At 34.6% G+C, this 144179-nt stretch overlaps 2 protein-coding genes across 2 annotated transcripts in view; one reads left to right on the top strand and one right to left on the bottom strand.

The window, feature by feature from the left end:
- LOC129232427 (serine/threonine-protein phosphatase 2A 65 kDa regulatory subunit A alpha isoform-like) overlaps nt 1–8089 on the top strand; it is a gene marked incomplete at its 5' end in the record, with an annotated part of 38229 nt that extends 30140 nt beyond the window's left edge. The window contains 3 exon segments of the mRNA XM_054866572.1: nt 38–180; nt 3547–3638; nt 8043–8089. Of these exon segments, the coding sequence (XP_054722547.1) occupies nt 38–180; nt 3547–3638; nt 8043–8089 (282 nt within the window).
- A 30335-nt stretch (nt 8090–38424) lies between these two features.
- LOC129232399 (peptidyl-prolyl cis-trans isomerase D-like) lies at nt 38425–143273 on the bottom strand. The gene is made up of 11 exons (XM_054866544.1): nt 143190–143273; nt 131062–131199; nt 126523–126629; nt 98654–98845; nt 87373–87495; nt 75221–75327; nt 73837–73926; nt 61965–62022; nt 55755–55841; nt 43511–43553; nt 38425–38933 (listed from the first exon to the last, which is right to left on the bottom strand). The coding sequence occupies exons 1-11, from the start codon at nt 143251–143253 to the stop codon at nt 38845–38847; spliced, it is 1098 nt and encodes a 365-aa protein (XP_054722519.1). The 5' UTR covers nt 143254–143273; the 3' UTR covers nt 38425–38844.
- Between the last annotated feature and the right edge of the window lie 906 nt (nt 143274–144179).

Genomic DNA, 144179 nt, shown 5'->3' with positions numbered 1-144179 from the left:
TATATAGCAGAAAGTTCCTAATCGTTGTCCGTTGTAGGTGCTTGCGGAGGCTTGCGGGCCGGAGATCACGGCCAAGTGCATGCTGCCCACTGTCCTGACGCTGGCCAACGACAACGTGGCCAACGTGCGCTTCAACGTTGCCAAGACACTGCAGAGGGTGGGACCCCTGCTGGAGAACGCGTAAGTGGCTTTTTCTTTCTTTCCACTCTCCCCGAGGCGAGAATATATTGCCGCTAACGGCGTTCATAACTTACATCTGATACCATTGATGAATGATACCACCTGTTAACTGTAATACTTCTTGCAGAGTTAGTGAAAGAACTAACATTTCATCTACTTTCTGTGAATAACTGATGAAGAGACTTCTTTAAAAAATAACTAGAATTTATTAACAAGTGAAAAAATGTAAATATAATTGTATAAACATAACTGAAGCCAAAGGTAAAAAAGATTAATTAAATATGACTAGTAAGTTAAGCTCATCCTAATACGGCTCGCTAATCTATTACTACGATCAGCCGAGCACAGTCGGCAATCCGCCGAACAATACGAGCTCTACCCTAGCTACCTTTTACAGGACAGACATCACCGAACGAGTCTTAAAAAAGAGAGAGCGAATCTCAGCTCCGATCGCTATTAAATAGTCTGTCATCATTATTCACATCAATGCCCTCACTTCCACGCAACCAATGAGGATGCACCAAGTGGCAGAGACGCCTCCCTGCTAAGCCAATGGCGGGAGTCTGTTACGTCACCCTTCCGATCCGATCACTCACTTCCGATTCACTCGGATCGTTGGTCCGAACAGGCGTCGGTTGATCATCGTGAAGTTCAGTTACCTGGGCAAAAGTAAGTGTAGAGATATTTGTAGAAATTCTATTTCTAACAACATCCACCACGAAAATAACAATTTCCGTCTGTTGAGATCAGAAGACACTTATTTAAAAGCAAATCTTTTATTGAAGATATAACCAGTGGCGTACCCAGGGGGTGGGCTGATAGGGCTACAGCCCCCCCCCCCCCCCCGAAATTTTCAAAATTAATTATAAAAATTATAATAAAGAACAATTTTTTTTTTATGATGTATTTTTGAAATCTTACATTCGTATTGATATCAGAAAAGCGATACATGAACTTTTCTTAGCTACAGTTCATAAGTATCCCCCCCCCCAGCTCAAAGACTTTCGAGCTCAGCACCCCCCCGAACTGATTTGTCTGCGTACGCCGCTGATTATAACATACATGAATTTCATGTCTACGATCTTTGTTGCTGACCAAATTGACGGCATAACCTTCTAAAAGCAAAAAAAAAAAAATCTTGTTTCCTTAACTTATAAGGACGGAACATTTGCATAATTCAGTTCACGGTTTGCAGTGATACTTTTCACTTATATAAGAAAATTTGCAAATGTGCTTTCAAATGTACGTACGAAAAACAATCAAATTAAAAAAATTCTAACAGAGAACGTGATAGTTTTTAAATGTATTCGGGGGTTCGTGCGGGTGTCGACCTAACAATTCTTGCCTGACTTCTGTAACGATATAGGTCAGTGGCGCACACATGAATTTTGCAAGGGGAGGGTCCAAGGTCGAAAGCCTCATTCTCATATCATACTCCAATACGCCGTCGAACATATTGACTCGATTTTATCGATTCCCGAGAACGAAAAGCAGTAAAAACTAAACTATTCAATAAATAATTAGCCTTATTTACTGAAATATACTTAAATAAATTACCAGAAAGCAAAATAATTTAAGCTTTTTCTTTTCTCGTAATTAAAAAATGGATTCGAGTTCGTGGAATCTCGTTTTACGCTAATTACAAGACTAAAAAACGATTATTACAATGTATACATTTATAATCACCATTCTGCTTCTTATAGGAAATGAATTGGTTATGGGAAGAGTGCACAGTATTTAAAAAAATATTTTAACATGATCATTTTAGTTTTCAACTTATTTGAGCTGAAATTATTGTTACTTTTACTTGAGATTATTCTACGTACAAAATACGTAGGATCGTGATCAATCGGGGGGAAAAAGCAAGGCTTGTGGGAGGGGTCCGGACCCCCTCGACCCCTCCCTTGTGTGCGCCACTGCGATAGGTAAACACCCAAAGTTTAGCCGATGCCTTTCTATTTCACATTTCTGTAGCTATCTAGTGAATGAAATGTCAGAACTCAAATTGAAAAGCTAAATCATTTTTATTTATAAATCTAATAATTAGAAACTGTAAAACGTAAAAACTTCTGCATAAACAAGTATGAGGGATTTCGACCAGGGTTTCCGCTACGGTCGCATTTTTCGCAAAATGCGAAAACGCTATCTAAATTGCGAAAATTAAGCAATGCATTTTCTCTTTTTTGCTCAAATAAAAAATAAATTAGTTTTTTAAATAAAGAAGAAATGCATGATCCTAGAGAGGAAGCGTGCATGGCGATAATCAACTTAATCTTTTTTAAATCTTAGCTGAGATGTTTAAACTACAATCGAGTTCAATAACTATTAGTCTTATCCAGCATTATGTCCCCCCAAAAACTGCTTTATAAGGAGGAGGAGACTGCAACGTTCTAAGCACCAAACGTGTTTTATTTTTTTTATTTTATGTTTTAAAAAAATAGCTGTTGTACTTATTTCTTCAAGGATGCCACAGATGAAATATGAATTGTATTTTCAACTGGAGATGAAACACAGAGGCATATATAAATATATGAAAATGTAACATTTTAGCATTTTGCTAACATTTTTCCATCAATTTTAGCTTTTATGCTAAAGAACTTTTGCACCCAGCTTAAACCCTGGTAAACACCCAAAGTTTAGCCGATGCCTTTTATTTCACATTTCTGTAGCTATCTAGTGAATGAAATGTCAGAACTCAAATTGAAAAGCTAAATCATTTTTATTTATAAATCTAATAATTAACAACTATAAAACATAAAAACTACTGCATAAACAAGTATGAGGGATTTCAACAATACTCAAATAAATCTTCATGTTCCAAAAGAACATCTTTCCAAAAAATATTTGACACCCTAACGATAATTATTCTAAAATGTTTCAAAAACTTTTAGCCCCTAACTCTCATGGCAAAATCCTAACAGCCATCGCTATGTACTAGCTTTTACTATGTTATGTACTGTGTTAAGTGATAGTGTTAAAATACAATTGTTTGGTAAGTTGCAGTTATGATATTGTTAAAAGGGTCATCCACGAGGGATGTCGTACCTTGAGGAGGAGACGAGCTCATGAAATTGTGACAAGGGAAAGAGAGAGGGTGACATATTCACACATTAATTGCACCAATGTGTTTATAAAAAAATATGACAATGTGACAAGAGGAGGAGTTAGGTGAAGTGTGACACTTTGATAAAGGGAGTCGAATATGTTGGAATAAAAAGTGCGACATTTAATGACAGCCCATCCTTCAAAACCTCATTTTACTCCTCCAGAACTCCTTCGTTTCATTTCTGAAATTGAGCACGAACCCTGTATGCTGGGTTTCTTTTCTCGGTGTGTCGTTCAGTATCCCTTCTCTGTATTTTTCAGTGTCTTAGAAAGCCAGGTGAAGCCCTGCTTGGACAAGCTGAACAACGACAACGACATGGACGTCCGGTATTTCGCTTCGGAAGCACTGGGAGGTGAGTTGCCCATTTTCCCGTTCAGACTTCCCTCCTTTCATTCCGATACAGTCTAACTTCCACGTATCGAAATCCCAGGAAATTTCCATGTTCGTCACATAGAAAAATTGTTTCTATGTATCGAAAAAATCTCTATGTTTCGAATTTTTTTTAGACATCCATAGATTTTTTTTTTCACTTCAGACTGTTTGTCTCATGAAAAATGAAAATTAGGGGAGAAAATTTTGTTCACTAAAGGTTGCTACGAAACTCATGAGGAATCTGAGGTTGTGGGGTGTGTAGATGGGTCGTTGTTCCGTTCTGGAGTTCTTAAACACCCTCAAGCTTATTTCAAATATCTTAGTTGCAACCAGTAATACAGTAAAATCAGTTTCAAGTTATCCCTGTTGCCTGTTGATCATCATTCGTAGTCTTTTTAGCTGCAGAAAAAATCATTCAAGTTAAGTAGATTGATTTTTTTTTACTTTTCTCTCGATCACATTGTCAAAACGAGATCCCCCAATGTTGCGGATCAAGTCGAATTGCCGAGGAATGAAGATGTACAAAGGCGCAAAAATGTAATTTCTGTTATTTTTTTTATTAACTTTCATTTAATCCAATGCTCATATAAATTAGAAATTAGGTTTCGTACACGAATATTATTTTTAATTTTAATGTGTTATGAGGTTTTTAGGATAAAATATCGTTTCTATACATATCGAAATTTCTACATATCAAAATTTTTTCCCGGCAATTTGCTACTTCGATATATGGAGGTCCGACTGTATATAAAGTGAAAAATTAAGTGCCTCAAATTTTCTGCCCCCCCCCCCTCCCCCCCAGAAAATCGAATTTTGGGCCCCCTACTAAAAATCGAACCTCCATATACATACCTGCCAACCCTTTCGGATTTCCCGGAAGTTTTACGTATTTTCATGTGTTTTTCCGTTTATGAGCGAAATCTTCCGGCAGACTTAGATAAAATGAAAAGCTTTCTGCAAACACGAATCCTAACTGGAAAATTTTCTGCAAATAATTCTTTTGCCTAATTCATTCTTAATTTATATTAAAATCTGAAAAGAGCAAGGAAAAAAAAACTTTTAAAATAATTTACATTTTTTTTTTTTCAATAACATATAGTTAACATTTGCTTTTCACCAACTGAAGAAAACTGCCTCAACCATTCTTTCTTGCCCAATATCAATCACCAAACGCAGATAAAATGAAACGCTCTCTGTGAACACAAATCCTAACTAGAAAATTTTTGGAAATAGTTATTTTGCCCAATTCACCCTTGAATAAAGAATTAAATGCATATTTAAATACGAAGAGAAAAAAAGAAAAGTGCTTCAAATCATTTTTTTTTACAATAATTATATAGTTTGCTTATTTTCACCAACTGAAGAAAACTTCCAATCCGATTATTTTTTTCACACATGTGCTTTAAAAGGCTTTGGTAGAAATAAACTAGGTTTTTTTATTTTATTTCCTTTAATCTTTTTTTTTTTAACTACTAATATTAGCAGATTAAAAAAATTTTCTGCAGAGCCAAAAATTTTCTGCAAACGCCGTTTGCGTGTTCGTCTATATTATGCAAGACTGTCTTCCGGATTTTTCACGTTTTGTTGGAAAATATTGTATTTTGCCAATTTTGGCGCTAACGATACTAAAACCTAACTACTTGGCCTAAAATGGGGCATCGCGTTTTAGGCCAAGTAGCCAAGGAAAGGTTGCCGTCGGAGAATGGAACGAGAAGTGAGGCAAGATTATGACGTCACGGAGTGATACAGCGCATGACTTCATCGGGATCCAATCAAAGCGAGCGTCGCGGCGGGCGACTAGGGGCTCAATTTCGGCGCCGATTATCTTCTCGTTCTCTCAATTCGAGCTGTTTTTGCTTCGTTCTTTTTTCAAGATTTTTGTTACGAGTAAATGTTATTGCCAAACTTTTAAAGAAAGCAATAAAAGTAATATTTACGAAACGAAAGTAAGTTCAATTGATATGAAATTCATAACTAATATCATATTGTTAAATGTAAACAGGGTAGGTGTCCTGTTTGATTTTATTTTGCATTTAAAATCTTGTGGATGAAAATAAAAAAATCTTCCGGATTTTTTTTCTCGGAGGTCGGCAGGTATGCATATATCGAAATCCCGGGAAATTTCTATGTTCGTTACATAGAAAAATTGTTTCTATGTAAAGAAAAAATTTTCGAGACAGCCATTGATTTTTTTTTTCCTCTTTGGACTATTTGCCTCATGAAAAATGAAGGTAAAGATAGAAAATTATGCTCACCAAAGGTTGCTACGAAACTCGTTAGGAATCTGGGGTTGAGGGGTGTGCAGGCAGGTCGTTTCGTTCCGGATAAATTCCCTCCAGTTTATTTCAAATCTTGGTTATAACCAGTGACATTGTAAAATCAGTTTCAAGTTATCCCTTTTGTCTGTCTCGATCACATTGTCAAAACAATTTGAATTGCCGAAGAATGAAGATGTATGGAGGTGCAAAAATGTAATTTTTTAATTATTAACTTTCTTTTAATCCGATGCTCGTATCAATTAGAAATTGGGTTTTATAAAATGAAAATTAGCTTTAATTTTAATGTCTTAGAAGATTTTTAGGATAAGATAAGATTGTTTCTATATATCGAATTTTTTCCGTCGATTTGCTACTTCGATATATGGAGGGTCGACTGTACTTTTGATCCAAACTTTATTTTCTTTGCTTCCATGCATCAACATCAACTTCTTATAAAACTGGAGGGAAATGGGAGGGAGAATAGTTAATGATGTTCTTCTTAAGTTTGTTAAGTGCAGTAAAAACCCCTCCTAACGGACACCCCTCTTATGCGGACAATGTTTAATTCTCCGATTCCAGACAAATAACATTTAACCCCTATCTTGCGGACAGAAAAGATTGTTCCCTTAGTGTCCCCATTTGAGGGGTTTTGCTGTACTTACTACACTATTTTGCTTATTTCCTGTTTTTGAACCCTGGTCAGGAGCCACGAGAGGAATGATTCTCCGAATCCATCCCCCCCCCCCCCCGGATCTGGGGGTTATCGGAGCTCCGTAGGAGCAAAGGCGGCTGGAGGGGGGGGGGCAACCGCCCCCTCATTTTTCAGAAATGAAAAATGTTTTTTATAGGGCAGACCCATAGCTGCCAACTTGTAAGATTTTTGGAGGTGGTGTACGCCATAATTGTAAGAAGATTAGGTTTTAGATCTCTGGGCGTATTGCTTTTTTTTAATGAGTTTCCTGGTATGTTGCTTCCAGGGCCCGACTAACTAAAAGTGAAGCCCAAAGCCCACAATAATTCGGAGGCCCCCTGAAGGCTATTATTTTAAAAATGTGTGTATTTTTGTATATACAGTCGAGTCCCGACTTACGCGAGGGATGCGTTCCAAGACACCTTGCGTGAATCGGAATTTCGCGTTGTGGAGAAAGGTATGTTTAATAATTTTTTATAAACATACCCAATTGTTTCAGACGTTTGTAAACACCTCTCATATTGTTTCAAACCAATTATTAACTATATATATTGCAGTGTCTTTTACAAAGAACCGACTTTTTCTGCATTTTAGAAAAAGCGTTATTATTTGACATAAAATTCTGTAACTTAGCAGAAAATCAATGATTAATGGGGGAGAGAAACTTAAAATAAAGCAGTATGGTACTTACAGTATGTACACTACAGCATTATTATAGCACGTAACAGTATAGATATAATAAATATATTTATAATTAAAAAAATGAAGAAGGTTTATGCAGCGCGATCAGAATGTTATCAGAATGTATTTTATCAACGTTCATACAGAAAATGAAAAAAAAAAAGTTAAGAATCGGAGCGGTTATTTGTATAAACTAAAGCAAAGCGTTGTTTAGACTAATACAGTGGGTAAACTTCCGCTTTCAGTGATGCTAAAGGGATGTAAGTCCATTCACGAAACCAATATTTAGTGTCAACGAAGCCCATTCTAACTCTCTGCCGTTCTGTTCCGAAAAATTTCATGTTGCAGACGAGTCATTTGTGTCCGCACTAAAAAATTCATTACTCATGAAAAGCTCGCGTTATAGAAATTTCGCGTAAGTCGGATCGCGTTGAAGCGGTATCCAACTGTAGTTGTAATGCTATGCATAATTATTTAAGTAATTTGGGGCCCCTTAGGAAGAGGGGGCCCAGGCCTAGTAGGCCTGTGCGGTAATCAGGCCCTGGTTGCTTCAGAAGAATAGAGAAATTGCAGATGAAGAGCCTAAGATAAGCACCAAAGTGAATTTTACTCTGTACGAATAGATAATTTGCCCGATGTTGTGCTAAAAAGGGAGAGGATCGATGAAAAATCGGCTGCTTCGAAGAACTGAGTTGATGTCGATGGTTCATTGAAGTATGAAAGGCTCTCCTTTTTTCTATGCTTTCCATTCTAGCCATACCTCACAGCAATGCAGAGTGCGAAAGAATAATCAGTAGTTAGACAGAGGACAGAGCTGTGCAGTTCTCTGTCCTGATAATAACCTGGATAACATTTTAATCAGTAAGAACTTACAAAAAAAAAACTTTTGTTTTGAATAAGTTATTGAAATAAAATTTTTGAATGTTGTTAAGTCAGCAACTTAAAGCTTAAGTTCCAGTTAAAGTAGTTTCAGCTGACTGCATTCATTTACGAAAGAAAAAGTAAGATAATACAGCAAGTTATTAATTTCTTCCAAAAGAATATTTTTAAAGATAAATATTAAATAATGCATCTTACAGAAAAATATTAGACAGTATTTTAAAAGTGCAGACTTGTAATCTAAAATTTTTAATGAACAGGCCTGACTTTTTGAATCTATCTGCTTGTTGTAATCCTATGTTTCTCTTTTGTGAATCCAGTTTTTTTCGATTTTCTTCTGTGCTGATTAATTACAAGTAAAAATTTGAAAATATAATGTTTTTAGTTTAAACCTTTTGTTGTTTGTTGGTTAAAAAAAAGTATAAATAAACCCACGGCATGATTTGATACGTTGGCAGCTGTGAAGGGGTCTGCCAGACCAATTTATTTCTCAAAAGTAGAAACTAAAGATTTCAAATAAATCTTTTTTCATTTTATTTCATAAGAATAGAAGTTTAAAATGGAAGGGAAAAGTAGACGGTGGGCATGTCGCAGTTTTGGAGGACATATTCATACTTGCCAACTCTACTGTTTTTAACAGGAGACTCCTGTTTTTTGCTTCCATCTCCTGATTTCTCGTTTTTTACGATTTTCTCTCGTTTTTGCAATTTTTTCAGTTAATCATCAAAATGTTTCACTTTCTTCTCAATAGATGGCGCCCTTTTCTAGTCTACCAATGTCAGGGAACAAGAATTTTCCCAATTAATAACTCATTTAGAAAAAATTAATTTTTTGGAAGCTTTCCACATTGCATGTTCAACGAAGTACGTGCTTTGCCGAAAATTGCTGCAGATTTCAATCCTTTTGCATCTTGGAAGTATTTCAATTATTTTGAAAGTTTGATGTTATTTTAACATGTGCTACCCTAAACCTACTTGTTTTACATTTTATTTTCATTATATGTTGATTTTTTTTTTTCCAGATTTTAGTAATTTAATTTTTGTAGCTACTTTTTTGGTAGAGACTGGAGTGGTGAATGTACAAAACTTTAAGCAAATTCACTCCTTATTATGTAGGTTTTCCTTTGCAGTAGGTTTTTCTTGCTGCTACCAATGAGCTTACATCTGCAAAAAAATCCCCATATCATTTAAAATTTAGTATCCACGTTAATTAAAAGCATAATTTAATAATTCTGTTGTGAAGATATGTCGCTGGTGAATCACCTATATGCCTCTAATGAAATCTCCTGGTTTTTTTTCCTTGGAAGGTTGGCAAGTATGACATATTCCACATGTTAAGAAGTTTTTAAACGAGTATTAAAAGATAGTAATAAGCCCAATTTTACAACAAAAAAAAAATCAGCTTCAGGGGCCCTTTGGGTGCACCAGCGGCCTATGGGCAGTCTTTATACATTTTGATAGTTTTGCATGCCAATGTCGTCTTTCACCATTACTCACTTCTCGTTTTCCGTTTCAGCATTGGGAGCTTAGCGGAGATTCGGGGCGACGAAGGAAGAGTGATCGTCTTTGGAAGCACACAGAAAACCCAGACGTGTCGAAATAATCCCGTAGCCGATCGTGCAATGACTCTCTCTCGGAAGACACCCGCTATCCTCTCTTCGTGGACTCATTTATGCCGGAGCTATTCATTTCGAAACTATTTATACTAGTAATTAACATTTGGAAAAACGTGGTTGTCCCGTCTCTCTCTAGTGTGCAGTTTTCCTTTGCATATTCGCTCATGTATTAAAGTCATATTTTGAGTTTTCTTAACCGGCGACTCGTTTCTCTCGGACACATCTCTCGAAAGTGGGCAATGGCCGAAATTTTTGATTGTTCTGTCTTTGTTTTCTTCGATTCTTTTTATTGAGCCGATTTGTTTCTTTCCAAAATATATTTGAAAGGAGTCGAGAATTAAAGCAAATAAAATTAAGAAATGAATTGTTTAAATCTTTATTATTCAATGCAATGATTTCCGGCTGAAAATGGCGAAAGCGCCAGGTTTGGCCTTTTGTTGATAGTAAACAGCAGGGGTGATTGTGTTCCGGTATTTTACCGAATTTCCGGTATTTTTATGTCTGAAAATACCGGAATTATGTTTTTTTTTTTGTTATGCTTTTATTTCCCTACCTCCCCAATTTTTTAAAATTATATAATACTCATAAAATACACCTGCAAGAGCCTTAATATGGACACCTATCCTTTAAGATGGACAAATGTTAAGATAATTTGTATAACACCAGCTCAAAAGTAACTTTGTAACCCATTAAAAATTTAATCAAATGTGCACACAATATTTTGACTCAGAACTATTTAAAACTATGGCAAAGGTGCACTTAAGTAATTGTGGCCAGAGATTACCCCCCCCCCCCCCGTTCTCGCTTTGAAACTTTCAGGTATTTTTTGATGAACTCACAATCACCCCTGAAACAGGGTTCGTACAGGACATGGAAAGTCATGGGAAAAAAATAAGCTAATTTCAGACCTGGAAAAGTAATGGAAAATTGACATTTTCATTCAAAGTCATGGAAATTTATTTAAAGTCATGGAAAAATGTCCTGGTCAAAAATAAAGTTACAGTAGCTAAAAGAGCATTAAAAATCTAGAGTGGTTTAACAGTATTGCACATATAAAAGCTATTAAAAATGGAAAATTGAACTTTTTGAAATCTCATTGCATCCGCTTCTGTAGCAGCCCCTCGTCTTTCTTTGCAATGTGATTTTACTGCTTGGACATCACTCATCTTGGACTTGCCATTATTTTCAACACTTCTAATATTTTATATTCTGTAGCAGCAAACTTGCACGTAATAATATAATAACGTAATAATGCACGTAATAATATAATAAATAAATATCTGGTTTAGGAACATGAATTTACTAAACAATGCAGCTATACTTTAAAGAACCAAAATACAGTCAAGTTATGTGGATGAATAAATGCACTGTTGACGCTAAAAGACAACCTTTGAAGCAAATTTATTGAAACTTAGTAATGACTCATTCAACCTATGTCCCATTCATTCTGTCTGTTAATAAAACAATTTTGAGACACTTAAGCATAATTAAATTCCATTCACTGTATTTTTACTTTACTCAAATTTATATGATGAAGACAAATAAGAATATTTTAATTTTTTAGGTGTACCTTGATATTTTTTCAAAAACAAGCTTCTAAGAGGCATTCACTTAGCAGTTTTGCTAATGCTCATTTCCAAAAAAATGGCAAGTTTGACGTCAAATAATGCTATTCTGTTCATCTAACAAGGTCATGAAAATTTTTATGAAGTCATGAAAAAGTCATGGAATTTTTTCATCCAAATAGAGTATAAACCCTGAGTAAAGCTGTTTGATTCTTCATATTCGTGTATTTTTTAAATATTTAATTGTGATGCACTAGAATTCATACATTATGCTTGGGTTTACTTATTTGTTTCTTTAACACTAGAATTTTATGCCTAGTATACCTGGAAATAGGATGTATACTTTCGTATACCTAGAAATGCGGCGGGGGTCATTTTGACCCTCCGAGAAGAAATCTGCTTAGTTCCCTGTATACTGTAAATTGTTCGAAAATTAGTTTCAAAGAAACACATTTATATTAAATTCAGTTTTTTTAAAAGAATAGAAAGGTTTTAATTACATATAATGAAGTATTTAAAAAGAGTTTAAACTGTCCTTCATATAACAATCGCTGATTCGGCCCATTTCGGAAATTAGCGGCTAATGGTCTCTTTCATGCACAAAAACATGAATGATTTCAATCCTTAACAGTGATATGTTCCAATCAGGTCCATGTCCAGAATTTTGTAAAGGGAGGGGTTTTGATTTTGCTGCTTCTTCGTTCTTATCTGCACTGTCAGAAAAACACAACAGTGTATCAAATTATTCATTTCTGTTTTAATGGTAACAATGAAGAACGTGGTGGTGGGGGGGGGGGAGATGGCTATAATTCCTAGAAGATTCGGCTTCAAATAGTATCACCAACTCTATTACAGTGTTTTTTTCCTTTCCTAAATATGATTTTAGTCAATACAGTCGAACCTCCATGTACCAAACTTCCACATATCGAAATTTTCTATGTATCGAAATCCCAGCAAATTTCTATGTTCATTAAATAGAAATAATGTTTCTATGTTTCAAAAAAATCTCTATATATCGATTTTTCTTTGGCGACATTCGTAGATTTTTTTTTCCTCTTTAGACTGTTTGTCTCATGAAAAATGAACGTTAGGGGAGAAAATTATGTTCACTAAAGGTTGCTACGAAACTCATAAGAAATCTGGGGTTGAGGAGTGTGTAAATAGGTCATTGTTTCGTTCTGGAGTTCTTAAATTCCCTCAAGTTTATTTGAAGTCTTAGTTGTAACCAGTAACATTGTAAAATCAGTTTCAAGTCATCCCTTTTGTCTGTTGATTATCGTTCCTAGTCGTTTTAGCTGCAGTAAAAATCATTCAAGTTAAGTAGATTGATTTTTTACTTTAATCTTGATTTGTGGAAACGAAAATCCCCTCATGTTGCGGATCAAGTTGAATTCCGAAGAATGAAGATGTATGAAGGCGCAAAAATGTCATTTCTGTTAATTTTAAATTATTAACTTTCATTTAATTTGATGCTCGTATCAATTTCATTTAATTCGATGCTCGTATCAATTAGAAATTAGGTTTCATACACGAAAATTAGCTGTAATTTTAATGTTTTAGGAGATTTTTTAGGATAAAATGAGATTGTTTCTATATATCGAATTTTTTTCCGGCTATTTGCTACTTCAATATATGGAGGTCCGACTGTAAATAGAGGGTATTTCTAAATTGCAGGGAAACTTTAAAGATGTACTTTTCTTATTTGGTTTTTAGTATTTTTTTTCCCCCAATGGGAGGGGTTTAACACCTAAAACCCTCCCCTTGGACACGGCTCTGGTTCCAAGAGATATTTCTGAGTTTCTGCTTCGTTTCAGCATAAGTAAATGTATTTGGATTTCTTTTTCTTTTTTTTTCTTAAAGGACTCAAAATGACACCTAGGTATAACTCTATTGTCAGAGTTAGACAAAAAATGATTGTTTTGAAACCTTTTTTATTGTTACACAGCCTGGTGATTTAGGTTAAGTCGAGGCCAGAGTTTCCGCTACGGTCGCATTTTTTGCATAATGCGAAAACACTATCTGAATTGTGAAAATAAAGCAACGCATTTTCGCTTTTTTGCTCAAATAAAAAATAAATAAATTAAAAAAAAAAGAAAAAAGAAATCTATGATCCTAGAGAGGAAGCATGCATGGCGATAATCAACTTAATCTTTTTGAAATCTTAGCTAAGATGTTTAAACTACAATTAAGTTCATAGTCTTATCCAGCATTATGTCCCCCCAATAACTGCTTTATTAGGAGGATGGGACTGCAACGTTCTAAATACCAATCGTATTTTCTTTTTTTATTTTATGTTTTTAAAAAATAGCTGTTGTATTTATTTCTTCAAAGGTGTCACAGATGAAATATGAATTGTATTTTCAACTGGAGATGAAACACACTGAGTCATATATAAATCTATGAGAATGTGTAACATTTTACCATTTTGCTAACATTTTCCCCTCAATTTTAGCTTTTATGCTAAAGAACTTTTGAACCCAACTTAAACCCTGGTCGAGGCAGGATTAAGCTTTTTAAGTGCTGAGGAGCAGTTAGCAAAGGAAGTGTGCTTGTGGTCAAAATGACCCCTCCCGTCATTCTAGTCGCAACCTGTGCTGCCCATGCTCAGGGGCCATTCATTAATTATGCAAGGGTCCCGAGAGGGGTCGGGTAAATATCTACATACCCTTACTTTGGAGGGGGGGGGGTGTCAGTCCTATACGTAAGGTTTTCCTAGTCTATGTTTTTACTGGGTTCGTATGCTCCTTCAAAACTCCTTCATTTAGGACAATTTTTTGAACGGCCATTCAAACTCCTTCATTTTGATTTTAACTCCTTTTTCAGATCAAGACTACATAATCATCTTTTATGACAGTAATTTAAAATATTTCGATCGACAACTTTACTTTGTCACAAGGGCGAAGGTATAAGAGCGATTTTAATGTAGTAATTTGATATAACTTTTTTTCCATAAAGATGTGATTTACAAATTGGTTATAGAAGTCATAAAAGTTGAATGTGAAAATATTATTAGATGACTAAGACATTTCATCAGTGAATTAAATCATGCTTAAGTGGTGCTAGGCTATTTTGTCAAATATTATGATTATTGCTTTTAACTCCCACCACACTCTCAGTAGCAAATGTCAGCTTGTTCAACATTTAAATATTGAAAAATACATTAGTAGATGTACTATATTAAGCGATTTTGTTAAAAAAGCAATTGCGCAGTAAATCTCAGTTTCGACATTGTAAAAAGAGTCATCCACAAGTGATGTCATGCCTTCGGGGGAGACGGGTTCATGAAATTGTGACAAGGGGAAGAGAGGGTGCCAAAAAGTGAAATCACACAGTTATTGTAACAATATGTTTCTGAAAAATAGGACATGGGACAAGGGAAGGAGAAAGGTAAAGTGTGACGAAGGGGGAAGAGGTTCAAATCTGTTGAAAAAAAAGTGACAAAATTTATAAGGATAAGCTCAAAATTACTCCTTCAAAATTTCATTTTTTTTCCCTTCAAAACTCCTTTATTTAATTTATGAAATTGAGTATGAACTCTGTTTTAATTAGAAATAGCGGGTTCAAGTGGTTTGGGAGGGATCCCATTTCATTTGGGTCTGGAAGGTTAAAACGTATTAGGATGAGCTGTTTTTTACTTGTCCGACAAGAAATGAATGTAATAAAAGAATCGCACTATGTTTGGCATGGTTTTTTTTAAAACTAATGTCACAAAATCATTCCAACTTTTTAGTAAATATTTCTTCACACAGAAAGGTTTTTAGGAATAATTAAATTGCAGTGAATTTGATAACGAATCCTGATTTGTATTTTATTATTTTGGAAAACGAAATGAAATCCTATGTAAGAAAGGGGGGTTGAAAAATCTTTGCTACCCTTATGGTCAAAAATTGCAAAAATCATCCCTACGTAATCAATGAATGGCACGTGCACCCTATATTATTGAGGTTATAACTTTTGGTGAAAGATACAGTAGATTCAGGAGACTCATGGGGCCAAACAAAAGTGTCTGGATTATGGGGCTGTTCATTGTGGAGGAGGGAGAGACTGGATAATACAAAGTTGCCTGGAGTTGTTGGGGAATTCCTTCCCAATTTTTCCATCTGGTGGGTTCACCATTCTGGCAAAGGTGCTGCAGTACAGTAAATCAGAGTCCTTACAAGTACTTACTTTTGTATTTTGCCTTACAAGTGCTTATTTCAATGCCGCAAGTCCTCATAAGTCCTTACTTTTACTCTGCCATTATTTTAAACTAGTGATACCCGCATGGCTTTGCCCGTAATAGAAAAATTAAAAGGTCTTTTGGTTCGTCTGTATATTCACAAATAATGCATGGTGAATTTTCTAGCCAATTGGCTCGTGCCCATGTTACGTTTCCACGTTATGGTAACTTGGTAATTTTCTCGTCCATCTCATAATAGTTTTGTTCTTAAAATTGGAATAGAAAAAGAACCACATTGAATTTTCGAAACGTCGCTTCGAGGTGCACACCCCCATGCTACAAACTATGTGCCAAATTTCGTGAAAATCGGCCGAATGGTCTATTCGCGTCACAGAGATACAGACATCCTCCGGACAGAGAGACTTTCAGCTTTATTATTAGTAAAGAAAATAAGATTTTTGTTTTTCTGATAGAGCACTTGCGAGTCACTTCATCACCCAACTGTGGATGGCAAGCAGTTAGTAAAAATTTACTGAATTGAACTTAATTTCCCTTACCAATCTCCTAAACTGCAGGGCGACAACTTTAGTAATCCTAGACCTTGTTTAGGGAACTGTTGCAGATTGGGGGGAGGGAGCAAATGCTCGTTCTAGGAATCCACGTCCCTAATCCGATAAGACTGGTATATCGCAAACAATTGACGAAAACTGAACTGCAACAGCTGATCGCTGCAGCCACTTACATTCTCAGCGTGTAATCATTGAATTTATTAAATTGTCTGGGTCAGTCAACGACATACAAATAACCAAAGAAAGGAAAGCAGCTGCTACATCTGCTAGAGCAAAATTCACCCAGTATCATACCTGCCAAGCCTTCCGGATTTCCTGGAAGTTTTACGGATTTTTGTGTCCTTTTCCGGTTATGAGCAAAATCTTCCGGATTTTTCACGTTTTGTAGGAAAAAAATTGTATCTCGCCAATTTTGGCGCTAACGATTCTTTTGTGGAATGCGGCACCGCATTTTAGGCTAAGTAGCCGAGGAAAGGTTGCCGTAGGAGAATGGCACGAGAAGAAGTGAGGTAAGATTATGACGTCACGGAGTGATACAGCGCATGACTTCATCGGGATCCAATCAAAGCAAGCGTCGCACCTGGCAACTAGGGGCACAATTTCGGCGCCGATTATCTTCTCGTTCTCTCAGTTCGAGCTGTTTTTGCTTTGTTCGTTTTTTAAAATGAGTACCAAATGTTATTTCTAAACTTTTAAAGAAAGCAATAAAAGTAATATTTACTAAACGAAAGTAAGTTCAATTGATATGAAATTCATAACTAATATATTGTTAAATGAAAAGAGGATAGGGGTCCTGTTTGATTTTATTTTGCGTTAAAATCTTGTGGATAAAAATAAAAAAATATTCCGGATTTTTTTTTCTCGGAAGTTGGCAGGTATGCAGTATTTGGGAAATGAAAAATCAAAGGAAAAGCAGAAAAAAAACAAGAAAAACGCAAAGCAATCGAGGAAGAAGTTTTTTTTTTTTTTTTTTTAAGTAAAAAATGTTTTTCTAAAAAGACTGGAAACGAATGCAAATCATTTGGCAGATGAGGCTGAAAAATCAAAGGACATTAACTTGTTCATTCAATTACATGAACGAAGGAAAACACTAAGTGAAAAAGAAATGGAAATAAATTCCGTGAACGTAAAATTCAAGTTTTTGATTCCCCCCCCCCCCCATCATTTTATTGTCATATTTTAAAAGAATTTTTGTTATTTTTTTTTTAAATTGTATCTTTTATGTTCTATATTGTTCATTATCCTCTAATAGATTGAATTTGAAAATGTGTGTGCCAATTTAATTGATTCTATTCAGAGGTCCTTATTTTTTGAATTTTTTGGTCCTTAAGAGTGTTTTGGTCCTTACTTTTGTTTTAAAGAAGTGTGTATGAACCTTGTAAATGTCGCATTTTCCCCGATAGTTGAGAGAAAGAAGTTCAAGCTTATTTTTGAAGACTGAATCTGATAAGGCTAAAAAAGGATTATCCATACGAAAATCATAGAGTTCTGATTTAATATCATTACATTTTATTTTACCTCTTCTGAAAAAACAAATCAAAGCCATGCTTAGCTAGAAATTACTAATTTTTTCTGCAATGCATGCTGTAATATAGCCTTCATTCTGCTTTTTTTTTTTTTTCTTTTTCACGAGATAAATAATGTTTATAAAAATTTAAAGTTTCAAAATTTTTGCTATTATTGGTTAAAACTTTTATTTTTTGAAGCATACCAACATTAAAAGTGACTTTGTCGAAAATTGCTTCGAGTTTTTTCCTTTTTTCAAAAAAAAAAATATTGGAAATTGCTAATTTTTTTGAAGCATTTGTAATCATAATTAAAATTTTAACTTTTCTTAACTTAACAGAAATATTGATGACAATTATTGATAGTTTTTTAAGCATTCTTTGATTCATAAAGGAGGTTTATTTACTTTTACCCTGGAATATTGGGTTATTCACATTAAAGAGTGTTCAGATAGAAAGAATTCATTTTATATTAAAAACAGGCTGTCTGGAAAACTTCACCGAGTGTCTGAATGAAAACTCCTCAGGCACACTACAATGAATTTGAAATTTTTTTTACAGTCGGACTCCAATTTAACGAATTCGCCAAAACTTTTATACGTTGAATCGGGGTTATTCGTAATATCCGGGTGTGAAAATGGTAGACTTTTTATTCAGCATTTCACGACTTATTACACACTAGTTAATTTGAAAATTTTAAGTACCGAGTAGTAGAGGTTTGACAATTTCCTTGATACTCGACTCGAAATAGTTCTTCGTTCTTTTGCAGCCTCCTGCATGAGATATGTTTTTTAGTTTCCAGGCCATGCAAGGCATTTTGAAAAGGTAAGTTTTAATGGGAGTTTCGCTTTCTGCTTCAGGATCACTATTTGTTGGTTGTCCCCTCGCCCTCAAATGTCAAAAATTGCCGATTCCAAAAAAAAAATATTTTTCTGCTGCGGACAATATGGATGTATCTTTGGGAAAACAATCCAATATTTCATGACTCAAATTAATTTAAAAAAAAACTTCCAGCCGTTAAAATAATTTTTTATTTCGGGGTTTGTTATACTGAGCAGGGGTTTTTGCCTTTATTTTAGTCGAGGAGAAAAAATTTTTTGTAGAATTCTTTAGAGGTTCGTTGAATCGGGGTCTGACTGTATTAGCAAGCTTGATTCACATCTCAAAACCAAAAGAGTCCTTCGCATACTGTTTTTGTAGGAGACTAGTCCATGCGGGGTGTTTTCGGTTCTAGGAATGAAATTCTTCTGGAGGCTGCTACAGATTTATTAAACAACTAGTGGCACCCGCACGGCTTTGCCCGTAATAGAAAAATTAAAGGTCTTTTGGTTCGCTTGTATACTTACAAATAATGTATGGTGAATTTTCTCGCCAATTGGCTTGTACCGATGTTACGGTTCCACGTTATGATCATTTCGTATCTCGCCAACTGGCTTGTGCCCATGTTACGGTTCCACGTTACGATAATTTCGTAATTTATGATATTTTTTTTTCTTAAAATTGGAATAGAAAAAGAACCACATCGAATTTTCGAAAAATCGCTTCGAGGTGCACACCCCCATGCTACATACTAACTTTGTGCCAAATTTCATGAAAATCGGCTGAACGGTCTAGGCGCTATGCGCGTCACAGACATCCTCCGGACAGAGAGACTTTCTGCTTTATTATTAGTAAAGATTATGTAAATGGACTTTTAGGAAAGTGACCTGTGGTAAAAGGGAATTCATTGCAGATTTGTTATTAACAGCCAAAAAATACAAGAAACAAATATTTTAATGCAAGCTAATTTTTGTGTTGCACAGTACCGAAGCTTAGATCTTCCGTCGAATCTATTTTCTCATACTAGTGAATTTGGTTTAAGCCTCATTTATACCCTCATCCGAAGTTAAGATTCTGGCACTTTCTTCTTGAAGCACGAGATAATTTCAATCATAAGCAATTCAGATGAAGCATATAAGCAAGCAAATTACAATCAGTAATGCCTGTTTGATTCTGTATGTCTCTCTTTTCTTAAGCACCCATATGATTTTTCGTGGCTTGTTAGATTAATCCAAACATTAGAGCATCCCCAATTTCCATTTCCAAACAAAATCAAGGGCACTAGCTTAGGATTTTATTGTTTTAAATGATGAAATAAAGTTTATTTTTTTAGTTTACTTAAACAAGTATCATTTAGTAATTACTTGAGTTAGTAAAGACACTTTTCAGTTTTTGCCAGTTCCTGCCGGTTATAAACCAATTTCTGCCACTGGCACGGCAAAAACTAGTTTCTGCCGGCAGAAGGCCGACCCTGCCCGTAACACGAAAGTAATTCCGTTCTGGATATTGTGATGCTTTAGTGTTCTGTTTTTTAAAGCATAAGGAAGTCTGTCATCTTCAATTGTGGGGAAAGAAATTATTTCTGCAGGGTTGCCAACGTCTCTGCATGTTGCGGAGTTGTCGGATAAAACATTGAAAATCCGCAAACAGTTATTTTTATAGCATAAATTCAAAATAACTTGTATGTTTCAAATCAGCAGAGTGAAGATCCTTTGGTAAAAACCTTTTATTCAACACTAGTGATACCCGCACGGCTTTGCCCGTAATAGAAAAATCAAAAGGTCTTTTGGCTCGCCTGTATATTTACAAATAATGTATAGTGAATTTTCTCGCCAGTTGGCTTGTACCCATCTTATGGTTCCACGTTATGATCATTTCGTATCTCGCCAATTGGCTTGTGCCCATGTTACGGTCCCACGTTATGATCATTTCGTAATTTATTCGTCCATCTTATGATATTTTTTTCTTAAAATTGGAATAGAAAAAGAACCACATCGAATTTTCGAAAAATCGCTTCGAGGTGCACACCCCCATGCTACATACTAACTTTGTGCCAAATTTCATGAAAATCGGGCGAACGGTCTAGGCGCTATGCACGTCACAGACATCCTACAGACATCCAGACATCCTCCGGACAGAGACTTTCTGCTTTATTATTAGTAAAGACTACGTAAATAGACTTTTAGGAAAGTGACCTGTGGTAAAAGGGAATTCATTGCAGATTTGTTATTAACAGCCAAAAAATACAAGAAACGAACATTTTAATGCAAGCTAATTTTTGTGTTGCACAGTACCGAAGCTTAGATCTTCTGTCAAATCTATTTTGGTATTATGTGCCTCATTTATACCCTCATGCAAAGTTAAGAATCTTGCGGAGAATCTGTTTTCTCAGAAGGAAAAAGAAAAAGGGGTGGTATTTAGGTGCATACAGTAGTTTTTTACCCAATGAGAATTGTATTCATAGTGTTGGCACCCATGCTCCATAACACGAAAGTAATTCCATTCTGAATATTGTGATGCTTTAGTGTTCTGTTTTTTAAAACATAAGAATCATCTATAATTGTGGGGAAAGAAGTTATTTCTGCAGGGTTGCCAACGTCTCTGCATGTTGCGGAGTTGTCGGATAAAATAATGAAAATCCGCAAAGTTATTTTTATTACATAAATTCAAATAACTTTTTGTTCAAATCAGCAGAGTGAAAAACCTTTCATTCAACATAGAACACAACTTGATACAATAACTGAACACATAGCATACCTGCCAAGCCTTCGGGATTTCCCGGAAGTTTTACGGATTTTTATGTCTTTTTCCGTTTTTCCGGTTATGAGCAAAATCTTCCGGATTTTTCACGTTTTGTAGGAAAAAAATTGTATCTCGCCAATTTTGGCGCTAACGATTCTTTTGTGGAACGTTTTAGGCCAAGTAGCCAAGGAAAGGTTGCCGTAGGAGAATGGAACGAGAAGAAGTGAGGCAAGATTATGACGTCACGGAGTGACAGCGCATGACTTCATCGGGATCCAATCAAAGCAAGCGTCGCGCCTGGCAACTAGGGGCACAATTTCGGCGCCGATTATCTTCTCGTTCTCTCAGTTCGAGCCGTTTTTGCTTCGTTCTGTTTTTAAAATGAGTACCAAATGTTATTTCCAAACTTTTAAAGAAAACAATAAAAGTAATATTTACTAAACGAAAGTAAGTTCAATTGATATCAAATTCATAACTAATATATTGTTAAATGTAAAGAGGATAGGGGTCCTGTTTGATTTTATTTTGCATTAAAATCTTGTGGATAAAAATTAAAAAATATTCCGGATTTTTTTTCTCGGAGGTTGGCAGGTATGACAGTGAAAAAAAAACAAAACGTGGCTGAAAGCCAACAGTTGTAAATGCAGTTACATGTGCAGCCAACACCAGATTGGTCCATTGATGTCATCCTATTTAAATTAGCTTCTGGCTGTTGACCACTCACATGTTGGCTACATTTAAGATACTAATTTTATATAAAGAAATACTTTTAATTTTATATTTATTTTAATAATTTTGCTCTGAATTTCCGGACACTCTCGATCCAGTTCAGTCCTTGTTGATTTAAGCCAACATCATTTCCCAAATTGAACTTTAATGCTTATCAGTCATACCAAAGATATATTTAAAGAAGATTTTAATAAAATTAATTTTAATTACTTTGTTATTTTATTATGACAGACATGCAAATACACCCAAACCTGTTTTTATGCGGTGGATAGGAACCACATAAAAAAAGTCTCACATAGAAAATAACCCAAAAACTTACGAAACTGTAATATTCAAACGAAATCGAAATAAACTGAGTGGATAATTTTTTGCCGAGTAGTCGGACAAAATTTCCCGAATAAGGAAATTTTTGGGAGGTCACGGTGACTTCCCATCGGGGTCCTATGTCGTCACTTGATGTACTACTTCACACTTGTTTTAAAAATAATTTCGTCAGTTGAATCCCAATCTGATTGAAATTTTAAAACACTGCACAAAAAAAAAAAGCATAAAAACAGGTTATGGTTTAAAGATGCTCATACTCTAAGTGTTGCGTTGTTTTGTTAGTTTTATTTATTTAAAAAAAAATATATTATGCTAGTGTTTCAAACGGTTATCAAAGCACAAGAACAAACAACATTTTTTCTTATTGTTTTAAAGTAATGTTAAGCAATGAAAGTGAGTTTAAAGTATTCCAATTAGTTAAAAAATAAATGCATGGGACAAGAAATGACAAAAAAAAAAAAAAAAAAAAATCATTACTACCCTCTATAAGTTGACCACCAAAGTACTGCACCGCAAATGGTCAATTTACACAGGTTTCACTGTACTAAATTTGAGTTACCCTTGAGCATGTACTTGAAGTAAATAGAAATCATTGAAAATTAAGTTTGATAAATAAATACCATTGTGCTGAAAAGTACAGTAAGAAATAAAAACATGAGAAAGCAAAAATTTCAGACCACCGCAGACAGGTGTTACCAGGAAAGCCTTTCCCAATGCAAAATAAATGAGCTTTAAAAGCCTTCTGTCGGAAGTCTCTTCATCCAGAAGCTCATTCATTTTGCATTGGGGAAGGCTTTCCTTGTAATGTCGAAACATGCAGCTGCATCAATCTGCAACTTGTGCTTTCTTACTTTAAAATCAAGTTTCTTTGTTTTTTTCCTAGATTAGTTTTTCTTCATGTATCCCTTACCTGGTAGTAAAAGTGGCCTTATTTCTTTTCCCCATACAGCAATGGTTCTACTACTACAGTACCGACCAGCAGGGTTCGCTGATATATATCACAGTATTTATTTTGAAAATATCATGATATTTTGATATTTATTTTTCAACTATGGTATTTTCAATCTAAAAATTATGTTAATCATAGTAATATTGTTCATTCATTACTAAAAATAACCCAAAATTTATTTTTATAATGTTTAATACATCACTAATATAACAAAATAATATAGTACAGTAGAGAATCAATTATCCGGGAAGTTTGGGACCATCGCTGTCCCGGATATCTGAATTTCCCGGTTTTCTGGATCGCTAAAAAGCGCTTTTGGCCGTTTGTTTATGAAACTTAAATTCCCATAATAAATAGTTATACATATTAAAAATCGGTGTTTCCCGCGCTTTTCCGACGTGACTTACGCTCAATATGGCTTTAATTAGAGACTATTCAATAAAATATTGCTTTAGAATGTGACAATATTCATTTCTTTAGCATTCAGTTGGAATAAAACACGAAAGTTTCAGACTTACGAGTGTACTTTTTAATTCAAGAAAATATTTCGGAAATTTTGCCCTGCGTTAAGCAAAACTCTCTGAAGTTCGTTTTTGAAAACATTTTCCCGAATTATAGATGAGTAATATGGTATTTATTAAGAAACCATTCATATTTTTTTAGGTATTTCCAAAAAATGCTTAGTTTTTCAAAAATTGCCGAAAATGCGCATTTTTTAAAAATGGCGGGAAAATCGGCAAAAGGTTGCCGGTTTTCTGGTTTCCCGGTTTTTTGGTTCCCGGATAAAAGGTCCTGCACTGTATTCCTTTTTTACTTGTGTTTTATATGGATAAAATTATTAGTAATTTAACAATTTTAATTCATATTAAAAGTGCCTAATTGTATTTTAAACATTGCTCAGAAAAAAAGAAAACATCTTGTGACTGTGCACCAAGTAATGCATATTATTTATTTCTGAATCATATAGCTGTAAAAGTAGCTAACAGAAGAAAAATTAGTAAAACAGCTAATGCTAAATTAACACTATCAAAATTGATCGAAAAGTAAAATGAAATATTAGATATAAATAATTAAAGAAACCTTAATTTTAAGTCTACATAATGTAATTATCTTACTACTATTATATATGCGAAAGTTTGTCTGTATGGATGTATGGATGTATGGATGTATAGATGTTTGTTACTCTTTCACGCAAAAACTACTGAACGGATTTTGATGAAACTTTACAATAATATAGCTTATGCATCAGAATAACACATAGGGTAGTTTTCGTCCCGTTATGGGGGGGCAAAACCCCCTTAGGGGAGCAATAAAATACAATTTTCGTATAAATTCTCTAATATAGGGATGAAAAAATACTTGCACATATTTACATTATATGTCCATCGAAAGCTCTGATTTTTCTGTTCAAGATGGCACCTATTCGAAATTTCTAAGTAGAATAAAAAACGAGTTATGAGCTTTTTAGTTCCATGTTCGAAGGCTTTCCTAAACTCAATACAATATTTAGTGTATCATCTCAACTCCCTGTCGATAGCGACAATTGTTGTATTGTTCACTATCTTTGCTTTTCGTGACTGTTCAAGGCTTTTCTCAAGTCAAATCTTGAAGTAAGATATTTGCACAAGATTGGCAAATAATATAGGATTTGGTTGATCATTTTCCATTTAAACGGAACTTTAATGTAATTAATGGTTTTCATTATTATTTATGCTGATTGAACACTTACTCATTATCAAATCAACCAGCGGATCGCCAAAATTTTTGAAGGAAGATTTCCGTAGCTGATGCATTTGGCAGTTTTTTTTCAACGTCGCTGTTTTTGAAGCCGAAGACTACGTCATAATGTTTTTCAGCTTTCACCATGTAAACAAAATATCGCCAATCAAAGAATCTTTAAAAAACTTTTTTTACTGTGTTAAATAATCCAGCAACTAAATTAGGCAAATCCATAAACAGCACAAAACTTCCATTAATTTTCCTCTTTGCACAATTTCAAACAATCGCCAAATTTTACTACTTATTTTTGGAAACATTTCGGATGAAACTCTTTAGCGCCATTTTATGGTGACCAAAAGTATCTCAGCACCTGACGATAATATCTTTGTAACGAAAATTAATATCATATCGTTTTACGAAGTAAGGAAAGGAGGAGGGAGCATCATCGAAGGTACCCCAAAACGATTCCCGCAAATTCTGTAAAATCGCACCAAGAGCCCACAATGATTGAAATTTCCCAAAATAACTAAAGCCCAAAATAACTATAAGGGGATTACGAGCAACTTCAATAGTTATACAGAGAAGGTTTTAGACTCCATGTTAAAAAAAAAGTATCAGCAGATTAATCTGTTTAAACATGCGAAGAATAACTTCATGTTTCGGAAATTTGTATATGCTTAAATATAGTGCTTTCGTTTCTAAATCAATACTATTTCGTTCTTTATACTTACTGCTATTTTACTTTTATGGGTTAGGAAGAAACTCGATTTTTAATCACGTCAAAAAGATGTGTTTTAAATTCTTTTACTTAAACCAGAAAACAAAAGCAAGTAACGATTTTTTCTCATAATTATTACTGACCCAGGCATCGCCGGGTATTTTTGCTAGTAATATAATAAAATAAAGAGTTATTAGAGGATGCATTTACCATTTTGAAGACTTTAGTTTGTGCTGATTGAAAATATCTGATATACATCAAAATATCAGATATTTTCGAAAATATTATGATATTTTCAAACCCTGGGAACCACACACATAGTGAAAAAATGAAATAGGTAGCAATCAAGAGCACACAAAAAGTATTTGCTCCGTTATCGAGAAGGTCTTAAAATATGCCGAAGTTTCAAAACTGCGAGAAATTGAAAGCACCAAGCGTTTTTTGCCGTCTGCACGGGAGAGAATATCCATCTGCAAAGAGCTTGGACAATGTGTTTCTTTCATTACTTATTTAATGTAGCGACTTTCATAAAATTTCGGCAGACTTGGAAGCCTCATATATGCGTCCAGAACCATGTTTTACTCTGCTTTTTCAATAACTACTGATTAATTTCCCCCCCCCCCCCCCCCCCCCGCTATTTCACTCGTGCATGATTTCCTGCCTTCCAAATCCGAAGCGGACAGTTGAAGTATTTTTACAAAAGTTATAGCATACTTGTCAACCTTCAAAGAAAGAAAAACAGGAGATTCCACTAGAGGTATAGAGGCGAATCACCAGCGACATATCTTCACAACAGAATTATTAAATTATGTTTTTAAATAACATGAATACTAAATTTAAAGTGTAATGGGGATTTTTCAAAGATGTAAGCTAATTGGTAGCAGCAAGAAAAATATGCTGCAAAGGAAAAACCAAAAAACAAGGAGTGAATTTGCTTATAGTTTCGTACATTCGCCAGTCTCTACCAAAAAAGTAGCTACAAAAATTTAATTACTAAAATCCGAAAAAAGAAAAATCAATATATAATTAAAATAAATTATAAATTAAGTAGGTATAGGGTAGCTCATGTTAAAATAACTTCAAACTTCCAAAATAGTTGAAATATATTCAAGATGCAAAAGGATTGAAATCTGCTGCCATTTTCGGCAAAGCACGTGTTTCGTTGAACATGCTAAGTGGTAAGCTTCCAAAATATTAATTTTAACAAAATGAGTTATTAACCCATTCATGCCGGTTGGTACAAAAATATACCAACCGGGAAAAAAATTATAATATATAGACATAAAATAAATAAATACTAATAAAATTATCACAGTTTATTGTTTTTTTCGAAACCGGCATTAATGGGTTAACTGGAAAAATTCTTATTCCCTGACATTGTTAGACAAGAAAAGGGCGCCATCTATTGACAAGAAAGTGAAACATTTTAATGATTGACTGATAAAAGTGCAAAAACGGGAGAAAAACGGAAAATCGGGAGCAAAAAACAGGAGTCTCCCGTTAAAAACAGTAGAGTTGGCAAGTATGTTATAGTTATCTTTCATTTTATTAACTTTTAAAATGACAGAGATTAATTTTCTGTAAATATTCACCGTACTGTGCTCAATAGACTACAGGTTGAAGCATGGGTCCAAACGGGATAATTTCAACTATCCTGCATAAAGCAGGCTCGAGGAAGGGGGCAATGTATCGTTGCGCCCTTCACAAGTTGACAAGGAACAGTGAGCTGTGAAAAAATTCCACACACCTATGTATTATGATGTCAAACCACAGAGAAGAAACAAACTGTCTCGAGGTCAGCCCCCATCTTACCAGGGCCAAGCTGTACTTGAACAAGATATATTAAACAGATCCGTTTTGAGCAAAACCATCCCAATGGATGGCGTGAAGAAACAGCTTAACGAGCCGTTCAACACTTTGATTGCTCTACCTTATGAGATAACTCACGCAACCTTTGGCTAAAGCGTATAATAGAGATACCGTCTCCAACTTGGAAATTCCTTGTTGCAGATGTACAATTGGGTACAGTAACCCCTCGTATCTCGAGAGGGTTTTTGGTGTCGACAGGTGCAATATTTCCAAAAAGGTCATGAAAACTAAGAATTTAATTAAAATGACATGTGCACCTACAAAAAGGCTATTTTTTATTACTTTACGATAGTTTCCGTAACAAAACAAGAAACAAAAGGTCCTTTTAAAGTTAAAAAAAATTCCAAAGATTTCTCTATTGTGTTATGGTGGAATACAAATCAAAAGTTGCAGCTGAAATTGCAACAAATTAAGTGCAAGGATAAGTTCTTGGCTTTTCTTGTTTTGTTCATTGATTTAAAAAAAAGAAAATACTTTCTGAGTAATCCAATCATTTTTTTCCTTATGTGATGTGAAATGTAAAGCAACACTATTTAATAAATATAACTTTTGAAAGACAAGGTGAAGAAAAAAAAGTGCTCTGTAACGCGGCGTTTACATACACACACATTAGAGTATTTCATTTTAAACCAAAACAAGCACATTGAACTTCAAAAATTTCTCTAAGATTAAAAAAAAAATCCAAATAATATTGCAAAATCTACCGAATAAATTTAACGAGTAAATCTCCAGTTAAATATTCGTACCATGCATTCTCAAAATGACAAGTGCTTCGATGAGTTTGTTTCAAACGAAAAGAATTATTCCCCCTTTCCGAGCCGACGGAATGTCGCCAACAATCGCAACTCTTCTAGTGACACAGTGGGATGTGCGAGCGGGGAGAAGAAATGGAAGTCTAATTAACAGCATAACCATTTAATCGGGGTAACAACAGAGCATTCAACATTTATTACATGATAGACTAAAAACATTCATAACAACATCTTTACATCACAGGCTTTTCATCATGGTTGGCTTGAGCTACGTCCCTCTCTCTGCATAACAACAGCTTATAAAAAATTATTTCACTTTGGACAGATCTCAATCAATTCATACACTGAATAATATATACATATCTCAGAACGTAAAGCAAAAACATCCAATGCAAACAAGAGATTTTATGGGGATGAAATGGACTGGAAATTTCACTATACAGTAGAAGACCGTTATAACGCACACCTTGGGACAAGAGCTTTTGCGTTATACTGGTTTTTGCGTTATATAGATCCTTTCACAAATTTTGAAACTAACATTCAGGGTATATCTATATATTAGCACTTCAGAATGAGTTTTATCTGCAAAGAGTATTAAAGCACTAATTATACAATTAATCATCCCCAAATATGATTCATAATCAAAAGAAAGTGAATTATCCTGCACTTCATGCTAGTTCCATGGTTTGCAAACAACTGCATTTTCAAGAGCCATCTGAGATTTTCTTTTACGTGAATACTGATTTACATTTTAAAAAGCTTTGAATTAAGATGGAAAAATGAAAAACTGTTTAAAAATTTTAATTTGCCTAACCATTTTTATGTTTGCAAAGCAAAACAAGGGGAGTTTTTAAACTACAAAACCTATTGTTTACTTTTAAAAAGTGGTGCGGTTTATAGAGAATTGCGTTATATAGGTCGGCATTATAAAGGTATTCTACTGTATTCTAAAACCACATACCATTTTGATTTTATTATCACTCTTCGCAAGGAATGGTTTTACATCCCCAAAACTACACAAATACACCCCGGTTCGAAAACAAATTCACGATGTACATGAACTGATGATGTTAATAGACACGCTTTATTGCTTTTATGGTGTGGAACTTGAGGGGAAAGTCTATCACAAGACATGACCTTGAGGATGTTACCCGCCATGCCACTTCCATTATTTGTAAGAATATAGTAACACAACCTGATAATTCAAGGACATTTCGGTTGGAAAGTTTTTTTAGATGGCGTCACATTACAATATTGCAACCCAAAAAAGTTATTCCCGTGTGGCAATTGGGAAGCTTTTGTTTATGGTGTTTTTTTTTTTTTTTTTGCCAAATTGACTTTTTCAACCTATACAGGGGTGAAAGTTTCTCACATTTTTCATCGGATATCAGTCTTTAAAAAAAAAGTGCGAGTATGAAGGAACAAGACGACCGTAATAATCAGTTAATGAGTAGAATCTCTGAAAAATTAGGACACTTTTTTTTTTGAATTATTAATACAGTAAAATCCCTCTAATGCGGACACTAACGGGACAATTTTTTTTTTTTTTGTCTGCAATAGAGAGATGTCCACAGGACAGGGGTTTAATAATGTTATTTGCATCGGAACTGGGGAATTAAAAATTGTCCGAAAAGAGGGGTGTCCGTTAGGAGGGGTATATCATCAAATTAAAGAACTGCTACTCACTACTTAATGATAAAAATTAATCATTTCTGAATAAAGTGGGATCACTTGTTATATGTATATACAGTCGAACCTGTTTATCTCGAATTTTACGAGAGAGAAGAAAAATCCGAGATATGGAGGTTTCGGGAAACAGAGGTTTTGAAAAAAGTTCTAAAAATAAGTAATTGGAGCAATGACTCGAAAGCAAAACTTTGGAAGCAATTTTACTAACCAACAATGTCCCCTTCCTCTCAGTTTTCGAATGGATATAATTGCTGGAAAACTTGCTTCTTGTACATAAAGTTTTAATTCTGGAGCATTATGTGACTGCTAATATTAAGAAAAATGGTTTTTGTCTAAAAATTCCAGTTAATAAAGATCGTCGGGGATCGAATTCAAGAAAGACAATTTAGTCGAAATTCGAGACATAGTTTTTCAGAAAATTTCATTCGAGACAAACATGGGGGAAAACATTGAATTAATACTTTATGGTACAGGGAAAATGAAAACCTTCGACATAGAAAGGTTTTCGAGATAGGCAGGTTTGAGATAAACAGGTTCGACTGTATTTCCTTGTAAGCAAAATCAACGCATTTCACCCAAAATAAACCTTAAGTTCTGTACGAATTCTCTTACTTTCTTAAAAGTTAAATTCGGAAAACGACTGCTTCTTATTCTGGCATTTTCTGTCTTGACAGCTTTTGCAACTTCCAGCCCTCTGCTGTAAACAGGGGCTATGGGAAGTCACTGTTTACCATACCAAGATAAAATTTGAAACTATCTGCAAACTCAAGTTATTTCTTTAAAATTTTCTGCAAAATAGTGTCATGCTCCTTCCGAGTGCTATTGCCACAAACAGCAAAAACGAGAAATTGTGAGCAGCAAATCGAGTATCACTGAGCAACCAGCATAGATTATATTGAGTAGTTTTTCAGGATCATTAAATTGCGACACCTCAAAATTGACAGTAAACATTTGTCCCTTTGATATTTTTTTTTTTTTGTTAAATTGAAAATCAAAGCCAATCTTTTTGAAAATGTTCTGCAAACAGCGTTTGTCTATATCAGCAATTCTCAACCAGAGTTAACGTTTAAAAAATTTCCTTTCTCAAAAAAAGAAAGCATTATAACAGAAAACAAATATCCTACATTGACATCTTTGACATGAATTTTGCGATTAATTTTTGTACTTTTCTGCGATTTATCAGCAATACTTACTACTTCTTTATAATTATTACAATAAATACTATCTTGTTTTTAACATTCAAATACATTTTGTAACAATTCTTTAACATTGAATCGGGTTTTATTTATGTATTTATTAATTACTATCATTATATTTTGTGAAAAAGAAAAATAAATCTCAGTCGTTAGCAGAATTTTTTCAATTATTTAACGGTCCTGGAGTCGAAAGTTTTTTGATATACCTCTATGTATCTCATGGCCTTTTTCTCGTTTTATGGTGGAGTACTGCGTAAAAGAATCGCAACAGAACACTCATAAAAGCAATCGTACTGGAAAATCGAGAGGAATGCCCTAACCCATTTTATTCCACTGTCCTATTTAAGGGAGGAAACCAGTTTAAACCGGTCAAATAATCCACTTTTTTATGTCATAAAATGTTGGTAAAACAATTCAGGAATGTGTTGCCAAAATTTGAGTGAAAAATTCCGATCAGTTCCGATGCTACGAGCACTTAAAGTGACTGTGGGGATTCGAAAACGTTCACATTTTTTTTTCTGACACGTTTTTCTGGAAACAACTTTTTTCCAGTGGGTGTGCATTCTAGCTCGAAGCGTTTTTGACCCATCATTCTGAAAAATTTGTGTGAATATTCTTTATTCAATTATGCTCTATATGAACCTAACTGTTTTATAATATTATTAATAAGAATATTTTCTTAATGCAAGAGGTGCGAAAAAAAAATGGTAGAAAAACATAGCATTGTAATCAAGCACCTCAAAAACATGCCATTTTCAACTTTTTCGATCACAATTAGGTTCATATTCTGAGGAAATATGTCGTTTACGAGAAAAAGAAATTGTAGTGATTACAGGCAAAAATGGTGTCTTCGGTGATGCACACCAGCAACAAGCTCTGATTGAGAACTTCCACGAACAGCAGCTTCTAACTCCACTAATAATTCTGGAGGAAAGGACTCCAAAAAATGACAAAATGTACTTCAAAAAACGAATAAAATATCCTTTAAATTAGAACAAATTCCGATCATTCCTTCCCTGTTCAAGGGCGGATCCAGAAAATGTTCAAGAAGGGGGCGGTTGTTTTTTTACTCTTTAGAACTTTAATTTCTAAAAACTTTCGAAGGAGTGTACTGAACCCCATCGCTTACCCTAATGCATTCAAAAGTGTTCTACAGCTGTGTTTTTTTTCGAAAAATATTCAGGGTGATCCTTTGAACCTGTCTCTAATGTCATCTAAGATCGTCTGAAATCGAGATTTTGGAACAAGAAACCATATAGAATGTTCTTGTACCTATCCCCAAAGTAATAAGAGAAAGGCTACGATTTCGTTTTCAAGACTTCAGATCTGGAAAAATTCCGGGAAGAGCTCCCTTTCTTCTAACACCGCCGAATATTGTGTAAAATTGCGTTTTTAGAGAACTTTAATATTGAAAATATACCTCAAAAAAGTTCCTGTATCTCGGCCCAAGGAGGGGCAATCCCCCCTCCCTTGTATCCGTCCTTGTCCCTGTTGAAACAATTCACGAAAAACACTATAAAATTTCTGCCTCCTAAGCTGGTTTCCACCCTTAAAGGACAGCTGAACCAATCTTCAAAAATAACATTCTTTTCAAATTTAAGGGGACCAGTTTAGGAGGCAGAAATTTTATAGTGGTTTTTGTGAATTTTTTCAACAGCATACTTTGCCAACCTTCGAAGGGAAAAAAACAGGAGATTTTACTAGAGGTGTATAGGTGATTCGCCATCGACATATCCTTGCTACAGAATTATTAAATTATGCTTTTAAATAACATGAATACTAAATTTAAAGTGACATGGGGATTTTTGCAGATGTAAGCAAATTTGTAGCAGCAAGAAAAAATACTGCAAAGGAAAAACTAAACAATGAGTGAATTTGGATAAAGTTCCGTACATTCTCCAGCCTCTACCAGAAAAGTAGCAAAAAAAATTTAATTACTAAAATCCGAAAAGAAAAAAAGGAAATCAATATATAATGAAAATACAATATAAAATAAGTAGGTATAGGGTAGTACACGTTAAAATAACTTCAAACATTTAAAATAATTGAAATAGTTTCAAGATGCAAAAGGATTGAAATCTGCTGCCATTTTCGGCAAAGCACGTGCTTCGTTGAACATGTAATGTGGAAAGTTTCTAAGAAATTAATTTTTACTAAATGAGTTATTGATTGGAAAAATTCCTTTTCCTTGACATTGGTAGACTAGAAAAGGGCGCCATCTAGTGAGAAGAAAGTGAAACGTTTTGATGATTGACTGAAAAAACTGAAAAACGGTAGAACATTGTAAAAAAAAAACGGGTATTCGGGAGATGGAAGCAAAAAACGGGAGTCTCCCGTTAAAAACAGTAGAGTTGGCAAGTATGCAACAGGGAAGGAATGAATGATCAGAATTTGTTTCCAACTTAACGGATATTTTATTCAAGTCATTTCCACCAGAAATAGAAGAGTTAGAAGCTGATGTCCGTGGATGGTCACCATCAGAGCTCGCTGGTGTGCATTCCTGAAGTCACGATTTTTTCTGTAATCATCACAATTTTTTTCTATCGTTAACAACGTGTTTCTACCATAGGCGTGTGCGCAGTGGCTTCAGAAATGGGAGTACCACTGCACCAGGAGGTTGAAATTGAGCTTGAAAAGACTCCCATACTTGCTCGCTCAAGGGGTCACAGTACCTTTCAAACATTTTTTACTAAATTTAAGTAAATTTTATATATTTTTTGAAACTACAGTAGAAGACCATTATAACGCCGACCTGTATAACGCAATTCTCTATAAACTGCACTACTTTTCAGAAGTAAACAATAGGTTTTGAAGTTTAAAAAATCCCTCTGTTTTGCTTTGCAAAAATAAAAATGGTTAGGCAAATTAAATTTTGAAAGTTTTTCATCTTTCCATTTTATTTCAAAGCTTTTAAATTGAAAATGAGTACTCATAGTAAACAGAAAATACCAGATGGCTCTTGAAAATGCAGCTGTTATGCAAACCATGAAGGTAGCAGAAGTGCAGGATTTTGATTGTGTAACATATTTGTGAATAACTAATTGTAATATGGGTGCTTTAATACTCACTACAGATAAAACTCATTCTGAAGTGCTAATATATAGATGAATTCTGAATGTTAGTTTTAAAATTTGTGAAATGATCCATATAACGCAAAAACCTGTATAACGCAAAAGCTCTGGTCCCAAGGTGTGCGTTATAACGGTCTTCTACTGTATAACATGCATACTTATTTCTTAATCAATAATTTATTTTCAAAATTTAAAAATATTGCCTACTTTTTTTAAAATTCAAAAAATTGAAGAAAAATCTTAATTTTTTCAAATTCCTAAGGCTTCTTTATTTTTGCACTAATTAAAAATATTTTTTTTGCTAAACGATCACTATAATCATCTCAAAATCTGTGCATTCATTTGCTTATGAGTTGATTAGAAATTTTTTTGTGATTAATTATGTAAAAAATTAAAGTTTTCTTTTTAAAAAAATTGGTTTTTAAAGGTTTAATATGCTCTAAACACTTGAGTCATTTATAAAATGCTTATCCAATGCACAGTTTTGTCAAATAGGTTTTCCCAATTGCAAAAAGTATTACTTTAAAGCTGTATCTTTAATAGAAAAAAAAATCCTTAGGGATTCTAATGACATGAAAACACAAAAAAACCATCATCGAGAAAAAGCAGTTTAAAGTTTCTCTTTTGCATAAGAACACATAGCGAGCACGGCCTAAAACCACTCATAAATTTTTAAATATTTGAACTAAAGCAATGAAATGTTTTCCTTGCTTTAGTTCAAATATTTAAAAATTTATGAGTGGTTTTAGGCCGTGCTCGCTATGTGTTCTTATGCAAAAGAGAAACTTTAAACTGCTTTTTCTCGATGATGGTATTTTTGTGTTTTCATGTCATTAGAATCCCTAAGGATTTTTTTTTCTATTAAAAATACAGCTTTAAAGTAATACTTTTTGCAATTGGGATCTTGTGTTCAGAATAGTTTTTAGTTTTGAAATAAGCAATAAAAAATTTTTTGATCGTTTCATCATTTTTGAGGTACAGTAGCCCCTAAAGGAACATTTTCAAATATTGCGAGTAAAAAATCATTTCTAAAGCGTATGAGGTAAGAAATCAATGAACCTAGAAATGTAAAATTTTAGCCACTTTCGTGTTAACTTTCATTTGTATGTGCTAATGGGGGTACAACTAAAATTTCTACAGAATATAAACCTAATTCTGGTTAAAAGAAATAAAATATTTCTCGCTTTTGAGGCGTTTGATCACAAAATTCACGTTTTCTACCATTTTTGTTCCCCGCATTAAAAAAACATCTTTAATAATAACATCCTCCCAGAATGAGGTTCACATAGAGTGTCATTGAATGAAGAACATTCACACAAAATTAGAACGATTGGCCAATAACATTTTTCGCTAAAATGCACACCAGTTGAAAAACGCGTTGCGAACATTTTCCAATCTTCAGAGTTTTTTAAGTGCTCATAGCATCGCAACTGAACGTTATTTTGAATTAAAATTTTGGCAACCTATTTTTTGAATTATTCAAGAATAGAATTTAGTAGAACTATTCAGAATAGTTCTACTAACATTTTATGACATTTAAAAAAAATGGATTTTTTGACCCATTTAGTTTCGTGGTCTAAGGACCCTTAACCTTCAAAATGTTCGATTTTCTGGAAAAAATATATGTGATGCCTAATTTAATTCTGAACAATTTGATACCTTATTTATCACCATACGCAAAAAACTTTTCAAGTTATCGAAAAAATTCATAAACTTTTCCCATAGAGATTTATGTTTACAGCAGCTGTTTAAGCCTCTTTGTCTCAGGTTGCGTTTTATCAGGTTTCTTGTTTTGCGTGCATGATATTTCAGAAAGTTTTTTATATATTTCTGTGAAACTTTTTGTGCATGCTTGTCCGGTTTGGTTTTATGATCTGAACCTAAATTTATTTATTTTTTAAAAATTATTATTTTCTTTTTTAAATTTTATAAGTTTATATCAAAATTTCCCAAAATTTTTTTTTAATATGAACTTTTATTTTTAGTTAAAATTTAGGTTCAGATCATAAAAATAAACCAGACAAACATGCATGAAAAGTTTTACGGAAATACATAAGAAACTTTCTAAGATATCATGCGCGCAAAACGAGAAATCGGCACTAGAGAAAAAGAGGCTTAAACAACTGCTGTAAACATAAATCTCTACGGGGAAAGTTTCCGCATTTCCAGGATAACTTGAAAAGTTTTTTACGTATGGTAATAAATAAGGTATCAAATTGTTCAGAATTAAATTATGCATAACATATTTTTTCCAGAAAATTGAAAATTTTGAAGGTTAAGGGTCCTTAGACCCCTTAAGAACAATTAATAAATAGGGATAAAATGGGTTAAAATGAAATTCTAAACTAATGTTGAGACCTGTTTTCAGTTGATACTGTTATTTTTATAATTTGAACATTATGCTATGGTGATGAGCTCATCGGCATGGCCCCCACTTGTTCGGAGGTATCATAGCAAGATTGGGCTTGGAATGAACAAAAAAAGTACACGGCCAAAAAATTAAAAAAAAAAAAAAAATTATTACATACTTGCCAACCTTCGAAGAAAAAAAAACAAGAGATTCCACTAGAGGTATATAGGCGAATCACCACCGACATATCTTCTTAACAGAATTATTAAATTATGCTTTTAAATAACATGAATACTAAATTTAAAGTGAAATGGGGATTTTTCACAGATGTAAGCTGATTGGTAGCAGCAAGAAAAATATACTGCAAAGGAAAAACCAAAAAACAAGGAGTGAATTTGCTTAAAGTTTCGCACATTCGCCAGTCTCTACCAGAAAAGTAGCTACCAAAATTTAATTCCTAAAATCCGAAAGAAAAAAAAATCAATATATAATGAAAATAATATATATAATAAGTAGGTATAGGGTAGCACATGCTAAAATAACTTCAAACTTCCAGAATAATTGAAATATATTCAAGATGCAAAAGGATTGAAATCTGCTGCCATTTTCGGCAAAGCACGTGCTCTTCTGAACATGCAATGTGGAAAGCTTCCAAAAAATTAATTTTTACTAAATCAGTTGTTGATTGGAAAAATGCTTACTCCCTGACATTGGTAGACTAGAAAAAGGCGCCATCTATTGAGAAGAAAGTGAAACTTTTTGATGATTGACTGAAAAAACTACAAAAACGGGAGAAAATCGTAAAAAATGGGAAATCGGAAGATGGAAGTAAAAAACGGGAGCCTCCCGTTAAAAACAGTAGAGTTGGCAAGTATGTAAAATGCTTCGTTTTTAATTAAATTTCAGAGTGGGAAAAAAGAGTAACAGTCAGGGGGGAAAGGGTTACAAAGAGTGCTGACGAGACTGAACTGAAAAAATGCGAGATGACATTTAGTCTCCAATGCCATCATCCATGGCCGCCAAGATTAACACTAGAATTACAGGAGGGGTCACTTTGACCCCAATCAAACATTTTTTGCCAACTACTCCTCTGTATTTCCGTAATTAATTCTTACTTGGCTTTTCTGAAAGAATCGTGCTGCATAATAATAAAAAGTTTTCAAGAAAATTGTAATTCTTTTAGACTCAAACCAAAGGGTTACAACTAAAATTGTGGGTAGGTGTCTTTTTGACCCTTTTGAGAAAAAAGAACTACAAATACATTTATTGAAGCTGAAACAGAGCAGAAACTCAAAAATGTCTCTTAGAACATATTTTAAGCACCTGAAGCATTTATAGTGTATTTGTACATAAAAGGAACCATCTGCGGCTAGCTTCTGAAATGCAACTGAAACAGCGCTGGTTTTTTTTTTGAAGGGCATTTTCAACTTTTTTTAAAATATTTTATTATGTACCCTGAAAACCTCTATATTCTTAAAATAACCTGCATTTTTTACAAATATGTTTATTTTAAACTAATTTTTAAAAACATTTAACATTACATGGAAAACTGTGCAGATTTCTTCTCAGGGGTCAAAATGATCCTTACCGTATTTCTAGCTATAAAAAGATCGCTGCAATTCTAGCGTTAAAATCGGGGAAACGAATGCTTAAAATTAGGGGGCTTAGCACATGAATTAATTTATCGTCGAAAGGTTACGAGTAAAAGGGATTTTTTAGATTAATATAAATCTAGATTAATATATTATATCTGTTAAGATTTGGTTTTTGTTAATACCACAGGACTTAATTTTTTGAAACTGAAATTACTGTTTTTACATTTTTGAATTAAAAAAAAAAACCTATAACATTTAGGCTTGAACAAGAAAATTTAAAAATTGGCATTAATTTTTCATCCCTTACAATCGATGACAGACATTCCTTGCAGCAAGTAAAGATTAAGATTGTTTAGAGAAAAAAATAGAATAGTTTTGTGGCATTTTTTAGGAGATAGAAGTTTCAAAAAGAGGGAAAGTAACACGTCGATCGAACACGTATCCTTTCCATACTCCTGTACGAAAAGGTTCTGCAATGGGGATCATTTCGGCACAGGGATTTTTTTTTCCGAAACCCAGATCGCCGAAGAATCCCCTTTTTGGGGAATTTCGTTGTCCCGATGAAAATTCGGGAGACTTCACTTCATCCGGGAGTTCAAGAAAAGGGGTCCCATCCACATTGAACGTTTCTGCTTTATCTGCACAAACAGACGGAAATCCGGCCCTAAAGAGTCCATGCTCGATTGTGCTCTCGGGAGAATCTCCCCACAGGAGTGAAGGGGGGTGAGGGGTGAATCCGACTTCACATGAAGTATTTCGCATACGCTTTCCTTTCCCTGGCTTTGTAGGCTTGCATTTCTCCCCGCACTGCAGCCAGCTCTGCGAGGACAGCTGAAAAAGGAAAAAAAAAGGATTCAATAAACACACGCTCAAAGTAGCTCCACTATTTCATCCCTAGAAATGGGAATTCAACTCTAAGATAAATAAATACCATTGTGCTGAATAGTAAAGTAAGAAATTGATAGACATCTGTAAACGATATTTAACCGTGTTCTCATTCCTAATGTAATGTGATATAAAATTTACTTTATTCAAATTAGATTAACTTCTCAACTCTTTCGGCACGTGTAAAGTTTCAGTTTTAGGTTGGCATCCTTTGATGCCCAATCCTATGCAAATGAGGCAAGTATAAATAGTGAACGATTCCAATCGTTCTCTCTCTCTTTTCTTTTGTGTTCGTCAGCCTCTTGTGTTAGGTCCGGTAGGTTTTGTGGAGTTGCGAACTCCACCTCCGCTTATGGCCAGGGTTTATTCTTATAAACTTATTTTTGTTAGTTTATTTATTTTAGTTTCTATGGACCAATACATTTTTGGTAAGATTTTAAACAAGTTTCCAATGTTCATTTCTTCACATTAACATTTGATTCTGCATCTTCCACTGTGTGGTATTATCTCTGCTTGTATGAGCATGTAACATTGTTGACTGACTTACGGAATTTAGCCTTTCGGCTTTTCGTTCAAACATCGTAAGTTATCAGAAATAACGTCAAAATGCGCAAGGCACGTGTTTCGGCGTTACGAGGAACGCCCTTTTCGATGCAAAAAGTAATGAGCTTATGGATGAAAAGACATTCGACAGATGCCAAGAGCTAGATAAGCAAACAGCTTAAAAGGTAAAAACAGCGGATTAAGCAAACACCAATGAGGAAATTGTAAACCAATTGTGGTGGACCCAACAATATAAACTTGAACTTTCTGCTGAAAAACGAACTTTCACTTCCACCAAGAAATAAGAACTGTCACTTCCACCAGAAATACTAACTTTCACTTCCACTCAGCAATGCGGCAGAAAAACGGCCGCCATTGATGTGTCGGCAGCAGTTCGTCTTTGTGCGTTAACTTGTGTCTTGTCCATGCTCGTGCTGAGCGGCTGGTTGAATAGTTATGTTCGCGTTTACTATTTTAATTGCTTTTTAACGCTTTAGCATTTACCAGTTATCAATAAATGTTTTACCAAGAATGTTCGTCATCTATTGAGATGGCGTTCCTTAACTGGATGGTGATATTTAACAGACATCAAATGTTAAAAAGTAATTGCTACAGATATGTCCACTTTACGTATACGTGAAGGATGGGAAAGGAAGTCATACTTCAAAAATGCAGAATGCTTTTCTCCAGCAAGGAACAAAAAAAAGTTTGTCAGGAGCAGAGCTGAAAATAATCCTTTCTAGTCTCTACTTCAAAAGCTGTCTGCTATTATTTCCTTCTATTAGGCGCCGCACACGCTGGAATGGATTCCCTCCACCTCTCTCTTTTTTTTGGAACTGTATTCCATTTCATTAACTGATAAGGAATGATCCTAAGCTTATTAGTGCAGAGCATAGCAAATTCATATGGGTTGTTTTTGCTTTTTCTTTTACTTAAAAAGATATCCACACACATCCTATCATGTCTTCACACCCACCTTTCAATTCTGTCTACCTAACACCTGCACTGCAGCTGCCTTTATTTTCTTCATTTCATGTAATAGACAAAACATATAGCTCTAGTTGTGCATATAAATATGTTATTTGAACTGCACCCTCCACCATCTGGGGGGGGGGAGGGTTCAGTAGGATTGTTTTTTTAAAGAGGGAAATAAGAGCTCTAATGCTAGCTAAGGTTCAAAAACAATAAAATTGAGATTTTTCAAATGCATTTTCTAGAATTGAATTTAAAAAAAAAATGATTTAAATCAATGATTTTAAAAAAAAAAAATCAATTGATTTAAATCACGATTTAAATCACTGGTTTAAATCAATTGATTTAAATCACTGGTTTAAATCAATTGATTTAAATCACTGACACCCTGGAAGAAATATTTACTAAAAAGTTAGAATCTTGACTGAATGTCTTTGACATTTTTCGTTTTTGTATATGATGCAATACCAAATAAAAATAAAACATGTCATACACAGTGCAACTATTATATTTTACACTATTCATTCTTTGTAAAACAAATAAAAAACAGCTCAACCTAATACGTTTTTTATCTTCCGGATGCAAACGAAATATAATCCCTGTCAAACCAATCGACCGTGTGATTTCAAATGTAAAATATTGACTGGGAAAATATTACGTAAGCAAGGGTTTGAATCCCCCTCCCCCTCCCCATGTAAAGGTATGTAGAGATTTTTCCAACCCCCTCCCCCTCGGGACCCTTATGTAATTAATGAATGGCCCCTTACCCCGTTGGAGTGGCATGACCATATCATTGTTCAAGCACACTGCATCCAATGCAGCATCATCAAAATTTAATACAATACATTTTTACTGCATAAAACAGTACATTCTTTTAAAAAAACTTTTTGCTTAATACAAGAAAACCTGAGCCAAAATAAAACCAAAAAAAAATAAATTTTATATCCATTAACTTTCTTTGAAAAATTCCATGTATTTTTCGATGCCCTTGCCATCAGATAAAATTTTTAAAAAAAGCTAGGGATTTCGTTATCTATTAGTATTTCCGAACTGCAATGGCAAGCCAGTTTTAGTCTGTGTAGATCAGGGGTGCACAACATTTTTTGAGATGACGGCCAAGAACCAGAGAGGGAGGGGGGGGGGGGAGCGCTAAGGGAAAAAAACCTTCTTGCATTTTAGCTCAGTAAGTTTTATACTCTTTCCTTTTAAGGTGAGAATCAGAGAAATGATGAACCAGATGAAAATGTTAATAGATTGCTGCACAATCAATCGGAATCATAGACTAATAATAAGAATAGACCGAGCTATGGCAACCCTTTTGGTGCTCATAAACCAAACCATGTGACTGGAGTTCGATTTGTAAATCTGTTATTCCAAGCTGTAAATATTTTGTTAACATAGTGAGTTTTTCGTTTAGATAGTAGTGTGCATTTTCTTTAGTCAATTTCAATAACTCTCTAAGCAATTAAAGATGCAAGCGCCCGAAAAGAATCGACAAACAGTAAGATTTTTACCTACAATTTCAATTTAAGATACCGATTAGTACGTTCTTGAGTTAACGCAAAACGTTTACGCCAACGCTGACGTAGCAGTTCTGAATGAAATAAAAGTTACTGAAAACTGTGATCAAAAACTAATTACTAATGTCAAAATAATGCATAACTAAAAGAAAAACAGTTCAATCATCTCTGCACCTGGAAAAAAAAAATTATAATGAAAACACATTACGTCTTAAAATACATGTCGAGTGCCAAACTAGAGATAATGCAGTTATCTAGCAACCATGCTGCCAAAGTGTTCGCCAAGCCTCCCACCAGTCACATGATGTATCCATGAACCAATTTTTTCATCAGCAAGTCTGGGAAAGCTTGGTCTACTCTTATTATTAGTCTATGCTCGGAATGTACCGAATTTATCTAAGCCTCATTTCTCACATGCAGTTGAATAATGTGTTGTATTCATACGTTTGCAGTAATCGGCACAGCTTTCAATTTCATGACTAAATTTCGTTTTACACAGAGCTCCATTTTCGTTAAGGAACCATCTCTATTAAATGATTCTGGTGAATGAACCAACTTGGCTAATCCAATTTTGGTAAACAGGGTACCCAAAAATGGCGGTAAAATCGACCAGCATTTAAACTTGAAATCGGGGGGGGGGGGGGGGAACACTTGTTGGCCTGAGCCTAAAGGGGACCCAATACTTTTTTTAACTGGAATGAAATAGAGGTAAACATAATGGAGGGGGGGGGGTCCAAAAAAGTTATATGTGATAGGCCCCAAAATTTCTGTGCACACCCCTGCTTGAATTAGTAAAATTGTATATGATACAGTAGAAGACCATTATAACGCACACCTTGAGATGAGAGCTTTTGCGTTATACAGGTTTTTGCGTTATATAGGTCATTTCACAAATTTTGAAACTAATATTCAGAATATATCTATACACTAGCGCTTCAGAATGAGTTTTATCTGCAATGAGTATTAAAGCACTAATATTACAACTAATCATTCACAAATAAATATGTTTCACAATCAAAATCCTGCACGTCTGCTAGCTTCATGGTTTGCCTAGCAGCTGCATTTTCAAGAGCCATCTGAGATTTTCTCTTTACTGTGAATATTAATTTTCATTTAAAAGCTTTGAATTAAGCTGGAAAGATGAAAAACTGTTTCAAAATTTAAATTTCCTAACCATTTTTATGTTAGCAAGGCAAAACAAAGGGATTTTGTAAACTTAAAATCCTATTGTTTACTTCTGAAAAGCTGTGCGGTTTATAGAGAATTGCGTTATATAGGTCGGCGTTATAAAGGTATTCTACTGTAAATAGCAAGTTAGTTTAAAAGAAATTGAAAACTTTTTTTTCAACTTTTTCAAAGACCCATGGGCTGATTCATCAAGCTATGCAGGCCACGGGTTGTGCATCCCTGATGTAATCAGTCCTCGAAGGAAAAAAATTAAATAACTCGCAAAAAAAATTCAACTGGAAGAAGAAATATTGCACTCACATCGGTCATTGGGTGCCAGCCTCAGGGCTTCTTGCAAATCTGCCTGCAAGAGACGGAAATAGATTACCACGGATGCAGCGACGAAAAGAAAGATCTTGTGCAAAGAGAGCAGGGTTGCCAGATTCAAGAACAGTAACTAAGGGACGGGCTTCTAGAAGTGAAATGGGGGGGGGGTAGAGGTTTGGGGCAATTACTGGATGTGGTGCATTTTTAAGGGGTGCTTTCCGACAGAGAATACTCTTTATGATAAATCTGAAAAATTCAATCGTTACAAAGCGTTAAAATTCAAAATTTCGCCAGTCAGAGCATGTATTAAAATCGTTTTCATTGCTATTGATGACGCATGCGCACGATATATTTCCAACATTAGTTGGTTGGTTCATTTAGATTTAATGGTGCAGGATCCCTTGAGGGCTACACTGCGCCATGTAGTTAACAAGCAAAGAGGAAGCAATCAATCGGATACTCATGATCTGCCGCCAAAATAAAAACCGAATTAAAAACGAAAATAATTTTTGCGTTTGCAGCCACAAAATTTTCTTATTGCTCTTTATTTCAAATTTTTTGTTTTGCTTCAGTTTTTCCCGTAAAATAATGTCTCGTTTGGTAAAATATTGTTATTAACTAGAATACGGGATTTTACCCGTCCCGTATGGAAGTTCCCCGGGACACGGGACAATTTTTCAAAATACGGGACTGTCCCTTGAAATCCGGCTGGCAACCCTGAAAGAAAGTGTCATAGGAACCTTGAGTGGGCTACATAATTTTGCAACAAAAAAAACCATTTATAACGCAGTTAAGGCTGGAAATACAAAATTTCAAAGGTTCTGAGATACAGTGGACGCCGGTTAATTGAATTAGTAACACTAGAACGTTTTCTTCCCCTAGAACGCCAACTGGTGTCATTTCGACACTGGTCGAAACTAAGCGAGATATTCGAACAAAATAAAAGCAAATTTCATTTTAATTTGTGAATGGTAATAAAATAATAAAACGCCGTCCAGCTTATTGACGGACGAATTATTGTATCTATAGGGAAAAAAATAATTATGAAGATTGTTTTCCAGAAAAACTTACCCACATCATGTACATTAAACACAGACATAATTTATACGTTTGGTGTACTTTCCACATGCTACTCTTTTACAGCAGAAACATATTTTGGTCACCGCATTTCCATTACAATTTTTTTACCTGACATTTTTTGTGCTTTGGTGGGCTGTTATTTTGAAATTCATGTTCATTTCTTTTCTTTTTTCCTGCGAATTATTGATATATTCACTGCGCATGTTGCCTTTTTTGAGAGACATTTTTAAATTTTCGAACTATAATAATATAAAACACTCGAATAAAAAGCATCCTAAATAATCCAGAGAGCTTCCAACACATATGCAAGCGCATCTGTAGAGTATTCTTTCATGTTGAAAAATAAATAAATTAATTAAATAAAATACATATTTAATTACCTATTAAAATTAACATAAAATTAGATTAAGTATCAATATAAAATTAATTTTTCAGCACCTTAACTCAGCCAACATGTGATTGGTCCATTGAATATTTAAATTAGCTTTTGGCTGTTGACCAATCAGGTGTTGGCACACATGTAACTGCATTTATAACTGTTGGGTTTTTCAGCAACATGTTTTGATTTTCACCATGTATTCAGTTGCCTTTTATCTTGCAAGAAGCAAGTGGTGTTCATGTTAAATAAAAAGATTTATACAGAAAGTTTTTTACTCTGATTTGAAACAGATAAGTAACTTTGAATTTTTATAACAGCATCAACTATCTCAGCAAAAAATAAAATCCAAAAGTCCTGTGCAATTGATAAATCACATCACATGAGCATCAAATACAGTAGGCGCCGCTTAATGTGATCACTCTGGGACAAATACAATTTGATAACAACAACCGAAAGGAATCCAGGAGACACAAAAGTCGTTTTCTTTTCAATTGGGAAGCATTTATTTTTGCAACCATAAATTAAAATTACCATGCCTAAGCTTAAATTATAAATTACTAAATTAGCAGAATGCAAATATCTTAATCATAAAAGGGAAAACTAAAATATGCAATTTTTAAACACATGGTAATCTTTACTAATAATAAAGCTGAAAGTCTCTCTGTCAAGATCTCTGTGACGCGCATAGTGCCTAGACCGTTCGGCCGATTTTCATGAAATTTGGCACAGAGTTAGTTTGTAGCATGAAGGTGTGCACCTCGAAGCGGTTTTTCGAAAATTCGACGCGGTTCTTTTTCAATACCAATTTTAAGAACATTTTCCCAAGCAAAATTATCATAAGATGGAGGAGTAAATTACGAGATTATCATAACGTGGAACCGTAACATGGGCACAAGCCAATTGGCGAGAAAATTCGCCATGCATTATTTATAAATGCACAGGCGAACCAAAAGACCTTTTAATTTTTCTACTACGGGCAAAGCCGTGCAGGTACCACTAGTCGGTGATATAAAATATGACCGTTTACTCGCACATCCTTTTCCCCGACATTTGCAGACCACAGTTTCAAAGCAGATTCACTTGTTTAAGGGGTCACAGCACCTTTCAAGCAATTTCTTTTAATTTATATAAATTTTATCTTTCTTTGAAACCATAACATGCATACTTATTTCGTAATCAACAATTTATTTTCAAAATTTAAAAACATTGCCCACTTTTTTTGAAAATTCAAAAAATTGAGGAAAATTTCAACTTTTTAAAATCCCTTCTAAGGCTTTTTTATTTTTGCACTCATTTAAAAACCCTTTTTTGCAAAACGATCACTATAATCATCTCTAAAAATCTGTGCATTCATTTGCTTATGAGTTCATTCGAAAATTTTCTGTGATTAATTATGTAAAAAATCAAAGTTTTAAAAAAAAAAAAAATGGTTTTTAAAGGTTTAACCTGCTCTAAACGTTAGAGTCATTTATAAAATGCTTATCCACTGCACAGTTTTGTCAAACATGTTATCTCAATTGCAAAAAGTATTATACTTTAAAGCTGTATCTTTAATAGAAAAAAATCCTTAGGGATTCTAATGACATGAAAACACAAAAAAACTATCATCGAGAAAAAGCAGTTTGAAGTTTTTCTTTTGCATAAGAACACACAGCGAGCATGGCCTAAAACCACTCATAACTTTTAAAATATTTGAACTAAAGCAATGAAACTTTTTCCCCCGAGTTAAGAATAGTTTTTAGTTTTGAAATAAGCAATAAAATTTTTTTTGATCGTTTCGTCATTTTTGAGGTACTGTAACCCCTTTAGTTTTCATTCAGCTAATCGCTTTATTTTCAATCTCGTCTCGATTCTTCAGGGAACTCACAAAGTAATGTAAATTTTTAGCTCTGCTGCATCATTTCTTTGACTTAGCATGGGTAAATTGCCGAAGCGTTTTAAAATGTTGACTTTCTCCCTGACAGTTAAACCATGACGCTCTTCCTTCCGGAATCTACGTTAATTGTAAATGGGAGGAGCTTACCACCTGCAACCATGCAAATTTGAAAACAGTTTGAAAGTTTGTGAGAAAGCGATAACAATAAACGAAGGCACCGATTACAATGTCCGACTTTTTTAACACGTGCTAGCATACAAGTGTCTCTGGACTTTGTGATTCTGATCACATTAACCGTGATCATATTAAGCGGCACCTACTGTACTATATATACCCTGACGAGACTAACTTTCTGTGAAACATTTTGTAGTTTTCAATAGCAGTTTAAAATTTTTCTAGGAATGAAGCTACAGAAAGTTCGCCCCCAGTGTCCACAGACTCCCCTTAAGAAAACTTTCTTTTGCACCTAAAAAAAATTCAGTTGCTGGACATGGCATTGATGTAGGACCTCCATTGTTGCCATCACTTTGTAAACTATTAAAGAATTGTGTAGAGATTTAAAACAAAGCGAAGTTAAATTAAAATTTAAACAACAAGCAAAACCATGCCGGAAAAGATAGAAAAGCTGAATGTGCTTCGAAACTGGTTTACGAATGTCAGGGAAAACGGTCATATCTTACTTCACCTATTACCATGTGATTAAAAATTGCATAATTTAGCTTCAACTTTTTATAATTCAGATATTCCCATTCTGCTAATTTAATAATTTATAATTTGAAAGTGCGTTCAGTTGAGTCACGGTGATTTTAATTGGAGGTAGCCAAAATAAATGCACCTTAATCCGGAAAAAATCATTATTTTGTGTCTCCTGGATTCTTTTCGGTTACTGTTATCAGTCGGTTATTGTTATCAAATTGTATTTGTCCCAAAGTGATCACGTTAAGCGGCGCCCACTGTATATATCATCAGATGTGGCATCAGAAACTATCACGTGATAAGCAGGTGTTTGCTCACAGGCGTCGGTGTCCTTCAATACTCTGGCGCTAATGATGGAGCTGCTGCTAAAAAAAATAAATTCAGTATATTGGAGATAAAACTATTGCAGTGTCCAATTGACACCACTCCGGCGTTCTAGGTAAATTCCCCCATAAAATCAGTTTTTAAAAAGCTAATTTCTCATAACTTTGTGCGTGAGTTTTCCTTACACACAGTAGAAGACCATTATAACGCACACCTTGGGATCAGAGCTTTTGCGTTATACAGGTTTTTGCATTATATATCGGGTGAGTGCAAAAGTTCGTGCGGAGTTTGTGAACGAAAGTCATACAGTGATTAGGCAAGCAGAACTCTTTATTCAATCAATGATATATTCTCCATCGTCGTCTATAATCTTCTTCCAACGTTCTGGCAGCATACGGATGACCCGATCATAAAAACTGCGTGGTATAGATTCGAAGAACGAAGACACGACGTTTTGTAAGGCACTCAAAGAGTCAAGTTTTTTTCCCATTTAAATGATTTTGCGATGACCGGAATGAGTGATAATCCGATGGTGCGATATCAGGAGAATACGGTGGATGAGTTAGGGCATCCCATTTCAGGCTGTTCAGTTTGCGCAGCGTCTGTCTTGAAACGTGTGGTCTAGCGTTATCTTGATGAAAGACTACGCCTTTGCGATTCGACAAACTCGGACGTTTCTGTTTGATTTCACGGTTCAGATTAGTTAATTGACGACAGTACTTGTCCGAATCAATCGTTTGGCCGGCGAGGAGAAACTCAAAATAAATTATACCCTTGCAATCCCACCAAACACAGAGCATCACCTTCATCGGGTGCAAACTGGCCTTTGCCATTGCGTCACCATGTTCACCTGCCTGTTTCCATGTGCGTTTGCGCTGAACGTTGTTGTGCAGGACCCATTTTTCATCGCCTGTCACTGATCGATCCAAAAACGGCTCGTTTTTGAGCCACCCGAGTAAAGATACGGCAGCAGAAATTCGATGGATTTTGTTACTCTCGGTCAACAAATGGTGAACCCATATATCGAGATTTAAATCAAATCCGAATTTTTTTAACGCCGAAAAACGGTTGATCGGTCAACGTTAAGTGCTGTATCAACTTCCTCTGTTGAAATTCGCGGAGTATTCTGAACTATAGAACGCAAAACGTCGTCATCAATGTCAGAAGGTCGACCTGAGCGTGGCTCGTCTTCCAGCTTAAAATCTCCGCAACGAAATTTTGCAAACCATTTTTCCACAGTTCGTTTAGCTGGTGCTTTATCTTGATAAACGTCTTACGGCTGCTGCAACATTTATTCCCTTCCGAAACTCGTAAAGCATAACATGCCGTAAATGCACTTTATCAACACTCATTTTAAAAGTAATCTTTCTCGAAGCAGTTTGTATCTGCACAAATTATTTTGATTGGAATGAAAGCTGCACATGTCACCTTTCCAATGATCTGACTTACGTAGATAGTGGCATTAATGACAATACGTTATGCCCGTTCTAACGCCATCTATTGCAACTCCGCACGAACTTTTGCACTCACCCAATAGATCATTTCACAAATTTTGAAACTAATACTCAGAATACATCTATATATTAGCACTTCAGAATGAGTTTTATCTGCAATGAGCATAAAAGCACTAATTATACAATTAATCACTTCCAAATAAATACGTTTCACAATCAAAAGAAAGTGAATTATCTTGTACTTCTGCCAGCTTCATGGTTTGCATAACAGCTGCATTTTCAAGAGCCATCTGCTGGTATTTTCATTTTACTGTGAACACTAATTTTCAATTTAAAAGCTTTGAATTGAGATGGAAAGATGAAAAACTGTTTCAAAATTTAATTTACCAAACAATTTTTATGTTTGCAAAGCAAAACAGGGGGATTTTTTGAACTTTAAAACCTATTGTTTACTTCTAAAAAGTCGTGCGGTTTATAGAGAATTGTGTTATATAGGTCGGCGTTATAACGGTCTTCTACTGTATTAAATAAAAGTCATGAAAATTCGTATGGATTCCGTGCAAATTTCAGGTTTTGCATAACTTTTAAAATTTCGACACCTCTCGGCGTTCTAGTGTCGCTTGAATCCACCGCTTTAACAAATCAAATTATCCAAAACAGAACAAAATCCAGCTTCATTGAATCAGCCGCTTTATGGAATTGAAACTTTTTAGGACAAGCGCGATTCATAGAAGCGGCGGCCACTGTAGTGAAAAGATAAAGATTTTTTTCTAGAAAATTTAGAAAAAAATGGCAAAATTGATTTTTTATGAATTAAAAGGTAGTTCACCAGTTATATTTCCTTCGAACACATAACAAGTGTTCTAAATACAGTCAATTCGCGATAACTCGAATCTAAAGGGGGCCAACGAAAAACTTCAACTTACCGCTAGTTTCGGTTCTCGGCATTTTAATATTAAAAACCATCGAGTATTTCAATTAACATGTACACATAACCAACAAAATTACAGAATTTAAAGCACAATATGCGCAGTTTAATCAAAAATATCGAGAGAAAAAACTAGTATGTTGTGGCCATCACGAAACTTTCTTCTATATTTTTCCTTTTTCTGATCCCTCCCCATGCTTGACGAGGAAGCAATATTCCTAACAGAAACAAAATTACACATGCAAAAACTTGACGACCATCCCAATGTCTGAATTATTGTAAAAACAAAACAAAGAGCGAAAATTGAAAGTTACTTTAAAAGCCTTGCTTGAATGAATTACAAATATTTTATTTGTTAACAAACATAAAATGGCAACAGTTAAAAATTTTAAATCATTGAGATAATATTTCCGATCATTTCCATACAATTAAAATCACAAGAAATACGCAGACGACAATCTATTGCGATTTATCTTTCTTATTGTTGCATTAATAAAAATATTTTTATTCGCAAAAAAAAAAAAAAAAAAAATCAACACCTCTTGGAGCGATCGGCGTCAAAATAGAACCAAAGCCTGTTTACGTATGGATTCACATATATTCCAAATTTCAACCAGAACGTAGCATTACTTCTTGAGATAGGGCACTCAAAATGGAAAAAAAGAACGGGCGATTGCGCTACCCCCTTTTTAGCTGTTGACACAAAAATAAAATCAGTTCTTATACCCACTAAGGGCTACTTGCCGATAAATTTTTCTTTCACTCCGTTCATTATTTCTTGAGATACAGCAGTCACAATTGACGACAAAAAACGTTCTATAGCTCAACCCCCCCTTTGAGTTATTGACACCAAAATTGAATCAGCACTTGTTCCTGTTAATACCAACATATGGACCAAATTTTCTTTGATTCCGCCCGTAACTTCCTGAGGAATAGCAAGCACGCGTAACTCGAAAAACGCCCCATTGCTCCACCCCCCTTGGAGGAATTCGCGCCAAAAACTAATGGGCACAAGTTCACATAGGGGCACATATGTGTACTAAATTTCGTTCGATTTCATGCGGTAGTTTTTGTTGTAGAGCGGCCACAAGAAACTGGTCACACACAGACGTGACACACATACATACACACACACATACATACACACACACATACATACACACACACACACAGACAGACAGACATTTTCCAAAAATGGTCGAAATGGACTCAGCACACCTCAAAACGTTCGAATCCGTCAAAATTCGAAATTCGAAAATTTGCACGAATCCAATACTTTCTTCTATATATTAGATATAGAAGAAAGTAAAAAACAAAAGAGTGGTTTTGCTTTCGATACTGCCGGAACCACTCGAATAGAGCCGATTCTGCTTCAGGAAAGGTGCACATCTTCATTCGTTTCCAATTCGGATTCGTGGGTTCTACCGGTTTAGAAGTTTATCTTTATGGGCAGAGTACTTGCTCAGGCATCTTTAATAGTAAAGAAAATTCACTCTGTCTCAGGAACTTATCAGCAAATGATTGAACTAAAGAATGTAGGGGAACGCATCTCAACTTAGGTCAACCTTTGAATAAAGGACTAGACAACTTGACAGCTTAAAAGCAAATTCCTAGTACAGTAACATGTCGAAGTTTAAACAGTACAGTACAACAAAAGAAAACAAGCTGCACTCATTTTTGCACATGTAACTCCTTTATCGCACATCGGCTCAACAGGTGCTCTTCTTACCTCAGAGGTCTATTGTGCAGGAACTGCAAGTGAAGGTGAATCAATTTTTCTCTTATAGTCACTAGTTTCTTTCTTTTTTTGTACCTTCTTTCAAAATAAATCTCGAGTCATGTTTGAAAAAACTTACAGTTAAAGGAAGTTAACTGTGAGATATTGAAAATAATTAGCATGGAATTAAAGAGGAATGGGTCGGGACTTGACGAAAACTTGGAGTTATAGCAATATTCGAGTTATCGGACTTTGAGTTATCGAGAATTGACAGTACATATAAATATCTTTGTTGTCCTTTTACAAAAAAGGAAGTATTGTATTCGCAAAAATTTTTCACTCAAATCGACCTTCATTTCCATTTTGCTCACACCGAATGAATGTTGAGTTTTTTTTCGACTCGACCACACGTGGATAAGTGCCTAAGAAAATATAGACACCCGAAATAACCATTTTGACGATTCCCGAGAAAAAAATAATGAGGTTTCTTGTGACGTCTGTCTGTATGTATGTATGTGCATATGTGTGTACGTATGTCGCATAACTCAAGAAATGAATGTCCTCGAAAGTTGAAATCAAACAGTCAAAAAGATAGAACGTATGGAGTCAAAATATGTCTGATGTCAGCTCGTATTTTTCAGAGTCTTTAGAATTGAATTGAGAGATATTTATATATACAGTCAATTCACAATAACTCGAATATTGCTATAACTCGAAGTTTTTATCTAGTCCCGACCCATTCCTCTTTAATTCCATGCAAATTATTCTCAATATCTCAAAGTTAACTTCCTTTAACTCGAAGTTTTTTCAAACATGACTCGAGATTTATCTCGAAAGAACGTACAAAAAAAGAAAGGAACAAGTGACTATGAGAGAAAAATTGATTCACCTTCACTTGCAGTTCCTGCACAATAGACCTCTGAGGCAAGAAGAGCACCTGTTGAGCCGATGTGCGGTAAAGGAGTTACAGGTGCAAAAATGAGTATAGCTTGTTTTCTTTTGTTGTACTCTACTGTTTACACTTTGACATGTTGCTGGACTACGAATTTGCTTTTAAGCTGCCAAGTTGTCTAGACCTTTAATTGAATGGCTGACCTAAGTTGAGATGCGTTCCCCTACATTCTTTAGTTCAATCATTTGTTTATGCAGTCGACGCTCGATATAACGACAATATCCGTCCTAGATAAAAAGGTCTTTATAACGAGTGGTCGTTATAAGAGGTATAATTTTAAAAAATAAACACAGTCATCATGCATGCCCCGTTGTTCCATAAAAAAAGGTACTTTTTCAAACATTCCAGTTAAATGCCCAAATTATTTTTATCATAGGTTTTTTAGAAAAATCGTGTGCAAAATACTATGACAGGATATTAAAGAACTTTTAAAGTAGAAAATATAGGGAGGAAAATGTTACACACTTACAAATCTGCTACCACTACACTTTCTGAAGATAAAACAGACGTTTGCCTCTTTAGCAGACGTGATTTTTGCAAAACATTATTTTCCGTTTCAGATATAGGTGATAAATTGTGTTTTTTTCTTTGCTTTTCTAAGAAACATTTAAAAGTCCCTCGAGAACCCCAAATCTTAAAAACCACTAGATTCAAACACCAAACTACCAACACGTCTGTCAACTCCCTTTTCTTAGGAATCTGGAAATTTCTCGATTTTTTCTCCCATTATTTTTCTGTGCTAGAATGGTAATCCCCCGCCCCCCACCCCCTCTCAAAGTTGTATTTGACATTGAAAACTTCAGGCAGATGTCCGTAAACAATAATCAAGGTCATTTCAAGCTACAAACTTGTTTTATTGGAAAGAACACCAGAAATAGCGTCCGTGAATTCGGTCGTTGTATTGGATTAGACGATACAAAACAGTCGTTATAACGAAAGCAAATTAACGTTGAGTTCATAGGAACAAAGTTGGGACTTTTACCACTGGTCGTTATAATGAGCGTCGACTGTAATAAGTTCCTGAGACAGAGTGAGTTTTCTTTACTATTAAAGATGTCTAAGCAAGTACTCTGCCCATGTGATACTAAAAGAGAAATGTAAAATTCTAAAGCGGTAAAACCTACGAATCCGAATTGGAAACGAATGAAGATGTGCACCTTTCCTCAAGCAGAATCGGCTCTATTCCAGTGGTTCATGCAGTATCGAGATCAAAACAACGCTTTTGATTTTTTCTCTCAATATTTTTTATTTAACTGCACATATTGTGCTTTAAGTTCTGTAATTTTGTCAGTTATGCGTACATGTTAATTGAAATGCTCGATGGTTTTTAATTTGCTTGTTTCCACGGTTATTAAAATGTCGAGAACCAAAACTAGCGGTAAGTCGAAGTTTTTCGTCGGTCCCTTTTGATTCGAGTTATCGTGAATTGACGTACGTACAGAAAGGAAGGGGATTCTGGACTTGGTATTCATCGATTATAGTTATAAGTGGGCTCACCCGAAAAAGTCGGGCTACGTTTTTTCGGGGCCCGTTTTGGCGAATCCTGCATAAGTAAAACACACAGATGGATGGAATTGTTTTGTTAGCAGGCATAATAGCTGCTATGGAGATTAGAGACTTGAATGAACAAAGCTAGTAACCAAAAGTTTGGTGTAAGAAATTTAAGATATACCAAGGGATTTCTTAAATCGAGCCTCTTTAGTACCAGAAATTCGGCAACTGAAATTACTATCTCTACTTTTTAAAAATGGATTAAAAAGAGGCAGAAGTTTCTTTCATTTGCAGCGGGTAAAATTTTGGGAAGCTCAGAGAGAGATCAGGGGCATTTTACTGCATTTTTTTTAGGAACTAGGCGTTTTAAAAATGAGAAAAATAAAATGGAAAAGGGTTTTTTTGAAAACTTTCGCAGTTCAGGGTTCGTACTCAATTTCGGAAATAAAATGAAGGAGTTTTGGAGGAGTTTTGAAGGAGTAAAATGAGATTTTGAAGGAGTACTAATGGAGTGTCATTAAATGATGTCACACTTTTTTTCAATATATTTGATCATCTGCACCCTTTATCACAAAGTGTCACACTTCACCCCCAAACTCCTCCTCTTGTCACATATTTTTTAAACATATTGCTACAATAACTGAGTGATGTGATGTCACTTTGTGTCACCCTCTCTTTTCCCCTTGTCACAATTTCATGAGCCCCTCTCCTCCTCGAAGCATGACATCACTCGTGGATGACCCTTTTTACAATATCGTAACTGCAATTAACTTAACAAACTTAACAATTTTTTTAACGCAATCACCTAATGTAGTACATTTACTTATGTATTTTTAAAGATTTAAATAATGATTAGACAACCTGACTTTTGCTGCTGAGAGTGCGGTGGAGGGAAAAACAATAATCATAAAACTGGAAAAAATAGCCAACCACCATTTCAGCAAGTTTTACTTCACTTATGAAATGTCTTAGTCTTCTATTTAAATTCTCACTTTCAACTTTTATGAATTAACTATGATCCATTTGTAAATCCAAAAAAAAAAATGCAGGAAATTACTACATTAAAATTTCTTTTGTGACGAAGTTAGTCGTCAATCTAAGTATTTTAAGTTACTGTCATAGAGGAAGATTACGCAGCCTTGAACTAAAAAAGAAGGAGTTTTGAAGGAGTTCAAACCAAAATGAAGGAGTTTCAAAAAAATTTCATAAATGAAGGAGTTTTGAAGGAGCGTACGAACCCTGCAGTTCTACGAAAAATTCCGGAGATATTTAATTCGGGGGAAGGTGTTGAAATTTGGGAATGTATGCAGTTAGGGATGGTGGAATAGAAAATGTACTTACTAAACTCCTCTCGTAGTCACTGACCCCATGGAACGCCTGACCTCTCCTGTAAAGAGCCTTGGGGTTCTTTGGTTCAATGTCTAGTGCCTGCAAGGAGCACAAGAGAAATAATCATTGGTTGCCTTTTTCCAGCACTGCACAGCAGATTTAGATAAAACGAAAAGCTTTCTGCAAACACAAATCCTAACTGGAAATTGTCTCTGCTCTGACTCCAGGGCCCTGTTTATGTAGCTGGATTCAACCCGGTATCAACCCGAATTCGCGGAATAAGGCCGTTTTACGCATCCAACCCGGCTTCAAGCCACGTTCAATACAGGAGGGAATTCCCTCCACCTACATTGAAGGATCATTGGCGGATTTTTCCCACAAGAAGTACAATTAAAAGTAATTCCTGGTGATAAAGTTCTGTACACGTGTTTCGTCAATAAAAATTATATTTTTAAATGAAATTGAAAACCAAAATAAAATAAATTAATAAAAATAAATCAATCCGAAACAATTTTTTCAGAAAAAAAAGTATATTAAAAGCATATTTCGGAACAGTAGTGAAAATTTTGGAGGGTGTTGGAACCCTAAAAACTCACCCCTTAAGTACGGCCACGATATTGACAATCACAAAAGGCAAAAATTTCAATTTAGAAATGGATTTAGAAGATCCAGACATATTTTTACACAATTGACTGTTTAATGCTAGTTCTCACAATGCTGATCCTCAGTCGAAATTAGTAAAACGTGTTGCATTTGTCACAGGCTATTTTTGATTAAATTTATGAAATTCAAGTAATTAAAAGAATGGAATAATAAGATTCATATTGAAATATAATATTATTCACAGTGTACTTGTGATGAGTAATTAACTGATTATGCCCCAAATTATTTTCAGAAAAGTTCTGCAATGTGTTTTTTAATGCTCAATTTAACTATAAAAAAGACACACACAAAAAAAAAAAGGATATTTGCACATGGACTGATGGGAATGTGAAGGAGAATCCACGATTTGACAAAAACGGGTCTTCCCATCAATCCGGCTGCAATCCCCCTTTTATCCACCTTCCGCTTCATCCCGGTGTGAAGCCGGAGTGTGCATAAACAGGGCCCAGTATAAATCTTCCTCTGACTCCAGTATCACTTCTTTAGCAAACAACAATGCTTTTGTTCAAAATACGCTGTGTGTGTTTTGTGTTCCTTTTAATTCAACTACATATATTTAAAAAAATGCAAAAGAGAAGTCAATTAAAGAGTAATAAATAAAATAGTTAAATTAATTCATCCTTTGGGGGGGAGGGGGGACTGCCTACATACCGTATTTTCCTGCGTATTATCCGCGGGCGGCCTATAATCTGCAGGTCCTAAAATTGGTCTGAAGAAAAAAAAGCTTCGCATAATCTGCGGCGGCGTATAATCTGCGGATAATACGATGTAAAAAGATCAAGTTTGAACAGTGGCGTAGCTAGACCCGACTTTCGGGGGGGGGGTTACTTCTTTTATATATATCTATCTATCTATCTATCTATATATATATATATGTGTGTGTGTGTGTGTGTGTAATCGCTTGGAATTTTTTCCTTTCTCTTCTCTCTTCTTTTTCTCTTTTTTTTTGAGACTAACTTTTCGGGGGGGGGGGTTGTCCCCAAAACCCCCCCTTTAGCTACGCCCCTGAGTTTGAATTTAACATACCATTTGAGCAACGAAACTAAAAACGTGAAAAAGTAATTACTTTGAAGGCATAATCAAAATTAATCTGAAAGATAATCTAAAATATAATGATGTCTTTTTGAAATCTTGACTATAGTACGCTAATTACTTGAAAAACAAAAAGTCGAGACAAAGGAGCAAATGGTCTAATCTTGTGCAAATGGCTACCTATTTCACTGTAATCTTGCTTATTTTACATGACCTGAATCGCAAAGAGGAACATTCAAGCACGTAAAATAACCAACATACAGGCAGGCAGCGATGAAGAACATGCATGCTTCGTAAAATAAACAACATTCAGTTCGGCGTACGATCTCGATCGGTGAATCCTACTGTAAAAATATTGAGGTTCAATGCGTTGGTGTTAAGCGAAAAAAAAATCACAGATAATCTGCGGCTGCGCATAATCCGCACCTCATAAACTTTGCCTTTTTTAGCAGATAATCCGCGGATTATACGCAGGAAAATACGGTAGTTCCTGGATTGGGCTTGCTGCCCAGGTCTCTGATGATCATCTGGCTGGAGCTGGATTGACAGCCAGATCCATTTGCTGAAGGCTTTCGCCTTCTGTGTTCCGTTTCTGATTTGTGCCGCAAGTTACCGGTGTCAGGTTAGAACAAGATTTCCGGGCTGTTTATCAAGATGGATTTTTTACGGAGCACCAGTGGTATAAATGTTTTTCAGTTATGTTAGGGTTCCTGCAATATTTTTCTTGGTTTCGTTGCTGGATTTTGGATTCTATACGAATTTTGCTTTGAAGCTTCAAAAAATGCTAACATGTCGTATTTTTATCGAGCTAATAAATGTTAATGATTTACTTAAACATGTTTCCTAATTGTTTCCAACCAAGACACATTTGTGAGGTCCGCTAAAAACTTAATTAGCTTTTCCTAGCAGCGTTAAACCGATGCGGCTCTTACTTTTGCCCAGGTAACCGAACTTCACGATAATCAACCGATGGTCGTTCGGACCGACGATCCGAGCGAATCGGAAGCTGGCCGTCGGATCGGACGCTTGACCTAACGGACTCTCGCCATTGGCCAAGCGGGTAGGCCATAGGCGGATTTACGGGGGTGCCAGGGGGTGCGCCGCACCCCCAAAATTTTTGGTTGAGTATTGAAAAAATTTGTTTAGTATATTTCACTCAAACGCAGTTGGGGGGGGGGGAATTCATAGCTGCTATACTAGTAAATTTACTTGAATCCAGTGTATCACCACACGTCGCTAGTGCAAGAAAAACCTAACTGTGCTCATATTAAGAATTAAAGTAATTTTATCCATTTGAAAAAAAAAAACTCTAAACAATTCCATGCAAATAAAGAAACTTCTCAAACAACAGTGTCTAATGAAGTCAAAAAAAAAAAAAAAAAACATGGCTATTGCAAGAAACTTCATCAATAGAATCTACACCGAAATCAACCGAAAACCAACAATTTTAAGGTAAATAATCAAAAATTTTTCAAGGAGGACTTTCGGACATTTTGCTGCAGTTGTGCATCCAGGGGGAAGGGGCACAAGACTGGTGACCCTCCCCACAAAATGCTGAGTAGATGTTTTTAAAAGAAAAAATATTTCTCTTTCAAAAAGAAATATTGACAAATTTTTCAACAGCTTCAGATTATTTGCGGCAAATTTTGTGCCTTATCGCACAATCCTCTTTCTTTCATGTCTCCCCCTCTCTTTTTTTCTATTTCGTTCTCATTTTTTCTATTAGTCCTTAAAATGTTTCTTCTCCAAAGCCCTTTCTCCAGTTAAAGTTATTACAGAGTACCCCAAATTTCGTTTCTTGGGCTTCACTTTCGCAAAATTACCTAGGAAGATCTTCTAATCACCTAAATACATCAAAAATCGTTTAAAATTGCGTTTTTGGAGCTTCAGTTTTGAAAAACTGCAGTGTCCCTAACGTTACCAAATATGGTCTTACACTCATGTGTTTAAGACTTTAATTTTGGAAAATATTCGAACAAGGACCTCTGACCCCCTTTTCTCTATTATCATCAAAGAGTGTTAATATTTTGGTTTTGAAAACTACTATTTCGAAATATTTAAGTGGGAGAATCCTTTTTTTAATACCATGGATTATTGCAGAAGAACTTCATTTTTAGGACTTCAATTTCGAAAATTTTCAAGGGGAGAGCTCCAGAACACCTCGTCCGGTAACAGCATCAAAAATTGTCCTCCGTAGTATTTTTGAAACTTCAATTATGAAAAGTTAAAGAGGTAGCGTGGAGGAGGGGAGGGGGTTACGTATTTCTATTTGCTTTTCAAAAAATGAATTGGAGACAGTCTATGAGTCTCATTCATAACCCAAACTATAAATATGGACTATAATCACATTTATAAGACTAAAATTTCTAAAAATAGCCTTGGAGTCACACGTACCTTTCTTGCCTCTAAAATATCACCAAGAACTGTAAAATTGAGTTTTCAAAAATACTATTTCAAATTTTTTCTCGGGCGTGAATCCCATTCCAAACCAGTAGCTAGATTCACCCATTGCTTCTAATATCGACTTTCGTTTAAGAATTTTTCTGCAGTTTGAAATGTTAAGAATTGCCCATCCCCTAATCTTACTAAATATGGTTTACATCGCGTTTTTTAGACTTAAAAGTGTGTCCGACCTAAAATTATTTTCTGATTTCGCCACTGCCTTGTTATTCCGGGAATACCCCCCTCCTCAGATCCCCGTTATTGTTGCACCCTCAAATATTTCGGCCTAAATCCGCCTATGGGGTAGGCATCTGCCACTCGGTGCATCCTCATTGGTTGCGTGGAGGTAAGGGCATTTATGTGAATACTGATGAGGACAGGCTATTTAACAGCGGACGGAGTTGAGATTCGCTCTCTCTTTTTTAAGACTCGTTTGGTGATGTCTGTCCTGTAAATCGTAGCTCAGGTGGAGCTCGTACTGCTCGGCTGATTGCCGATGAAGCTCAGCTGATCATAGTCATAGATTAGCGGCTTTCGATGGAGCTTAATTAACAAGCTAGTCATATTTAATTAGTCTTTTTACCTTTGGCTTCAGTTGATAGTTCATACAATTACAGTTGGCTCTCTGTTTAACGACTTTCAATGGACCACAAAAAAATCGTCCTTAAATAGAAAGCGTCCTTAAATAGAGAGTGTCCTTAAATAGAATGCTTTTAACACTACAATGGACCATCTGGGACCGGAAAAAGCCGTCGTTAAATATAGAAAGTCGTTAAATAGAGCGTCGTTAATCAGAGAGCCAACTGTGTATTTACTTTTTCTCACCTGTTAATAAATTTTAGTTATTTTAAAGAAGTCTCTTCATCTGTTATTCACAGAAAGTTGATGAAATATTAGTTCTTTCACCAACTCTGCAAGAAGTATTAAAGTTAATAGGTGATATCATTCATCAATGGTATCATCCACCAATCAATGTCAACTTTTCAAAATTTGTTTCTTTTTGATTGGACGTCGCCCATTTCGACCGCAGGAGGTCACGGTGAACGGAACCCCTGCATCCACCAATCAATGGCAATGTAATGGAAACAGGGGTTCCCAGCAGCGCCCTCTTTGTTGCCGTGAGTCTCAGCGATTGTCAGGGCCTATAAGTACTACGTGGGGCCATGGTCAGACTTGCTTTCAGAACGTTAAAGTACCAACATTGCAAAGCACCGAACTAGAGAAGAATCCTGTTCACCCACTGGATTACACATACAGTCGGACCTCCATACATCGAAGTAGCAAATTTCCGGAAAAAAATTCGATATATAGAAATTTCGATATATAGAAACAATCTTATTTTATCATAAAAACCTCATAACACATTAAAATTAAAGCTAATTTTCGTGATTGAAACCCAATTTTTAATTTATACGAGCATCATATTAAATGAAAGTTAATAATTAAAAAAATAACAGAAATTACATTTTTGCGCCTTCATACATCTTCATTCTGCGGCAATTCAACTTGATCCGCAACATGAGGGGATTTTCGTTTGGACAATGTAATCGAGAGAAAAGTAAAAAATTAATCTACTTAACCTGAATGATTTTTACTGCAGCTGAAACAACTAGGAACGATAATCAAGAGACAAAAGGGATGACTTGAAACAGATTTTACAATGTTACTGGTTACAACTAAGACTTCAAATAAACTTGAGGAAATTAAAGAACTCCAGAACAGAACAACGACCCATCTACACACCCCTCAACCCCAGATTCCTTTTGAGTTTAGTAGCAACCTTTAGTGAACATCATTTTCTTCCCTAATTTTCATTTTTCATGAGACAAACAGCCTGAAGTTGAATCAAAATCTACGAATGTCTTGAAATTTTTTTCGATATATAGAGATTTTTTTCGATATATAGAAACAATTTTTCTATGTAATGAACATAGAAATTTGCTGGGATTTCGATATATAGAAAATTTCGATACGTGGAAGTTCGATATATGGAGGTTCAACTGTACTTATAATCAAGCTAATTTAACAGTTCACAAAATAATCATCAAAATGTTTTACGACACTGGAAGATGGGAATGAACATACCTCATCGCAGTCTTCTAAAGCTCTGTCATATAATTTAAGCTTCAATTTGCAAGCAGCACTGGAAAGAAACAGGGAGGAAAATTGAATCAACTTTCAAAGAATGATGGTTTGTTTATCACTTGAGAGACATGAAGGGACTACAGTTTAGTTGTTGATAAACTATTACACAATAATCACACAGAGATAAACATAAGCAATTTGAAAATCTATACAAATAAAACAAAGAATATGTATGTGTGTATATATACCGTAAAATCCCCAAAAGTAATCCCCCTATTTTCAAAACAAAACTTGTTGATTTCAGAAGGGGGGGGGGGGTTATAATAGAAATTTTTCTGAAAAATGAGCCAAAATAATTGTTTTTAGTAGTATTAATTTAAGAGTACAGAAAAGAAATAATAAGTAAATAAGAGTTAATATTAATAAAGAGAGAGAAATTAATTAATAAAAAACCTGTCATAATTTTCTAATAGTAATACATTGCATGAGGGCGCCATTTTATTTTTCGAAAGAAAGGATTTTGCACCTTAAGTTGGCAAAACCCTTATAATTTATCGCTTGAAAATTCATTATGTACTGAATGTAATAAGGTTACAGTAAAAGAAGCAAAATCTTAATGTTCTTGTTTCAGAATACAAGCAAAAATCACAATCACTTCCACAAATTCGTTACGAAGATCGAAATTTCGAAAACTGAGCTTTACAAAGTTCGCGAACGCAAGCACAGACAAAACTCGTACTCGATTTAGTAAAATTTACATTTCTGATGATCCTAAACTCGTTCAATTACATTATTTCTCCTTTAAAAAAGGTTATTTTTAAAAGTTTCGCGCTACTTTTTAAGCAACACGTTTCTAAAATGGCGTGATGTTTTCAAAATGGCGCCGTGTTGAAGATCGTTCAGATTCGCAAATCAGAACAAAAATGCTCCTTCCAAAATGAATAAAAAGCAGGGCAATTATAAATTTCTTTTGTAATACTTATGAACAACAAAAAAAGAAAAAAAGGCGCCCTTGCATCAAAAGTCTAGACATTTTGGAAGGAATAAACCATGGAGACCAATGCTTTCCAAGTAAAGCAGAAAATGTTATCCTTCTTTTTTTGGAGGGAGTGGCAAATGAAGATGATCAGAAAATTTTCAAGTGAGGGGGGGGGGTATATTCAGGATTTTAAAATGATTTCACTTTCCAGAAAAAAAGGGGGAGGGCTATAATCGATAGAGGGGTTACTTTCGGAATTTTACGATATATATATATATATATATATATATATATATATATATATATATATATATATATATAAAATAAGCAAGCCAAATTCCAAATATTAAACAAATTATATAAAAATGAAGATAAAAAGAAAAATTGCAAATAGCTATTAAATAGGAAAAGACAAAGTACAGTAGAAGACCGTTATAACGCACACCTCGGGACCAGAGCTTTTGCGTTATACAGGTTTTTGTGTTATATAGGTCATTTCACAAAATTTTGAAACTAATATCAAATTATAGCTATATATTAGCACTTCATAATGAGTTTTATCTGTAATGAGTATTAAAGCACCAATATTCCAATTAGTTATTCACAAATCAATATGTTACACAATCATAAGAAAGTGAATTATCCTGCACTTCTGCTAGCTTCGTGGTTTGCATAACAGCTGCATTTTCAAGAGCCATCTGGCATTTTCTGTTTGTTTACTTTGAGAACTAATTTTCCTTTAAAAGCTTTGAGTTAAAATGGAAAGATGAAAAATTTTTAAAATTTAATTTGCTTAACCATTTTTATGCTTGCAAAGCAAAACAGAAAGATTTTTTGAACTACAAAACCTATTGTTTGCTTCTGAAAAGTTGTGCGTTTTATAGAGAATTGCATTATATAGGTCGGCGTTATAACGGTCTTCTACTGTACGAATCCAGAGCTCATCAGCCGTGGAGGATTCATTAAATATGGTCAAAAGACCAAAATTTTTTAAACTATGAACTAAAAGAGAAGACAGCGGCAGGCGAAAGAACTTAATAGAGGTTGCCCTAGTATTAGGGCAAAGGAGCTCTTAAGTCTGAACCGCAACAGCGTCAGAAGAGCTATTGGCCTCCTTACTGGTCACTGTACCTTGAAGCGGCATCTTACTATTATGGGCGTGTCTGATGACCCAATTCGTAGAGGCAGTCGCTTTCATGAGGAAACTGTTGCACATATTCTGTGTGATTGTGATACCTTTTCTGCCTTTAGGTTTGAACACCTTGGCCGCCACTTACTTGATCCTTGGGAGATCTATGATATTCCCATTAAATGCCTGCTAATCTTCGCTACGGCTACTGGTCTTTTTTAAGATTTTTGTTTGGGGTTTAGTACAATAGACCTCTGGTCGCAGTGCTTGGCTCTGCTGAGCCCCCTCTCCTTCATTTCATTTCATTTCAGAAGAGAATGTTTAAGCTCCAGTACATGCAATAACATTGGAGTATATAGAGTAACATTGGGCAAATGCACCACATGCTAAACTATAAACAAGAGCTCAAACCTAACCTTTGAGCCGGCAGGTGTGAAGTTTCAGTTTTAGGTTGGCATCCTTTGATCGCCAAGTCCCATGCAAACGAAGCAAGTATAAGTAGTGCGATGATTCCACTCGTTCATTCTTTTTTTCTTTTGCTCTGCCCCTTGGGTGTTAGGTCCGGTAGGTGTTGGGGAGTTGTGAACTCCGCCTCCGCTCATAGCCAGGGTTTATTTTTATTAATTTATGTTGTGCGTTTATTTCAGGGGTGATTGTGAGTTCATCAAAAAATACCCGAAAGTTTCAAAACGAGAACGGGGGGGGGGGGGGTAATCTTTGGCCCCTATTACTTAAGTGAACCTATGCCATAGTATTAAATAGTTCAATAGTCAGAGTCAAAATAGTGTGTGTACATTTGATTAAAATTTTAATGGGTTACAAAGTTACTTTTGCGCTGGTGTTATACAAAATTATCTTGACATTTGTCCATCTTAAGGGATAGGTGTCCATCTTAAGGCTCTTGCAGGTATGTTTGATGAGTATTATATAATTTTTAAAAAATGGTGGAGGTAGGGAGATAAAAGCATAACAAAAAAAGAACATAATTCCGGTATTTTCGGACATAAAAATACCGGAAATACGTCCGAAAATACCGGAAATTCGGTAAAATACCGGAACACAATCACCCCTGGTTTATTTATTTTAGTTTCAGTGGACCAATAAGCTTTAGGTAAGCTTTTAAACAAGCTTCCAATGTTCATTTCTTCACATCGACATTCATTCTGCATCTTCCACTGTCTGGTCTCATCTCTGCTTGTATAAGCAATTAATATTGTTGACCGACTCACGGAACTCGGCTTTCCGTTTAAAAACCATAAGTTTTCCTTATCAGCAATCTAATGAGCCGAATTTCAATAGTTCTCGAATAGGCTGTCATGTATCTTAATCGTAATTGCTTTGTACCACTGTAACTGCAACCGCTCCCTGACTGAGATGTTCGGTTGTTTTCATCATCCATCATGCCGTGCTTACAACGTAGCACGAATAAACATAATCTGGTTTAATCGCATCTATCTCTTTATTCCATAACCGTATTAATCCAACAACACATATATAACATGGTGTCAGAAGTATTTCGAACGTATATTTTTCCGGAAGTGCAGTAATTTTTTCATATTATTAGTTTTTGACCATCTAACATCTATACAGCTTGGCCCATCAATTTCTCCAGATGGAAACGTTTGTTCCTGGTGACAACAAAGCTGAAGCATGGAACGACTGGAGACAGAAGTATGAACTTTTTGAAACTGCCGTCAAGTACAACAAAGAAGATGACGAAACGCGTATCGCGTTGTTGCTGAGCGTAATTGGTAAATCATCTTACAAGGACTATCTAACGTTTGACTTTCCCGCTCTTGCAACAGGGCAGACCAGAACCGTTAAACACGTTCTGGACAAGTTTGACGAACATTACAAACCTTATCGTAATGTCACTCTTGCAACATTTGTGTTCAACAACATGCAACAAAAGCCGGGACAAAACTTCGATTCCTTTGTCACCGAAATAAAGTTACAAGCCGATCAGTGTGAGTTCAATGCTGCTTATGATCGCAACATTAAAGATCGTATCATCCAAGGGCTACGCGATGATGTCTTGCGCGAACGCCTCCTCAGAGAACCTGAACTGTCATTGAAGAAAACTGTGGAGATATGCAAGTCAGCTGAACTGTCCAAATTACATTCGCTTGCAATGTCTCAACCATCATCATCATCATCATCAATGCAAGTCGACGCAATTAGTCGCCAAAAATTCAAAAAAATTCAGTGTCAAGGAAACTCAGGCAAACACCAAATCAGCAGTAAACAAACTCCTACAAACAAGAATTCATCATCATCTCTACAACTACAACGTAAGCGACCATGCTCCAGATGTGGATGTCAACACCCACCCAGGAATTGCCCAGCCTTTGGGAAAACCTGTCATAATTGCCAAATGCAAAACCACTTCTCTAGTGTTTGTAGACAACCAAGAAAACCAAAACATCAGGTTTCTGCTATCGATTGCAACCCCAACACAGTATACATTGGGTCAATTTCAACATCAACCGAGTGTGATTGGTTACAAGAGATTTGTGTCAATAGCTGCCCAGTTATCTTCAAGTTGGATACTGGTGCCCAAGTAAATGTGCTTCCTTTTAATTCATTTAAATATCTGAAAAATTCACCAGCACTTCTGCCAACATCCCTTCAAGTGTGCACCTATACTGGTGATGCCTTACCAGTTGTGGGTGAGAGCATTTTACAGTGTGTAGTGAACAATCGCAGTTATGATTTAAAGTTTCACATTGTAAATCTTAATGTTCAACCCGTGTTAGGTGCAGCTGCCTGCACAAATCTAAATCTTATAAAAAGATTGGATACCCGCATACAAGTTAGCGAAAGGTGTGTCAATACTGTAAATACCAATTTTTGTGCAAGTGTCAATTCATCTATTAATGTTCATCCTGTAAATAAAAATTCATCTATTAGTGCTTGCCCTAACAAATCTGATAATGTTAATGATCCTAAGTTGTCTAAAATTATTGAAGAATACAGCGACATATTTGAGGGTGTAGGACGTCTACCTGGCAAACACAAAATAGTTTTACACGATAATGCAACCCCTGTCATAGCTGCTTCACGCAAAATACCTTTAGCGTTAGAAAAAAAGCTTAAAGATGAACTGTTAAGAATGGAAGAAAATGGAATCATCGAGAAAGTTACAAAACCTACTGATTGGGTAAATCCAATCGTTGTAGTTCCCAAGAAAGACGGCTCATTGAGAGTTTGTCTTGATCCTCGTCCCCTTAACAAGTTCATAAAAAGACAGCACTATCAGATACCAACCCAAGACCAACTGTTGTCCAAAATCAAGGGTTCCAAAATCTTTTCCCTTATCGATGCCAAAAATGCTTTTTACCATATTCAGCTAGATGAAGAAAGCTCCGATCTTTGTACCTTCATAACACCATTTGGTCGATTCCGTTTTCTTGTAATGCCTTTTGGTCTATCTTGTGCACCGGAAGTGTACCAAATGGCCATGGACAACATTTTTGAAGGTTGTCCAGACATCGCTCCATATTTTGATGATATTATGGTGTATAGTGCAAACCTAGAAGACCATTGTGAAAAGCTAAGAAAGGTATTTCAAATTGCTAGGCAAAGTGGTTTGAAACTAAACAAAGATAAGACCCAGATTGCTGTTTCTAAGTTACAATATCTAGGCCACATAATCTCACCAGATGGTATTTCTCCTGATCCTAAAAAAGTTTCAGCAATATCTGACTTTCCTGTTCCTACTAACAAACAAGAATTAATGAGATTCTTAGGTATGGCCACATATCTTATGAAATTTGTGCCTAAGTTCTCACAGGAAACTTCTATCTTAAGAGATCTGCTAAAAAAAGACACAAATTGGATTTGGGACTCTCATCATGATCAAGCATTCTCAAAAGTTAAAGACTTGCTACAGTCGTCTACAATTCTGCAATTTTTTGACAGAGATAAACCCATAGTGCTCTCTGTAGATGCAAGTTCTTTTGGGATTGGTGGAGTTCTTCTCCAGAATCGCCAAGCAGTTGCATATACTTCTGCAACCCTTTCCGAGGCTCAGTCAAGGTATTCTCAAATCGAAAAAGAACTCCTTGCTATTGTTCATGCTTGTGAACATTTTCATTATTTTGTTTTCGGTCAACATGTAGAAATTGAAACCGACCACAAGCCCCTCCTAGGGTTAATCCACAAACCATTTGAGAACATATCACCTAGACTGCAAAGACTGTTATTGAGACTTCAGAGATACTCTTTCAAACTAACACACGTTCCTGGGAAATATTTGGCTGTCGCTGATGCCTTGTCCAGAGCACCCTTGCCAGCACATCCTGTCTCAACATCAGATATTGACTCTGCTCAGCTAATGGTTTCCTTACTGGTACAAGCATCACAATCCAAGCTTGATAAAATCAGTCTAGAATCGCAGAATGATGCAGAACTTCAAAGTGTAAGAAATTACATCACAAATGGATGGCCTCAGAATAAACACAGTGTGACTCTACAAGCACAACCATATTGGCATTGCCAATCTGAACTGCATGTAGAGAATGGCCTCATCTGTCGTGGACAGCGATTGCTGATTCCTAAGTCTTGTCGTGAAGATATTTTGCAACATCTCCATGTTGGGCACAGAGGCATAGTCTCATGCAAAAATCTTGCTCGTCAATCTCTCTACTGGCCAGGTATGAACACCGACATCGAAAATATGGTTTCACACTGTACCATCTGCCAACAAAACCAAAGGTCCAACATCAAAGAACCACTATTAGACAGAAAACTTGCTGAGCGACCATGGCAAAAGGTCGCAATTGATTTTTTTCATCTCTCATCAGTAACATATCTTTTAATTGTTGATTATTTTTCCAAATATATTGAATTGCAACATTTGCACCACACAACAGCTAGCACAGTAATTAATGCTTTGAAAACTTGTTTTGCTCGTTTTGGAGTTCCTGAAGAAATAGTTGGAGACAATGGACCACCATTTGATTCCAAGGAGTTCAGTGAATTCTGTACAAGCTGGGATATATTCCACAACCCATCTAGCCCAGGATACCCCCAATCAAATGGACAGGTTGAAAGATGTGTTCAAACCATCAAATCAAGCCTTAACAAAGCTGCTCAAGACAAGAAGGATCCTCATCTAGTTTTGATGGAGTACAGAAACACTCCCATGGATGGCTTGCCTTCTCCAGCTGAGATTTTAATGGGTCGCCGAATTCGCACCCTGATTCCCGTCCTACCGTCACTGCTCACACCTCATTATGATTGCAGTGCTGTTCAAAATCGTCTACATCTGAGACAGCAACGTCAACATAAGTATGACCTGCACACGCATTCATTAGAGCCATTGCAAAATAATCAAGAAGTAGTGTTTCGGCTTAATAAAGAGTGGTGTATTGGGAAAATTTGCCAGGTTGGACCTCAGCCTAGGTCTTACTGCATAAGAGCTGAAAACGGTAGAGTATAAAGGACAAGATTCAGAAAATTTCTAAGTGGCCAGTGGCCACTAGACCCAAAACACTTAGTGGCCACCATCTCGCCGAGTTTTGAAGAATAAAATGGGCGGAGGGGGTATTTTTGCTGCTTTTATATATATATATATATATATATATATATATATATATATATATATATATATATATATATATATATATATATATATATATATATATAAAAGCTTTACAAAGTAAATTTTAAAAGCTATAAACATGCATTTTGCAAAATTTAAGTTAAAATACGTTTTTATTTCTTTATTTTTCTTTTTTCAAAATCAATTGATAAACAAATCCATGAGAAGAACTGCATTTTAGATGAAATAGTTTTAGTTTATCGGCAAAGCCTCTAAAGCAGTGAGAATTAAATACAATTTTGCTGATAAAATTTCCCTTTTCCAGAAAATAACTAAGTTAAAAAAAAAAACATTATTTCTGGCACTTTTTATGTTATTTTTAGTAGTTTGGATTGAGATTAGCATCCAATTCTGTTTTTGGAAACTTATTAGGCAATTAATATTCTTGTCTTCTTCCATCTTGCGAATGACCAAACATGGCGACTATGCGAAAAATTTCAGATAATAGATTTTTGAATTTATTGCATAAAAGTAATTATTAATAATTAAAAACCCTCAAAACACAATAATTTAGATGAAAAAATCAGCTTTTAGCCCATTAGCGTCCAAAGCATTAAGGATAAAATATGAAGAAAAAATGTGAAGGAAAAAATTTTGAATTTTTCAAGAAAATAATTAATTATCCAGGGGGAAACAATACGGAACTTTTTGTGGGATGTTCAATAGTTTGAATTGTATTGCAATAGACATCTAATTCTGTTTTCGGAAACTTAGGCACTTAGAGAATCTTGTCTACTTCCATCTTGGAAGTGACCAAATATGGCGACTGCGCTAAAAATAAAGATTTAGGTTTTTGAATTTGTAGTATAAAAATAATTATAAAATAAAAAATCCTCATTAAACATCAATTTAATTGAACTGTTATAGTTTTTAGCACAGTAGCGTCCAATGCAATAAGGATAAGATGAAATTTTAAATACAAAATTTTTCATTTCTCAATAAATCTATTTTAAATAATTAAAATAATAATAATAAATAAATAAAATGCTTCACAGCACAATTTGCATTATTTTCATTAGTTTGCATTTGAATAAACACCAAATTCTAGTTTGTTTTTGGTAACTAAAGCGCTGAAGTATCTTGCCTACTTCCATCTTGTGAGTGACCAAATATGGTGCCTATGTTTCACTTGTAACTTGAAAGTATTGCCGTTCTGGTCCCAAAAAAAAAAAAAAAAAACGATCTTCCCTTGATCACCTCCTCCCCTCCTCTCAGTGTTTATCCTCAGGAGTCTGCTTCCAAAGTGATTTATTTTCTTCTACCCTATTGAGTTTGCATAATTCTTGTTCATCCCAAGATTTTTTTTTGTTAGGAATAACATGGGGAAAAATGGCGACTGAGGACGTTTTTTTAAGTCGCCACTTTTTCAAACTAGGTCGCCACGTGGCGAGTGGCGACCGTGAATCTTGACCTTTAGTAGAGTATATCGTAGGAATCGTTTTCATATTAAAATTTTCAATTCTACACAGCCTGTCAACAATAAATCAACAGCAGAAGATCTTTACATGGTCCCAACTAGCAAGAACATCACAAACCAACAACCCATTATTCCAACAACTAGCTCTGCTCCAATGGCTCCAAGTCATACTCCTCCGGCTGCTACAGCCTTAACGACCCGCACGGGCCGAATAATTAAACCCCCATCAAGATTTAAGGACTAAGTCAATATGGACATTTCATTTTTTTTCTCTCTTTTCATATATTAACCTTGTCATATTTAGATAATTTTTCTTGTATTCTCTTTTCTATGAAATGTACTTAGTATCTGTTCATTATATATATGCTTTAAAAAAAAAAGGGAGATGTCATGTATCTTAATCGTAATCGCTTTGTACCACTGTAACTGCAACCGCTCCCTGACTGAGATGTTCGGTTGTTTTCATCATCCATCATGCCGTGCTTACAACGTAGCACGAATAAACATAATCTGGTTTAATCGCATCTATCTCTTTATTCCATAACCGTATTAATCCAACAACACATATATAACATAGGCAATGAATAGTAAGGAGTCATTCGCAAACCGGCAACAGTTTCCTGTTATCCTGCAGAGTGTTTCATGACAAAAACAGATTACTTGCGACAGATCCCCCATGGTTCGCCGCATACCCAAGAATTATTAAAATTTGGCTCATAAGATCGCGGATAACTTTTTAAATGTCAAAGATATCCAGCTGGAATTTTACTATGAGTTGTATGATCTATGTGGGTTTTGAAGTAAGAAGATTATAAATTGCTATTTTTTTCATGCATGTGCATTGAAAAATTAACTGCTTGAAACGCTCATATTTCATTAAATTTTTAATCCTTTAATTTCAAACTTGATTATTATGTTCCTCTCGTATGCCGTCGATTATTCTGAAAGTTTAGTAACATGTGACAGAAAACTCAGATTCGAAAATCTTCAAACAAAATTTATATTTTGAAAAAAAAAATGCTTATACCTCCGTGGGTATAGGAGATACCCTCACGGAAATATAAAAATAAAATTCTATATAATTTGTTAACTTATTTCCAAAATTTATAGTTTACTTCCAGCTAATTACGAGGAACCGATGGTCAGAAACCCATTTCTGTATTCTCGATTTGTTGCTGGTCCGCTAAATGAATAGTAGGTTCGGTTTTTATTGAAGACTTGAGTACTAATTTTATGTGGAAAAAACTACAGAGCAATCGGTCCCCTATTTCTCAAGAAATCCGTTAATTGTGGATTTTTGAAAGCGTCCCAATGCTTTTGGTCATACCGTGTATATGCATAGGGGTAGGGATGCATGCATGTGTGGTCACTGACTGCTTAATTGGCAAAACGGGGGCGTGCATAAGGTCGGGAACCACTTATCTAGTTGAAACAGGGTTCATACTCAATTTCAGAAATTAAATGAAGGAGTTTTGAAAGAGTACTTTTGAGCTATCCTTATATATATAAATTTTGTTACTTTTTTTCAACATATTTGAACCTCTTCCCCCTTCGTCACACTTTACCTTTCTCCTTCCCTTGTCACATGTCCTATTTTTCATAAACATATTGTTATAATAACTGTGTGATGTCACTTTTTACTACCCTCTCTTTCCCTTGTCATAATTTCATGAGCCTGCCTTCCCTCAAGGCATGACATCCCTTGTGGATGACTCTTTTTACAATGTCGAAACTGAGATTTACTACGCAATTGCTTTTTTAACAAAATCGCTTAATATAGTACATCTACTAATGTATTTTTCAATATTGAAATATTGAACAAGCTGACATTTGCTACTGAGGGTGTGGTGGAGTTAAAAGCAATAATCATAATATTTGACAAAATAGCCTAGCACCATTTAAGCATGATTTAATTCACTTATGAAATGTCTTTGTCATATAACAATATTTTCACCTCCAACTTTTATGACTTCTATAACCAATTTATAAATCACATCAATTTATAAATTACTTTGTGAGAAAAAAATATATCAAATTACTACAGTAAAATTGCTCTTATACTTTCGCCCCTGTGGCAAAGTTAAGTTGTTGATCGAAGTGTTTTAAATTGCTGTCATAGGGGACGATTATGTAGTCTTGATCCAAAAAAGAAGGAGTTCTGAAGGATTTTGTAGTAAGTTGCAGTTAAAATACACCACCAGCTCAGTCATTCCATCCGAGGACTGCAGTTTCGTGCTTTTCAGCACTCATCAGCCCGGAAGAGGAATCACGTGAGCTGGTGGCGAAAATCCTCTTAAGGGAGCCAAGAGAGCCAAACAAACTGGTAGCTAATGCAGAATTAGAAAACCAGATGAGCGACCGCAGCAATGGTGCGGTTAATACAACAAAATACCATGCCTTGCCATCAATCTTTGAGTTGAACGCACCATTGCTGCGGTTACTCATCTGGTTTGCTAATTCTGCATTAGCTACCAGTTTGTTTGGCTCTCTTGGCTCTCTTAAGAGGATTTTCGTCACCAGCTCACGTGATTCCTCTTCCGGGCTGATGAGTGCTAAAAAGCACGAAACTGCAGTCCTCGGATGGAATAACTGAGCTGGCGGTGTATTTTAAGGAGTTCTGAAGGAGCTAAAACCAAAATGAAGGAGTTTGAAGGGCCCTTCAAAAAAATTGTCCTAAATGAAGGAGTATTGGAGGAGTTTTGAAGGAGAGTACGAACCCTGTGAAAGCACCAAAATAAGTACCTGTTTAAAATGCAGGGCAGCACTAGGACATTCATCCGCTTCTCTACGTTCGGGGAGGCCTCGTTCGTTTCGTGCAGTTTGTTCAGGTACCTGAAACGGACAGCAGAAGCATTAAAATGAAGAAGTCGACGACCCACTTTCAGAAACAAAATCTCACTCTGATGAAGGCGATGAGAACGGAAATCTATTTCGCTTTTCACGAGGATGGATTCCGAAAAAAATCCCCTTTAATACGGCAGAATACCTATTACCCTTTGGGCAGTTTGCCCGTAAAGTGTACGTGGTACCCGAAATTGGCCTCATCTGGTTTGCCCGTACAGCGTACGGGCATCGATATTTTGTCCTTTCCTTTTCTGGTTTGCCTGCATTTTTCACTATTGAAAGAGACTATTTAGTACAGTGAAACCTCAATACGTAGTCGACCGGTTAAGTGGTCACTCCGGTTAAGTGGTCGCTTTCCTTTGGTCCGACAAGGTCTCATTCACAGTAATGTAAAATGACCCTCCTTTACTGGTCGCCAAATTTAATTTTACCTGCTTAACTAGTCGCTCAAAAATTGTTTTTTTTTTTAAATTCCTTTTCCTTATCGGATCTTAGAAAATAGTGTCGGAATCAGTTGACAGGCTGTTTGATAGTCATTTTCCCTTGAAATCTCGATTCTCCGTTCTGGTCGTTCAAAGCATACTTTTCGCTGTGACTCTGCTGAGTGCAAAGAGTATGAATCAGACTCCTTTCAGGAAGACATACAAAATCTAATAGTTGGAGAAAGTCAGTATTTAACATCCGTTCAAGGAACTACAAACACAGAATTTAAAGCTTGATGTACGTTAGAAGAGATCCTTCTTTTCCGTAAGCAACAACTTCATGGATGGTATTAATGTACCGTGACTACTTAAAAATAAGTTGTTGTTATTAAGTAATGTATAAGTAAGAGAAAACAAAACAAAGTAACTATCATTAGTATTTTCCCCCCTTTTTAATATTTCCACTAATTTATAAACATAAATTACATAAGCTATTGTTTTTCTCACAGAATTCTACTGCCATTCATGAATATTTGAAGGGCATTTTTTTTTTCTTCCTTAATTTTCCCACTCCACATAAGTAGTCACTCCGCCTAAGTGGTCAAAAATTTTTGGTCCCTTGAGTGACGACTTAACGAGGTTTACGAGGTTTTACTGTATATGTATTTTTCACCTGAGTGTTATTTGTCTGCGCAAGTAACCGCTGATCAACCGAAAGCGTCAGATGAAGCATTGGTTCGTGAGCAACCGGTTAGTAATCGCTGACGTCATTGCTGTCACGTGATTAACCAACCAATCGTCCTCGTCGAACGTAAGCTTTGAAGCCTTGTAAAATGACTACCGAGTAAAAGATGACCTACCTCAAAGCTTTCTTGTATTTCATATTCGCATTGACATAATCTTCCTTCCTGAAGTAGATATTACCCGACAATTTGATTTTGTCTGCAACTTTCAACACCAGATCAACCTGGAAAAAAAAAATACTCGGAATGAATTTTTAAATGAACGACACAGATTTCTCCTATACTTTCTTGCAACTGAAGTTGACAATGGCGTCACAGAAGCGGAAGAAAAAACCAAGTGGACAGATAAAATGTCACACTTACTAGCTACCTCCCCTACCTTCTTCGCCAATAAGAGAAGATCGTTACATGTCTATGAGCTGCTATTGGCTGGTGCATTTGATTCAAATGGACGAAATACTCCGAGCTGCTTCGATGGGAAAATTGAAAATATTTGACGATTGACAGAAATTATGACAAAAAAGGGTAACGTATGCGTGCGTTTAACTAATTAATCCGATTTCTAATGCGAAAAGTGTAATTTCACCCGAATATCAGACCAGGCGCCAGGGACTATTTCATTCTCTTCACCTTACAGGGGCCAATCCAGGATATTTTTCTCGCTACCTATTTTTGTGAAAGTATTGCATCATTCTATTTTTTTTTTTTTTTTTTTTTGTCAGCATTGTTTTTGAACTTTTAGAGTCATCCTAAGTTTTGTAAAAGAGAAGTAAAACAAGTGAAATTTTAGTTTGAAAAGTGTAAATGTCATCTAGTATTATTTTTAACAGGTTTTGTTTTTTGTGGGGGGGGAGCTAAAATACCATCGAAATTTCAGCTTAATGGGCTATGTATTGTGTACAATATTGGAAATTATGAGAAAAACGTTTCCCCAAAACAGATGTTTAAAGATTGCGATAACATTGCATAAATACACTTTGGCGAGAAACAGCTAAAAATTAGTTAAAATATCACAAAAAGGTTGCTATTTAAGTGATTGTTCATATAAACCTGCGTAGAATTTTATGTTATAAGTAAATTTTGATTTAAACAGAGAAGCAAATTTTATATTTTAAAATGCGAATTTTTGTGAAATTTTCGATGTTTTTCTGAAGCTGCCTGATTTTATTACTTGATTTTTGTGAAAGTACTGATTTCAAAACAAGATTTCTGTGAAGGTACCGAAAAACGGTAGCAAAATCAGCCTATATTGGGCCCTGCCTTAGCATATTTCTCCATAGATAAGTAAGCTCGCAAGCGAATATAATGAAACTATTTTCTACTTCAGGGTAAAAACTATGTGGATGCTTACTTTTAGAGAGCTCAAAATGTTCAATAGATTTTTTGTTGCATTTGAATTTTGAATTTTTCTGTGGTGCTTTTTCGGGATCATATGGCATCACCGATACCGACATCAGAAAAGTACCTTCCGGCTTTCAATAGGTCAAGGTGAATCGAGATCAGGGTTTAAGTTGGGTTCAAAGGTTCTTTAGCATAAAAGCTAAAATTGTGGGAAAAGTTTTAACAAAATGCTAAAATGTTACATATTCGCATATCTTTCTAAATGTCTCAGTGTGTTTCATCTCAAGTTCAAAATAAGATTCTTATTTCATCTCTATGGCATCCTTAAAGAAATAAGTACAGCAACTATTTTTTTTAACGTAAAATGGAAAAAAAAACCTACATATTTGGTTTTTAGAGCGTTGCACTCTCTTCCTCCTAATAATGCAGTTATTGAGAGTTAGTTACTATCTATGCTATTGAGAAGGGCATAATGCCGGAAGACTAAGTACTGGTGACTTCATAGTAATTTTTAAATCTTAGCTTAGGATTTAAAAAAGATTAAGTTGACTATCGTCGTGCTGCTTCCTCTCTTGGATTATACATTTTTCCTCTCTCACTTTTTTTTTTAAATAATTTATTTTTTGTTTGAGCAAAAAAGCGAAAATGCTTTGCTTTGTTTGCGCAATTGAGATAGCGCTTTCGCATTTTGCGAAAAATGCGATCCTAGCGGAAACCCTGATCGAGATGGGCAATGAATTAAAACCAGACTTTAATCTAAATTTCAGAAAACGAAACACCAGCAATACACAAAAGTAAATGATTGCCATTCAAAACAAATCAATCCCATGGCATACAAGAAGAGATTTCTAGTATTTCATGTTGTCAAGAACAATTATGAAAAAGTCTGCAACAACCGATCAACTGTAAACAAATTACAAGATCAATATTCTAACTAGTATGTTGTGGCCATCATGAAACTTTCTTCTATATTTTTCTTTGTTTTTTCTGATCCCTCCCCATGTTTGACGAGGAAGCAATATTCCCAACAAAAACAAAATTACACATGCAAAAACTTGACGACCATCCCAATGTATGAATGATTGCAAAAGCAAAGCAAAGAGCGAAAATTGAAAGTTATTTTAAAAGCCTTGCTTGAATTAATTACAAATATTTTATTTGTTAACAAACATAAGATGGCAACAGTTAAAAATTTTAAATCATTGAGATAATATTTCCGATCATTTCCATACAATTAAAATCACGAGAAATACGCAGACGACAATCTATTACGATTTATCTTTCTTATTGTTGCATTAATAAAGCTATTTTTATTCGCAAAAAAAAAAAAAAAATCAACACCTCTTGGAGCGATTGGCGTCAAAATTGAACCAAAGCCTGTTTACATATGGATTCACATATATTCCAAATTTCAACCAGAACGTAGCATTACTTCTTGAGATAGGGCACTCACAATGGAAAAAAAGAACGGGCGATTGCGCTACCCCCTTTTTAGCTGTTGACACCAAAATAAAATCAGCTCTTATACCCACTAAGGGCTACTTGCCGATAAATTTTTCTTTCATTCCGTTCATTATTTCTTGAGATACAGCAGTCACAATTGACGACAAAAAACGTTCTATAGCTCAACCCCCGTTTGAGTTATTGACACCAAAATTGAATCAGCACCTGTTCCTGTTAATACCAACATATGGACCAAATTTTGTTTGATTCCGCCAGTTACTTCCTGAGGAATAGCAAGCACGCGTAACTCGAAAAACGTCCCATTGCTCCACCCCCCTTGGAGGAATTCGCGCCAAAAACCAATGGGCACAAGTTCACATAGGGGCACATATGTGTACCAAATTTCGTTCGATTTCATGCGGTAGTTTTTGTTGTAGAGCGGCCACAAAAAACTGGTCACACACAGACGTGACACACATACACACACACACAGACAGACAGACATTTTCCAAAAATAGTCGAAATGGACTCAGCACACCTCAAAACGTTCGAATCCGTCAAAATTCGAAAATTTGCACGAATCCAATACTTTCTTCTATATATTAGATATAGAAGAAAGTAAAAAGATAAGCTAATAAAAATTAACATAGGGCCCAATACAGGCTCATTTCACTATCGTTTTTCGTAACCTTCACAAAATTTCCTTTTTTTAAAAGTCCGTACTTTTACAAAAATCAAGTAATAAAATCAACAGCTGCACAAAACTAACTTTGAAAATCTGCACAGTCAGAAAACAATATTAAACGAGCTGATGTGCGCATCACATGACTTCCTTTTACTCCAATTTAATGTCATTTTCCCATTATTGACAATTTTAATGTGATTTAATAGTTTACTTTCTAAATATCACCAACAGTGGACAAATTAAAACCAGATGTAAAAAAAAAAAAAAATTGCCAATTTTGTGGCCAAGTTGGTGACCAAAAGACTGGCGATCTATCGCCAAGTGTCCGCCAAATTGTAACACACTTGAGTTTACATCGAAATTAACAATGATTCCCCCCCCCCAAAAGGGGCAAAAGACCCCTTAAAAACACCCGAATGCAACCAAAAGGGGAGGTGCACAACTAGGTCCACTAGGAGTCTACGTACCAAATTTCAACTCTCTAGGACATATCCTTCTTGAGCTATGCGACATACATACGCACATACATATGTATATACAGACTTCACGAGAAAACTCGTTGTAATTAACTCGGGAATCGTCAAAATGGATATTTCGAGTGTCTATACGTTCTTAGGCATTTATCTACGTGTGGTCGAGTCGAAAAAAAACTCAACATTCATTTGGGGGTGAGCAAAATGGAAATGAAGGTCGATTTTTGAGTGAAAATTTTTTCGCTAATTACTTCCTTTTTAGTAAAAGGAAGTAAAAATCGAAATTTTCACAAAAATCCGCATTTTCAAATAGAAAGCTTGTTTTTCTCTGAACAGTTTACTTATAAAATAAAACGCCAAGATGATTCATATAAACAATCACTAGGGAACAACATTTTTGAAACATTTTAATTCATTTATAACAGTTTTTCGTCAAATTGCATTTAAAAATCTTCTAGCGTCAGTTTTGGGGGACGTTTTTCGGATGATTTCCCCGAGTTGTACACAGTACAAAGCCTATTGAACTGAAATACGATAGTATTTTTTGTTCTTAGGTTTTTAACCCCCCCCCCCCAAAAAAAAACTGTTAGAAGTAATAGTAGATGACATTTGCACTTTTCAAACTAACCTTTAATTTGCTCTTTTTTTTTTTAAATAAAAATTAGAAAGTGCCTTTAAAAAATTACAAAATCAATGCTGATGAAAAAAAAAACCAAACTTGCACAACAATAGAATATTGATGCAATACTTCCACAAAAATAGGTAGTGAAAAAAAAAAATCCTGGATTGGCCAATGAAACTAAATGAAAGAATGATACAAATAAGTACAAATAAATAAGAATTTGCCCTGAAAGGCAGGGGTGCTCCCCCCCCCCAAGTTCAATAACACTAATTCCCCCCCCCCCCTAAAAAATATCAACCCTCTTTCCTTTTTTTATTTTTAGCTCTCTGTTTTGATTTATTCATTTAAAAAAAAAAATTTTTATTTATTTGTTTTTAATTATTTTTTACAATTATTATTTTATTAGAAAAGTTCTGACTTTTAACGGTATACACACACACACACAAACTAAATAAATAAATGAAATAAAATATAAACAGAATAAAATTAAATAAAACAGATAATTTAAATTAAAAATAAACCAATAAATAAATTTTAATAAATAAATTTTTAAAAATCAAAAAATCCTTCCCCTCCATTTTGATGGCGCCAACTTGTGCCATCACCCCCCTCACCCCCTGGCACCCCTGCTCAAAGGGAATTCCAAAACAGATTAGGATACCCACTAATTCACCTCCATTCTGCCAAATTTCCGGGTGAGCCAGAATCTCATTTAAACTTGGTAACAAACATAGTAATATTAGTTAAATTAAACGGTGCGTAAAAGTAGGCTCTGAACATATTTTTGCATGCATTCATTAAAAAATCATTTTTTTTTTTTCCAAAAAGTACAATCTCCAAATTTTTTGACTCTAAAAAACTTTTTTTCATGCAAAAGTATTCAAGTTAAATATTATATGAAATGACCCCAATAGCAATTGCTGATAAAATAAGCTATCACAAAGCTCTAGCTGCACAGAACTTGTCATAAAACTTTTAAAGCACAGTGGGAAACTTATTTTTAAAGTGTTTTTTAGCAAAATTCAATTTATATCAACTTAGAAAGCAGAATACAGTCGAACCTCCATATATCGAACCTCATATCGAAATCCCAGCAAATTTCTATGTTCATTACTTAGAAAAATTGTTTCTATATATCGAAAAAATCTCTATATATCGAATTCTTTTTCGAGACATTCGTAGATTTTTTTTTCCCCTCTAGACTTTGTCTTATGAACAATGAAGGTTAGAGGAAAAAATTATGTTCACTAAAGGTTGCTACAAAACTTGTAAAAAATCTGGGGTTGAGGGGTGTGTAGAAAGGTCGTTGTTCCGTTCTGCAGTTCTTAAACTTCCTCAAGCTTATTTCAAATATCTTAGTTGCAACCAGTAATACAGTAAAATCAGTTTCAAGTTATCCCTGTTGCCTGTTGATCATCATTCTTAAGTCTTTTTAGCTGCAGAAAAAATCATTCAAGTTAAGTAGATTGATTTTTTTTACTTTTCTCTCGATTTGTCGAAACGAAAATCTCCTAATGTTGCGAATCAAGTTGAATTGCCGGAGAATGAAGATGTACGAAGACGCAAAAATGTCATTTCTGTTATTTTTTTAATTATTAACTTTTATTTAATTTGATGCTTGTATAAATTAGAAATTGGGTTTCATACACGAAAATTAGTTTTAATTTTAATGTTTTAGGAGATTTTTAGGATTAAATAAGATTGTTTCTTTATATTGAAATTTCTATATATCGAATTTTTTTCTGACAATTTGCTACTTCGATATATGGAGGTCCGACTGTACTTGACAATGTTTAGCAAGATAAAATCATTTGACCAACATGGTTCTTAAGGGCGAACTGGCCAGGGGATACAAATTTTCCTAAAAAAAATTACTTAAGCTCTTGTCCTTGAAATTCAAGTCGAAATTGCGTATAAAGTAAAATGGAAAAAAGGTCCATAGAACTGAAATTGATGCTATACAATAGTGGTGCCCAACCTTTTTCATTTTTAAGTTGGTCCACACTTCATGTTAAGAAGAATATTGCGGGCCAGAACAAATATGAAGTTTTTTTTTTCCTAAATAGACCAGGGTTGTAGTTTTGGCCGGCCAAAACTGATTTTATCCAAACCACTGGCTAAAACCGGTGAAAAACGGCCAAAACTGGATTTAACCACCATAGGACTGGCCAAAACTAAATTACGTGAAAATACACGTCTAATTTGCGTGTATGTGAGAGATGTGTGTTTTGCAACTAATAAATCTGTTAGTTGGAAGTTGTTTAATTAAGCATAACAATTTTAGTTCATTAAATTCAATATTAGTGGAAGTAATTTGCATTATTATAAAAATAGTAGTTAACAAATTTCAACTTTCTTCAAAATTAATAACTGAAATTGATCACAACTTAAACAAAAGACATAAGGAATGCAAAACAGCCTGTAACATAAATATAGTAACTTTTCAGTAGTGTTGCCTTTTAATTTTCAAAAATGTTTTCCCCCTGTACCTTTTCTTTTTTTTTTTTTTTTAAATTCCTATATGTTTCTAAAAGAAGTTATCATTTATTCTTCAAAATTACTTGAAATACTTTGTACGTTTGTGTGTGAGAATTAAAATCTATCTATTCAGCTTACAATGTTTCACTGTATTATTTTTTTAATGTTACTGCACATTTTTCATGTAAACCTTATCTTACATGCTGTAATTTTTACAAACTGTAAAACATACTATTTAGGTAATGAAAGGTGATTGATTATGGTTTGTTTTCCATTTCTTTTTGATAATTTATCATTTGGTTTTCATTTAAAATTTGATAATTATCTAAGTGGCCAAAACTGGATAAAACTGATTTTATCCCGGGCGGTTTTATCCATGGTTAAAACCACCACTGGCCGAAACTCTTACAACCCTGAAATAGACTGGGAAAACAAGGAAAATGAATGACAATTACAAACCAAAACTTGCTTTCATTCAATAGGCTCAGCCTAAATAAGGCTTCCAATCTCAAAAAAGCATCCTGAATCCTTTAATACCACAAAAGATTTGGAATTGACTTAAATTCGAAAAAGATTTCATGATGAAAGATTAAAGATGCTTGTACCTTGCATCCCTTATGATATCTCCTATAGTTTCCAAACCAAGCCTAAAGTCGCATTTTTAGATCCTCAAATGCAAAAAACTTAGCAGAAGAGCAGGGTTTGCCGATATATATCCGATATTTATTTTGAAAGTATGATATTTTGATATTTTCGATATCTATTTTTTCAACTACAGTATTTTCAATATGAAAATTATATTAATCATGGTAATATCGTTCATTTTTGAAAATGGTCAAAAAGTTATGTACAGTGAAACTTCAATGAGCGACCACCTCCATTAACGACCACTTTTCTGAGGCACCGATTTTCCTCGTATATGGCTAATGTTAAAATACCTCTGGGAAAGACCATTTTGAAACCTCTCACAACGACCAGAAAATTGTGAACCTCAGCATTAACAAACATAGGAATTTTTGTTAGAGAAAACTGAGCGGAGCATTCCTAGTTCATTATAGTGGACAAAATCTATTTTTAGCACATTTGAATAGCTCAAGAATCGGTTTCAGTAAAGTTGCATTCTGCATTTCATCACCATACATCGTAGTGAAAATTCTGAAAAAGCGAGTTATCTCACGCTCGACAAACGTGTAGAAGTTATCAACTTACGCAGGAAAGGAAGATCAGAAAAGAAATTAATGTAAAACGTATATTTTATATTAAAAAAATGTAAGAAAAAAAAAGATTTCTTTAAATACCATACCTGCCAACGTCGGAGAAAAAAAATCCGGAAGATTTTTTTCTTTTTATCCACAAGATTTTACCGCAAAATAAAATCAAACAGGACACCTACCCTCTTTACATTTAACAATATATTAGTTATGAATTTCATATCAATTGAAATTACTTTCGTTTAGTAAATATTACTTTTATTGCTTTCTTTAAAAGTTTGGAAATAACATTTGTTACTCATCTTGAAAAAAGAACGAAGCAAAAACGGCTCGAATTGAGAGAACGAGAAGATAATCGGCGCCGAAATTGTGCCCCTAGTTGCCCGCCGCGACGCTCGCTTTGATTGGATCTCGATGAAGTCATGCGCTGTATCACTCCGTGACGTCATAATCTTGCCTCGCTTCTTCTCGTGCCATTCTCTTACGGCAACCTTTCCTCGGCTACTTGGCCTGAAACGCGGTGCCGCGTTCCACAAAAGTATCGTTAGCGCCAAAATTGGCGAGATAATTATTTTTCCTACAAAACGTGAAAAATCCGGAAGATTTTGCTCATAACCGGAAAAACGGAAAAGGACATAAAAATCCGTAAAACTTCCGGGAAATCCGGAAGGGTTGGCAGGTATGAAATACATTCTTATGATAATGTTCTTGATTAATACAGCTCAGACCACACTCTTCATCTCTTCTCGACCAACCCCTTCACCACAGGAAGAAGGGGGGAAAACAGCTATTGGTGCTGCATTTGCATGTCTGAAAGTGACCTCTAAGAGGGACCGACCTCCATTAACAACCACTTTTTTTAGGAACAGAGAATGGTTGCTCCAGAGAAGTTTCACTGTATTATATTTTTATGATATATACATTATTAATATAACAAAGTAACATAGATTCCTTTTTCATTTTATATTAATAAAATGAATAGTAATGTAACAATTTTAATTCACATTAAAAGTGCCTCATTTAATATTAAACGTTGGTCAGAAAAAAAAAAGAAAATGTCTTATGACTGCGCACCGACTAATACATATTTTTTTTATTTCTGTATCATATAACGATGTAAAACTAGCTAACGGAAGAAAAATGAGCAAAACAGCTAATGCTAAATTAATTCCATTTAAATTGATTAAAATGTGAAGTTAAATGTTAGATATAAGCATTAAGAGAAACCTTAATTTTAAGTCTACATATTGTAATTGTAATGTAAGAAATTAGACAGTGATTTGAGGATGCATTTACTATTTTGAAGACTTTAGTTTGTGCTGATTGAAAATATCAGATATCAGGGTTCGAAAATATCGAAAATATAAAATATTTTGATATATATAGGATAATTTGATATCTATCTGATATTTTCAATTAGCACAAACTAAAGTCTTCAAAATAGTAAATGCAGCCTCAAATCTCTGCTTAATTTCTTACATTACAATTGCAATATGTAGACTTAAAATTAATGTATGTTTCATTATTTATGTCGAATGTTTCAGTTTACATTTCAATCAATTTTAATGGAGTTCATTTTGCATTAGCTGCTTTACTCATTTTTCTTCTGTTAGCTACTTTTACACCGTTATATCACACAGAAATAAAAAATATGCATTAGTCGGTGCACAGTCATAAGACATTCTTTTTTTTCTGAGCAATGTTTAAAAATATAATTAGGCACTTTTAGTGTGAATTCAAATTGTTAAATTATTAATAATTTTATGCATATAAAACGCAAGTAAAAAAAGAATTTGTATTACTTTGTTACATTAGTGATGTATTATACATTATAAAAATAGAGTAAATGACTTTTTGGTTATTTTTAACTAGCCGCCTTCGGCGACCAGCTGGTCTGCCTTTTTACGCCAGAGTTGCCGCCTTCGGCGGCTGCATAGACAATTTAGCGCGGCATTAATCAATGTTTTTCTCTATATATCAATATTATCATCTGCCTTTTTACGCCAGTGTTGCCGCCTTCGGCGGCTGCTTAAATAAGTTTCGTGGCGGTATCAATCGATCTATATCATTATTAATTTAAATAAAATATTTTCTAGATCTATCTCCAGTTCCGTCGTTTGGAATATTTTTAAAGGAGGGGGAGGGGAGACACAAACTGCTTGCACTTCATGCAAATTTTGTCGAAAAGTAACAAAAAACACTTCCACTTTTACTTGAAAGCATTGGTTTTCCAAAGTCATGGTGTGTGGGGGGGGGGGGGCATTGACACCCCGTTGAAGTTCCTTAAATAACGGACATGTCTCTTTCTTGCTCTCCATCTACTATATCGACCTCTGCATTTGTCAATCTATCTATCTATCTATACGATCTATGCGTATCTACCTCTGACAGTAATTAACAATGTTTTCAAATCGCAGCGGCGCCCCCCCCCCAACCCCCGTTGTTGTTCTTTAAATAACGGGGTCTGTCTATCTCTCACTGTACATCGACCTGTAGATTTATCTTTCTCTAGATCCATGGAAATTTACCTCTGATAGTAATTAACAATCTTTTTTTAAAGAAAAAAAGTATTAATTCGAGAACAAAATTTAAAAAAAAAAAAAAAATTGTACACTCAATGTATATCTATCTACCTATTCGATCCATCTCTAAATTTTCTCATCTATCTCTATTTATTTTGATCTAACCTCCAATCTTATTCCCTAACAAAAAGAAAATCATGCAAAAAAAGCGCGCTTACTTATTTATTAAAATGCACAAAAAAATGATGTCTTTGTGGTACCCGGAGTTTGCCAAAGTATAAAAATCATTGTTTTTATTGAAATTCAAAAAAAAAGAAACTTTTATTCACATTATAGAACAAATTAATGTACCAAACCGCTAAAAGAAAAAGAGCTGAATTATATTACACAACAATGTATCAACTGAAACCAAATAAAAATAATTAATAAAACAAAAAATGCATTCAGTTTTTAATATTAATAATCAAAGATATTTATGATCAAAATCTTAGCTTTAGCAATGACGAAGTCACAGCATGGCCAACTTCAGAACATCGCTAATAAAAAACACAAGAATTTAAACGCACAGCTTGACATAATGCAAAGAAAATTCGTTCCTCCAATTACAATTTAGCGATTAAGATTTGATGCCTCATATCGAATCGAAATCCAAATAGCGACGTCAGAGGCATAAAAGATTGAAGAACGCTTTTTTTCGACCGATGCGTTGGAGAGACATAATGTGTTCAGCATTAAAAAAATTGTTAAAAAAAAAACTATTGCGTATTTTTAAGAACTTTTTTCTTCTGAAGAGGGCGAAATGTTTTTACTATTACCAACTTAAATTTTAGAAATGGGGCTTTGATACTTCTCGCAGGATGATATTAGAAAAAAGTAAAACCGGGGAAAAAATGTAAATTAAAGGTTTTTTCAAAAATTCGTAAAAAATACAAAGATTGCTCTATCTTCAAATTTTTTTCATTCATATTTAAAATTAAATTTCCTACACTATAGTGCAAAAAATATTTGTGTGGTGCAATTGGTTTGTGGACTGCGAGGTAAAAAGTACTAAAAAGTTCAAAAAAACACATAAAACATTAAATAACTTTTTTTCCAATTAAAATATCAAAAATCGAAGCCCGAGGTGCACAACTTCAGCAAAAACTACACCTGTATACCAAATTTCATCTTTCTAGGCCTTACCGTTTTCCCGGGATGCGCGCCACACACACACACAAACATCTTATTTTATTATATGTATAGATAATAAATGAACAATATTACTATGATTAACCTACTTTTCATTGAAAATACCATAGTTGAAAAATAAATATCAAAATATTATGATATTTTCTAAATAAATATCGGATATATATCCTGATATATATCTTTTTTCGGCGGAAGCCAACGAATCGAGCCTGTATGACAAAGCCGACGCAAGATGGCTGACAAAAACGGAAAATTCCCAGTTACTGCCGTTAGCCTGCCCGGCGGCAGAACACGATAAGCACCCACCTCGCTGAAGTCCAGGTCCGAGTCTTCCGGAAAGGGGGGGTAGACGTCTTCCGTGCCGTCCCTCTCTCCCAGCCGGAAGTCCTCTCCGGGGGCAAATGCCCCGCAGTCCGCGATGTAGCAGGGCTGCGGAAGAAGGAAAGAAACAGTCAAACTGTTGGCATAAAATATTATTTTATTTTACAGAAGAAGATTATTATAATGCACACCTCGGGACCAGAGCTTTTGCGTTATACAGATTTTTGCGCTATATAGATCATTTCACACATTTTTAAACTAATACTCAGAATATATCTATATATTAGCACTTCTGAATGAGTTTTATCTGCATTGAGTATTAAAGCACCCATATTACACCCATATAGTCATTCACAAATAAATATATTTCACAATCAAAAGAAAGTGAATTATCCTGCACTTCTGCTAGCTTCATGGTTTGCATAACAGCTGCATTTGCAAGAGCCAACTGATATTTTCTGTTTATTATGATTACTAATTCTAAGTTTAAAAGCTTTGAATTAAGATGGAAAGATGAAAAACTGTTTCAAAATTTAATTTGCCTCTCAATTTTTATGTTTGCAAAGCAAAACAGAGGTATTTTTTAAACTTCAAAACTTATTGTTTACATCAGAAAAGTAGTGCGGTTTATAGAGAATTGCGTTATATAGGTCGGCGTTATAACGGTCTTCTACTGTATTTATTCTCGGTCCACAGCCGATAATTTAAAGAAAAATATTTTTAAGTTAATTGTTACCTACTTTAAGCCCAGTCTGGTAAAAGTATAATTCAACCAGTTGGTGCTGACACTTAAATCGACATTTCCCCCACGCCATAATTAATGGCGACTGTTTACTAAAACCATCGAAGATTGCGTGTCTCGATGTGTCGATTCGGAAAAAATAGAGTTGTCACTTGATTGATTTGAAATTCAAATCAATCAGGGTTGCCATGCAATTTTGGAAAAACAATTCCCTGTACTTTCCGTGTATGCCTATTACAAACAAGTGTACACTGATATTTAAAAAAGAACATTAATATCTTGATATTTTAATCACAGGGGGGGGGGGAAGTACCAAATAAAAATATAAAAATAAGGATAATTTGAATAAATTAAACTTTTTACACAAGAAGAAAAAAAAGCCCTCTTGTAACCATTCATTACTTGAACTTTTAAAAATTAAAGTTAAGTAGAATTTCATGCTCTCGAAATTAAACTAGTATATAATTGAAGACGCATGTCAAATAAAACAACAAATAATTTTTGTTTTTATGATATACATTTTTTACATTTACTAAAGGAAAAAAACCCTTAAGTATTACTATTTTTTATTTTATTTTAAGAATGAACTTGATTAATATTATTTTTATTATTATTTATTTTGGTAGTTAATGGGCATTGATTTTGTAGTTTAAATTTAAAAATTCCCTGTATTTTCCAGGTTTTAGAGGAAATTTTAAAAATTCCCTGCATTTTCCCTGTTTTTTTTGTTGATTTTTGAATTCCCTGTATTTTCCCTGTTTCTTCAGGTTTCCCTGTGGCGTGGCAACCCTGTGAATTAATTCCACTTGTTTAAGACCGCACGTACCATGGAGGGAGTACGAAAATTCGAGGCAGTGGAATAAACAAATGAGTTGTAGTTGTAGTTAGTATCGTGACGTCATCGAGGCATGCAATCTCATTGGCTGATGAAATATATATATTGAGGCGAGTGGCAACACTCTCTCTCTCTTCTCATCGATCCCCAGTTTTGTTTTGATCGTGAGGCCTAGTTCGGCTCACGTGTTGGGGGGTTTTCCCTAGACTAATAATAAGAGTTAGACCGAGCTATGGGAACCCTTTTCCTGCTTATAAACCAACCCATGTGACTGGTGGATATCCTAGCAACAGCGGGCGTCGATCGTAGCAGACGATCAACGCGAGCGAGAAATAAAATAAATAGAATTGATGGAACACGGAAGAATGATCTTTTATGGAGTCCGATTTGTAAATTTGTTACTCTAAGCCGTAAATATTTTGTTAATAGAGTGAGTTTTTCGTTTAGATAGTATTGTGCATTTTCTTTAGTCAATTTCAATAACTCTCTAAGCAATTAAAGATGCAAGCGCCCGAAAAGAATCGGCAAGCGGTAAGATTTTTACCTACAATTTCAATTTAAGACACCGATTAGTACATTTTTGCGTTAACGCAAAACGTTTACGCCATTACGTTCACGCCAACGCTGACGTAGGATTTCCGAATGAAATAAAAGTTACTGAAAACTGTGATCAAAAACTAATTACTGATGTCAAAATAAAGCATAACTAAAAGTAAAACAGTTTAATCTCTGCAACTGGAAAAAAATTATAATGAAAACACATTACTTATTAAAATACATGTCGAGTGCCAAACTAAAGATAGTGTTGCCATCTAGCAACCATGCTGCCAAAGTGTTCGCCAAGCCTCCCACTAGTCACATGATGTATCCATGAACCAATTTTTTCATCAGCAAGTCTGGGAAAGCTCGATCTACTCTTATTATTGGTCTATGATTTAAACAACTGAATCATGTCCCCTCCGACTCTCATGTGGGCCTTACTCCAGGCTGTACATATTAAACTTTTAAGTCTGGCATCAGGACTGACCAGTGACTTCAATCGACAGATTGGTGACATTTTATCCTTTATTTTATCGAACTCCTTATGTTATGATATTTTGGGGGTGTTCTTTTTATGGGGATATTTTACTATATTTACTAGTCATATTTAATAAATGAATTTTTTTTCTGAAACATGCTTTTTGCTTGTCTCCAACTGGACATTTCACGGCCATTTAATGTTGGCTTAGTTTAAATTTCTTAAACATAATATTGGATTTTTAAACTTAATTCTAATTATGCCAGCACAAACTACATTAGCGAGGCTTCAATGTGTTAACATTTTAGTCAAGTTTTCCATAAGATAAAACTAACATATCGCTGCCTCAGAGTAATACCGTATTCTCCTGCGTATTATCCGCGGGCGGTCTATAATCCACAGGTCGTAAAATCGGCCCGAAGAAAAAAGCTTCGCATAATCCGCAGCGGCGTATAATCCGCGGATAATACGATGTAAAAAGATAAAGTTTGAATTTAACATACCATTTGAGCAACTAAACTAAAAACGTGACAAAGTAATTACTTTGAAGGCATAATCAAAATTAATCTGAAATATAATCTGAAATATAATGATTTCTTCTTGAAATCTTGACTATAGTACGCTAATTACTTGAAAAACAAACAGTCGAGACAAAGGAGCAAACGGTCTAATCTTGTGCAAACGGCTACCCATTTCACTGTAATGTTGCTTATTTTACATGACCTGAATCGCCAAGAGGAACATTCGAGCAACGTGAAATAACCAACATACAGGCAGGCAGCGAAGAAGAACATGCATGCTTCGTAAAATAAACAACATTCAGTCGGCGTAACGGTCTCGATCAGTGAATCCTACTGTAAAAATATTGAGGTTCAATGCGTTGGTGTTAAGGGGGGGGGGGGGGAAATCACAGATAATCCGCGGCTGCGTATAATCCGCACCTCATAAACTTTGCCTTTTTAGCAGATAATCCACGGATTATATGCAGGAAAATAGAGTAGTAAGATATCATAGTGTTATTTCTGGATTAGATATCTTACTGTTGCTCTGAGGCAACAACATGGGTATTCCAAAAAAAACTTTTTTTCAGCTACAGTCCCAGACACCCCCTTTTTTTGTTTAGACTTACTAATAGTGTTATGCTGTAAAAGGTTCTTACTCATGTTTTAAGAGGGTGCTCAGTGACCCCCTCATTTAACATTAGCCGCAGTATAGAAAAGGCCACACATTCAGAAACATTTCATTTCCCCAGCTGTTCTTTTGTAAGTAATTATTTTATTGCAATGTACATATGCACATTACTCGCGCATATTATAGTACCGTAAAATCCTGAAACCCCCCCCCCCTATTTTCAAAACAAAACTTGATGATTTCAGAAAGGGGGTTATAATTGAGATTTTTCTGAAAAATTAGCCAAAATAATTGTTTTTAGTAGAATTAATTTTAGAGTACAGCAAAGAAATAATAAGTAAATAAGAGTTAACATTAATGAAGAAAGAGAAATTAATTAATAAAAGCCTGTCATAATTTTCTAGCAGTAATAAATTGCATGAGGGCGCCATTTTTTTTTTCCGAAAGAAAGGATTTTGCACCTTAAGTTGGCAAAACCCCTATAATTTATTGCTTGAAAATTCATTATGTACTGAATGTAATAAGGTTACAGTAAAAGAAGCAAATCTTAATGTTCTTGTTTCAGAATAGAAACAAAAATCGCAATCACGGCCGCAATTTTGTCACGAAATCATAATTTAGAAAACTGAGCTTTACAAAGTTTGCAAATGCAAACACAGACAAATCTGTTACTCGATTTAGTAAAATTTACATTTCTGATGATCCTAAACTCGTTCAATTACATTATTTCTCCTTTAAAAAAGGTTATTTTTAAGTTTCGCGCTACTTTTTAAGCAACACGTTTCCAAAATGGCGCCGTGTTGAAAGATTGTTCAGTTTCACAAGTCAGAACAAAAATGCTCCTTCCAAAATGACGAAAAAGCAGTACAATCGTAAAAATTTCTTTTGTAATACTTATGAACAAAAAAAAAGGCGCCTTTGCATCTAAAGGAGTCTAGACGTGTTGGAAAGAATAAACCGCGGAGACCATTTTTTTCTTCTTTTTTGTTTAAATCATTGTTTTCTTTCTTTCTTTTTTTTTTTTAGAAAAGCAAAACTGCGCATGGAGGGGGAAACTAAACCTTTGTAAATGCTTTCCAAGTAAAGCAGAAAATGTTATCCTTTTTTTGGAGGGAGTTGCAAAGGAAGATGATCGGAAAAATTTCAGGTGAAGGGTGGGGGGGGGGGGGGATATTCAGGATTTTAAAGTGATTTCACTTTTCACAAAAAAGGGGGGCTATAATCGATAGGGGGGTAACTTTCGGGATTTTACGGTATGTAGCATTGTTTTTTCAGTTCAATGTATTTTTTTAAACCCCCTTTCCCTAAGGTATGAAGTTTGGGGGAGGGGGTTGAGCACCCTCTTTCAGTTGAAATAGGAAGCTCAAATTCTTCCAGTGTGTTACGATCCACAAGTCTAAAAATATGGAGGGGTGTCCTTTTATCCTCCTTTTTTCACAAGTATTTTTGAACCAACTTAACGTATACAGTATAAGACCGTTATAACGCACACCTTGGGACCAGAGCTTTTGCGTTATACAGGTTTTGGCGTTATACAGATCATTTCACAAATTTTGAAACTAATATTCAGAATATGTCTATATATTAACACTCCAGAATGAGTTTTATCTGCAATGAGTATCAAAGCACCACTATTACAATTAGTTATCCACAAATAAAGATGTTCCACAATCAAAATCCTGCACTTCTGCTAGCTTCATGGTTTGCATAACAGCTGCATTTTCAAGAGCCATCTAGGATTATCTGTTTACTTTGAGAACTAATTTTCCTTTAAAAGCTTTGAGTTAAAATGGAAAGATGAAAAATTTTTAAAATTTAATTTGCTTAACAATTTTTATGCTTGCAAAGCAAAACAGAAAGACTTTTTGAACTACAAAACCTATTGTTTGCTTCTGAAAAGTAGTGCGGTTTATAGGGCATTGCGTTATATAGGTCGGCGTTATAAAGGTATTCTACTGTATATTCACATATACACTATGTGACCAAAAGTATTGGGACACTTTCAAAAATTCATATTTTTACGACTTTCTCGAGAAAAAAAAGCTCTGTAATTTTTTTCACATAAAAGTTATACTATATCCGCTATTTTCCAACCAAAATTAAGTCAACTGTTCATTTAGGGGACGAACAACAAATGGAGGAAACAAAAAAAGATTTTTGATCATTTTTCATTGTAAATAGCTGGGAATAAGCTATAAATTTTGGAAATAAATTAAAAACCTGTCTAGAATTTATTTTTATATTTTCGTGAAAGTATCTCTTATATCCACGGAGATATAATCGTTTCTTACAAAAAGGCAATAATTTTTTGAAGGTTTTCGATTCACATCACCCAGAGTTTCCCGTCAAACGTTACTAAACTTTCAGAATATTTGACAGCATATTAGAGAAACAATAAAATTTGAAGTTCAAATATTGAAAATTTAATGAAATATGAACGTTTAAAGCAATTCATTTTTCACTGCACATGCGCAAAAGATAACAATTCATAACCTTTATAGTCAGAAGCCCAGATATATCCTACATCTCATTAAAAAATTCCAACTTAATAGCTTTAAAATCTAAAAAGTTATCAGCTCTATCTAATGAGCCTAATTTTAATCATTCTTAGCTAGACGACGAATCGTGAGGGATCGTTCGCAAAAAATCTGTTCTCATCATGAATCACTCTGCAACGATAGCAGGGAAGTGTTGTCAGTTTGCGAACAACTCCTTACCATTCGTCGCCTATCCTATACTGCCGTGCTAAGCACAGATGTGGTATCTGCAGTAGAGCTCAAAATGAGAAATCGACGATTAAAGTTTCACAACTCGTTTCTTTGATTTATGACTTAATTAAATGCTCAACTTGCGGTAGTTGTTCCGTAAATAACTTATCTAAAAACCGTAAGAGAGTTTTTTTGTAAAAATCTTAATTTAAAATTAATAAATGTAGTTGCGACAAATTTTCTTTTCAAAAAATGTTCATACAATAAGCTATTTTCACCGTAAGTGACAATTACTAAGCATTTTTAGGGGTATCTGCAAAGATACGACAAAAGTAGCTTAGTAAAATGTGCTCAAAGTATCATTAAATAATACTGAAAACATCTGCTTTCTTTGGAGTTAGCTGTTTCGCTTTATTTTGTTCATACAAATCTAACAGAATCTACCTTCTGAAAGATAACATTTTCAAAACTCCTGACAGTTAAAACTGTAATCCATTACAATTTTCTGTTCTATATATTAAAAGAATGTGTTTTTTATAATGTTTTATTTTCTAGATTCATTTTTACCGAGCACGAAGATAAATTTGACAGCAGACGATACTTAAATAAAAATATTACTGGTCGTAGAATGAAATGCGTTTTTTTTTTTTTTTTTTTTGCATGAAAGAATTAGATATGAATATTTTACATGCATTTCATTTTTAGAATTTACACTTTAAATAAACATTTAAATAGAAGAAGCTGAATATTTACTTTAACAATTATGCAAAGTTGTATTAATTTTTATTATCAACCTGTATCAACTATTCAACGGTAAACTAATTTTTATTTCTGTGTTATAATAAACTGCTACATTACTAAATATGCTGCTTTACTAAGGCATAAAAGTCGTATCTACAAAAAATACTAAGGAAAAAAGTGGTAACTGCGCAGATGCCACTTTAAAGGCTTAGTATTTGTCACTTACGTTCAAATTGTCTTAGCAAACTGTGCAGTTACGACTTTTTTCCCAAAGCTTTTTTTAATATTTCGCGTTCACAAATCGCCAAAAAACTTGAGATTTAGGTAAATTAAATTACTAACGACCACCTGGTGACAATAACTCAATTTTGATAAAATGTGCAGATACCACATCTGTGCTTAGCACGGCAGTATAGTTCTAGGAAACACTGATACCCACTCTTTCCTAAAACTATAACTCTCATAATTTTTAAGAGAAATTTTTTTTAAATTTGGCAGTTTCCAATGTTTATCAGCTTAGAGTTCAAATGAATTCAGTTGTTTGATTGGGAGGAAGAAGGCAAAAAACCTTGATAATAAAGCAATCTGAACTATTGAATCCATTCGGCTTACTCTTAAAATTAGGATTAAGTCTCTAAATAGTCAATAGATTTTTAAAATATAGGAATACGATACAACATTTAGATAAGAAGTGATTTTGTTTAATGCTGTGCTTAAAGATAAGGTTTCCATGATCATGTACGTTTTTAGTGCAAAACATGTTGAAGAATTACTTTTCTTAACTGTATTACAGGATTGGGTTTTGGACTGTCCAAAACTGGTTTAGGACAGGTGGTTTTTACCGTCCAAAACTGTCTAAAACTGTCCAAAATTGTCTTAAACTGTCCAAAAGGATGCTAAAGCTAAAGAGGTGTAAACTAATCAATTCCTATTTACTGCAATATTCGTAATGTATAAATATAGATATGAATGAGGTTTAATTAGTGAGTATTTGATGTTATTTTTCTCAAAAAATGTTTGTTTAAAAAATATTTTACTGAAAAAAATTGCCAATAACTCAATTACATAAAAATTTAATCTTGTAACAATTGGTATAATTATGAAATATAATTCACAACCTTACCAAGATAACTAATTTCAGTTCCATTTATAACTCAAAGGAAAGTTATTAAATGTGCAATATTTAGGTGCAAAGGAAAAAAAAAGCTTAATTTTTTAAATGGTTTTTGCAACTAAGTTTTACATGATGTTTTAACGAAAGTTATTTTTTAAATCATAGATGAAAGAACAAGAAATTGATGATTAAACACTTATATTTTAAAATTTGTGCTATTCTTCTTTTAGTTCATATTTTTGATATGATCCTTTTTGTAACTACAAAAAAATTGTAATTTATCGCACTTAAGTCAATTATTGCACCATATTTTGAACACTTTCTTTTGCACACATGCATAAATGTCAAAAATTTTGGTTTATGGAAAAAAAAGAAAAAAAGAAATCATGCATTCAAATTGACATTTTTATGGCAGAATTTAATTTCTACGTAACGAGATTAAAATCAGCTGTATAAAAAGTTACATGTATACTTATACGTGAATGCTCACATTGAATAAATACATTAAATAGGCAAAAAAAAAAGCATTATTTATACACATTTTGTTCTGTTTTTGATATTTTCTCACAAAATATAATTTCTTCAAAAAAATAGTTTTGGATATTTTCGAACAGTTTTAGACACAAGAGTTTTGAACAGAACGGGAAAAAAAAATTGCCAACCCAGCATTCATTTTCACACATGTATTTCTGCTTTAGCCCTGGCTAATGGGCAGTAATTTACTGAATATAGGGAAATTTGTTTACTGTTATCAAAAAAAAAAAAAAACTTATGCATACAAATTGACATTTTAATCAAGAATTCAATTTCTATGTAACTGGATTAAAATCAACTGCGTAAATAAGTTGAATGTTCACCATTGAATAAATGTTTAATATAAAACATTTTTTTGACACATTTTATTCTGTTTTTCATGTTATCTCACAAAATACAATTTATCTAAAAATATAGTTTTGGACACTTTCAGACAGTTTTGGACAGGACGGTAAAAACCAGGGTTTTTACCGCAGTGTCCAAAACCTTGCCAACCCTGTTGTATTAGTCATGGTGTATAAGAAAAACTGCACATTTTTATTCTGTTCTGAACAATGAGCAAAAGCAATAATTTCAAGAGCTAAAATCTGTTACACACACAGAAAGAGAGGTCTATATTTTGCCAGTTGAAGTTAAGACTGTATAATGCAGAAATACAGTCGCCGCAGCTCATACGAATCACGTTTGCTCCAAACAGTTTCGATTCCATGAAGCGGCCGATTCAACGAAGCTGGATTTAGTTCTGTTTTTGACGATTTGACTCATCAAAGCGGTCGATTCAGTTAAGGGCTTACAGTACCTCAAAAATGAAGAAACGATCAAAAAAAATTTTATTGCTTATTTCAAAACAAAAAGCTATTCTGAACACAGGGGAAAAGTTTCATTGCTTTAGTTCAAATATTTAAAAAGTTATGAGTGGTTTTAGGCCATGCTCGCCATGTGTTCTTATTCAAAAGAAAAACTTCAAACTGCTTTTTCTCGGTGATGGTATTTTTGAGTTTTCATGTCATTAGAATCCCTAAGGATTTCTTTCTATTAAAGATACAGCTTTAAAGTGATACTTTTTGCAATTGGGATAACATGTTTGACAAAACTGTGCATTGGAGAAGCATTTTATATACGACTCAAACGTTTAGAGCATGTTAAACCTTTAAAAACCATTTTTTTTTTTTTAAACTTTGATTTTTTGCAAAATTAATCACAGAAAATTTTCTAATGAACTCATAAGCAAATGAATGCACAGATTTTTAGAGATGATTATAGTGATCGTTTTGCAAAAAACGTTTTTTAAATGAGTGCAAAAATAAAAAAGCCTAAGGGATTTTTAAAAAGTCGAAATTTTCCTCAATTTTTTGAATTTTTAAAAAAAGTAGGCAACATTTTTAAATTTTGAAAATAAATTATTGATTACGAAACAAGTATGCATGTTATGGTTTCAAAGAAATATAAAATTTATATCAATTAAAAGAAATTGCTTCAAAAGGTCCTGTGGACCCCTTAACCAGCGACTCAGTCCACTGTAGCTAAACTTAGAGCAACACATTCTAAAAATGCAAATTGATAAAAACAAATTTCACTGATTTTAATCCAGGGTTGGGATTTTTGCCGGGTCAGTGGAAAAAACCATGGCAAAAATGGAAAAAAAAAACGGTAAAAATGGAAAAAACGGCAAAAACCTTTGCAAATAAAGTAGCATTATAGTGTTAATCAAGAAATAGTGACAATATAATATAAATAATGCACTTTAATATTTTAGTTATGTCTCTCCATGTTACTTCTCATTTATAAGGTGAAAAATAAATAAAAAACAAATGTTGGGATTGCAAAACTTAAGATTTTAAATGTTTGCTAAAACAATTTTTTCAGAATGAGTCAATTCCTTCAATGCTAAAACAAAGAATGTTTACTTAAGCTGAGTAAATTAATAAAAAAAAATTGAATTCTAATTATATATATATTTAATCACTTTTTTTTGATCCCACTAAGATTTTTAAGCTATTTAATTAATAACAGAATATTTACTTGAATAAAGAAAAATATTAACTTTTCCTCACTAAAGAAATAATGCATTTTTTATCACTTACTGGGAAAATGGATAGCCAAGAGAAGAATTTAAAAATAAGAAAAAAAAGCTGATCAATATGTGCATTCTATAGTCACTCTACTTTTTAGTGATACTAGCTCACTCTGCAGAAAATGGCAATGCCTTTTATCAAAATCTTTTCATGCTTTTACTTTTATATAAAAGGAAAAAAAACTGCCCTTAAGTTGTTAACACAAAATCTATTTTTGCCGCTTTGGGCAAAAACTGGCAAAAACCGTGGTTTTTTCCATGGTTTTTTCCGCCTCCGGCAAAAACTTGCCGACCCTGTTTTAATCGATGTGATTTCCTTTTTTAAAAAAATCACTTGATTTAGATCAGCGCACCAAGAGAAAGACTCACCTCCAGGGGCTCGTCCCCCTCCCCCGTGGGAACGTTCTCCATCTCGTGCAGCACCCCCATCCCCCTCCTCACCCTCCCGAAGACCACGTGCTTGTCGTCCAGGTGGGGGGTGGCCACCATGGTCAGGAAGAACTGCGACCCGTTGCTGTCCGGCCCGTTGTTCGCCATGCTCAGGAGGCCCGGCTGGTCATGCTGCAAAACAAGAAGAAGACGCCTGGGTCAAGATCGGGAGTCTCGCGAGAGGTCGGAAGAAATCCGACGAAACGAAAATCCCGCCGTCGAACGCATCGCGCATTCGGAACACGAGTGCCACGATGGGAAGAAATGAAATTTTACAGGGGAAGCATTTGGAGTTGAATTCTTCAGGCAATTTGCGTTAGGAAAAGTAAGTTTGCTGCGCTCCCCAGTGGTTAATATGTTAGATTTTTAATTTAAACTTTCACAAAAAGTGAAAGAATCACTTAATTAAAAAAAAAAAAATTTAAAAATACGTTTTTGCATCATGCAGAATCAATCCTTTTTCGACGTAAACATTGCATCACGTTGTGACGTCATTCGTGAGATCGGTCGCGATAACTCGGTCAAATGAATGAACTTTTGGGTGAACCGAGTCACCAGTTCATTGTATCTTATAACCGAGAGTTTTTTTTTTTAATTGAGTTACTTTTTGATTGGCAACATATCTTTAACTTTCTTGCATTGGCAACACATCTTGTGTCTTGCATATTCTTAATTCGAAAGCCATGTGAAGACTTTAAATACTTGGAGCGATCTTTTTCGCTCTCTCTCACCTCTCATAGCCGTCATGAGTGGAATGTCGTAATTTGCCATAATTTCGTGATGTCTGCCAGTGCTCTTTACTCCTGGCAGGTCGTAATACAACGTGATGTCAATTTTAAAATTATAAAACGTCTTTAGGCCTATTTTGTGTGTTACGGTAATGCCTCATATTCCTTGGAATCAGCATGTTCGTAAACCGAATGTTTCGTTGTATCATAGCGGCTAATATTTGTCTATTTTTCAAAATGTTTTTTAAATATCAATGAAGATGTTGTTCGTCAACTTCAGAAATCTTTTGAAGATAATAAATACACCACAAACAATGCCACAATCAAATTTTACAGGGGAAGCGTTTGGAGTTGAACTCTTCCAGGGTTCGTACTCAATTTCAGAAATAAAATGACGGACTTTTGGAGGAGTTTTGAAGGAGTAAAATGAGATTTTGAAGGAGTACTAATGGGCTGTCCTTAAACGGTGTTGCACTTTTATTCGTTGTATTTGACCCCCTTCCCCTTTGTCACAAAATGTCACACTTCACCTTACTACTCCACGTCACATGTCATAACATAGTGTTGTAAAAACTGATGTCACTTTTTATCACTCTTTCTCTTACCCTTGTCACAATTTCACGAACCCTCAAGTATATGACATCAAACGTGGATGACCCCTTTTACATTGTCCGATCTGCGATTTACTAAACAGTTGTTTTCTTTAACACAATTGCTTAATATAGTACATCTACTTATGTATTTTTAAATATTTAAATAATAATTAGACAAACTGACTTTTGCTGCCGAGAGTGTGGTGGAGGGAAAAGCAATAATCATAAAACTTGAAAAAATAGCCAAGCACCGTTTAAGCATGTTTTACTCCACTTATGAAATGTCTTAATCATCTAATAATATTTTTACCTTCAACTTTTATGACTCAAATGCTCAATTTGTAAATCACATCTTTATGAAAAAAATAAACATACGAAATTACTACACCAAAATCGTAAATATACCTTTGCCCTAGTGACGATGTTAAGTTGTCGATTGAAGCATTTTAAGTCACTGTCATAGAGGAAGATTATGTAGTCTTGAACTAAAAAAGAAGGAGTTTTGAAGGAATTAAAACCAAAATGAAGGAGTCTGAAGGGCCCTTTAGGAAAATTTCCTGAATGAAGGAGTATTGGAGGAGTTTTGAAGGAGCGTACGAACCCTGTCTTCAGGCAATTTGCATTAGGAAAAGTAAGTTTGCTGCGCTCCCCAGTGGTTAATATTTGAACAAAAAAATCCGTCATCATTTTCCAAAGAAGATCTGAAAGCCTTTAGCGGATAAAAGGAGAAAATTGAAAATTTTGTATTGTACCACTCTTTTTCCAAACGAGCAATACCAGGGCCTAATACAGGCTGATTTTACTACCATTTTTCGGTACCTTCACAAAAATCTTATTTTGAAATCGGCACTTTCACAAAAATCAAGTAATAAAAGCAGTAGTTTCACAAAAACATCGAAAATTTCACAAAAATTCGCATTTTAAAATATAAAATTTGTTTCTCTATTTAAAACAAAATATACTCATAAAATAAAATTATAAGCAGTTTATATGAACAATCACTTAAATAGAAACCTTTTTGTAGTATTTTAACTAATTTTTAGCTGTTTCACACCAAAGTGTATTTATGCAATACTATCGCAATCTTTAAACATCTGTTTTAAGGAAGCGTTTTTCTCATAATTTCCTATATTGTACACAGTACATAGACCATTAAGCTGAAATTACGATGGTATTTTTCGTACTTCTTAAGTTTTCAGCTGAAAAAAAAAAAAAAACAAACGATGTTAAAAATAATACTAGATGGCATTTACACTTTTCGAACTAAAATTTCACTTGTTCCACTACTTCTTTTACAAAAGTTAGGATGCGTCTAAAATTTCACAAAAACAATGCTGATAAAAAAAACTTTCACAAAAATAGAATGATGCAATACTTTCACAAAAATAGGTAGCGAGAAAAAAATCCTGGATTGCCCCCTGAATACGTTAAATGCAAGCACATTGTTGCTGCGGTGAAATAGAATTATTACATTTTCAATTAAAGTATAATTTTACAGGAATATTTACTATACTAAAATATTTTTTGATTAATCATATGCATAGTTAAACTAAACTGATTCTACATTGATCAAAATCAAATAAATGTACAAAGAAAATGTTAATCACGCTTTGGTAAGAATAATTTTCTACCGTTGGAGTAATCAAATTGGAGCAATTGAAGCATTTAAGCACAGTTGCAAAGTTTTACTTTTACTGAAGTGTTATACATCATTTTAAAGCTTAAAATCTCTACTCTTTTAAATTTTATTAAAATAATATCATTATTTTTACTTTCAAAAAAAATTACTGAGCTTTTTTATGGACTTGTTGTAAAGTCTGTTACATACGGGACATTTAATTGTTAACCATAACTAAAAAAAAAAAAAAAAAAAAAAAAGAAAAATTGCTTTGTTAAATAAAATGCATCTTATAGAAGTATAATTAGAAAATTTAATAAATACTAGCTGTACCCGACGCGCGTTGCTATGCCAACAAAAAAATACATCATTATACTGATTTTCATGACAATCGGTTGAACGGGGCAGAAGTTGCTACTCTGCAGTGCCACCTGGTGGCCAGTGGCTTCAATGAGCATATGATGCACCTTCTCCGTGGAAAAATACATATATATAGCCATTTTCATAATAATCAGTCCAGGTATCCAGTGACTCTACTCAAATTTTGTACTCACGCAGTTTACAAGATCCATCCATCGCTAAAAGTATCAAATAGAAAAAGTTTTAAATCCCCCCGTTGCATGAAAAGCCATAAAACAATAAAGAAAGAATTTATTTGTTCAAACTCAAGAAAAATGAACTTCTTATCAATGAGATCTTTCACGCGAATTAATTTCTGCAGCCGATCATTTTATTCGTATTCATCCAATGGATTGTGACTTAAATTGGAATAAAAAAGGAACGATCGATCGGATTTTTTTCGAACTGGTCTATAAACATTCCCGGTACCAAAAATAACAAACGGTGAAAGTTTGAGCCAGATCTGCCGGGTAGTTTTTGAGTTCATGGATGACATACAGACAAACATTCATTTATATATATATATAGATAAATTAAAAAATTTTTAAAGGAAATTTCAATAATTCCTTTCCCTTTGTCCTGTACGTAACAATTTTAAGATTATTTTTAATTTAAAACATATTTACAGTTGTGAGATTTCAACGATATTTTGTTTTCTCTTCACTTGAAACACAAGCTTCCTAAAATAATAAATAACATTTTTATATCTTTAAATTTGTAAGCAGTGCATGATAAATAAAAATGTGGTACAAAAATGGGAGTTCTGACAGAAAACTTTTGAGAAAATAAATAACGAAAGGATCTTTTTTGTATTTTTCTAACATAAAAACCTTGTAAACAAGATGTGCTCCCACAGTTGTTGAGGTGTAAGATTGTTTGAAATGACCTCTCTCAATCTTAAGTTATCTGTTTGTTTACATCAAAGTTTCCAATGAAATAGCAATTATTTTTTGTGCAACAACATTTTATTACAGGGTTGGCCGGATTGGACCCAATGGGTTTTTTCGAAAAAAACCATTTAAAAAAAAACCATTATTTAGCCCACTTTTGGGTTTTTAAAAAAATTTCTGAGAAGATTTTAAAAAAATTAATTAATTTAAATACTTTCGCAATTTAAACTTCTTTTTTATTTGTTCTTACTACAGACAATGGCCATAAAAAATGAATTTTGAACTTTAATAGTATTTCTTAACTATTAACAGCATTAAAAAAAAAATGCTTCAAAGATTTTGAATAAATATATTTAACTTTTTTCTTTAACTGGTCAATAAATAACTCAAGTTATCTTGACTAAGTCTTGTCACGTCTGATTTTCTCAATATTTGTAGATTGTACAGAGGAAACTACTCTAGCTAAAAGGCTTTCATGTGAACTATTTTCTGCAAACCAACAGGTCACAAATCTCGAATAAACAAGGTATTTTTTTTAGAAATTAACAGGTTTTACAAGTGGTCGGACAGAAAACAGAATAGGATGTACAATATTTTCATTTTCTTACCACGAAAAAATTTAATATTTCTCACTCTATACACAGAAATAGAAAAACAGGCAACATAAAATTCAAAGAAATGTCTTGATTAAGCTGGAATTAAGTAAAAAAAGGATTTAAACTACTTGACGTTCTACAGTAGTTTTGCATGACAAAACGAAATACAATAATGTAAAATGCAAAAAAAAAAAAAATGTTATTAAAAACGAACAAACGAACAATAGATTTTATCACTCGGGAAGTAACTTTGTCTTAACTGTTGGTAATCATGGAAACTAAAAAATCTGAAACTTCACCATTCTTGGGTTTTTTCGTCTTTTTTACTTTTCTTCAGAAAACGCTGAATTTTCCAGCTTTTTTTACCCCAAGACATTTTTTGTGCTTTGTCCATATACTTACGCTACAATATGCTACAAGCATCCCACATTTTCCCTTAAGAAAAGACAAAAAAAAAAAACCATTTCTTTTTAAAAAACTCAGCATTAGTTGGGTTTTGTTTTTTTTTTTTTTTTGGGTTTTATTTTAAAAACCCCAAAAAACCCTGGGTACCATGGGCTTTTTAAAAAAAACTCGGGTTTTTGCCAACCCTGTTTTATTAACATACTGGTTGTTATTTTATTTTAAAAAATTTTATTTATATTATTGATTGAGTAAGAACCACGTGGCTTCTACTTCAGCAGAAAGAGTGAGGAAGCATCGTTTAAAAATAAAAAAAAAAAAATGACAAAGAAGCAAGCATAGCTGATAAAGCAAAAGAAAGGAAAAGAATTAAAGAATACAGAGAAAAGAAAAAAAATAAGTATGACTGAGAACGAGAAAATCAAACTGAAGCAATATGAGATTGAAAGAAAAAGAGCAAAGAAAAGGGAACAAATTGGTCACCAAATAAAATGAGGATTTTTATCAAGGTAATTAACTTGAAACTTTTAGGGACTGCATTGGGGGGAGGGGGGAGAACAGATGCTGTTGCTGAAAATCAAAAAGAGGAAAGTTCTAAATTTTACAGACAAGATTTGGCCAGGAAAAAAAAAGAGTACATTTCTATAAAGGATCCTGCCACAGGAGATCGGCCGAAGCAACAAAAACAAATTTTTGTTATGAAAATTAAAGAAGCCAATGAATTGTATAAAAAAGAATCAGAAATACAAATACAAAAGTGACGACCAGCAACCAGGGCTGTGGAGTCGGAGTCGGACTGATTTTGGGGTAAAGGAGTTGGAGTCGGGGGTCATTAGAAAATATGCCGACTCCGACTCCGGGCTTCTTTTTTTCTTTCCTTTTCACTGACTCTCCTTGCATTTTTTAAAAACTGACTACCAATGGGTTCGATTCCATGTATAAAAAGATACTAATGAGAAAATAACTGCCATTATGGCAATCAGCTAGCCTGAGTGCTTACCGAATTTTCTATAGCCGTCCCCTAGTTTGCTTGCTCTTTAACTTAACTAATAGCAACTGTCAGCAAAGGGTTTTGTTGCCTAACATTTTCAAGTAATTACTTTCAAATAAAAATAGAAATATAGTGTTTTGTTCGATCTCAGTTATAAAATAGTAAAAGAAACGTAACATATTAGTAAGTCGAGGCCCGTAGCTAAGGTTGAAATGTTTAAGTGTGATCGGCAAATTCAAAGAAGTTCTGGTGCGAAAGCAGGAATCCAAAAGATTCGATGGAATAATCTTATGTTTTTTTCTTTATTAAGACTATTTTATAAGCTTGGTTTTCACTAAAAAGTATGGAACCAAATAAGTGTAAATGACTTACAACACTCAATAATTGCAGTTAATCACAAAATCTTCATATTAAGGTTAATTCTAAAGCAGCCAATAGAATTTAAATTAAAAATGTAGCGAAGAAGAAATATAGGTATAGTAAAAGCTATTCGTACAAATTTGTATACCGCCGCATTTTGTGTAAAATTAGCTCCTGATGTATATGTGCCCTATTTTCGTTGAAATTTTATTGATGAAATGTAATTTAAAATATATTTGCGAAAATTTTCAGAATTAAAATATTTATATTTTTTATAAACTCTAAAATTAATTTTGGGTGTCATTTACCAGCTGGGTGTCACCCGGGGCAAACCACCCCCTCTCAAGAACTTGGATTTAGAAAAAAAGCTTTTTTTCTCTCAAGTTACAGCTTTCAAAAATTGAAAGCTCACGATTTGATCAATATCTATTTGTTAAACATTAAAGGGGGGCAAGTTACAGATAATCCCTTTCAAATATTTTAAAAGGGGTTTTTAAGCCATCTCACTATTTAACTCCTAACTATCGGAAAATTTGATTCTTAAATTGAATGTCTAACGTTGTATGCGTCTTGTGTTTACAATAAAAAAAAATGCGAAATTTTCTTAAAAAGGAATTAATATTTCAGTCTCTGTTTAGAGATTTTCCCCGTTCCCCTGAAGGGAGAGAGGGAGTTGAAAAAATACAATTTGAAAAAATCCGGAGTCGGAGTTGGAGTCGGACGTTTCAAAATCCAGGAGTCGGAGTCGGGGTCGGAGTCGGCCGTTTTCCTTCCGACTCCGCAGCCCTGCCAGCAACTGGCTCTGGGCCCAGCTAGACTGATTCCTTGTCAATTTACCATCTCCAGTGAAGACCTCTTAAAACTGTCTACTCCCTTGCTCATTGCCACCTCTTCCGGTAAGCTGTTCCGAGGTTCCACTACCCTGCTATAAGAATAATTTTTCCTAATATCCATGTTAGCCTGAGATTTGAATAGCTTAAAACAATGACCCCTCGTCCTGTTTTCGGTGCTAAACATCAGCCCCGTAGCGTCTTTCATTTTGATAAGTTTAAACAGCTGAATCATGTCCCCTCGGTCCCTTCTTTGCTCAAGACTGTACATTTTTAGCCTTCTAAGCCTGGAATCATAATCTAAGTGGGAAAGTCCACTTATTAGCCTTGTAGCCCGCCTTTGAACCCTTTCCAATACATTAATTTCTTTCTTAAGATACAGAGACCAAAACTGAACAGCATACTCCAAATGGGGTCTTACCAAACTTCTATATAAGGGCAGAAGAACTTCTTTAGATTTGTTTGAAATAGATCTATTGATAAACCCAAGCATCTTGTTGGCTTTGTTTCTAGCTATGCTACACTGTTGGCTGCACTTTAAATCCTGACTTATTAATACGCCCTTCATATCAATAGGTTTCTGTTTATTTGCTGCTCTTCGTCCAGCGAAGTATTTCCAGTTTCCCAGAAAGATCATGAAGTATGCATGTGTTTATGTCACGGAAACATTCAGACCATTCCAGAAAAAAACAATTTTTTGACTAAGATTGAAGCACCCAAGCTAAAAAATAGAGGACATTTTTTCCATATCACTGGAAGATGTGAAAAAAAAATGAAAACATTAATTGATGTTTCAGGACTTAAGTGGTTTATATAACTTTGAATAGTATTTATCATCATAATAAACTAGTCAATCAACAACCTAGAAATGTTTAAAATGGAAATTTGTTTAAAATATAATATAATTTTTAAAAATGTATTAAAATGTTAAAATTATACTAATTCTTTTTTTAAAAATATTTTTACCATTAGGGCAAAATTAAATACTGTACGTAAAACAAGTAATTAGCTCTCAACCAATTAATTAAGCAATTTTTAAAAATTATTCTATGGTTTATTAAAACAATGAATATTTTTGTATCTAGCCATCAAATTTATTTCTTAAAATGTTTTATAAATTCAGAGAAAAATTCAGTACCATAGAGGTACTAAAAAAATATTTTTTTTGTGATGTCCCATACGTAACAAAGCTTAATTATTTAACAAAAAAAAAAACACACACACACACACAGATAGCTCAAATCTTAAAAATTTAGTAGCATAATATAGCTGAAAAGATGAAGAATGCATTAAAAATATCTGAAAATTTTATTTATATTTTAACTCTAAAAAAAGTAAAAATATGTCGAATATTGGCTGCGAAATGTGCCGTACGTAACACATGAATACTGTGGAATGACGCATTACTATAATTTATGAATGTTATTTATTTTATATTTGAAATTAAATAAATAGCATTCATAAATTTGTTATTAACAAAAAGATCTCACATTAGTTTCTATGAATCATAATGCAAGCTAATGCAAACATAGTAAATGTCGGTATCATTGTATTTTGAAACTAATACAGTAGAAAAGCATTATAACGCACACCTTGGGACCAGAGTTTTTGCGTTATACAGGTTTTGGCGTTATATAGGTCATTTCACAAATTTTTAAACTAACATTCAAACTATATCTATATATTAGCACTTCAGAATGAGTTTTATCTGTAGTGAGTATTAAAGCACTAATTATACAATGAGTCATTCACAAATAAATATGTTTCACAATCAAAATCCTGCACTTCTGCTAGCTTCATGGTTTGCATAACAGCTGCATTTTCAAGAACCATCTGGTATTTTCATTTTACTGTGAACGCTAATTTTCATTTAAAAACTTTGAATTAAGATGAAAAACTGTTTCAAAATTTGATTTGCTTTACAATTTCAATGCTTGCAAAGCAAAACAGAGGGATTTTTTAAACTTCAAAACTCATTGTTTACTTCTGAAAAGTTGTGTGGTTTATAGAGAATTGCGTTATACAGGTCGGCGTTATAAAGGTATTCTACTGTATACAGGGTGTCCCAAAACGACTGCACAGCTAGATTCCTCGTTGGGAGTACATAAAAACTGCCCAAAGAAGCGTTCCTGTACGATCCATAGTTTAAAAATACGAAAAACAAAGTATGACGTCACTGGTCGGTGCAAGGAAAAAAACATTTCGTTGGACGTATCCACAACAGTATTTGCACATCTTTCCAGACAACAATGTTTAAAACGTCATTACTTGCGTTTGCTGTTACAGTCGAGTTCCGACTTACGCGAGGGATGCGTTCCAAGACCCTTCGCGTAAGTTGAAATTTTGCGTTGTGGAAAAGGTTATGTGTAAAAATTTTATAAACTATACGATTAAAGACACTTGTAAACACCACCTCAAACTGTTAAAAACCATTTCTTAACTATACATTACTGTTTTTTAAATAAAAAATTGAATTTTTATTTATTGTATAAAAAAAAAGTCTTATTTAACATAAAAAACTGCTACGATGCACAATATCAATGATCAATGGGAAAGGAAGACGTGAAATAAACCACTACGGTACGTACATTATGTAGTAAGAAAAATGAATCTATATATATAAAAATGAATGTTTGTCTGCATGTCATCCATGAACTCAAAAACTACCCGGCAGATTTGGCCGAAACTTTCACCGTTTGTTATTTTTGGTACCGGGAATGTTTATAGACCAGTTCGAAAAAACCCGATCGATCGTTCCTTTTTTATTCCAATTTAAGTCACAATCCATTGGATAAATACGAATAAAATGATCGGCTGCAGAAATGAATTCGCGTGAAAGATCTCATTGATAAGAAGTGAGCTGTTGCCATTTTTCTTGAGTTTGAACAAATAAATTCTTTCTTTATTGTTTTATGGCTTTTCATGCAACGGGGGGATTTAAAACTTTTTCAATTTGATATTTTTAGCGATGGATTGATCTTGCAAACTGTGTGAGTACAAAATTTGAGCATAATCACGGCTTCACTGGATACCTGGACCGATTATTATGAAAATTGCTATATATATGTATTTTTAAACGGAGAAGGTGCATAATAGGCTCATTGAAGCCACTCGCCACCAGGTGGCACTGCAGAGTCGCAACTTCTGCCCCGTTCAACCGATTGTCATGAAAATCAGTATAATGATGTATTTTTTTGTTGGTGTAGCAACGTGCATCGGGTACAGCTAGTGCACTACAATTGTTGAAACCTTCTCTTTTTCCTTCTATCTTCACAAACTTTAAATGAAACAGCGCTCTTAGGTATCATTATTGTTAGCATAAAATATTATTTTATTTTATTTAGTTTTTATTCTCGGTCCACAGCCGATAATTTAAAGAAAATAATTTAAAGTTAAGTGTACCTACTTTAAGCCCAGTCTGGTAAAAGTAGAACCTGTCAACTAGTTGGTGCTAACACTTCAATCGACGATTCCCCCACGCCATAAGTAATGGCGACTGTTTACTGAAACCATCGGAGATTGCATGTCTCGATGTGTCGATTCAGAAAAGTTGAGTTGTCACCTGATCGACTCGAATTAATTCCACTCGTTGACCGCACGTGCTATGGAGAGGAGTACGAAGATTCGCGGTAGTGGAATATGCAAATGAGTGATGGTTGAAGTAGAAGTTAGTGTGGTGACGTCATCGAGGCATGGAATCTCATTGGTTGATAAAACATATATATTGTGGCAGCAAGCGATCACTCTACGCTCTCGTTTTTCTTCTTTCAACTATCCCCAGTGGTTGGTTCTGAACGTGAAGCCTAGTCCGGCTCACGTGTAGGGGGGTTTTTCCCCGCGATGCTAGCGGGGGTTTTGTGGTATGTGATGTTTAATATTCCAAGTCCTGGAATTAGTGAATCCAGGTGAAGAACCTGTTGTGTTGTGTCCGGCAAATTAAAATGTCGGGGATGTGAGTTCCACGTGTCTACCTGTGATGTTCACCGATCTACGAATTGTGTAATGGTGCTTTTCATTCGGACATTCCTGAAGTGTGATTCGGCGGACCTTTTGTGAGTTTTCTACCTGATCCTTCGGAGTGGCAAGTGACTGCATCGACATCTTGGTGACATTTTTCTTTATATTTTGGAACCACTTTTGTTATGATATTTTGGGGTTGTATTTTATGGGGATGTTATTCTAGTCATATTTAATAAATGTATTTTTCTGAAACATGTTTTTTGCTTGTCTCCAACTTGACATTACACGGCCAGTTAATGTTGGCTTAGTTTAAATATCTTAACTTCTGGATTTTAAACTTAACTTTAATTTATGCCAACAAAAGTGGTAGCAGAGCTCGGTCGAATGTCATTTTGGTTGGAGACAAATTTGCAAAAGTTTTCAGAATAATGGAAAGGGACTATCGAAACATTAAGAAACTTAACTCCTGCAATTGGGCAACATGGTCGAAAAATATGAAAATGGTACTGATAGAAAGAGATTTATGGGAATTAACCCAAACAAAATTAGAAGAAGGTATTTCGGCAGAAATAAAGAAACGGAGGGGCCAAGCAGTGGCGATTATTTACCTCAACATAGAGGATGAGTTAAAACAATTAATAGATGATTTAGACGATCCATATGCTGTATGGACGTCATTGAAATTGAATTTTGAACCTCCGTCTTTAGCCCGTGTTGCCGGATTGTGGGAGGAGTTTTTTTCTAGCAGAATTAATGAAAAAGAAACTATTGGAATGTTCGCGGCTCGATTGAAGTGTTTGCTCCGACAGTTGGAGGAGAATGGCTATAAAATGGATGAGAAATTAAAGGGATTTCAACTAATACGTAGTTTAGATCAAAATTTTAGGGGAATAGTACAAAATATTTATAGATGGGATGAAAGTAAATTTAACTTTTCAAATGTTTTGGATGAACTCTTAGCAGAAGAGGGGAGATTAAAATTTTTAGGAAATGAAAATTTTGGAAATAGTAGTTCAAGTGTTAATGCTTTTTCTGTTCAAAATAAACACCAGACTGGGCGGAAAGTTGAAAATGTAAATAAATTTGAAACGAGAGTTTGCTTCACATGTGGGAAAAAGGGGCATATTTCGGCTCGGTGTTGGAGCAGAAAACCAACTAATCAAAATAAAGGTAATCGTAATTTTGTCAAACAAAGTAATCCCCCTAAGGCTGGAATGTTTTGCACCATCAGTAAAATATCAGGAGTGCAGGCCAACAACACAAACTTGAAGGAGGAAATACCAGTATTTTTACTGGATACAGGTGCCACGGCACATTTCTGTAAAGATAGGGACTTGTTTTGTGAATTGAGGCCTGTTAAAAATACAAAAATGGAAGTAGCTGTGGGCAATGTAAATAGTCAAGTCGAGGGGGTAGGGAAAATCGTTTTCGAAATTAAAACAGATGGTAAGCTAGTAACCATCACATTGAATGAGGTCTATTATGCTCCAACACTTAGACGAAATTTGCTTTCCGGATCCAGGATAGACAGTCTTGGTTTTTCATTAAGGTGGTATCCTGGTAAAATATGTATTTTTAATAATGATGGTATCAAACTTTTTTCTGCATTTTTAATTGATAAATTGTATTTTGTAAAACCCACTTCATTTTTAAGTAATCAAAGTAGTGACTCACCACCAAATGTAAATGTAACCGAGGTCAAAGGATTAGACCTGGAGTTGTGGCATGAACGGTTTTGCCATATTAATTATGACAGTATCGTGGAAACTGAAAAAAAGAACTGTGTCAAAGGACTTAATATAAAAAATAGAAACCGGCCAGATTGTGAGCCTTGTATTATTGCAAAGAAAAGAAGGTGTTCATTTAAGCCCACTCCAGGGATAAGGTCTAAAAGACAACTTGAGCTTCTTTTCATGGATCTAGCAGGGCCATTTCCGGTGGAGTCACTAGGGGGGAAAAGATATATTTTTTCCATAATTGATGATTTCTCAAGGAAGTCCACTATTTACTTTCTAAAGTCAAAAGATGAAGCTTTTGGATATTTCCTTAGATACCAGAGGCATGTAGAGAGAGCCCTCAACAAGAAAATTTTGGCCATAAGGTCTGATAATGGGAGGGAATTCACAAATTCTAATTTTGAGACCCACTTAATTAAAGAAGGCATCAGCATAGAAAGAACCAACCCTTATACTCCCGAACAGAACGGGGGTAGTAGAAAGATACAATTTGACATTAATGAATGGGGTTAGGGCAATGCTGAAAGACTCTGGACTAAGGGAAGAATTTTGGGCGGAAGCCGCCTTATGCTTTAATTATGTTAGGAATAGAACAGTCCTAAAAGAAAGGGGGAAAACCCCATTTGAGCTGTTCTGGGGAAACAAGCCTTCAGTAAGGCATTTCCGGAGGTTTGGATGTATTGCCTACAGAGGCATGCAAAAACAAAACCTAAAGAAATTTGACTCGAGAAGTAAGAAAGGCATAATGGTGGGCTACGCAACCCAAGCAAAAGGGTACAGAATTTGGGACCCAGAGCTAAAGAAAATTTTTGAAACTATCAATGTGGTCTTCAGGGAAAATTTAATTTGGGGGAAATCAAACTTGAATGGGAATGTAGACAATGATGATGATTATTCTTTTATTAAACCTATTAGTGAAGTTCTCTTAGATAAAGAGATAGATGAAAGAAAGGCTCCCACCCCTTGTGAGGAAATTGAATGGGTGAGGGATGCCGTAAAAAGAAAGAAAGGGGACCGTACTGATATCTATTACTATGAAAAGGGAAATAAAACCAGGTTAAGGTCACCCAATGAAGTAGAAAAATATTGTAAGAAGAATAACATTGTTTACAATCCTGAACTATTTGATTTCAAAAGTAAAAATGTGCCTTATAATCCTTTGTTTGATATTTTTAATTCCCCTAAGGAACAAATGGAACCCGAGCCAGAGGCAAATTTGTCAGAAGTGCTAATTCCCCAAAACTATAATCAATGCTTGAAAACCCCAGAAGTAAAACATTGGCAAGAAGCCATGTCAGAAGAAATGAAAGTGATTCAAGAAAGGGGGGTGTGGCAGTTAGTTCCCCAGCCAGTTGGTAAACCAGTACTTGGAAATAAGTGGGTCTATGACTTGAAGAGGAATGCTAAAGGGGAAATTGCCAGATTTAAAAGCAGATTGGTTGCGATGGGAAACAGGCAGGTGGCAGGAGAATCGTATTCTCAGGTTTTCTCCCCAGTTATCAATTTCTCCCTGATAAGAATGTTTTTCTCAATTCTGGTAATATTCCTGGGTTGGAGCCATTTTCAATTAGACGTAAAAAACGCATATCTTTATGCTGATTTGCATGAAGAAATCTATATGCGACAACCACAGGGTTTTGTAATCCCGGGAAAAGAAGACTGGGTATGCCGTCTAAAGAAATCGCTATATGGTCTCCATCAATCGGGGAGAAATTGGTACCTGGAAATTGATAAGGTTCTCCAAGGTCTGAATTTTTTGAAATTTAAAAGTAGTAACTGTGTCTATACAAGAAACAGAAATGTGTTTTTATTGATGTATGTAGATGATATAATAATTTTTGGAAAAAATGAAATCATAATTCAGGAAACAATTCAGGATTTATCAAAACATTACGATATTAAAGAATTAGGGAGAACTAAAAAATTATTGGGGGTAGAATTTGAAGAAATAAATGGGGGAATTTTTATACACCAAAATTCTTATATTAAGACAGTTTGTGAAAATTTTGAAAAGTATCAATACCCATACTCGACCCTCCCAATAGCGAAAGGTACAATTTTGTCTTTAGGTGATTGTCCAAAAACGGACCAGGAAATAAAAGAAATGGAGAAAGTACCTTATCGCAATTTATTGGGATGTTTGTCCTATATAGCAGGGAAAACTAGACCGGATATTGCATATACAGTTAATTTATTATCTCAATTTCAAGCAAATCCGGGTAAAAGACATTGGCAGTGTTTATTAAGACTTTTAGGTTATTTAAAATATACAAATTATTATAAATTAAGTCTATCTGCAATAAATGAAATTAAAATCAATGGTTTTTCTGACTCAGACTATGCTGCAAATAGGGACGATAGGATTTCGATGGGGGGAATTATTATTTACATTGACAAAGTACCTATTATCTGGCGAACATTTAAACAAAAGTGTGTTTCATTGTCCACCATGGAAGCTGAGTATATATCTTTGACAGAAGCAGCAAAAGAGGTGGTGTGGTTAAAAAGAATTTTAGAAGAAACATCACATTTTGAAATAGCTGGATATAAATTTAACGGGTCTGTAATTAATTGTGACAATATAGCTGCAATAGAATTTTCAAATTCCCCTATAGAAAATTCCAGAACAAAGCATATTGATGTCAGATATCATTTTTTGAGAAACTTAGTAGAGGAGAATACATTTGAATTAAAATATGTGAAAAGCGCAGAAAATCCTGCAGATACGTTTACCAAGCCTCTGACTCGGGGTACATTGAAAAAAATGTGCAAACTCATTTTTGGTAATTATGAAAATGTAAAAGTTTAATATTCAAATGTGTAAATTTTTCAATGTTTCTCAAAAGTGTTTAAAAATTTTTTTTATTGTTGTTTGAAATATGTCAGTTTTCATGTCGTTTTGAAGTGTATCGTGCTGTGTAACCGAGAAGGGGGGAATTTGTTAGCATAAAATATTATTTTATTTTATTTAGTTTTTATTCTCGGTCCACAGCCGATAATTTAAAGAAAATAATTTAAAGTTAAGTGTACCTACTTTAAGCCCAGTCTGGTAAAAGTAGAACCTGTCAACTAGTTGGTGCTAACACTTCAATCGACGATTCCCCCACGCCATAAGTAATGGCGACTGTTTACTGAAACCATCGGAGATTGCATGTCTCGATGTGTCGATTCAGAAAAGTTGAGTTGTCACCTGATCGACTCGAATTAATTCCACTCGTTGACCGCACGTGCTATGGAGAGGAGTACGAAGATTCGCGGTAGTGGAATATGCAAATGAGTGATGGTTGAAGTAGAAGTTAGTGTGGTGACGTCATCGAGGCATGGAATCTCATTGGTTGATAAAACATATATATTGTGGCGAGTGGCAGCAAGCGATCACTCTACGCTCTCGTTTTTCTTCTTTCAACTATCCCCAGTGGTTGGTTCTGAACGTGAAGCCTAGTCCGGCTCACGTGTAGGGGGGTTTTTCCCCGCGATGCTAGCGGGGGTTTTGTGGTATGTGATGTTTAATATTCCAAGTCCTGGAATTAGTGAATCCAGGTGAAGAACCTGTTGTGTTGTGTCCGGCAAATTAAAATGTCGGGGATGTGAGTTCCACGTGTCTACCTGTGATGTTCACCGATCTACGAATTGTGTAATGGTGCTTTTCATTCGGACATTCCTGAAGTGTGATTCGGCGGACCTTTTGTGAGTTTTCTACCTGATCCTTCGGAGTGGCAAGTGACTGCATCGACATCTTGGTGACATTTTTCTTTATATTTTGGAACCACTTTTGTTATGATATTTTGGGGTTGTATTTTATGGGGATGTTATTCTAGTCATATTTAATAAATGTATTTTTCTGAAACATGTTTTTTGCTTGTCTCCAACTTGACATTACACGGCCAGTTAATGTTGGCTTAGTTTAAATATCTTAACTTCTGGATTTTAAACTTAACTTTAATTTATGCCAACAAAAGTGGTAGCAGAGCTCGGTCGAATGTCATTTTGGTTGGAGACAAATTTGCAAAAGTTTTCAGAATAATGGAAAGGGACTATCGAAACATTAAGAAACTTAACTCCTGCAATTGGGCAACATGGTCGAAAAATATGAAAATGGTACTGATAGAAAGAGATTTATGGGAATTAACCCAAACAAAATTAGAAGAAGGTATTTCGGCAGAAATAAAGAAACGGAGGGGCCAAGCAGTGGCGATTATTTACCTCAACATAGAGGATGAGTTAAAACAATTAATAGATGATTTAGACGATCCATATGCTGTATGGACGTCATTGAAATTGAATTTTGAACCTCCGTCTTTAGCCCGTGTTGCCGGATTGTGGGAGGAGTTTTTTTCTAGCAGAATTAATGAAAAAGAAACTATTGGAATGTTCGCGGCTCGATTGAAGTGTTTGCTCCGACAGTTGGAGGAGAATGGCTATAAAATGGATGAGAAATTAAAGGGATTTCAACTAATACGTAGTTTAGATCAAAATTTTAGGGGAATAGTACAAAATATTTATAGATGGGATGAAAGTAAATTTAACTTTTCAAATGTTTTGGATGAACTCTTAGCAGAAGAGGGGAGATTAAAATTTTTAGGAAATGAAAATTTTGGAAATAGTAGTTCAAGTGTTAATGCTTTTTCTGTTCAAAATAAACACCAGACTGGGCGGAAAGTTGAAAATGTAAATAAATTTGAAACGAGAGTTTGCTTCACATGTGGGAAAAAGGGGCATATTTCGGCTCGGTGTTGGAGCAGAAAACCAACTAATCAAAATAAAGGTAATCGTAATTTTGTCAAACAAAGTAATCCCCCTAAGGCTGGAATGTTTTGCACCATCAGTAAAATATCAGGAGTGCAGGCCAACAACACAAACTTGAAGGAGGAAATACCAGTATTTTTACTGGATACAGGTGCCACGGCACATTTCTGTAAAGATAGGGACTTGTTTTGTGAATTGAGGCCTGTTAAAAATACAAAAATGGAAGTAGCTGTGGGCAATGTAAATAGTCAAGTCGAGGGGGTAGGGAAAATCGTTTTCGAAATTAAAACAGATGGTAAGCTAGTAACCATCACATTGAATGAGGTCTATTATGCTCCAACACTTAGACGAAATTTGCTTTCCGGATCCAGGATAGACAGTCTTGGTTTTTCATTAAGGTGGTATCCTGGTAAAATATGTATTTTTAATAATGATGGTATCAAACTTTTTTCTGCATTTTTAATTGATAAATTGTATTTTGTAAAACCCACTTCATTTTTAAGTAATCAAAGTAGTGACTCACCACCAAATGTAAATGTAACCGAGGTCAAAGGATTAGACCTGGAGTTGTGGCATGAACGGTTTTGCCATATTAATTATGACAGTATCGTGGAAACTGAAAAAAAGAACTGTGTCAAAGGACTTAATATAAAAAATAGAAACCGGCCAGATTGTGAGCCTTGTATTATTGCAAAGAAAAGAAGGTGTTCATTTAAGCCCACTCCAGGGATAAGGTCTAAAAGACAACTTGAGCTTCTTTTCATGGATCTAGCAGGGCCATTTCCGGTGGAGTCACTAGGGGGGAAAAGATATATTTTTTCCATAATTGATGATTTCTCAAGGAAGTCCACTATTTACTTTCTAAAGTCAAAAGATGAAGCTTTTGGATATTTCCTTAGATACCAGAGGCATGTAGAGAGAGCCCTCAACAAGAAAATTTTGGCCATAAGGTCTGATAATGGGAGGGAATTCACAAATTCTAATTTTGAGACCCACTTAATTAAAGAAGGCATCAGCATAGAAAGAACCAACCCTTATACTCCCGAACAGAACGGGGTAGTAGAAAGATACAATTTGACATTAATGAATGGGGTTAGGGCAATGCTGAAAGACTCTGGACTAAGGGAAGAATTTTGGGCGGAAGCCGCCTTATGCTTTAATTATGTTAGGAATAGAACAGTCCTAAAAGAAAGGGGGAAAACCCCATTTGAGCTGTTCTGGGGAAACAAGCCTTCAGTAAGGCATTTCCGGAGGTTTGGATGTATTGCCTACAGAGGCATGCAAAAACAAAACCTAAAGAAATTTGACTCGAGAAGTAAGAAAGGCATAATGGTGGGCTACGCAACCCAAGCAAAAGGGTACAGAATTTGGGACCCAGAGCTAAAGAAAATTTTTGAAACTATCAATGTGGTCTTCAGGGAAAATTTAATTTGGGGGAAATCAAACTTGAATGGGAATGTAGACAATGATGATGATTATTCTTTTATTAAACCTATTAGTGAAGTTCTCTTAGATAAAGAGATAGATGAAAGAAAGGCTCCCACCCCTTGTGAGGAAATTGAATGGGTGAGGGATGCCGTAAAAAGAAAGAAAGGGGACCGTACTGATATCTATTACTATGAAAAGGGAAATAAAACCAGGTTAAGGTCACCCAATGAAGTAGAAAAATATTGTAAGAAGAATAACATTGTTTACAATCCTGAACTATTTGATTTCAAAAGTAAAAATGTGCCTTATAATCCTTTGTTTGATATTTTTAATTCCCCTAAGGAACAAATGGAACCCGAGCCAGAGGCAAATTTGTCAGAAGTGCTAATTCCCCAAAACTATAATCAATGCTTGAAAACCCCAGAAGTAAAACATTGGCAAGAAGCCATGTCAGAAGAAATGAAAGTGATTCAAGAAAGGGGGGTGTGGCAGTTAGTTCCCCAGCCAGTTGGTAAACCAGTACTTGGAAATAAGTGGGTCTATGACTTGAAGAGGAATGCTAAAGGGGAAATTGCCAGATTTAAAAGCAGATTGGTTGCGATGGGAAACAGGCAGGTGGCAGGAGAATCGTATTCTCAGGTTTTCTCCCCAGTTATCAATTTCTCCCTGATAAGAATGTTTTTCTCAATTCTGGTAATATTCCTGGGTTGGAGCCATTTTCAATTAGACGTAAAAAACGCATATCTTTATGCTGATTTGCATGAAGAAATCTATATGCGACAACCACAGGGTTTTGTAATCCCGGGAAAAGAAGACTGGGTATGCCGTCTAAAGAAATCGCTATATGGTCTCCATCAATCGGGGAGAAATTGGTACCTGGAAATTGATAAGGTTCTCCAAGGTCTGAATTTTTTGAAATTTAAAAGTAGTAACTGTGTCTATACAAGAAACAGAAATGTGTTTTTATTGATGTATGTAGATGATATAATAATTTTTGGAAAAAATGAAATCATAATTCAGGAAACAATTCAGGATTTATCAAAACATTACGATATTAAAGAATTAGGGAGAACTAAAAAATTATTGGGGGTAGAATTTGAAGAAATAAATGGGGGAATTTTTATACACCAAAATTCTTATATTAAGACAGTTTGTGAAAATTTTGAAAAGTATCAATACCCATACTCGACCCTCCCAATAGCGAAAGGTACAATTTTGTCTTTAGGTGATTGTCCAAAAACGGACCAGGAAATAAAAGAAATGGAGAAAGTACCTTATCGCAATTTATTGGGATGTTTGTCCTATATAGCAGGGAAAACTAGACCGGATATTGCATATACAGTTAATTTATTATCTCAATTTCAAGCAAATCCGGGTAAAAGACATTGGCAGTGTTTATTAAGACTTTTAGGTTATTTAAAATATACAAATTATTATAAATTAAGTCTATCTGCAATAAATGAAATTAAAATCAATGGTTTTTCTGACTCAGACTATGCTGCAAATAGGGACGATAGGATTTCGATGGGGGGAATTATTATTTACATTGACAAAGTACCTATTATCTGGCGAACATTTAAACAAAAGTGTGTTTCATTGTCCACCATGGAAGCTGAGTATATATCTTTGACAGAAGCAGCAAAAGAGGTGGTGTGGTTAAAAAGAATTTTAGAAGAAACATCACATTTTGAAATAGCTGGATATAAATTTAACGGGTCTGTAATTAATTGTGACAATATAGCTGCAATAGAATTTTCAAATTCCCCTATAGAAAATTCCAGAACAAAGCATATTGATGTCAGATATCATTTTTTGAGAAACTTAGTAGAGGAGAATACATTTGAATTAAAATATGTGAAAAGCGCAGAAAATCCTGCAGATACGTTTACCAAGCCTCTGACTCGGGGTACATTGAAAAAAATGTGCAAACTCATTTTTGGTAATTATGAAAATGTAAAAGTTTAATATTCAAATGTGTAAATTTTTCAATGTTTCTCAAAAGTGTTTAAAAATTTTTTTTATTGTTGTTTGAAATATGTCAGTTTTCATGTCGTTTTGAAGTGTATCGTGCTGTGTAACCGAGAAGGGGGGAATTTGTTAGCATAAAATATTATTTTATTTTATTTAGTTTTTATTCTCGGTCCACAGCCGATAATTTAAAGAAAATAATTTAAAGTTAAGTGTACCTACTTTAAGCCCAGTCTGGTAAAAGTAGAACCTGTCAACTAGTTGGTGCTAACACTTCAATCGACGATTCCCCCACGCCATAAGTAATGGCGACTGTTTACTGAAACCATCGGAGATTGCATGTCTCGATGTGTCGATTCAGAAAAGTTGAGTTGTCACCTGATCGACTCGAATTAATTCCACTCGTTGACCGCACGTGCTATGGAGAGGAGTACGAAGATTCGCGGTAGTGGAATATGCAAATGAGTGATGGTTGAAGTAGAAGTTAGTGTGGTGACGTCATCGAGGCATGGAATCTCATTGGTTGATAAAACATATATATTGTGGCGAGTGGCAGCAAGCGATCACTCTACGCTCTCGTTTTTCTTCTTTCAACTATCCCCAGTGGTTGGTTCTGAACGTGAAGCCTAGTCCGGCTCACGTGTAGGGGGGTTTTTCCCCGCGATGCTAGCGGGGGTTTTGTGGTATGTGATGTTTAATATTCCAAGTCCTGGAATTAGTGAATCCAGGTGAAGAACCTGTTGTGTTGTGTCCGGCAAATTAAAATGTCGGGGATGTGAGTTCCACGTGTCTACCTGTGATGTTCACCGATCTACGAATTGTGTAATGGTGCTTTTCATTCGGACATTCCTGAAGTGTGATTCGGCGGACCTTTTGTGAGTTTTCTACCTGATCCTTCGGAGTGGCAAGTGACTGCATCGACATCTTGGTGACATTTTTCTTTATATTTTGGAACCACTTTTGTTATGATATTTTGGGGTTGTATTTTATGGGGATGTTATTCTAGTCATATTTAATAAATGTATTTTTCTGAAACATGTTTTTTGCTTGTCTCCAACTTGACATTACACGGCCAGTTAATGTTGGCTTAGTTTAAATATCTTAACTTCTGGATTTTAAACTTAACTTTAATTTATGCCAACAATTATATTTCATCAACTTTCCCATATAGAATGAAAAAAATAAATGGAAAATGAGGAGTACAGAGTCATTTGTATAAGCGATGTTCAGACTAGTACGGTGTGGGAACTTCCGCTCTCAGTGATGCCAGTGGGATGAAGGTCCATTCACGAAAAAACCGCGATTCCCTTCGGAAAATTTTCGTGTTGCGGGTGAAGAATTCGCGTTAGGAATAAAAATTTTTACCGGGGGAAAAAATCCCGTTATAGCCATTTCGCGTAAGTCGGATCGCATTGTAGCGGGAGTCAAATGTATACGTAATGTACGTCTACTGCTGTTGATTCAAGTCTTTTTTCTTGCGCCAGCAGTGACGTCATACTTTGTGTGTGTAGAGTATTCTTTCATGTTAATAAATAATATATATATTTAACTATCTATTAAAATTAATATAAAATTAGATTAAGTATTTCTTAATATAAAATTAGTTTTTCAGTATCTTAACTGTAGCCAACATGTGATTGGTCAACAGCCAGAAGCTAATTTAAATATGATGAAATCAATGGACCAATCAGGTGGTGGCTGCACATGTAACTGCTTTTCCAACGGTTGGTTTTCAGCCACATTTTTCTATTTTCACTATGTATTCAGTTGCTTTACCTTGCAAGAAGCAAGTTGTGTTCAAGTTAAATAAAAGATTTTTTTACAGAAAGGTTACTTTGAATTTTATAACACTTTGTTTTCCATATTTTTCTCGTAAACTATGGATCGTACAGGAAGGTGTTTTTCTGCGGTTTTTATGTACTAACAATGAGGAATCTAGCCGCACAGTTTATGTGGTTGTTTTGGGACACCCTGTACAGTAGACCCTCATTTTATGGGGGGGTTACATTCTACGGAAATGCCGTGCAGGGCTCAAAAATATATTTTCGATAATATCCGATATATATCTTATATTTTGATATATCAGGGTCCAATCCAGGATTTTTTCCTGCTACCTATTTTTGTAAAAGTATTGCATCATTCTATTTTTGTGAATTTTTTTTTATCAGCATTGTTTTTGTGAAATTTTAGACGCATCCTAATTTTGTAAAAGAAGTAGCGGAACATATGAAATTTTAGTTTGAAAAGTGTAAATGTCATCTAGTATTATTTTTAACAGGTTTTTTTTTTTTGGTGGGGAGGGGGGGACTAAAAACCTAAGAAGTACGAAAAATACCATCGTAATTTAACCCAATGGTCTATGTACTGTGTACAATATAGGAAATTATGAGAAAAACGGTTCCCCAAAACAGATGTTTAAAGATTGCGATAGTATTGCATAAATACACTTTGGTGAGAAACGGCTAAAAATTAGTTAAAATACTACAAAAAGGATTCTATTTAAGCGATGGTTCACATAAACCTGCTTAGAATTTTATTTTATGAGTATATTTTGTTTTAAACAGAGAAACAAATTTTATATTTTAAAACGCGAATTCTTGTGAAATTTTCGATGTTTTTGTGAAGCTACTGATTTTATTACTTGATTTTTGTGAAAGTACCGATTTCAAAACAAGATTTTTGTGAAGGTACCGAACAACGGTAGCAAAACCAGCCTGTATTGGGACCTGTATATCCGATATTTTCAATCGACACAAACTAAAGTCTTCAAAATAGTAAATGCATCCTCAAATCTCTGCTTGATTTCTTACATTACAATTACAATATGTAGACTTAAAATTAAGGTTTCTTGCATTATTTATACCTAATGTTTCAGTTTACATTTCTATCAATTTGAATGGAATTCATTTAGCATTAGCTGTTTTATTCATTTTTCTTCTGCTAGTTAGTTTTACACTATTATATGATACAGAAATAAATAATATGTATCAGTCGGTGCGCAGTCATAAGAAAGTTTTTTTTTTCTGACCAATGTTTAATATTAAATGAGGCACTTTTAATGTGACTTAAAATTGTTACATTACTATTAAGTTTATGAATATAAAATGAAAAAGGCATACTATTTTACTTTGTTACATTAATAATGTATATATCATAAAAACATAGTACATAACGTTTTGGCTATTTCCCAAAACAAATGAACGATATTACTATGATTAATATAATTTTTATATTGAAAATACCGTAGTTGAAAAAATAGATATCAAAAATATCAAAATATCATATTTTCAAAATAAATATGGGATATATATCAAAATATCCTATATATATCAAAATATCAGATATTTTCGAACCCTGATATCTGATATTTTCAATCAGCACAAACTAAAGTCTTCAAAATAGTAAATGCATCCTCAAATCTCTGCTTGATTTCTTACATTACAATTACAATATGTAGACTTAAAATTAAGGTTTCTTGCATTATTTATATCTAATGTTTCAGTTTACATTTTAATGGAGATGTTTTAGCATTAGCTGTTTTACTCATTTTGCTTCTGTTAGTTACTTTTACAGTTATATGATTCAGAAATAAATAATATGCATTACTTGGTGCATAGTCATGAGACATTTTCTTTTTTTCTGAGCTACGTTTAATATTTAACTAGAAACTTTTAATGTATTGAAATTGTTACATTACTCATAATTTTATGAATATAAAATACAAGTAAAAAAAGGAATATCATTCTACTTTGTTATATTAATGATGTATTAATACATCATAAAAATATGTTACATAACTTTTTGGTTATTTTTAATAAATGAACAATATTACTATGATTAATCTACTTTTTGTATTGAAAATTCCATAGTTAAAAAAATAAATATCCAAAATATCCCCATGATATTTTCAAAATAAATATCGGATATATATCGTGATATTTATCGGCGAACCCCGATGCCGTAAATTGAAACCACGTAGATTGAGACCTAATAGTAGTGTTAAAATAGGGGTTTGGTTCCTTCGATAAAAAAATACTTCATTCTACTGATGAATAATTGTATAATAAGTTTAATGTGTACTTATATCGATTTTTATGCACAACATGCATAAAGAAAACAAACTAATTTCGTGCCCTGCTTATAAAGAGCAGCTGGCTGTGATACTCTTTTGGCAGTCATTAAGAATTTCTCTGTAATTCTTTTCAGAGCACTGACGCATCCATGACCACTTGCGTCATTTCCATGATAGAATCTTCCTTCACTAACAAATCAGAAAGATCACTCCTATCGTCTAGGGAATGGCTCAAAATTTTCAACGTGAACATTTCTGGTTGTGCTTCACAGATGTCGGTATCCTCGTTGGTTTTGGCCTCTTCTGTCACTCCCGAAAGCTCTTCTTCCAGTGAGTTCTGAACTGTGTGAGTTTAATAACTTTACTTCTGCAAAGAGCTCAGGAACCCATTGCATAAAATGTCTCCAGCGCCCTGAACTCGATGATTAGCTCGCCAAAATACAGTTGATTACGCGATACCTGCAATCTTTAGGAGTTTGTATTTTGAAAGAGAGGAATGTTTTATCTGTTTGCATCGTGCCGCATCCACGTGAAATAAAATAAAGGTGTCAAATCCTAAACTGCGTATAATTGAAACGGCGTAAAATAAACCCACGTAAAACGAGGGTCTACTGTATATCAAAATATCGGAAGCTTTGACATTTTCCAAAATATTACGATATTTTTGAACTCTGCATGCAGCTGTTTGGGTATTTTCCTTAGAGCAAGAATCAGTAAATGGAGGAGAGCAAGTCCAATCATCAATTGTTTGGTTCTCTTGGCTCCCGTAAGAGGTTTTTTTCGCGTCCAGCTCATGTGATTTCTATTCCGGGCTGACGAGTGCTAAAAAGCACTAAACTGCAGTCCTCGGATGGAATAACTGAGCTGGTGGTGTATTTTAAGTTCAATCATTGATGAAGTGAAAGCTTGGGCCTCAAGTCACGTGACTCCAACAACCACGAATGGTCTTGCGCGAGACCAGATTTCTTAAAATGCTGCGCTTTAAAATCTGTCACTTGTGGTTGTTCCTTCACGAATTCAAGTCTTCAGTCTGAGATTTTATCTCTCCTCAAAGGTCTTCTCTTTTTTTGTTTCTTTCCAAGATTAACTTATTTATTTTTCAAATTAAGGCACTTTTAAAATTTCCTTGTTTGCATAATCACCCCATACCTGCCAACCTCCGAGAAAAAAAAACCCGGAAGACTTTTCTTTTTTATCCACAAAGTTTTAACGCAAAATAAAATCAAACAGGACACCTACCTACTTTACATTTAACAATGTGGAATTAGTGATGAATTTCATATCAATTAAACTTACTTTTGTTTAGAAAAAATTACTTGCATTGCTTTCTTTTAAGGTTTAGAAATAATGTTGACTCGTCTTTAAAAAAAGGACGAAGCGAAAACAGCACGAACTGAGTGAACGAGAAGATGATAAACGGGTTTTGAAATCGTTCCCTAGCTTGCTTCGATTGGATCCCGATGAAGTCATGCGCTGTATCACTGAGCGGCGCATAATCTTGCCTTCTCGTCTGATTCTATTACGGCAACCTCTCGTTGGGGCCTAAAACGAGGTGTTTCGTTCCATAAAAGCATCGTTAGCGCCATAATTGGCGAGACACAATTCTTTCCCTACAAAACATGAAAAATCCGGAAGATTTTACTCATAACCGGAAAGGGACATGCAACTCCGTAAAACTTCCGGTTGGCAGGTATGTCACATAGACTAATAATAAGAGTAGACCGAGCTTTCCCAGACTTGCTGACGAAAAAATTGGTTTATGCATACATCATGTGACTGGTGGAAGGCTTGCCGAAAACTTTGGCAACATGGTTGCTAGATGGCAACATTATCTATTAGTTTGGCACTCGACATGTATTTTAAGACGTAATATGTTTTCATTATAATTTTTTTCCAGGTGCAGAGATTGAACTGTTTTTCTTTTAGTTACGCATTATTTTGACATTAGTAATTAGTTTTTGATCAGTTTTCAGTAACTTTTATTTCATTCGGAAGTGCGACGTCAGCGTTGGCGTGAACGTAATGGAGTAAACGTTTTGCGTTAATGCAAAAATGCACTAATCAGTATCTTAAATTGAAATTGTAGGCAAAAATCTTACCGTTTGCCGATTCTTTTTGGGCGCTTGCACCTTTAATTGCTTAGAGAGTTATTGATATTGACTAAAGAAAATTCACAGTACTATCTAAACGAAAAACTCACTATATTAACAAAACATTTTCAACTTAGAATAACAAATTTACAAATCGGACTTCATAAAAGATCCTTCCTCCGTGCTCCATCAATTCTATTTGTTTTATTTCTCGCGGGCGCTGATCGTCTGCTACGATCAACGCTCGCTGTTGCTAGGATATCCACCAGTCACATGGTTTGGTTTATGAGCAGCAAAAGGGTTGCCATAGCTCGGTCTATTCATATTATTAGTCTATGGTATGTCAGCCATTTAATCCAATTTTGGAGCCGTAACATCCCTCGAGAATGGAAATGAACTCACCTTGAGCCGGAAGTTTTCGTCCGGGAATGTGAATCCGTAGATGCTCTCGCTGCCCCTCCCGTCCCCCAGGATGAAGTCTCCCCCCTGGACCATGAATCGGCGAATCACTGAAACACAAAGGTGGCAAACAGAACAATAGAGAAAGGCAAACACTAAAAGATTATGCATCAGGGTTGCCACTCAATTTTGGAAAAAAAATTCCCTGTGTTTTCCCTGTATGAAAATAAAACATTACAAACGAGCGAGCACTGATTATTTGGAAAAGAACATTAATATCTTGATCATTTCACCACAGGGTAAAAAAACGAAACACAAACTTCTAAATAAATAAGGGAAAATAAATAAGAATTCATAATAACTGAAATAATAGCATGGTGGTTGAATATATTCAACTTTTTATTCAAAAAAAAAAAAAAACTTCTCTTAGCCATGGACCTAAAAGTGTATAAGTGACCCAGAACAATGATTATTGACGACTCATTTCATACACTCTAAATTATCATGAAATTCAAGATTTTATTTTTTTGATAAATATTTTAATATTTACTTTAAAAAAAAAACTTTCAAGCAAAATTACCATTTTTTATTTTACTTTATTTCTGAACTTTATTAATATTCTCATTATAATTATTACTATTTATTTAATTTTTGGTAGTTTATATATTTGGGGATTGATTTTTGTAACTTTAATTTAAGAAGGAAAAAAAATTCCCTGTATTTTCCAGGTTTTTGAGGAAATTTTTGAAATTGACTGGATTTTCCCTGTTTTTTTGTTGATTTTTGAATTCCCTGTGTTTTCCCTGTGGCGTGGCAAAACTGTGCATGGTCAGGGGCAAGGACGGCATTCGAGGCGCAGGGTTGTAGTTTCAACCGGACAAAACCTGTTTTGGCCATGCCACTGGCATAAACTGGTTAAAACTGGCCAAAACTAGATCAACCAAAATGTGGCTCGGGATGACTGTATTGAATCCATAATATTGCACACTTCAATGCATGATTAATCAGGGTTGGCAAGTTTCTGCCAAGCCGGTTAAAACCACTGGTAGAAACCGATTAAAACCGGCATGGCAAAAACCACTTTCTGCAACTTTGAGGCAGAAACTGGCAAAAACTCACAAAATAAAAAAATAATTCTTGGTATGCAACTGAAAATGCATGAAAAAAATGTTAATTTGTTTACCAAAGTACTGTAATTTTATTACAAAACTATAACAATTCAAAATCAAATGTTACATTGTTTGAACCCTGCAATTGCCTCTTAGAAAAGGTGGTTTCAAAAATCTAAACAGGTTCTCAATTTACTATGCACAAATGAGAAATTTTAGAATATTCTTAAAACAGAAGAGCTAGCAGACAATGCATCAAGGAGCCAGCAATGTTCGTGAAACTTATCTATTGTATAACTGGTCCACCATGTAGTAACTGGGGTTGTGGTAAAAATTTGACTGGAAAATTAAGTTTTGAGAAATGGGGCCAATTTGTTTTTCAAAGCTGTGACATTAGGTACAAAATTGAAGCAAGTAAAATTCTGGTACTTGCTTCTTGAAGCACATGACATGATAATTTCAATCACAATTTAGAGGAAGCATATAAGTGAGCAAATTGCAATCAGTAATGCCTGTTTAATTCTGTATATCACTCCTCTTTCCTAAGCACCCCTGTATGATTTTTTATCCTTTGTTAAATTAATCCAAATACTACGAGCCCCTGCAATTGGAAAGTTCCCTTTCTGAATTAAATCAAGGGCACTAGCATGGGATTTTATTTTTTTTTTAAATGATGAAGTGATGTTTCAACAAATATCATTTACTAATTACTTGAGTTATTAAAGATATTTTTAGGCTTTTGCCGGTTTCTGCCAGTTTTTACCAGTTATAACCAGTTTCTGCCGGCAGAAAGCCAACCCTGTGATTAGGAGAAATAAGATATGTAATACAATTAAATCCCATTACAACAAACTTCAAGGGACCACAAATTTCGTTCGTTATGACGAAAGCCAAGTGACGTACTAGAAATTACATCTGGACTGATATTTTACTTCGTTGAAACGGAAATTTCGTTGCATTGGTATTATTTGTAACCGGACTTCACTGTACATGATAATTGAAATAAATTTTAAAACTAATTTATTGATTTAAATGCAACTTTTCTTATATTAACATTACAAATTGTTCACAACAAAGACAAAGAGCAAAGGTTTATTAGGAATACTAAACAGCCTGCAACTAGAACTACTCCTCATGTGAAAAAAAGAATTTAAAACAAGTATTGGAGCAAACAAAAGTTCTCTTTCCATACGAAGAAAAAAGAATTTAATTAGAATATGCATTTAGAAAAAAAATCTAACTTCTCCAAAGAGAGAAGATTTTCATTCATGTAAGCACCCCCATCTGAATAACGATTGGTCGGCCCAAAAGAGAACACAATTTATCAAGTATTCCATCTGTTTTCTGTTGCTGCAACTTGCGACACCGCAAATAAGCAATTTTTAAGGGCTTAAATTAATTTTTCAACAGGGTTGAAAAAAAGCAAGTCGGCACAGGTCTTTCACACAAACAAACACAAACATGTGCGTTACCAGCCACTCTTCTTTGATCAAAAGAGGGTTGCTTTAAAATCGCTCCACGTGGTAAGAAGTTCTGGTTAGAACTGGTTTTAATCCATGCCATACCTCCCGATATCCGATGTTGCCAGTCATCAATAATCGCTCGATTTGGCGCTCGCCAAATTTTTTTTTTTTTTGTAAAATGTCGCAATTTTATTTTTCGTGGGAAATCAGCCCCTTTCCTTCATTTATAGTCAAGTCACATTTTTTACAGTGAAACAGCTATCCTTTGGTATTGTTCTGCAGAATGATTTTATTGCTGACCTTTTTTCCCCCTATCCCTTTTTTCCCTTCTTAGCAGGGTTTCCGCTACGATCGCATTTCTCGCAAAATGCGAAAATACTATTTAAACTGCGAAAGTGGAACAAAGCATTTTCGCTTTTTTGCTCCAATATAACAAGAAAAAGAAGGGGGGGAAAATGTGTACAATCAGAGAGAGGAAGCGATATTGAACTTAATCGTATTTATAAATCATATCTAACATGCATAAACTGTTATTAAGTTGAACAATATTTTGTCTTAATGGGCATTTTATCCCCCCAATAAATACATTGTTGGTGGTTTTCAGAAAAAAAAAGTTTGCTCTCTCAATATCAAGAACAATTCTGAATTTTTCATTTCAAATTTTTAAAAGATATCACATAATGTGCATTTATTTCTTCAAAGATGTCAAGCCTGAATTTTAGCATTTTGCTAAAGACTTTCCCCCCAATTTTAGTTTTTTTTGCTAAAGGATTTTTAAACTTGACTTAAACGCTGCTTCTTAGTGCAAAATCTTTCTGCACTAACTCTCTCTCATTCTGCGACAATGTCGCCGTGTCGGCAGCTTTCTGCCACGAGGGTCATGTGGTGTACACATTAGCTCCGTTTTTTTTTTTTACGATGTTATAAAAAAAATTTCACAAACTATGAGGGATTATGATGCAAATCGGATATTTAAACGAAAATTTGTCCTCGTCTATGATTTCCTTAAGGGGACCGTGGACCTTCTAAATACTCAAATCGGCCAAAAGTATGATTTTTTTTATTCCGTGGAAGTAACAATATATGAAGTGTGCTGAATCGTACGAAAAAAACCTCTTGTTGATATGATGCTTTATCGCGAAGTTATATGCGTTTAAAATAAAGTAAACAGAGCATGTTTTCGATTAAAATGGCTGTAAAACATGTAAACAAAGTCAAGAAACTAAGTAAAACTAAGTGTCAAACATGTAAACTAAGTTTGAATAAATTCTCACATTGGTATTAATGTCAAATATTTAGTCATCGTGAAAATATCTTTCGGGAGGTATTGAAATACGAAGATCAAGAAATGTAGGTGAAATTCGACTTTAACGTCATTTATCTCGGACTGGAAAATTCGATGCCGACACAGATTGAAAAAAGCTCCATGCGACTTCATTTTTGTTCAATATGCTTCAAATTTCAGAATATGCTACTTTGGTAGTAGTTTGATAAAACTAGGTATGCATTAAGGTTTAAGAGAATTTTATGTTGCTTAAAAATATTAAAGTTTTGATTTTTATGTAATATTCGCAACAAAAACTATTACTTTACGTGAAAAAAAAAATTGTGCTGTTAATAATGGACCAATCCTGAAATGGATACCTAAAGTTCTTGGCAATCTTCTCTTCTCTGATAAAATGCAAATTGTTTGAAAAAAAAGCAAAAATTGAGTCGCATGGAGCATTTTAAAATTTTTATTTTAAATTTCAAAATTTTTAATTTTAATTAAATTTTTATTTTGTTGCATTTTCTTGCTTGATATTTTGCATGCCAATAAACTTACTAACTTTTATGCCCAGTGTCATATTTCAAAATTAATAAATAAAAGAAAAAGCTTGCAAGGTACACAGTCCCCTTAAATGAACCAAGCTACTTTAGCTGCTCAATCGCAAAAACAAAAAAAGGCGGAAATGCTTAAAAACACTTACACTTGTGGAAAGGGGATCCCTTGTAGTGCAGGGGCTTCCCCATGGAACCGATCCCCTTCTCTCCGGTGCAAAGGGCTCGGAAATTTTCGGCAGTCTTCGGGACGACGTCTCTGAAGAGCTCTATCACGATCCTCCCCACTGTGAAAGAGAGAAAAATGTTCCAACCAACGCACTTCAAAAACACTCAGCATTTTAAGTATCATTTACAGAGATGCACCGTTGCTTCGTACTCAGTACGTTGCCTATACAGAGTATTCGGTTTCGCCAAATACAGGGCGATTGTAATTAAAGTTCCACTTTCAAAACACTATAAAAGTAAAACCACTGGTCAGAATGGCGTCAAACTCCAACGGAATATTATCGAAGAAGGGGGGAACTTGATGGGAACACTCTTAAAAAGCACAGAATTTCATTTAAAACTTATAAATTCCGTCGTTTTAACAAAAATAAAAAGATATTTCAATTGTTTACCTCTTAACAAAGCGTAATAATCATCAAAAATTCGAAAAATCGGATTCCCATAGCGGATGCAAAGAGATCGCAATTCTCAAAGTGAAGGCATCAAAAGTATAAAAACGGCTCGTAAAAGAAATATTTTTGATAAAATTATTTTAAAATTGCATTTTAGAGTCCTATGATAACATATCATTAATATCTGTGGACACAGTTGACCCCCCCCACCCCCAAAAAAAATAATAAAATAAAATAAACCATCTATTCAGCATTTTAATTTTTGACTCATAACAGAAAATGGAATTTTGCTTTAAAAACTTGAAATGAGAGTTCTAACAGAAATAAAGACTTTTCATTTATTTGCATCCTAATAAAGCAAAGTTAGCTTGAAAAAAGAACAAAATATGATTCTCATCTCGGATGTTAAAAGATTGCATTTTTCAAAATGTAGACATCTAAAGAAAAAAAAAAACGGTAATTAAAAGAGTTTATTTAAAGTTAATTATCCTTGTTAGCATCGAAAAATCAAAACCCATATAATTTTCTCCCAAAATAACAATTAAACATCACACCCGCACCGTAAAAACACAAATATTGACAAGCCAACAAAATGATGAGAATATTTTCTAATAAAGCCATTATAAAGGTTCAACGAAAGACGCTACGTGGTGATGGTTTTGAAGTTGGTAACCCTATCTGAAGCGATCATATTTTTTCCTCACCCTTACTATCCCTTTGTAGTTCGAGGTTCATTTCCCAGATATATATTATTATTGTTTATTAAATCATGGGTGGAGAAAAGTGCTTACCAATGCCTTTTCAGAAAAGTTTAAAACAACGTCCTGCTAATTAGCTGTGATAAAACAAACAACCATTATATTTATTTGGCAGTAGCAATTATTTATCGCTTGCAGGAGCATCGCAAGAGTGCTGATTTTTTTTTTTTCTTTTTTTAAAATTAGCCGATTTTGTATAAGCTGATCCCTCTAATTTGACTTAAAAAAAGGTTCCAAAAATTATCGAACAGAAATATATGCGTTATTTTGCTTTCAGATTTGCTCTTTCAATAAACAATTTGTGACAGATCCGATCTTGTTTATCAGAATTTTGTGAAGGGTCCGTTTTGTTTGATCGGGATTTTGTGAAAGGTCCGTTTTGTTTGATCGGGATTTTGTGAAAGGTCCGTTTTGGTTGATCAGATTTTTGTGAAGGGTCCGTTAACGGACCCAAATATCCTCTGGCCAGACCCCTGGCACTGTAAGCATCATATTTAATAGTGGCCGACTACAAATGACAAATAAATCAAAAAACATTACCTAAGGTGTAAACTATACGTTAAAACACCGTGCTACTCAGCGTGCATGAGGGTATTGGTGTGATACTGTTAGTTAAGTAAGCCCATCCAACACGGAAAGGTCATATCACATCGGATGGGAAAAATTGTTTTTTAATTGAGCCGCTCAGAAGCCAATGCGGTTAAGTCCAAAACACAAAAATTGAGAAAATTAATGTTTTATGATACATTAGTTTATAAAATTCTTGGTTTATTCATTTAATTAGAAAAGTGTATAAAATCCTTTTTCGAAATGTAAACTCTGCAAAAAAACAAGATATGTACAGGATGTGTAAATAAAAATTGAATCTATTCATTATTAAAATCATCTATTAAAATCATCATTCTATTATTAAAATCATCTATTTGCTGAAAATTCCAACTATTTATTTTTCTTTTGGCATACGTTTTCCCCCTTCTTCGATAATATTCCGTTGAAATTTGAGGTCATTCTGACCAGTGGTTTTTTTTTTACAGCGTTTTGAAAGTGGAACTTTAATTATAATCACCCTGTACATCAAAAATTTGCAACCAAATAGTAAACAAATTAATAAAATATTTGATAATTTTTAACACTTTTTCATGCAGTGGATGGAAGTTTAGTACCACATCACAAAATGAATTCCTATCGTTATATACACTTATAGTATCACATTCGAAATAATTTCGATGCAAGAGAAAGCGCTCAGATTTTAAATTTAAATTTGGTTGTCTGATATTCCTTAAATCTAAAACATACTTATAAGTAGAATACCTTTATAACGCCGACCTATATAACGCAATTCTCTATAAACCGCACAACTTTTCAGAAGTAAACCAATAGGCTTTGAAGTTCTTCTGTTTTGCTTTGCAAACATAAAATCTGTTAGGCAAATTAAATTTTGAAACAGTTTTTCATCTTTCCATCTCAATTCAAAGCTTTGTAAAATGAAAATCAGTATTCACAGTAAAAAGAAAATACCAGACAGCTCTTAAAAATGCCGCTGTTATGCAAACCACGCAGTTAGCAAAAGTTTAATGAGTATGCATGAAAGTAAAAAGTTTGCATTGATAGATTTTATAAAATTTGTTTACGTTTTATTGTATCAAGGAATTGACACAAATTTTGAAATTTAATCATCTTTTAAGCCACATTTTTAAATTGAGAAAAATTGAACTTCACTACTGCATTAAAACTGCGATGAAATATTATTATAAAATACTCATTTATGCTAAAAAAAAGCTGTATGACAAAATATAGGAAATCATAGCAACACATGTTATGCCCAATCTTTTTTTTTTTTAAGTGTTAAGTTGAAAGCTTTTAGTACTTGTAAAAGTGCAATTTCTTTAGTACGTGATCTGTTTTCCCAAATTTAATAAAAAATAATATTTCTTTAGTAAGTGATTGATTCAAGAATGAAATCAAAGCATATGGAAATAGCTTATCAAATGATCATAAAATTGATCCTGTAGAGTTGTTGTTTTGCTAAAAATAATACTACCCAAGTATTTTTTCACTTCTGCGTCATCTGCTTCAATTCAATGATTGTTTAGTATTGCTGGAAATTTTTTCACTTCTCAAAGAATGAGAGAGAAAAAATAACAGACATCTTGGAAGTATTAATTACATTTAAATGCATTTAATTCCTTTTTTTTTTTTAAATTTTCAATTGTTTAGTTCCGTATCTTTTAGTTATTCCATTTTCTGAGTATTTTATAACATCGCAGTGTTTCTGCATAAAGACCCATATAAGGTTCTTTCTTTTTAAATAGCTGCGTATTAAGTTATCTGATAATATACTAAATAATTGAGAATACAATGCTGAAATATACCACGCAATTTTCAGAAATTAAAAGCTCTAAAATGTCGAGCAGTTTAGCAGTAAGTCATTGCCCTTAAGCCAGAGCTAAGGCAGAACTACTGCAATGGCAAAATAATAATGAACAGCTGAGTCAAAAACCAAATGCACTGTGTATCCATTTGAAAAAGAGTATGCTTATACCTGTACAGTCATTGTAGCATTGTGTAATGTACACAATTTGAATTTTCTAGATTTTTTTTTTAAATCTTTCTTTTAACGTTTTTTTCCTGCAACAGCTCGATAATACAAAGTAAATAATCTTTAAGTTAATACAACACGGTAGTTGCAATTATCTCTTTAATATTAAATCAAAAAACATAATTTTCAACTATCACGTTGTTGATGCAAATGAGTGATATATATACATTATAATATAAGTCTGTAATCGTAACCAAAATCGTAATCGGCATATTATAATCGTAATCGATTACATTTTCTACATAATCGGATAATTGCTGTAATTGTAATTACGTTTTGCCAGATGATTATAATCGTAATCCCCCTTTTTTTTTGGCCCGTAATCATAATCGTAATCGATTACATTCCCTCGTAATCGACTCCAAGCCTGCTAAGAACGATGTATGACATATGTCATCATACATTGTTTTCTTGGCAACGCTTTCTTGGAGCCAACAGGAAAAAGTCGCCAAAGGTGGGGTATATGACATCAGTTCCTATCAATATTATATATCGTTGGAAAGGGTAGAATTTTCCGCATTCTACACAATTTGTTTCAATGCTCTAACTTAAATACAGCAGGAGTTATTTTGGTTTTTAGCTCGAACTTTTTTAGGCTGAGCTAAAATTTAGGCACTACTTCCTTCATTAAATCTATCAGTAAAAAGCGAAGGAATTGTCCTACAGTTTTGTTTTTGACACCACTGAAAAGAACAGCTTTTTTTACTTCAGAACTAACTTGACCTATGGTCGAAAAACTTCAAAGGAAAAAAGTTACAAGCTGTTAAATATCAAGTTTGAATAATCCTTATCTCCATTAAAATTATTGATGTTTTATTTGGCGTTGCCATAGTTACGTCTTTTCGATTTACATGTTTCTTCTTATTTCTTATTCACAAACTTTAAGGGTTTTGATTTTAACGAAAAATCTTAGCCCCAACTCAATTCAAGAACCGAGCTAAAGAGCATAATTATATTACTGGTACCATAAATATGCAAAACTGCAGTTTTGCAATGCTCAGGAGCCCCTTAGCCCTTAAGGACTCTGCAAGTTGTTACAAGTTATTTGATCCAAAAAGAACTCATAATGCGTTTTTAATCTATTTCTTTCTAACCGACGACTTAAACCTTTGCGAATCAAATAAGACTGTGAAACAAGCTTCGGGGGTTGGTGAACATTAGCGAGCAGGGGGAAGAGCCCCCTAGTTTTTAAAAAAAATACATTTACATAAATGATTTTTAATTTTGATTGCAACAACAGAACTTTGTATACAAATACCATCGGGCATAAGTTGACTTTTAGGAGGGAAATTGGAGGAAAATTGAAACCCAGGTATAAATCGAGCCTTGCTTTCTGAAAAATTTGGAAGTATTTTGTGGCTAAGTTCAAATATGTTATAAGAAGGAGGAAAATGAAACATAATGAACATTTATACATTAAAAAACTTCCGATTTTTATTTTTTTGCACAAAAAGGGTTCATTTCTGCAATTGCGAGTTTTGAGAAGGGCTTGCTGTTACGATTTTTGTTTGCAGTAGCTTTAAAGTGGACTTTCCCACTTAGACTATGATTCCAGGCTTAGAAGACTAAAAATATACAGTCTTGAGCAAAGAAGAGACCGAGGGGACACGATTCGGTTGTTTAAATTTATCGAAATGAAAGATGTTACGGGGCTGAAGTTTAGCACTGAAAACAGGTCGAGGGGTCATTGTTTTAAGCTATTCAAACCTCAGGCTAACATGGATGTTAGGAAAAAATGATTATTTTAGCAGGGTAGTGGAACAGTTTACCGGAAGAGGTGGTCATGAGCAAGGGAGTAGATAGTTTTAAGAGGGCCATTGATCTTCACTGGGGATTGTAAATGGACTAGGACCAGTCTAGCTGGGCCCAGAGCCTGTTGCTGGTCGTCACTTTTGTATTTGTATTTAAAAAGTTGAAAATTTTCACACAAAAAAGAATGAAATTTTAGCATTTAGCCATGAGTTTTAAAATTTGACAAATATGCTGGCTGGCAATTTGAAATTCCATTGCAGGCCCAAATACTTATCACCGAAATCGTAACAGAAGTCGCTTCTGAAAAGCATATCAACCAAGTCGGACCATGCACCCCACACGTTCATACAGTTTACAAGGTTCTGTTAAAAAGTAATCCAAAAAAAACGGTGATAAACTGAACATTTTCCAAAAATTCAGGGATGTTGAGAAATATTTAACAAAACCAGCGGTCAAATCAAACTGCTCATTTAATTTAATGGCAAGGTGAAAAGGAAAAGAACAAAATCGGACCTTTTATCAGGCACAGGCGTCAAAAACTTTGGAGCCCCGAGTACATCCGAAACCGGGGCCTCCCAAAAATTCCTTTTTCCCTCGAATTTCGTACCTTGGATTCCCGCAAACATATCCCCATTTTGAAAAAATTCGAGAGGAATTCTATTCTGCGAAGTTATCAATCGGTCAAATTTGGAGTTCTGTTGATTCGGAACATCTATCCTCATTCTGCGAATTCCGGAGTTCCATTCCGCAAATTGATCCGAACGTAATCCCTTTATGATGAATGCTTCATTGACACGTTTCAACTAATACAAAGTGAAATTGTAAAAAAACAGATTTTCGTCATCACTTCCTGAACGAAATTACTGAAGGGGCATTTCACAATATATTTTTGATATTTATGTCTTACAGTCCGGAAAATGACTTTTTGGTATAACTTTGATATACCCCCCCTAAAAATTATGCGCCAAATCTGACACTACTACGGACTTTTTAGGGTTGCTGTTCCTTATTTTGGTTTTGCCAATTTAGGTTTTTTTCAGCTTTTAGGTTTTTCCTGTTGCAAAATTTAATGTATTCTTGCATTTTGTATCATTTTTTGAGTTTTTTAAAAAAAGTTTTGTGGGAAAAAAAGGTGCCAAAAACAGGTATTTCCCTTGGCGAGGAAAAAAAACGTCGCCAAATTTCCGATTTGGGGGGGTATATCAAAGTAGTTCCTACTTTTTTCGCCATATCTATTTAATTTACTGTTTGATTAGCACATTCTTTCATTTTGAGTTCGTCTTACCAACACTCGAAATGAAATAATGTGCCAATCAAACAGTAAAGTAAATAGTTCTGGCAAAAATGTGGAATGTTACGGACTCTACAATTGTCCAAAATACCGTGAAATCAGTGGCGCAGCCAGAAAATTTTTCTGGGAGGGGTTTTCAAAATCAAAAATTGTTGCTTTCTTTCCCATTCATTTACAATGCGTAATCAAGGGCACCCATATAGGGGGTAGGGGGGCTCAAGCCCCCCCCCCCCTTAGAAATGAGAACTTCCTTGCTGTTAGTGCTTTTTTCTTTGCCAAAATGCATAAAAAAAAAATTTCCAGCCATTAATGAATAATATGAGCCAATAATGAATAGGTTATAAAAAAAAAATGTCAAATTTTAACATCTCTAATCTGTACTAAAATCAGTTTCCATGGGGAAAATATTCTGCTAAACCATGGGGAAAATTTTTGAGCCCCCTTAAAATTATGCATATGGGTGCCCTTGTGCGTAATTACTCAATATCAAAGAATTTCTACAGATTAGTAATTATTCATTCTAAGTAAGTTCTTAAAAACAATTAATAATTCGTATTGATGTCACTATGAAACGAAGAAAGTGGGAAAAGTTATTATTAGTTTTACTTTAATCTTATATTCATTTTTTGCGTGTTTTTCGCGAGATCACTTAAAAGCTCCTCCTAAAATACATTCATGTATTTTTGAATGGCAAATGCTAGCTAATAACGATTTCGATCTTTCGATGAGAATTGGTTAAGAGCCTCAGAAAATCGGGTGCGGTAGGCTTCCTCTCACTAGATGTCCCTAAAAAGAAGTTGTACAGAGATGGAAGTGCTGAGGGACCATGATACCCTGTCAGTGCTCGAAATTAGCGGTCGTTAGTCGTATTTTGCAACTGTAAATTTCATTTTGACGACTGCAATTTGAAACGTAGTCGTCACTGTGACGCCTAGCTTTCCCCCCTACTAAGCTTTCACTTTCGGAAGATTTGTCTCCAAAAACACCTGCGTGCGTTGCGATCGCGGAAAATTTCCTGGAAGTATCGCTTTCAGTCGGAAAAGCTTAAACAATCCCCCCCCCCACCTTCGCCTGCGAACTGTAGCAGCCAGTGTCATTGCAAGCACACCCCTCCATTCCTCCTCTTTCTGGAGTAATCTTTTCTCCCCTTTGTTCCCTTAGTGTTGTGTACCCCCGATCGCCCCACCCCTAAAAACCGGACTCATCTCAGGGTTGTTTGAGTAGATAGTCTGATCTTTTTCATGCTTCAAGTTCGACCCCCCATCGTAACACGAACGCACAGCGAGCACGAGGATTCCTTTTTTTTCGCACAGGATTTCGCTCATCTTTTTTTCTTTCTTTTTTTTTTTTAATCATCGCTACCATCATTTTTTATTTGTTAAAAATATGAGTAAACGTAACTTAAAGTCATATTTTACGCCACTAAATACTAGCGGACCCCAAAGCAGAATACTGCTAAATTTGCGACGTACGTCGCAGAACAGATGACTGAGCTGCAGAACAATTCTGTTCAAACGTGAGACGAAAACGCAGACAAATTTTCTGCCAAAATTCTAGAGATTTCTGTGAAATTTCTGCAGAAACTGCAGATTTCCTACAAATATCTTCTAACTCAAGATAAAATTTTGCACAAATTCTGCAAATTTCTTTAATTTAGAAAAAAACCTAAATTTCTCGAAAATTATGATAATTCGGCGGAAAGCTCGCGAAAAATGTTGTATATCGATAAGTCTTCTGCAGGAACTTAAAATTTACTTTGAACTTAATAGAAATCTGCAGAATTTGTGCAAAATTCTATCTGGAGTTGAAAGATACTTGTATCTGCAGAAATTTCGTGTTTTAAATCTGAAAAGATTCTGATTCTTCAGCATTTTAGAAAGCATATAAAATATTTTTGGAGAATTTCAATCGGTTTAGGTTCCACAGAAATGCATACCAACAAGTAAAGTTAAAAAAAAAAATCTTCTGTATGAAACGATTTTGACTACGGGCTCTCGATTTGTGGAAAAGGTAACGTTTGTTGCTTGTGTATCAATGCTTGAAGTACTTGCAGAACCATTTTTTTTCAAATGATTTTACGTTGCAGAACATTGTCAAGTATTCTGCTTGGGGGCTAGCGGAAATAAACGGCCAAGAATTGCCGATGAAGTCGAAATAGAAAAAAATAATGACGAAGTAGATGCTACTTCTAAATGTACATGGAAAAGTGTCAACGCTGCAAATTTCATCAAGTGGCAAAAGCATTTTCCGTGGTTGGAAAGAAAGGGTGCAGACCTGATGGTATGTAAAGTCTGTAAAGATTTTGGAAAAAAAGAAGATACTGGATTCATCGATGGTTGTCCTACTGCAAGATTCGAAACAATAAGTAGTTTTCTTGTTGATTAGTGCAGGCGGTTCATTCGCTTTTTTTATTTTTATTATTATTTTTAAAGATATTTATTAAATTGCGCTCAATTGTTTTTCAAAACACATCATAAATGCAATTTTCAATACTGAACACGTTCTTCTCGGAATAATAGTTCTGGTGTTTGATATTGCAATCCTTTTGCATCTTGCCGATATTATAATACTTTTAAAATATAGAAGTTTTTTTTACATATGCTACGATTAGGTTAGCTTTTTTTCTTTTTTATTTTAATTTATAACATATTATTTTTTCAATACATGCGGACAATGAACACGTGCTTTGCGGGAAGTTTATTTTCGCTTTTGACCTTTCAATCCTTTCGAATCTTGTAAATATATTAATATTATTTGGCAATTGGACACATGCCACTTCAGATTAACCTGTTTTCTGCGTTTGTTTTTCTTTTTGATGAATAAATGTATTTTCGAAATCATTCCAACACTAAACTTGTACTTTGTGGAAAAATTGCGTATCGTGTTCGAGATTGCAATCCTTTTGCATCTTGTCAATATTTTTAATACTTTTAAAATCTAGAATTTGTCTTTTTTTTTTATGTCACTAAATTAAGTTAATAGTAATTATGGTACTTGTATAAACTTAGCAGGTGATTTCAAAATGCATTATTTTAATGCATTGTACATATATATCAGCTTGTTTGCATGCATATTATAGTTTAGTATAAATTTCAGCATGTTATTGAACGCATTTGCAACTTGCAACCAAGTAAAGCATAACGGCACCTAAGAAAAAAAATATTGGTTGCCAATGGCACCTAAGTAGCTGATGCTAATTTCGACCTCTGTACCCTGTAGAGCTTTATTGACACCATTTTAGCGATCTTATACCAGGGGGGACGTGGGTTGCTCATCATGAAATACAACTTTTATATTTAAGAATTGAAAAGTAATTTCTGACTGCTTCTCGATTATTGAAAACAGTAAAATATTTTGTTGAAACCTATTCTGCTTGGAAAAGCTCAAATATTCTGCTTTTTCCCTTGATCTTAATGGAGGAAATGAATGTGCTTGTGTTCTAAAACCTCTCCCGTGGCTGCTCCACTGCGCGAAATGTCAATGAAGCACTCCTAAGAGACAGAGGTCGTAAACAGCACCATTCATGCCGCACTGCTAAATACTGCGAGAAAATAATGACTGCTGATCAGTGGCGCACACAAGGGAGGGGTCCAGGGGGTCCGGACCCCTCCCATAAGTCTTGTTTTTCCCCGATTGATTACGATTCTATGTATTTTGTACGTAAAATATTTCCAAACAAAGCGAACAATAATTTCAGTTCTAATAAATATAAAAAATAAAATCCTTATGCTAAAAGATTTTTTAAAATATTATACACTTTTTGTATAACAAATGACCTAAAAGAAGCAGAATGGTGATTTTAAATGAACACACTATAATAACGATGTTTTTAGTTTTGTATTTATGGATTAAAATGACATTCTATGAACTTCTGGTGCTTTTACAACGATGAATCTGCTTTGCTGCATCCATTTCTTAACTATTAGAAAAGTAAAAGCGTAAAGTTATTTTACTTTCTGGTAATTTGTTTAAGTATATTTCATTACAAAATGCTAATTGTTTATTCAATAGTTTATTTTTTACTGTTTTCCGTTCACGCGAATCGACAAAATCAAGTCAATATGTTTGACGATGTATTGGGGTAAATATGAAAATGAGGCTTTTGATCTCGGACCCTCCCCTCGCATAATTCCTGTGTGCGCCACTGCTACTGATACATCTCTTTCAAATGGATGACACAGCACCGATTTTTTAGGACAATTCCAAACCGAAACGGAATACAGTCGAACCTGTCTACCTCGAATGTTATGGAAGAGATGAAAAAATCGAGATATGGAGGTTTCGAGATAGAGAGGTTTTGAAAAAGTTCTAAAAATAAGTAATCGGAGCAATGACTTGAAAGTAAAACTTTGGAAGCAATTTTACTCATCAACAATGTCCCCTTCCTCTCAGTTTCCGAACGGATATAATTGCTGGAAAACTTGCTTCTTGTACATAAAGTTTTAATTCTGGAGCATTATGTGACTGCTAATATTAAGAAAAATGCTTTTCGTCTCCAAATTCCAGTTAATAAAGACCGTCGGGGATCGAATTCAAGAAAGACACTTTAGTCGAAATTCGAGATATACAGGTTTTCGGAAAATTTGATTTGAGATAAACATGGGGGAAAACATTGAGATAATACTTTATGTGCAGGGAAAATGAAGAACTTCGACATAGAGAGGTTTTTGAGATAGGCAGGTTCGAGATATACAGGTTGCACTGTATTTAAAACGGACAGTACCGGCAACTTCAAAGAAGGGTAACTAAATTAGTAAGGGGACTCTCAGATTTAGATTATGATACCAGACTTAATAGGCTTAACATGTATAGCCTGGAGCAAAGGAGAGTCAGAGGGGACATGATTCAGTTATTTAAATTTATCAAAATGAAAGATGTAAATGGATTAAATTTTTGCGAGGAAAGCAGGACAAGGGGTCATTGTTTTAAGCTATTTAATCTCAGGCTAACTTGGAAATCAGGAAAAACTACTACTTTAGCAGGGTCGTGGGCACTTGGAATAGCTTACCGGAAGAGGCGGTAATGAGCAAGGGAGTGGATAGCTTTAAGAGGGCCATTGATCTTCATTGGGGACTAATTAATTGACTAGGACCAGCCTAGCTGGGCCCAGTGCCTGTTGCTGGTCGTCACATTTGTATTTGTATTGTATTTGTATAACTTCCCAACCTTTCGGGCGACAGCTGAACAGTTAAGCTGATCTAAAATGATTATTATGTGGTAGATCGGAGAGACACATATTGTAAAGGGTGGGACTGACCTCGCTCTTCGCCAATCCTGACATCGAGAAACACGTGCGGGTTCCCTTCCAGCGGTGCAGACATTTTGGCACGAATGGAGAAAGAAAAACAAATGCTCGATGCAGATGACGTAACTAGGGAGACGCTGCTGCCGTTCATGAACAAGAAAGGAAGAGGAGAGGAGTCGAGCGTGGAGAAAAACACAAGTCTTCAAGTGAAACACTACACAATCGCAAAAAAGACAATCGCAATCCACCGGGTTTGCAATCGCTGTTGGATGTCGAGTTCAAGGGACCTTATTCACGGTTTGGCAACGGTCCCACTAGCTGTCCGTCTGCGGGTATTTTGACCAATCACGCAGTGTCAGCAGTGCTAAAAAAACTCGTTTTATTTAAGGATTACTGGACTTGATGCGCATAATGAACATGTTAAGGGCTTAAAAAGACTTACGAATGCATGGAAAATGCCGAGAAACGGAGAAAATAAAAAGAGAATTCGAGTTTTCCACCATGTTCGTGATAAGGAACCAAAGAGGCTTAAACCCATGAAAATACGATTATAAAGAAAGTATTTCGTATCAAATGAATCGTTCATCATTCTTTTACAGCGTTTCTTAGTTAAATACGTAAAAAAAATCTCCCATTTTTAAACAGAAAGAAGAGTTTATAAGTCACACAAAAGCAAGTGATATTATACGCTGTGGTGCCGGATTTTCGTCTGCTACAGTTCCCACAATGCGGTGAGGGTTTTTACCCGCAGTGACGTCAGGTGAATACTGTCCAGTGAAACCTATTCCTATTCAGAGTCACAACTGACTACAACTGTATTTAATTGCATACTAAGTGCCTTGCCTCCATTATTTTATCTACCGATAGATGGCAGCACCATCACCGGATCGAACAGTTAATGAGAATTTAGAACTAGTCCAGGAGCTAATAGCTACCTGGTGCTAGCACCCCCAGAGGTATCGTTTCACTCGGAGGACATTGAGACCACGAGCATATTTAACG

This window comes from Uloborus diversus, unplaced genomic scaffold, assembly GCF_026930045.1.
Source record: "Uloborus diversus isolate 005 unplaced genomic scaffold, Udiv.v.3.1 scaffold_12, whole genome shotgun sequence".
In the NCBI taxonomy this organism is placed as follows: Eukaryota; Metazoa; Arthropoda; class Arachnida; order Araneae; family Uloboridae; genus Uloborus; species Uloborus diversus.
This window is presented reverse-complemented; position numbering and strand designations above follow the sequence as displayed.

What these genes read in the sequence shown, in the direction of transcription:
- LOC129232399 (XM_054866544.1), bottom strand. Translation starts at nt 143,253, where the DNA reads ATGTCTGCACCGCTGGAAGGGAACCCGCACGTGTTTCTCGATGTCAGG. An exon ending in CAGGATTGGCGAAGAGCGAG is followed by an intron (nt 131,200 to 143,189) that starts GTCAGTCCCACC and finishes TCTCTTTCACAG; the next exon opens with TGGGGAGGATCGTGATAGAG. An exon ending in GGGATCCCCTTTCCACAAGT is followed by an intron (nt 126,630 to 131,061) that starts GTAAGTGTTTTT and finishes TTTGTGTTTCAG; the next exon opens with TGATTCGCCGATTCATGGTC.